The sequence below is a fragment of the Calliphora vicina genome, chromosome 5 (genome assembly GCF_958450345.1).
Source record: "Calliphora vicina chromosome 5, idCalVici1.1, whole genome shotgun sequence".
In the NCBI taxonomy this organism is placed as follows: Eukaryota; Metazoa; Arthropoda; class Insecta; order Diptera; family Calliphoridae; genus Calliphora; species Calliphora vicina.
In genome coordinates this window covers 26,303,536-26,447,714 of record NC_088784.1, presented here as the reverse complement: position 1 = coordinate 26,447,714, position 144,179 = coordinate 26,303,536, and the positions used below count along the sequence as shown (strand labels likewise).

General features: G+C 28.8%; 5 protein-coding genes and 1 non-coding gene across 12 annotated transcripts in view; 3 read left to right on the top strand and 3 right to left on the bottom strand.

Moving 5' to 3' along the window:
- The window catches only part of LOC135962003 (putative sodium-dependent multivitamin transporter), a 10,686-nt gene extending 79 nt beyond the window's left edge, over positions 1-10,607 (bottom strand). The window contains exons 1-3 of one of the 5 annotated variants that reach the window (XM_065513677.1): positions 10,561-10,607; positions 3,780-4,950; positions 1-1,120 (exon numbers count right to left, since the gene is read on the bottom strand). The exon at positions 1-1,120 is cut by the window's left edge and continues 79 nt beyond it. In XM_065513677.1, the coding sequence (XP_065369749.1) occupies positions 306-1,120; positions 3,780-4,755 (1,791 nt within the window). In that variant the 5' untranslated portion in view covers positions 4,756-4,950; positions 10,561-10,607 and the 3' untranslated portion in view covers positions 1-305. Of the gene's footprint in view, positions 1,121-3,779; positions 4,951-10,005 lie in introns of all 5 variants that reach the window. The other 4 variants (XM_065513676.1, XM_065513673.1, XM_065513674.1 and 1 more) reach the window with 4 other exon arrangements.
- Positions 10,608-13,901: 3,294 nt separating this feature from the next.
- Positions 13,902-25,963, top strand: Ate1 (arginyltransferase 1). 2 transcript variants are annotated; one of them, XM_065513272.1, is made up of 9 exons: positions 13,902-14,109; positions 19,254-19,380; positions 19,457-19,812; positions 19,874-20,055; positions 20,395-20,544; positions 24,681-24,862; positions 24,921-25,084; positions 25,149-25,300; positions 25,668-25,963. In XM_065513272.1, exons 1-9 carry the CDS (start codon positions 14,025-14,027, stop codon positions 25,758-25,760), a joined length of 1,491 nt encoding a protein of 496 aa, XP_065369344.1. In that variant the 5' UTR covers positions 13,902-14,024; the 3' UTR covers positions 25,761-25,963. The 2 variants fall into 2 exon arrangements, with proteins under 2 accessions (XP_065369344.1, XP_065369345.1); XM_065513273.1 differs by lacking the exon at positions 20,395-20,544 and adding an exon at positions 20,199-20,345.
- Positions 25,964-42,940: 16,977 nt separating this feature from the next.
- Positions 42,941-73,222, top strand: LOC135962107 (sialin). The gene is made up of 8 exons (XM_065513849.1): positions 42,941-43,145; positions 65,631-65,820; positions 69,127-69,269; positions 71,110-71,346; positions 71,613-71,918; positions 71,992-72,271; positions 72,336-72,577; positions 72,649-73,222. The coding sequence occupies exons 2-8, from the start codon at positions 65,796-65,798 to the stop codon at positions 72,805-72,807; spliced, it is 1,392 nt and encodes a 463-aa protein (XP_065369921.1). The 5' UTR covers positions 42,941-43,145; positions 65,631-65,795; the 3' UTR covers positions 72,808-73,222.
- Positions 73,223-74,945: 1,723 nt separating this feature from the next.
- Positions 74,946-75,573, top strand: LOC135960294 (UPF0587 protein CG4646). The gene is made up of 2 exons (XM_065511544.1): positions 74,946-75,250; positions 75,316-75,573. The coding sequence occupies exons 1-2, from the start codon at positions 74,998-75,000 to the stop codon at positions 75,552-75,554; spliced, it is 492 nt and encodes a 163-aa protein (XP_065367616.1). The 5' UTR covers positions 74,946-74,997; the 3' UTR covers positions 75,555-75,573.
- Positions 75,574-76,333: 760 nt separating this feature from the next.
- TRNAF-GAA (transfer RNA phenylalanine (anticodon GAA)) lies at positions 76,334-76,406 on the bottom strand. The gene has a single exon. It is a non-coding gene; the product is annotated as a tRNA-Phe (tRNA).
- A 1,152-nt stretch (positions 76,407-77,558) lies between these two features.
- On the bottom strand, positions 77,559-119,946 carry Picot (putative inorganic phosphate cotransporter protein picot). 2 transcript variants are annotated; one of them, XM_065510903.1, is made up of 7 exons: positions 119,341-119,946; positions 80,494-80,675; positions 80,157-80,246; positions 79,615-80,088; positions 79,265-79,547; positions 78,805-79,046; positions 77,559-78,738 (listed from the first exon to the last, which is right to left on the bottom strand). In XM_065510903.1, exons 1-7 carry the CDS (start codon positions 119,396-119,398, stop codon positions 78,523-78,525), a joined length of 1,545 nt encoding a protein of 514 aa, XP_065366975.1. In that variant the 5' UTR covers positions 119,399-119,946; the 3' UTR covers positions 77,559-78,522. The 2 variants fall into 2 exon arrangements, with proteins under 2 accessions (XP_065366975.1, XP_065366974.1); XM_065510902.1 differs by lacking the exon at positions 119,341-119,946 and adding an exon at positions 87,369-87,525.
- Positions 119,947-144,179: the final 24,233 nt, after the last annotated feature.

Genomic DNA, 144,179 nt, shown 5'->3' with positions numbered 1-144,179 from the left:
AAATAAAAAAATTAAGTAAAATAAGTAAATTTTTTAAAAATTAAGTAAATTTAAAAATAAGTAAAATTCTTAAACACAGACAATTCAAAACTTAAAAATTAAACTAAAAACTCGAATTAAAGTACATAGTATGTATAAGTAAGCAGGTATTCTCTAATGAGATGACTAAAATTTAAAATATTTAGAACCCCCTTTTAAAACTTAATTCAAATTAAACCCGAATATGAAAAACTTAAACTCTAATGAATTTACAATAGAAACTAATAACGTAATAATGACATTAATAATATTGTAATTAAGTAAATTTAAGTCATAGCATTACAATAATTTAATTTACCCAACTCTTCGGAGGCAGCAGCTTGATGTTGCAGTTTGCGCGACAAAATGGGCACAAATAAATCATAGTCGATTTGTTTGCACGATATATCCAAATATATTTGAGAATTATCAGCCAAGCCAAAGCGTTCGAGCAGCCGACTGAAAGAGTAGCCACAAATAAGGGTGATAATGAAACCTATAACACAATACCACATGTAAGACAGACGATACAGCCAGAAATATTGTTGATCCGCCGCTGTGAAACTCTGTTCGGTGGTGGTGCTTATTGTAGTATTTACAAGCTCCTCTATGACTCTTAATGATTCTGCTACTAAAGTTGCATTTGTAGCAACGACACAGCCATCATCGGATAGAGGCAAAGATGGTGGTGGTGGCTTGGGACCTCCAAAACCAATCCAAAATGCAAAACCTAGACCACATAAAAGCCCAGCTATTACGCCTCTTTGATTGGCTCGGGTTGTGCACATGCCTAAAGTGAAAACAGCCAATAGCGGACCACCCACCACACCGAAAATTGTAAGTGAAGCCTGCAATACACCGCCCATAGAACCAGCTCCAAAGGCCAAGGCTATGCACACTAGACCATAAAGGCAGGCCATTATTTTCGAAGGCAAAGTGGTACTGGAGTCGGACATGGGTCGCTTGAAAAGTTTCTTATACAAAGGTTTTAAATAATCCTCTAGTGTTACAGCCGATAGTGAGCTGACGGCCGAGGACACGGTTGACAGACTGGCGGAGAAGATTCCGGAAACAAAGAGGCCACATAAACCGGGATATTGACCTGAAATGAGAGAAGAGAGAAAATAAAAATGTGTAAGTAGGTGAATAAAGTGATATTTGTAAATAAATAAGGCTAGGACTATTGCTGGTGCTTCCTTAAACAAATGTTACTAGGATTTTGATAAAATGTTGCTGGTTTTCATTAGCCAAAATGTTGCTAGGAATTTGAAAATGCTCACTAAAATTTCCTCATTTAACTTATTCCTGCAAATTTATATTGGTTTCTATAATTCTAAAAAAAGTTCCTAAGGAAATTGCTATTAAAATTATATTTCCTTTTAAAACCAACTTGATTTAAATATATTGCTCAAATATTACTAAGCCAAATGTTGCTAAGGAAATTTTAAGTTTGTTAAAGAAAAAAGCTTATTTACTGTCTTTAAATTAAATTCAGTTTTGAAGACACACATTTTTGAAATGTTGCTCAACATCTACAGATGTTGCTGGTTTTCATTTCCCACAATGTTGCTAAGAATTTGAAAATGCTCACTAAATTCAAATGTATATTTTCTTTGTTTAATTTATTCCTGCAAATAAAACTTCATCTCAATAATTCTAAAACAAATTGCTAAAATGTTGCTAAGGAAATTTTAAGTTTTGTTAAAGAAAAAATATTCATTTACTGACTTCAAATTAAATTTTCTTTTGAAGACAAATATTTTTAAAATGTTGCTGGTGCTTACTTGCCAAAATGTTGCTAAGAATTTGAAAATGTTTACTAAATTCAAATGTATATTTTCTTCGTTTAATTTATTCCTGCAAATAAAACTTCATCTCAATAATTCTAAAACAAATTCCTAAAATGTTGCTAAGGATATTGTAAGTTTTGTTATAGAAAACATATTCATTTACTGACTTCGAATTAATTTTACTTTTGAAGACAAATATTTTTGAAATGTTGCTCAACATGAATAGATGTTGCTAGTGCTCATCTGCCAAAATGTAGCTAAGAATTTGAAAATGCTCACTAAATTTAAATGTATATTTTCCTCATTTAATAAAATAACTTGATTTTATTTAATTTTAAGCTAATTTCCTAAAATGTTGCTGAGCTAACCAAAATGTTGCTAAGGAAATTATAAGTTTTGTAAAGAAAAAATATTCATTTACTGACTTCAAATTAAATTTAATTTTGAAGACAAATATTTTTGAAATGTTGCTCAACATGTATAAATGTTGCTGGTGCTCATTTGCCAAAATGTTGCTAAAAATTTTAAAAATATTACTAAATTTAAATGTATTTTTTAACATTTCATTTATTCCTGAACAAATAACTTGATTTCAATAATTTTAAAATAAATTCCTAAAATGTTGCTAAGCTTACCAGAATGTTGCCAAGAAAATAGTTTGTTTTTTAGGGAAAATATGTCAATTTAATAACTTAAAATTAAATTTTCCTTTAAAAACATATATTTTTAAAATGTCGCTCAACATCTATAAATGTTGCTGGTGCTCATTTGCCAGAATGTTGCTAAAAATTTTAAATCGTTAACTAAATTTAAATCTATATATTTTACACTTCATTTATTCCTGAACAAATAACTAGATTTCAATACTTTTAAAGAAAATTTCTAAAATGTTGCTAAGCTTACCAAAATGTTGCCAAGGAAATTGCTTGTATTTTAGGGAAAATATGTCAATTTACTAACTCAAAATTAAATTTCCTTTAAAAACAAATATTTTTGAAATGTTGCTCAACATCTACAGATGTTGCTGGTTTCATTTGCCACAATGTTGCTAAGAATTTGAAAATGCTCACTGAATTTAAATGTATATTTTCTTCATTAATGTATTCCTGCAAATATAACTTCATCTCAATAATTCTAAAACGAATTCCTAAAATGTTGCTAAGCTAACCAAAATGTTGCAAAGGAAATTTTAAGTTTTGTTAAAGAAAAAAAATTCATTTACTAAATTCAAATTAAATTTCCCTTTAAAAACAAATATTTTTGAAATGTTGCTCAACATCTATAAATGTTGCTGGTACACATTTGCAAAATGTTGCTAAGAATTTGAAAATGTTTACTAAATTTAAATGTATGTTTTCCTTATTTAACTTATACCTAAAAAAATTAGATTTCAATAATTCTGGAACAAATTTTCTAAAATGTTGCTAAGCTTAGCAAAATGTTGCCAAGGAAATTGTGAGTTTTTTTAAAGAAAAACTTTTTTTACTTTCTGCCGAACTTTTTTACTTGGTGAAGAACAGCTGATGCTGTTATTAAACGAGTTAATAACAGCTTCAGCTAGTTTTATATTTAAACTCGACTTCAACGTCAGAAGTATACTTTAACTTGTCTATGATAGACCTAAAGTCCACTCTTGAGTAAAGTCGAGTTTAATTCTCTTAAAGTATTCTTTATTTCTGACTATGATTATGTGCCAATGACTTTAAATTAAATTTCGTTTTGAACACAAATATTTTTGCCAAAATGTTGCTAAGTATTTGAAAACTTTATCTAAATTTAAATGTATTTTTTCTCAGTTAATTTTTTTTCTCTACTTTGATAGTTCTACAACAAATTTCTAAATTGTTGCTAAGTTTAGCAAAATGTTGCTAAAGAAATTGAAAGTTTTTTTTAAGAAAATTAAATTTCCTTTAAAAAATAAAATGTTGCTAAGAATAATAATAATAATACTTAACATCGCAATTCACTTACCCATAGTATCTATAGCAAATAATGGCATCAATTGATCTCTTGACTTAATACGGCCATTCAGAACAGGATCACAATTACGATAATAGTAAAATATCGCCAGACCCGTAAATAGTGTACTAAAACTCAAACAACTCAGAATAGGCAGATTCCACCACAATGCAGTTTGAGCTCCCTTCAAGTCTCTCACACTCAACAAACGCTGAACCTGAGTTTGATTTACGCCATAGAGCGACAGATACGTAACCATACCGCCAATAATTAAACTCCACCAGGTGTGACGTACTGTAGGATCCAAAGAGATAGCTGAAACATCTAAACGTCCGGTTTCCTGAGCAGCCTGCCAAATAGGCTTAAGACCTCCCGCCTTAATGGCCGATACTATGATCACCGAATAAATGCCGGCAAACATCAATAGAGATTGAAAGACATCGGTGATGAGAACAGCTTTCATGCCACCCAGTGTCGAGTAAAAAGTGCACACCAAACCAATGGCTAAAATGGCCGCCACATGACTTAAACCCGTTACAGCTTCCAGAGCCAAGGCGGGGGCATACAGCACAATGCCCATATATAAAATCATTTGTACCGAATAGGCCAACGAGGCCACCAAACGCATGCTGTGACCAAAACGCCTCTCCAAATACTCATAAACACTGGTGGTGCGCATGCGATAGAACACCGGTAGAAATCCATACGCTGCCAAGGGAGTACTCAAGATGTAGGCAATATTGATGGCACAAAACATTATGCCAAACTGATAGCTTTCATTGGAGACACCCAACAGGGTTATGGCCGACATGAAACTGGCCATTAAACTAAATGATACTGGTAACGCTGACATACTTTGGTCAGCCATTAAATATTCTTTGGTGGTTTTTTGTTTGCCGCCCGACAGGCGATAGTAAATGCCTATAGAGGCTGAAATGGCCAGGATGGTGATCAACACCGCATAATCCCAGGCATCAAAATTAGACATGTTGACAATATATATATTTTAAGAGTGTGGGTTGTAATTATAAATAGTTTTAAATAGCTATAAATCAGCGAGGTAGATGATTTAGGTAATTTGTGAGGACACTTTGTTGTTATTTGCTTCCAGCTCAGGTACGAGTACTTCTGCACATTTTTTCTTTTAAAACAGGAACATTACATTGGCCTTAGCTTTACTTAACTATATAATTTTTAAGGGAAATGTTATAGATTTTTAAGGAATTTTGTTTTAAAGCACATGTATAAATTTGTCAACGTAATTTTTATGGTCAGAATAGTCTCGGTCCCAATAGGGTAAACTCCGAAAATTTCCATTTTTGAGGCAGGTTTTAGGTACTTTTTTTGAAATTCGAACATTATAGGAGAGAGAACGGCTAAAACTGTTGTTTGATACGCTACCCCATTTATCTTTTAAACCAATAAACATAGTAATAAATTTCAAATCATATTCTTAACTTATCAAAAACTAACAAATGAGGCAGGCCATCAGCGCAAAAGTGGTGTAACCCACAATTTTTTTTGGTTGCTGTTCTTGTGTTACATACAGTCCTTACATTACCAATATTAATACAAAAGTGGGGTAAGCTACCTTTTGGTATTCAAAAGCAGATGCAACTGAAATCGTTTTTGCGCAGAGTTACACCACTTTTGCACTAATAGCATCAAATATGTATTTAAGCTTCGCTTTACCAAAGGTTTTTTATGTACATGGTTTACCAATACCCACCCGGGTGACACTACACTTCTATAAATATATGCGACGAACGAAATTTTAAAAAATTTAAAAAACCTTATAAAAAGTTTAAAATGGTTCTATTAAATTCTCTAGAACTCTAGAATTTGTTCAGTGAGTACAAATTTCATTTAAATCGAAACAAAATTAAAACAAATATTAAACCAATAAAATCGATGTGGTCACCCGGGTGGGTATTGGTAAAGCGAAGGTTAAATTCGAACAATTAAGTCTTTCAAATTTTATTTATTTTTGGTACTTATTAACTAACAGTGTGCTATGTAGATAAATCCAATCCAAATCAATCAAAATCGGTTTTTTGTATTAAATAGTTAATTACTATGTAACTACTGCGGTTTTAGGGATAATAAGCTCAAACTGTGATCACTCATATTACTTTGCAAATACGATTTTTGGGGAAATATGCTGATCAATCATTTCATAATTAAAATCGATTATTTTGTATAAAAGCTCAAATATTTTAAATCCTTAATAATTTTGTAAATACAGCGATTTTAGAGAAAAAATGCTTATCAATCATATTTCATTTCAAAAATTCATTTTTTAGTATAAAAATCTCAAATATCTTAAACCTAAATAACTTCGTAAATACTGTGATTTTAGGGAAAATAAGCGCAATCTGTGATCACTCATATTTTATACCAAGAATCGATTTTTACTATAAAAATCTCAAACATCTTATAATGTTAATAACTTTGTTTTGATTTTAGAGAAAACAAGTAAGAGAGCTGTGCCGAGTCTTATAAACCCTACACCAAATTATACTTCAAAATAAAAATTTTAAATATTTTTAGTTCAACAAAATTTTTTTTTCCAAAGTTGTTTTTTAATTTTTTGGAAAAAAAAATTAAAACTGTTTTTTAAAATTTTGTTTTTTTCAATTTTTTAAAAAAAAAAATTTTTCAAATTTAAAAAATTTAAATTTTTGTTGAAAAAAAAAATTCGGGTTAAAATATATATGGTCATTACAAAGGTCTGTGAAATATCTATCATTAGATATCCTTATTGTCTATATTAATGACTTAGTAATCCAGATATATGTAAAAAAAATAGGTCAAAAATTGAGGTTGTCCTGGTTTTTGATTTTCTCGATTTTAAATAGCAACCGAGCCGGAAAATTCCGCAGATATTGATGTATGAATCGTGTATGTATGTAAGTTATTTGGAGGCTTCGGAAAGTTGATTTCAACAGACAGACGAACATGGCTTAATCGACTCCGCTATCTATAAGGATCCAGAATATATATACTCTATAGGGTCGGAAATGAAAAATGTAGAAATTACAAACGGAATAACATACGAAGGTGAAGGGTATAATTAAATCAAAATTCAAATTAATTGGTTAATTATAGTATTTGTTAATTAGGAATTTTAATTAATCAATTACACTCCCTAATTTTTATAATTTAAATTATTTAAAGAATATCGGTAACGGTAATTGCAGTTATTTTAGTAACGATATCTTATCGGTAACGGTAGTTAAGTCTTGACTGCCCATCAGAATATGCTGAATCATTTTCGCACATTTCAAGTGTGTCTATCACATATATATATTCATTGAAGAAACATTCAGTTATAATTATTTGCCAAATCAATTTGATTTTAGTTAAAATTATAACTATGAATCAGAGACCAGATTTTAAAACATTTTAAAACAACATTTTTATTTTTTGTTCAAAACAAAATTCAAATATCACAAATTTATCATAAAAGAGGAAAATTATTTTCAACGATTTTCATCGGATGAAAAACAAATAATAACACAAAATTTTGTAAACGTGATGCGAGATGCTAATAAATCTGTTTAATATGTGTACATAACTCTGTGTGTAATTTTTTAAGTCATGGAAATATAACCATATACAGTCAACAGTACGTGATAAAGACCAAAAAAAAGACCCATGTCTCCCAGTTTTGCCCAAAGTCATGCTCTTTTTTATGGGCACCAAAGATTTAGGGCCTCGATGTCATTTTTGAAAAAAAGTGATAATTTTCACAGGCTCATAGTATCTTGCAAACAGTTCGGAATTTTGATTTACTCTCTGAGGCAAAGTTGTAACCCTTGTCATAAAGAACCAAAAGCAAAACTATCTTCAAAAAAAATCGAAAAAAATTTAAAAATTCGATTTTTTTACCTTTTTTTGTGTTGCATTCTGTAATTGAACATGGAATATTTACGAAAATCTCTAATAGATGATGCTTTCAAATCACATGTTTTATATTGACCGGTCATTTGTTGGTCATAGCTCTCATATAGAGATAGCTTCAGCTATACATACATCTCATAGATTTTATCAATATATAATTCATTCAAACAAAAATATTTAAAGTTTTTAAAATTTAAACAAAAAATTTAAATATATTTTAGAAATTTTCATTTTTATTTCAGTAATTTTCAAAAATTTTTTATTATATTTATTAAAATTCGAATTAAATTTCAGAAATTTCCCATTATATTTCAGAATTTTCTAATTGAATTTCAGAAATTTCCAAATTTATTTCAGAATTTTCTATTTAAATTTCAGAATACTGCAATTATATTGCAGAATTTTCAATTTGTATTTCAGAAATTTATAATTTTCCTATGAAATTCAGAAATTTTCAATTATAATTCAGAATTTTTCTATTTATATTTCAAAAATTTTTTAATTGTATTTCAAAATTTTGTATTTGTATTGTATAGAAATTTCGAATTATATTTCCGAATTTTCTAATTGAATTTCAGAAATTTTCAATTATTTTCAGAATTTTTAATTTTTATTTCAGAAATTTCCAACTGAATTTCAAAATTTTTTAATTATATTTCAGAAAATTAAAATTAAATTTCAGAAATTTTCAACTATATTTCAGAATATTCTAATTAAATTTTGGAAATTTCCAATTGTATTTCAGAATTTTCTATTTGAATTTCAGAATACTGCAATTATATTTCAGAATTTTCCATTTGTATTTCAGAATTATATTTCAGAAATTTCGAATTATATTTCAGAATTTTCTAATTGAATTTCAGAAATTTTCAATTATAATTCAGAATTTTTCTATTTGTATTTCAAAAATTTTCTAACTAAATTTCAAAATTTTCCAATTGTATTTCAGAAATTTGGAATTATATTTCAGAATTTTCTAATTGAATTTCAAAAATTTTTAATTGTATTTCAGAAAATTACAATTAAATTTCTGAAATTTTCAACTATATTTCAGAATATTCTAATTAAATTTCTGAAATTTCCAATTGTATTTCAGAATTTTCTAATTAAATTTCTGAAATTTTTAATTATATTTCAGGAATTTCTAATTGAATTTCAGAAATTTTCAATTATAATTCAGAATTTTTCTATTTATATTTCAAAAATTTTCCAATTGTATTTCAGAATTTTCTAATTGCACTTCAAAAACTTCCATTTGTATTTCAGAAAATTCCAATTGAATTTCAGAAATTTCCAATTATATTTTAGAATTTTCTAACTGAATTTCAGAAATTTTCAATTATATTTCAGAATTTTCTATTTGTATTTCAAAATATTTCAATTATATTTCAGAATTTTCCATTTGTATTTAAATTTAAAACAAAATATACCTCACAATAGAAATTGAAAAATTCCATACCATTTCCAATTGTATTTCAGAAGTTTGTAATTGTACTTCAGAAATTTCCAATTGAATTTCTGAAATTTCTAATTATATTTTAGAATATTCCCAAATGATTTATTTTAAATAGTAAAGCTATTTATTTGAACAGAAAATAAAAACGTTTAGGGTCTCTTTTGGAAATATGATGCAATATTAACAAATTAACAGTAGTTAATAATTTTAGCTTTTTTTAAAAGACCTTTTCAGCTCTTTTTTTAACTAGTATCAACACTGGTTATTACATTGCAAATTCGTAAAAATGGCGGGAAATTTATAAATTCCTATAAGAAACAAAAAAAAAACATTCCAATAAAGCGGAAGTGGACATTTTTAACTAAACTGTAGATAGGAATTATTTTAAAAATAAAATTATTTGAATAAATATTTCTTTAGATTACAACGAACCTATAAATAATTATGCAGTAAATTGTCTAACAAAAAATAAATAAACATTTTATAACTTTGCCTACGTAATTTAAAATGTATTATCAAACAAAATGTTTACAAAATTTTACGTTATAATCAAACAGAAAACAAACTGACACACAGTTCAAGTTCAATGTTCAATATCTTTAAGAGTTCTCAAGAGGGGGTAGGTTGGAGTGGTGGAGAATAATTTTGTGAAAGTAACAAAAACACGATTTTTACACCAAAAAAAAAATTCCATTGACAAACTTAAAAACTGCTTTAAAACACAAATTTTATAAATTAAAATAAATCTTATTTTGATTTGTTTTCAATTGAAGTAAATTCTTATATATGAATGTATATAAATTCCTTAACAAATTGTTAATTGAACTATTTTTTTATGCATTGTTTTATTAAATTGTTGTTGTTCTCATTTTAATTTACTTTTTCTTTTTTTTACACAGTTCTGTTATACAATTTTGTTTCTAAACACTTTGATTTTTTATTTACTTTCGTTTCATGCACTTAGAAAATCAATAGTTTCTTCTTATTTTCAATTAATTTTATTTCCTACTATTATCTGGTGAAATATTTGGCTTTTTTGGCTAATCATTGTCATCATTATCATCACCTTTTATTGTTCTTTTTCTGGACTATATTTTGCCAATGCACATTCACAATCATTAAATTTTGTTTTATTTTCTATTTTTTTATAAGTGTGTATTGTTGTTTTTCTTTTTTTTCGTTTTTGTTTGTATATATTTGTTGTTTTTTTACGCAAAATCGCGCGACCCTCTCCAAGAGAAATCAGTTGTTTTTATGACGTTTCAAAACACATGAAATTGAGTTGTTTTTGTTTTAGCTTTTTCCACTGTGTAACTTATTATTTAACGTAGGAAAGAAAACATTATGACATGACACTGTAGAATTATAGCACGAGTAATACCGTCAAGTTAACAAAATAAAGTAAGTGGTCTAAAATAATATAGTTTCTTTTACTTTTGATTATAATAACCGAAAGACATCCACACGGGCACAATAGATTTTGAAAACTGACCAAAATGTGTAGAAATATTTATTAGAATCAAGGCGAATTTATAGAAGGTAACAACAGAACTACAACAAATACCACATGAACAAAAACAACAGGTTTTTTGTTTTTGTTAAAAAATAGTTGAACTGTCAAAGTTGTCTGTTGTTGTCTTTTAGCTTTTGGGTTTGATGTATTTTTCACCACTACAAACACAAATGAATTGGCAGTTCGATTTTCTAAACAAGTGAACAAAAATAATCAGCTGTTCTTCTGAGGTCATCTTTAAATGCGCCATTATTAGAATAAAGCTCAGTGACAGCGTTGTCAACTCAGTGCTTTTAGCACTGTTTTTAGTGTTTTTTTATATAAATTTGTACGCAAACAAATATTGTAACAGTGATCGGTGCTTTTTTAAAAGCTCGGTGATAATAAATTAAAAAATTGTAAAAAAAACATTCAAGAATTATTTTTACTAAATTAAATGTTTTATTCAATTACAAAAAAATAAATAATATTTAGCAATATATCAAAACAAACATTTGAAATCGGACTTAGTTTCAGAAAAAAATGCAATACCTGGTTTTGAAACTTTAATACATAATAATATAATTTTACATACCAAATATAATTTAACATATTTTGACTTAAATTTAATCAAAAATCATCTTCCATTAGAAGATGTAAATAGAAGAACACAGGACATACATTCAGATCCCATGCTGGTCTGTAAATTTGTATAAAAATTGAAGTATAAGTAAATTTTTGGAACAAAGTTTTTAAAATTGGAAATTAATCAAATGAATTAATTTTCTCCAAATTTTATCAAAATTGTAAGATGAATTTTGTGTATTCCCATTTATCAACAAACGTGAAAATAATCTTTTCTGTCAAAAATATATGTATTAACAATACCAAAATGTGTTTTGGTACAATTACGGTCAAAAAAGTACAATTATAAAGTCTGCTTCAATATTAAAATGCCATTTTCCATCCCTGGCAAAAAGCTCGGTTGATGTGTGCTTTAAGCAGTGTTGCCAGAGAATTGTTATCAAAAAATTCACATTTCAAATTTGTCCTCAAACAATATAATTTTTAATAAAAACATGAATTCTATTAAAAAATATAAAATTTGTTTAACTTTTTATTTTACCATTGTCTGCCTTTCAATTTCTTCATTGTAAAAGGGGACTGAGAGTGTGTATTTGAAGAGAGTGACTATTTAAAAATTTGTGTAAATTTGAATAAAGAGTTGTTACAATTTTAAAACTACTTGGCGTTTTTATTTGCAATTAAAAACAATTCGGTTTATTTAAAAGAAATAAACCATTGTTTTTAAAGGGTAATACGGAAAAATCATTATTTTCAGCTAAAAAAGCAATTTCAAGAAGTCATTGCACAACCAAGGAGAGCAACTCAGAGTCCACCTGCCTGTTCTAATTTATTTGCAAATAAAATATCTAAATTTCTGCTGCATACTTTAGGGTGCTTTTTTATTACAGTTGACTGGACTAAAAAAATTCTGAGTTTTACCCGGAATTTTTTAATTTTTTTTTCTTTACAAACCATCTGAAAATTTCGAATCGAAAAAAAAAATCAGCCAAATCCCTCCAGCCGTTCTCACGTGATGACATTACATATATGGACCATTTCATTTTTTTTATATACATATGTATGTATATAGAAAAGTAACATTCTAGCAACTCACAGTAGTTTTTTCTTGGAAATAATTCGGTTTCTCGGGAGCTATTGGAAGAGGAAATTTCACAACGTCGCAGCTGAGGTGTATTCGCGTTGATTTACAGTTGTTCAGCTTTGTAGGCGGAATGGAGACCAATCCCTCAAAGTTTGTCACTTCGGGTCTTACATTTAAAAAAAAAATCGCCAAAAATCCATTTATGATCCGAATGAGCTGAAATTTAAAATATAAATAGTCCTTGAGAAGGTAAAATACGTTTACATGTGTAGGTTATCTCTTTTAGCTCAATATATATTTTGGTTTAATTATTTAATTTGTTTTTTTAATTTTGTTCGATCTTTTATTCGATTTTTAGATATGGCGGGTCTACGGATGGCCGACATTTATTTTAAATATCACCTATAATTGCGATAACTGTTATATCGTCCCTAAAATTTAACTTTTGTTGTTTTCAATATAAAAATACGAAAGAATATTTTCCTTCGCATTTACCGAAACAGGCAATTAATTTTTGAAAAGGTGGTTAGAATTAATATAAATTTCAAATAATTGGAGTTGTTACAAAAACAAAATGCTGCCAGATTGTTTAACTTTATACTCCGGCTCATCTGGCTCACTTCAAACACAATACACACACACACCGTGCATTTCTCATGGAGAGGGAGACTTTGGAGTGGGAGACTTTTTGGTACCATTTCTTTATTCGAATGGTACTTTTTGTAATTTCTTCACCAATGAACCTAGAAACATGAAATACAGCTTATATGGACCCGAGTGAGTGGAAATCCAAAAGTGGCAGCTTTTTGGTACTTTTTCCATATTCTAATGGTACTTTTTGAATTTTCTGTAATAATGGACATAGAAATATGAAATTAAGCGTATATGGTCCTAAGTGAGTGAGAATTCTAGGGGGAGACTTTTTGGTACATTTCCATTATTCGAATGGTACTTTTTGTATACTCTTCACCAATGAACTTTAAATAAAGCCTACTTTTTATTTTTCTATTTTAATGGTACTTTTTGAATTTTCAATAATAATGGACCTGGAAAAATTAAATTGAAATAAGATGGAATAGGACGATTAAATATTTTGAAAATTATGTACAAATGTTATTTGCTAATCAAATAATAAGGTATGTTTAGATGTTTCATGCTACATAAATAACACATTTTTTAATTGTACATTGGTATACTTTTGTTAGAATATCAAAAATATGCTAGTTTTGTAATAAAATTACTTATTCAAGATAATTTATATCTCCATATATATCTCCTTGTCTTCGATTTTTTGTAGAAACGTCCAATGCCACTGGCAAGAGATAAAGGAGCAATATTAATTTTGATTGTTTACTAGAAAGCAGTATAATAAGATCTAATTTTCACTGAAAGTTTTATGATTTTCTCAATTTTTTTTAGTTTTCATAACACTAATAACACTAGTGTTGTCAATTTTTTTGTTTTATTTTGATAGATAGGTTATTCAATCTGGCAACTTTATACTCCTCCGGCTGATCTGCGGCAGAACAAGTTATCGATAACACTAAATTAACAGCTGTCAGATTTTTTTGCAATCTAAAAAAAAACATCAGTTATAAAAAACTTTTCAAGAGAACAAGACAAAGAAAAAAAACACAACTTCTGTATCAGAAAAAAAATACGTAATAAAGAATTTCAAAAAGTGTCAAAATCACTAAAGAAAGAATTAAATTATTGAAGTGTAATTAAGAAAACAATATGGATTATACTATAGTGGAGTATTATGGCAAACAAGAAAGTAAATGCGGTTACTGTAAGGGAGCTAAATGTAGCATTAGCCATGGTAAGTGTTGTTGGTGCCAGAAGAAGAGAGATGAAACGAATTAATTCAATGATTGGAAACAATAATCACACCATGTTGGTTGTTTGTTTTTATTTAAACATGCATAAATTAAATTACTTTAAATCAATCAAACAAAAACAACATTATTTGTGAACCTAATCAGATGAATAAGCATGACGTATAACTTTTTTTTTTGCAAACTCGAAAAAAGAAACAACAATTGACAGGTGCCTGGTTGTTGTTATAACCTACGCCACCATAGTGGGGAGGGTATTATGCGTCTGTGCTGATGTTTGTAACGCCAAAAAATATTGGTGCAATACCCAACTTAAAATATACCTATCGACTTAGAATCACTTTCTCAGTCTATTCTAAGCTATGCGTCCGTCTGACCGGCTGCCCATGTAAACTTGTGTGCAAAGTAGAGGTCGGAATTTTGATGATATTTCGATAACATTTAGCACTTGCCCCAAGGACAAAGCCTATTGAAACTGGTTGAAATCAGGCCATTAATTCACTTAGCCCACATACAAATTTCCTCCCGAAATAGATATTTATCTGTCATAAATGTTTAATTTATATAGGTATCAAGAATAATATCGCATTAAATATGTTTTATGTATACGAAAGTCATCTCACCTAATTTTATGATGATCGGTCCATAATTAGTCATAGCTCTCATATAAGGCCTACTTCCGAAAAACACTTTATGGAGCATAAATCTCTTAAAAATGTTGGTATTCACATAAAATTCTTCAGAAATGTTATATATAGACATGAATCACACGACCTAATTTCATGGCGATTGGCCCATAACCAGAGATTTGAATTTCACGGCGTCGGCGGCTTTAAAGATGATATGTATATGTTTCATTTACTCAGTGTAGGGTATTATATAGTCGGTCTTCACCCACCACACCTTCTTACTTGTTTTTGTAGTGCGAAGCTGTTGATAGCAAATGTATAGAATATGATGAGAATCACTGCAAAATAACGAAAAGTTAATGAACGACCTTCTCTGATGAAATCAAATCTCTGAATATTTGAGACTTTTTTGTTGCCACGAAATTTTGCATGAACAAAAATGATTGACTTCCCGGGTACAAATGTCTATTGGACCGCAAAGTGAACCTTAAAAACAGGTTCATGTTTTAATTTTAAATTAATCGATTTATTTTTAGTACGAGAAGAAGGTGTGTTACAAATTATGCCAACTAGTTTTAAAAGAATATCTTGAATAAGATAAATCCAAAATTAAATGTGTCTTATTAAAAGTTAATTTCTGAAAGAAATTGTGGGATAGATAGAGAACGATTATGTTACGATTTTGTAGATTTCCAATAGCTAAAAAAAGATACTTATTGACCTGCTGAAGATTATTTAAAAATAGATTTTGTTTAAAAACTATTTCAGCTTAGAGTATTTACAAATCGACTATATCAAGCTACCAGTTTATAATTAATGTTTGAAATGTGACTAAAACAAAACAATTGATTTATTCAGAACAGGAAAATTCTTGCTAATCATCGTTATGAATCAGTTAATACAGCTTTAGGTATTAATAGATGACAATACTGTGTATTAATACATTTCAAATTTAAAATATGAAATCCATTTGTTTTGTCAAGGAATCTTTTTGAAAAATACATTTTTTGTTTACATACATGATAGTATTTATTGTTAAGTATTGATAATTTTCTGCAAATTTTTGTTTTTTTTTGTCTTTATCAATAAATTAATACTAAACGTAAATTAAAAAAATCTTTTGAATTATTTGAAAATCTAATACAATTTTTGTTTAGACAATTAAATTGTATTATGATACATAATTATTAAAAACTTAAGTTTCTGACAAATATTAATACAAAGTATTATCGTCTGAAAATACCTTTAACATGAAAAAAGAAGTTGAATTGTTATGGATTCTTAAAATGTTGCTAGGCAAAGTAGTGTTTAATTTTGAATTATAAATGTCATATTAGAATTTTTATGAAGCTGCAAAAATTTTTCTATAAAGAAATCGATTTTATGTCTAATCACACAGATTAAATGGGAAAACGTCAAAGTTATTAATAAACTATTAATTAAATTGAAACTTGTTGGTTAATAATTTGCACAGGAAAGCAAATACAGTTAAGTTAAGAAATACATAACAACTTTAATTCTACTTAAATACAGCAAGTTTATTTTATAGATTTTACGTTAATAAATACATACTTTACTAAACCAAATGTTATTGTAAGACATAGGTTGGAAAAGTATTTGTATTTGTGCTTTACATTTAGAATATAGAAAAACATTTATTTACTATCAGTATAAATTTATAAATTTTTAAATGTGAGTATGCGTTTTTATTATTTCCGTTTGCTTTATTTATTTGAATGTGCTTTAAATGACCTTGACTTTGAACTACATATAGGTATCATTCGATTTTAAGATTCATAGAAATTTAATCGATAATTCTTTGGAAAAACCATTATTTCTCAGAATTTTGAAAACAATTACATTTAACAAAGCATTTCACTTTTCTTAGATATAATATGATTGTATATTCTTTGCGATAAGTTAATATTTTAATATCCGTTTTAATATCTACAATATTTATTTCCGAACGTATACAATTCAGTTCAGATTTTCATTATGTTAATAAAAGAAGAGCAACAGTACATACATATGTAAAAGTCGTCTATTGAACAAATTTTCTCAAAACTTGCTGAATTAAAATTGCCTATAGGTAGGTACTGTTGTGCGATCCACTGTTCAGGCGACAACGAATAGATGAGCACTTGTCGAAGAACGAGTATTGCGTAAAAAAACTACTGGTTTCGGGAACAAGTAGTTTTTTAAGAAGAGCAGAAGAGCATAAGAACATACCATTGTAGTATCGGTAGAACAGTAAAACACAAACCACATTGCGATGATGTTCCATTGAGTCAGTAGAACTGGATACCCTACTGTTACCGATAAGCACATTCGCCCTCTCCTGTACGCGGTCGAGTAATTCCAAAATAGACTTTGAAGCACCGGCCCACACATGAGAGTTGTATTCCATTTTCGGTCAGATTTACTTGGTGTAAATAGTAAGAGGATCAGAAGGAGTGAAGTATTTCTTTCTTTTAGAGTACCAAGACACTTGAATGCTTGATTCGACACTTGAAAAATGTGTGTTTGTCCATGCCTAGAACATCAAGCTTCTGATTCTTTTATATTTACACCACCCATAATAACATTTGAAGCAACAAGATCTGTCGTGCGTTTGTATGTTAACATATAACATTGAGTCTTGCGTGCAAAAACAATAAAAAGTTTTTGATAAAACCTTGGGAGCAACACTCCCAAGTTCAAAATCTGTTACCTAGCCATTTAAATCGATGACTCTGTTATTGTAACAGTTCCCCTGTTTTTGGCACTTCTTCCCTGATAATAAATATTCCATAGTTAATTAATTATTAGCGGTGTCATAAGGTGGTGCTGGGAGCTGAAGAAATTGTGCCACCGCTGTAGGCCTTAACCATAGGTCTATATGATTTAAATGTATGGGCTTACGGCTACAATTAAAAATATGCACTGTGTCATGAGGGCTTTGGAGGCAGGCAGGGCATCGGTTAAGAGCGCCTGGAACAATTCGTTCGTGGCAGCAGTTGGGAATACTGCTGCAGCCAGTTCTTAACTGTGCAAGTGTTGATCGAGTTTGCCTGGATAACTGCCACTCACAGCGGGTGTTGGTTTAAGACTTTATTGCACCTGTAGCTATTAATGGCTTCTGTGACCGTCATTTGGTGCAATGCCTTCTGTGCGTTTATTATCGGCAATCGGTCGAAGTCTGATGGGATGACATTTTGGATGTCTCCAATAAAAATCTCTCCCATAAAAATTTGGTTGGGATGGTTGATGACATGCACACATTATGTTGCCCGACAGACAGAACGACATTCACAGAGACGCCATCAATTCCGCGGTAGCAGGATACCGTATGAATGTCGTACTTGGAGGTCGCCCACCACCGATAGCAGACGCCGAGAAAATTTTGCCGCGTTGAACAAGAGTCGTTCTGGCATAACTTAGATCAGGATGGAGCAACAGGCTTAATATCTTTTGGTCCCGCATAGACCGTGCCGTCCTTAACTTATGCCCAGCATGTGGTCAGGGTCCTCATGACACCCTCCACATATTTAACTGTTCAGCCAGCCCTACTTCACTCAGTCCAATGGATTAATGGACTCATCCGGTTGAAGTAGCTCAATTTCTTGGACTTGAACAACATGCAAAACCACCAGAACATCCAGATTGATTAATGTAAAATTGTTCATGCTGCTACAACAACAACAGACAGCATCTTGGTTTCCTCATATAAGATCTTGACACATCCGGTTGCGATTTCGAGTGAATTTGAGTTGTCTACAATATTCGCCATTGTGTTTCAGAACACGAACCGTGGGGATACGTCTGTCTCCGACCGAGTTTGATCCTTACTTCCTTAGTCCATGAAGTGAAGAGTGACACAGTTGATTTTGAAGTTGATAACTGAAACTTACGTTCCTGAAAATGGGCAGTCCTGTGTGCTATTATCGCATTTACCTATGAAGGTCCCAATTTCACATTTCAAAGCCTTAAGTGCCGTCTGGCTGTAAATTGCCATTACAGTCTCATCTGTGACGTGTGCTTTTATCAACTCCGTGGTTTTTCAGATCACGAAGTTCTCTGTCTGGAAGACGCTGCAATCGTCACAGAGTCTATTTGACCGTTTAATGTAGACCGTATGAACCCCGGCCCTGTACCAGAATCCATCTTGGATACATCAACGTCTGATAGATGTTGATTCATAGGAGATGTTACGTCGTCTTTTCCTTTTATTCATACCACGTAATTTAACAATACAAAAACAGCAGTCATCCATGTGGTTTGTTATGTTACAACAAACTACAAATGACTACGTTTATCGCATTCCTTCTGTCTTAAATGTTTACTACACATTTTATACACAATTTTTGGATCACACGGCTTATTCTAGGCCTTAGTCTTCATCTTAAAGTAATTGAAATTCATGATTCTCACTAAGTCGGTTATAGGTTTTCTAAACTATATGTCTGTGTATTCACCACAAATGTTGAACTAATAATTATATTTTTATTAAAATCTTTTAGGAATGCATGCCTACACAATGTCACCACAAGATTATCAGGATCTAATTGATCGTGGTTGGCGTCGCAGTGGCCATTATTGTTATAAACAAGATAACACCACCACATGTTGTCCTTGCTACACCATCAAGTGAGTTAAAAAATTAATTATAATTTAAAAATCTACTTAGTTTTTAAATGTCTTTTGCTTGTCTCTTTTTCTACAGATGCGATGCTTTGGAATTTAAATTATCCAAGTCCCACAAGAAAGTACTTAAACGTATGAATCGTTTTCTACGCGATGGCAAACGTGAGAAACATGAAGAAGGTCAGGGTTCGACTAATGTAAATGATGAGGCTAAAAATACTGACAATGAAGATGTTGGCGATGATGCTGGTGGTGGAGGAGGTATAAGGGAAGAGGTACAGGGACCTAATGTCCCCTTAAAAGATATAAATCTAGAGGTATTTGCCAAGGCAAATGGGGAACAACAAACAAATACAAAAACCGATAAGTCTCAGGCTAAAGAAATTGTGAGCAAACAGACAACAAATCAAGAATCTTCAAGTGACAGCAAGAAATGTAATTATTTTATTATTTGCTTTTAAAACTCCTTGTTGTAATTATTATTTTTTTTCTACAGCTTTGGAGGGTGTTAATCCACCTTGCAAGAAAGCTAAACAAATGCGTCTGGAACGTAGAATGGCCAAACAAGCTGCCAAGGGTCTACCTACAGAACTACCGCCCAAAACTCCTAGAAATCAAGAAAAAACTCTAAATGATTTAATAAATGATAGTCGACCGGATGACAAACACAAGCTTAAGGTAAGTTAATGCCCAAAAAACGTATTTATTTAAATATAAAACCTGCAAATTATTGGTTGTTAGAGACGTATCACTTATATAGTAGTTGTTAGAAAACACAAACACATTTTGCAAAAACAATTTTGGTTTTTCACTTTTTCCAGATTGTCTTAGTTGCCTCCAATAAAGACATTTACTCTGAAACGGCATTTGCTTTGTATCGTAAATATCAATTAATCGTACACAATGATAATCCCGAACGTCTACAACCTAAAAATTTGCAACGTTTCTGTTACAATTCCCCCCTAAAGGTAAATTCTTTTCATTAATTTGCTTATTTACACTTTTATTTCTTTACAGTTGGAAGTGATACATGTCAAAAGTGATCAGTTTCATAAAACTTTGTCACAAACGTATGCTCTCTATGAGAAATATCAAACGCATATACATAATGATCCACCGGGCTGTGAGGATGATTATTTGACATTTTTACAACGTTCTCCATTGCAGGTGGAAATTTTTTGCTAATATTTGAATTTATATATTTATGATTTAGTCTAATTGTGTTGGGTAATAATTGAGGATTTTTTAAGCTTAGATGTCCACATAAACTACAGCAGCACATTAGCACAAGTTGGGCAAATATTTAAGAAACGAAGATATATTTTGCTGCATTTTGATGGAATATGATATATTGATGAATAGATAGACCGATTGTATATGGATAGATAAATAGATATATTGATAGATAGCAAAATCTCAAAAGTTTTCAGCGCAATTATAAAATGAGACATAAATGCTTAAAACAACTCTAAATGGGGCATGATTTTGGACATATACGAATAAGCATTTTTACTGGAATTGAAGTTAAAAGCAAGTGCAATTCAAGCCTTGAATTATAGTCAAGCAATTGAATTACAGTTGTATTACACTTTATTTCAATAGCATTCTCCAGTAAAAAGGAAACATAAATTCATGTCATATGTTTTTTGTTTGAAAAATATTTAATATTTTCAAATATTTTTCAAGTACATATGATTACATTTGCGTTCAAGTCAAATTCCAACATAATGTTCAAGTGCTTGAATTTTTGGGGCTTTGGTGTTTATGTGGATTTCATTATAAGGGAGTGTATGGGGCAGTACAATATAATAGAGGACTATATTGAAAAACTGGTCTGGAAGTAAAACAAATAACTGGTGGAGCACCACAAGAATGTATTAATATAACCATATTCCGAAAGGCGGCAGACTAACCACAGCTAACAGTTGATATGATTGTATGAATAGTCACAAATGATATTTTGAGTAGATGCAAGAGGTGGCTGCTTGCAAAACTCATACAGAAGCCATATAACATCGAAGAGGATGTTCACCACACCGAGGATCAGATTACAGTAGCTTTTAAAAGCAACCTATCTTACCTAAATGTCTAAGATTTACGCACAACTACATCTGAGGTCAAAATAATGCCAAATAGGACCAAGCTGATAAATGTAGTTGTACAATCACAAATGTTACATACCGAGTCAACCTTTACCACTTTGATTAATGCCTCCCAACCCACCTTAAAATACTAGGGAGATGAATGTATTACCAAATCCCAAACAATCGAGAGTGAATCTGAATTTATTTTTGAAAAAATCTTGGTAACTATAATCACTACCTATATAGGTTTAAACTGAGTAATAGTACATGTTGAGAGGCACGTAGATCAACATTCCAGCATATACTCTTTGAATGTCCAAAGTGCACAGAGAGCTGTACAATAAAATGAAATGAACAGTAACGGTAACATAATTTGGAATATGTTGTGGTTAAAAGAATATTGGAAGTACTGTGGGGAATACATTGAAGCCATAATTAAGGATAGATGCTTCGTAGTTTCGAATTTTCCACTTTAGGAGGACGTAGAAATGATACCAAACATGAGACAATCTCAAAATAAATACCCTGTAGTCCTGGGAAAGGTTGGCCAATAAAAATCGCTTTAAAACTAATAAATAAAAAAAACGATGAATAAAAATAGAACGAATCAGGTGTATTTTTGGTTATAACATTGGAATCGGCTACGGATTCTAATGGGCTTATTTACAGATCACTGTTGAATTGGTGTACATGCAAGGATATTAAATATTCCTTCTTATGACTTTGACTGTTGTGCACCCTTCCTGTATTTGCCCTTTTTTGTCGGGTTTTGGACTGCAACAATGAGTAGTTATTTTCTGAACAACCATGCGGATCTTTCAAGGGTGGATATTAGGAGGATGGATTCGTTGTTGCTGTAGCAGCATAAACAATTTCACAATATTTAATCAGGTGGTTCTGCATGTAGATCAAGTCCAAGAAATTGTGGATGGGTCCATAAATCCATAGGACGTAGTGAAGTGGGGTTGGCTGAACAGTCATGAGGACCCAGACTTCATGCTGAGCATAAGTTGAGGACGTCACGGTCTATGCGGGACCAAAAGACATTAAGCCTGTTGCTCCATCCTGATGTTATTTGTGCCAGAACGACTCTTGATTTACGCGGCAGCATCTTCTAGGTGTCTGCTATCGGTGGTGGGCGACCTCCAAGTACGACATTCAGACGGTATCCTGCTACCGCGGAATTGATGTCGTTCAAAGCTGTCATATACGAGCTGCGATCAAATGGATCCTTCACATACCTCTATATGCTCTCCACGAATTTACGTAGGTCCAGTTTGGCAAGCCTCGAGGGAGACTCCAACTGTGTGATATCATTGTTTGGATGACTACTCCTTTGACATCCCAGAAGGAACTGTTGCTTCAACATGATGTGTTCCATGACCGATAGATCCTTTGTTACCTCGTGAAGGTGGTGTTTGGAGATAATTTGAAAGCAGCCTATGACAGTTCTTAAGGCTGCATTTTGAAAGCTTTGAATATTTCTCCAGTGAGTATCACTCAACGAAGGCGACCACACTGGAGCAGCGTTGGTTGGTGATAACTACCGGTTACGTGCAGTGAAGAAATTGTGGATTACATTGAAGTAATAATTTACCATAGCGCAAAGCTCATCAATGTTGTGACCTGTTGCCAAGATAGTGCAGTCGTCCGCATAGGTGACTACCTCTGTAGGGCATTGGGAGTTTAGAGAGGTAGAAGTTAAACAGGAACGGCGACAGGACCCCGCCTTAAGGGACTTCTTGTTTAACTCCACGGGGTTTTAAGCGTTTGTCCCTAAACTCCACGAACTACTGCCTGCCACTAAGTTAGTTCACTATACATCTCTTCGTATTGTCGGGCATTGTGTACTGCAGAATGTCCTGGAAGAGTGTGGCGTGACTGATAGTGTCGAAGGTCTTCGACAGGTCAAGTGCCACTAGGATAGTCCGATCACAAGGCCTGTGAAATCCGAGTGACTATGGCGGATAATGCTGTGGTGGTGCTGTTTATCTTACGGAATCCATGCTTGTGACAAGCTGCTGGGAGTGGACATGTCAGCTGGGGGTAACATGTGGGAAATCGGTCTATAAGATTTACAGGCATCGGGTATTATTACACCCTTTACTGACAGGTTAAAAACCATTGTCAGGTACTCGACTCCCCACTCGCCTAGCTGTTTTAGCATCACCATGGATATTCCGTCAGGTCCTATTGCCTTTGAAGGCATAGCTGCATTGATGGCTTCTGCAATCATAGCTTTGATATGCAATACCATCTATCATTAACCGGACAAACAAATATGATTAAAAACGACACTTTATGTTAAATCAATGTTGAAATCCCCTTTATCCTGTCTGTGAGGAGCCTAGTTATCCTATTAATAAACCTGAAAAACGCGAGACTTTGGAACAATCATAAAGGCCGATATCTTGTCACCAGTTGCGAAGACTCCTGTCCTGGCCCTTCTCCTCCTGAATTCCTAAATGCACAATAGCACTGAAGAATACCGTCATATCCGTTGCAGTTATTATGGAGTTTATGTAAGTAGAGGTCTTGTGTAAGGACATTCATCCTGGTGCTAATCTGGTGAAATCCCTTCTCCTCCTGCTAACCCGTCATTTATCAACAGCCCGTCAACATCATGAATTCCTAAATGTACATACATTAGCACTATAAAATTAACTGTCATAAATTATGTGTGTGTATTCAGATGTTCCTATAGTAAAGAGAGAAATGCTCAAAATCTGGAACCTTGGCGGATCTGGAACCTTGGGATAAGAAAATTATGGGTGAATTCGTTAATGCAGTAAATTTGAGCATCACTGATGCAGCGACTGGCGAACTTTTGCAATAGAAAACTAAATGATGCTTTGGTTGCAAAAATTTGCGTCATCACTGCCAACAATTTGGATTAAAAAACTTTTGACGTAAATCAATGATGGCAAATATGCTTTTTCGAATGCTAAACTTTTAATTTGCTGCAGTGATGCAATATTTACGAACGTATCCTATATATTCTGTTAGGTGTTAGGATAACCCTGACTTATGGAATACAGATTGAAATTTAAATCTTGAATTCTCAAATTTATGAGCCTCGTGAGCATATGGATTCGATTAGTTTTCGCTTTGTATCATAGTTTTAATTAAATTTACTTAGCTTCAGTTGTATAGTACAAATATAGCAATACATATTTAACTTTCAACGATTCTAATGTTTAAAATTATTTTATTTTCTAGCTCTCTAAACCTGATGGTGGCCCACCTTCTGGTTACGGTTCGTTTCATCAACAATATTGGCTAGATGATAAATTAATTGCTGTTGCCGTTATTGATATTTTACCCCATTGCATTAGTTCAGTGTATTTCTTTTATGATCCCGATTATAATTTCCTTTCCTTGGGTACTTACAGTTCTTTAAGGTAGGTATTGTATTGCATTAATAAATAAATTATCACTCATAATGTTTAATTTTTATAGAGAAATTGAATTAGTTCAAATACTTGCCAACATTGTGCCCAGCCTAAAGTATTATTATATGGGTTTCTATATACATTCCTGTCCCAAAATGCGCTACAAGGGTAAATTGTCTTGTTCGTATTTACTGTGTCCCGAGACGTATACCTGGCATTTGTTAACTGATGGTGGGTTTAAATAGTTTGTGTAATATAATTTATTTTTTTTAATGATTTGTTTTATTTTCCTTAGACATATGCTCGAAATTAGATGCTCATAAGTACCAGCGTTTTAATAATGATCTCCAGGCCAGAGATGCAGATGAGTTTAAGGACAGTGACATAGATTCAGTATTATTATTAATAAATGCCAAGACATATGTTAAATATCGTCAGTATAAGCAGGTAAGACTAAATTTTGTTACAAAATGTTTAATTCCCATCAAATTTCTTTGTTTTTTAATATGATTTGAAATAATAAAACTGTAATTTGATCACATATATATGTCCAGTTCACTGCATCTAGAATTGTAATTGCAAATGTCATTCACTTGTTACTGGTATATTATAAAAATAACTCCAATATTCTTGCACACATCATTCATCCACTAATTCCACAGCAGCGATTGTAAATTGTACCATTTCTACTTATAAAAACTACTAATTTTTTTTTACCATTTTATCCTACTTTGATTTTGGGAAATTTTAGTTTTATTTCACATTTTCTCTAAGAATATTTTTTTAACCAATTTTGTTCCCTTTTCTGTTTTAGATTGCAGGCAGTGATGACCGTGATTCAATTATTGAATACAGCCAGCTGGTTGGCAAAACTTTGGCCCATCGTATGCTGTATTTGAAATTCTAAAAGAAAAGATTTATGAAAACGATTTTAGAATTCGTTTGTTTTGAGTTTTATTCCCCCACGTTAAAGTTTTAAAATGTATTAGTAGTGTTTCGCTTAAAAAGCTTCAAAATTTTATTTTAATTATGTTTCGTTAATTAGTCCCAACTTGTTTCTACTCGACTACATGGATGTAGGCAAAATAAAGAGTTGATTATATATTACAACCTCCCCTTAGTGTTTAAATAAATATATAGTTAATGCTTAACGATTTATTTCGAATCTTAAAAATTTATGATTTTAAAAAGTAAAGCGAATTTTTTTTTAATCCTCTATGGTTTTTTAAATGGAGAAACAAACTTGTTTAAATGAAAGGTGAATCTCAAGAAACTCCAAATATTAATTGCTAATTTGAAGCGGACGCTAATGGACTCAGTTTTGAAAGATGATGTTTAAGTTTCCAAAAGTAAGATATAGTTTTCAACAGGGGATAAATTACCGCATTCGAGATCGAATATCTACGAAATTTCATGATTGAAATACATTAATCTGAAAGAAAATTACAATCGATATCGAATGCGGTAATTCGGCCCCATGGTCCAAAATACCACATTTGTGATCGTATATAAACATGAAAATGAAAATCACTCAGCAAATATTTAAAATCTGAATAATTTTTGTATAAATTCTCTGCTTTGATGTATTAACAGTTTCATTTCATGTTATTGAAAAATCTTTTCTGAAAGGCATGAATAATGGCAGAATGCCGATGTATTTGTGGACTACTAGGTGAATATAATTGATGCATAATATCGCGAAGGCTTCAAAATAGGCGGGGTAACAGTTGGAGATTCTGCGCCATTATGATCAACATATCCAATGTGGAATTCACTCCTATTAGTAGTGTGGAATTCACTCCTATTTTTTTCATAATTGGGCTGTATATAGTTGTTTGCATGTAGCAAAACTGTAGCAAAATTTCTCTAGTCTAACAAATCACACTGTAGCATATTTGATAGACTTTCAATATTAGGAAAGGTAGTTACTATTGTGACTAAATTTCACAAATGATTTACTAGACTTGAGCAAATTTACAAGACTTAAAGCATTGCAAACAGGATCTGCAAATTGCAAATAAGACAACTATATAATATTGTTCTTCCTTTTTTATACCCTTACCTTCGTGAGAAGGGTATATATAAGTTTGTCATTCCGTTTGTAATTTTCACGATATAATATTCCGGCCCTATAAAGTATATATATTCTGGATCCTTATAGATAGCGGAATCGATTAATCTATGTCCGTCAGTCTGTTGAAATCAATTTTCTGAAGACCCCAGATATCTTCGGTATCCAAATCTTTAATAATTCTGTCAGACATGCTACCCGATTCCCGGGATTTTTAGTCGGGAATTAAAATCTGACGAAAATACATAGATAACAAGTTATAACTCTATTTTTTCACCAAAAAACAGTGAAAAGTTTTTTACAGTTTTTTGCTTATATATTGGTAATAATAGACCGCTTATTATTACTTATATCGGGTTTTTCGTATGAAAATTTAAAAGGAGAATTCATTATTTATAGAATCTATTTCTTATTGAATCATTCTAATTTCTTTAAATTTCTTCTTCAAATCCATAACAAAATAGCTTCAAAAATTTATTAAATGATTAAATTGTTCTTCAATTAAAATCTAGTACAAAAAAGGTTTAAAACAATTTTTTCAATTAATTTTGTAAATGATTTGATTTAACAAAAATTTAGTCATTCAAAGTTTGAATAAAAAAAAATTTAAATTTAAAAAAAATTTAAAATAACAATTCGAAAATTTTTTTTCCAAAAAATGAAAAAAACAACTTTGGAAAAAAAACATAAATTTTGTTTACCTAAAAATATATAAAATTTGTATTTTGAAGTATAATTTGGTGAAGGGTATATAAGATTCGGCACATCCGAGTATAGCTCTCATACTTGTTTCTTTTTAAATTCACACAAACAGTGCTTCATCTTGCAATATGATATACGATTTGTGGCAAAACTTTTTGCTACTGTTGCTAATATACTAATAATGATATTGTTGAGATTCAATGATTTATAAAAACACATAAAATATGGTTACCTTAATATAAAAAAAACACAAGTTTCTATCTTTATATATAATTTTATATGTAATTTTGAATTTCTCACAGTTTGAAACAATAAATTTAATATGATTACTCTTTTGTAAAACGTTTTTGTCTAGACCTTTTGTACTATTGGCTGATTTTTTTGGAAAATTTTGCAAGATTCCTAAGCATACAAAGTTTTAAATTAATAATGGATAAATAAGAAGTAGTGCACTTAGAAACAAGTTTCAAGAATATTCAAGAACCAAAAGGAAGCAAATTGAATTAAAAAAAGGTAATTAAATAAACTAATTATTACTATATAAGTTAAGAAACAAGACCAAAACCGAAAATAACTGAAAACGATTGGTTTTCATTTTTTTTTAAACCGAAACCAAGGTTTTGAACTTTTTGTATGACTTCTAAATTTAAATACAACGAAACTTGTACTTTAAAACAGTGGTCGGCAAAAAGTGAACATGAAATATGGATCCTAATAATTTCTTGCTCTTTTGTAATCTGACCAGCTATTGATTGTAATTTCTATTTATTTGACAAGTTTTATGAATTTTTTTGACATTCGTGTTGTTTACAGAAAGAAAACATTTTCGAAATACAGTTTATTTTTAAGCATACAAATTCGAAAGGTATTCTGAATGAACTAGAAAATAATCTTCCAAAAGCTAATTAAATAGTGAGCCAAAAAGAATTATACTTGTATTAAGTTAAATAAAACTTAAACTGTTCAATATAAAAATTCTCAAATACGTAAATTTATTACAAAAAAGTTCAAATTCATTAAACATTAAAATATTGGCATGTTAGGGTACTAGGTATTTATATTTTTCTGGAAATCCTCCCATTAAAATTATATAGATGGTTCCGTTACCTTTTTGGCGGCTTAAAATCGGACATGTCCTTTTTTACAAGAGCCCAATACTTTTCCACAGGCCGAAGTTCTGGACAGTTGTCTGGATTTACCTCCTGTGTTACAAAATTTACATTATTGTTTGAATACCACTCAAGGGCGTTTTGCCAAATCGGGCTAAACATTTTTGGGGAATTTTGTTGGTTTTTTTTATACCCTTCACCTTCGTGAGAAGGGTATATATATGTAAGTTTGTCATTCCGTTTGTAATTTCTACATTTTTAATTTCCGACCCTATAAAGTATATATATTCTGGATCCTTATAGATATCGGAGTCGATTAAGCCATGTCCGTCTGTTTGCTATTTAAAATCAGCAAAATCGGTCCACAAATGGCTCAGATATGAGGATAAAACCAGGACAACCTCGATTTTTGACCTATTTTTGAGCTATATCTGGATTACTATGTCATTAATATAGGCAATATGGATATCCAATGATAGATATTTCAAAGACCTTAGCAACGACGTATATAAGACCGTAGTAAGTAGGACCTACAGTGGGTCAAAATAGGAAAAAATATTTTTTAACCCGAATTTTTTTTCCACAAAAAAATTTAAAAAATCAAAAAAAAAAATTTTAAAATTTAAAAAAAAAATTTTAAATTAAAAAAAACATTTTTAACAAAAAATTAAAAAAACAACTTTGGAAAGAAAAATAAATTTTGTTTACGTAAAAATATTTAAAATTTGTATTTTGAAGTATAATTTGTTGAAGGGTATATAAGATTCGGCACAGCCGAATATAGCTCTCTATTATCTCGTGCAACAGTCACATAAAAATCTTGACCCGGAAGTTGTGAAAAGTCATGCCATTACATAAGTTTCATCATCCGTCACACTTCGCTTGTTATTTTGCTTATAAGTTCTTTATCTGGAACTTTATACGACTTCAATCCAGCATTAGCTTTGGCTCTGCACACAAAAGAATCAGAGCATATAAGTTCGGTGCTCTTCGAAAAAGTTGTTCGACTTCTTTTGCCTGATTTCATTTTAATGTCGAAGTTTTCCTTATACTGTTTTGTTTAATGGCTTTGGAAACAGTGTGACGATGAAACTTCAGATCTTTTGCTATTTTTGGAAAGTTTTAATTATTTTTTTCACGTACTTTTTTTGCGGTCCATTTTGTCCGAAATAACAGTTGAAAATTAATAATTTGGAATATTTTTATAAGCAAACATGATTAAAAAAATAATAATTTGTTGGACCAAGGATAAGTTTTTAACAAATTTCTTACCTCCCACTGTAACTTCTACTATTTTCTACATAATAGTGTTAATTAATGTTATCTTTACAATGTCTAATTTAGAAAGCATAGTAAAGCCAAATTAGCGCTATTTAACATTTAGAATCATTTTTATTTTATTTTTTTTTAATTCTTGGCTATTATTTATTTTAACAATTTTTATCTCAAGTTTATCTGCAACTGTTTAACAACAATAACGATTTGAAAACTAGTGAAAAAATATTAACACAGAATTGTAATCGTAAAAATCGTATAATAACATCAATAAAATAATTTATAACAGAAAACACAAAGTTTAAATAATTTGTATGTTTATATATGGGTTAATTGTATAAACAATTTGCAGTAGTATTTCTGTCAAAAGTAAATATTTGGGTAATAATGGGGAAATAAAGCAGCTAAACCAAAAAATAATAATATTAAAATGAGCTCAGCAAAAATTTACCAAATAACAAACGTTTCTATGATTACTGCATTACTTTGAAGTAGTGTAATAATGACTTAAGCATTAGCTGATATTATCTAAAGTTCTTTAAAAAACACTAAGGATATACAGTAGATTTGTCAATTTTGATTGAATAAAAGTTAGCCATTATTTTAATATTCGAGTGATCGATTAATTTTTAAGCTTTCTTCGATTATTCGATCGACTTTTCGAACTTCCAGACAATATTTTTATGTCGCTGATGGACAAGGTAATGTTCAAGAACAATACCAGCCAAAAGCAAGCAAGAGAGCTATATTCGGCTGTGCCGAATCTTATATACCCATCACCAAATTATACTTCAAAATAAAAATTTTAAATATTTTTAGGTAAAAAAATTTTTTTTTTCAAAGTTGTTTTTTTTTAATTTTTTGGAAAAAAATTTTTCCAATTGTTATTTTATTTTTATTAAATTTTGAAAAAAATTATTTTGGTTTTCAATTTTTTTTTGGTGAAAAAAAATTCGGGTTAAAAAATATGTTTTCCGATTTTGACCCATTGTAGGTCCAACTTACTATGTTCTTATATAGTACGTCGTTGCAAAGGTCTTTGAAATATCTATCATTAGATATCCATATTGTATATATATATTTATGACTTAGTAATACAGATATAGGTAAAAAATCGAGGTTGTCCTGGTTCTTTCCTCATATCTCAGATATTTTGATTTTAAATAGGAAACTTCTCGAAAGCATGCCTGAGAGAATTATTGAAGATTTGGATCCCGAAGATATCTGGGGTCTTCAAATTGATTTCAACAGACGGACAGACAGACGGACATGGCTTAATCGACTCCGCTATCTATAAGGATCCAGAATATATATATACTTTATAGGGCCGGAAAATTATATTGTGGAAATTATAAACGGAATGACAAACTTATATATACCCCTGTCACGAAGGTGAAGGGTATAAAAACAAAGCTTCGAAAATGTCGAATTTTGTGCCAACAAAGCGTCATATGAGGGAAGTCTTACTTTACTTCTTTAATTTGAAAAATAGTGCCGACATACGAATTGATCCCCAGAGACCTTGAAAGACAATTTTGTGTGTCTGAAATGATGCTTGAACGCTATAAAAGGCAATCATGTTTACACCAAATCATTACTTGCAATGAAAAATGGATTCATTACGATAACCCGAAGCAAAAGAGAAGCCCGGCCAACCAGCCGAATCGACACCAAAGTCAAATATCCATGCAGCTAAGGTAATGCTCTGTATTTGGTGGGACCAAAAGCATCCTATCTATTATGAGATGGTCTGGCCAGACCATTACAGGGAACCTGTACCAAACGCAACTGATTCGTTTGAGGCCAGCATTGGGCGATAAATGTCCAGAATATTAAACCGAAATATTCAATAAGAAGTCTTTTGAATGGAAGCATCCTCTTTTGTAAACATTCCTTGATGTCATAGATGGGGGTAATGCACTAATTTTGCAGTTTGCACTAATACTTAGTGATAGTGCAAAATTAGTTGAGTTGAAAATTAGCAGCCTCACTAAACATTAGTGATAGTGAGTTAAAAAATTTTGCACTCAAAATTAAATTAGTTGATTTAAAAAAATGCAATCATCAGTTTATTGCAACTTTTTTGTATGCACTAATTTGAGTGCAACTTCAAATTGTGCACTAAATTTTTAAGTTCAAAAAGGTTTAAGTTTATTTCTGTGCACTAATTTAAAACTTAAAACTAATATTTCATTAAAAATAACAACAAATATTTAAAATTTTTATTTTTCGAATTTGGATTTAACAATTTCATGACTACTCATTTTAGAAAATTTAGTGATAGTATGTTTAATGCAGCCTTTTTTTGATTGCAGGTTAAAATTTTGCACTAATTAATTGTAGTGCAGATTTTTGCACTAAATCTTCGTTTAGTGATAGTTAAAAAATTATCACTATCACTATTTTTTTTAGTGCTAGTTAAGAAATAAGCATTATCACTAAAGCTGATAAAAAATAGTGCAAACTAAATTTTTTGCAATTTTAGTGAGTGATAGTGTAATGCTGATTTCAATCAACATTTAGTGCACTACCCCCAACTATGCTTGATGTAAATTTCGGTATTTATAGAGACCTTTGTAACTAATATTTGGCTTCTTTTGCCGCAACTGCATATTGCTTGCCATCCAAGAACTTTTTGGGAAAATTTTTGGATCCTAAACTTTTCTACAACATTCCCTTGAGCATCAGGAACATAAAAATATTGACCCGGAAGCTGCGAAAAATTTTCCAGAACATACTTTTCGTCATCCATTATGTAGCAGGTATATTTTTATACCCTTCACCATGAGTGGCAAGGGTATATATAAGTTTGTCATTCCGTTTGTAATTTCTACATTTTTCATTTGCGACGCCACAAAGTATATATATTCTGAACATTATAGATAGCGGAGTCGATATAGCCATGTCCGTCTGTCCGTATGTGTGTTGAAATCAACTTTATGAAGCCCCCAAATAACTTACATACACGAATGATACATCAATATCTCCGAGATATAAGGCAAAAAGTAGGACAACCTCGATTTTTGACCTATTTTTTTACCTATATCTGGATTACTAAATCATTAATATAGACAATAAAGGCCTGCACAAGACAACATTTTGTAGAAAAATGTCTTACTTCAAAATTTGCTTTGTTTTGTTGTGTCGACGCGCACATCGTGTTGTTCAATGTCATCGCGCCGCAAAAACCATGTTGTACCATGTCATCGCTCCGCGAAAACCGTGTTGTGCCATGTCATGTCTATAACTATTGATGATGCTGTTGTTATGTGTGGTAGCTTGAATTGAATTGATGTTAACAAGTGTCGCATTGTTAGGCAGAATAAAATTGCATAGCAGAATGAAATTGTACATAACTGCTGAACTGTGAAAATCTGAGAACTATTATTATTTAGCATTATATATTTTTTTTTAAATATTTAGAACAAATAATATAAGGATTTTTAAAAAATATAAATAATAAAGTGTAACACAGGAAAAAGAAATTCATAATTGGAATGAATTTTTTAATAAATATTATTAATCGAACATGAATTTTTTTCAAACTTTTTTCATTCAGAATAAGAACATGTTCATAAATATTATTAATTTGTACATGAAGGAAATTTTTAATTTTTTTACACAAATTTTTTGCTATTTTATAATAAATTGCATTATGTAGTTCAAATATTTTTGTATAATATCCCAATATTGGCCAATATTTCTAAATGTATAGAAAAGTCTGAAACGTATACATATTTTCTCATTGTATAGCTGAAAATCATAAAAAAATTAAATATTTTCCAAGAAAAATTTCCAACATTTTTGAATAACATAAATATATACTAGAAAATTTAAATAATTTTGTTCAAGCCTTCTAGATTTTATTTGAAAACAAAAAATAGGAAAAAAAAATTCTGTGAAGTTACGCAATAAATGCCCTACACGTTTTCTTCAAATCGTTGGGCAGTTGCTTTTGTTCCATTGGATCATTTTCGTAGATTTATATTTTTGTAGCAATTATGCCGCGAACGATTCAGAGACACTTCATTAAATTTAAACACGTTTTTACAACGAGTATAATAAACACGTTTGTCTTTAATATCATTAAATATATTATAAACTTCACCGTTAAGGATTTATACATTAATTTAATTTTCTTTAATTAAACACCGTCTAATAGGCCAATTGGCTTTGTTCATGAAGTTTTATTTTATTTAGCAATGTAATTATTAAATGTCCCGTTAATAATATTCGAGCGGTTGTACCTAAGTCAGGTAGTATTTAAAATATGTATGTGAAACACATTACATTTTTAATTCCATGAAAATTATTGGCATTTTATGGCTTATATTCCACGTATTCCTTTTTAAGTAATAATATAACAGGTAATATTACTAAATATTGTAAAATTTTCCAAAACAACATTGAAAAACCCATTGGTGTACTTTCATATTTTTATTTTGACCTACTATATAATATAAATATAAATTTCAGTTGTATTTTTATAGTCAACTAGCTTGACTCGGTGCGCTTCGCTAGCCCTGTCGTAGTAAAAAATATATAGCCTATTGACGCTTCCCAGTAAGGATCTATCTACGTTCCAAATTTCAATAAAATCGGTTCAGCCGTTTAGGCGTGATGCTCAAACAAATAAACAAAACAACAAACTTACAAAGACATTTATATATTAATATAGATTTTTTCTTATTGCACACAATAAATACTACAAGTGAATTGAAATCATCTCATACAAAAAAGGCCTCACTCATACATGATTTAAATGACTTGAAATTATTTTCCATGTCATCCACGCATCTGTTAATTTTTTTAATGTTGTGTGTGTTATGATGTTGTTAAAATGATGCTGCGTTTGTTTTTTGTTTTGATATACATTGCCTTTGCGTGTTGCTGTTAAGTAGGTAAAAGAACATAACATGACATGACAAAAGCATCATGTGGCAATTGTCTTCGTGTTAAACAATGCAGCTTGTGCAGGTCTTTAATAGACAATATGGATATCTAATGATAGATATTTCAAAGACCTGTGCAACGACGTATATAAGACCATAGTAAGTTGGACCTACAATCGGTCAAAATCGGAAAAAATATTTTTTAACCCAAATTTTTTTTCACTAAATATTAAAAAAAAAAATTTAAAAACTAAAAAAAAATTATTTTAAAATTAAAAAAAAAATATAAAATTTAAAAAACAATTTTGAAAAAACAACTGGAAAAATAATTTAAATTTTGTTTACCTAAAAATATTTAAAATTTTTATTTTAAAGTATAATTTGGTGAAGGGTATATAAGATTCGGCACAGCCGAATATAGCTCTCTTACTTGTTTTTTTTTATAAAATTTGACTTCAATTTCCATGATCTGTCTTTGGCCTATAAATTTTTAGCAGTGTTTTTGTCAGGAACTTTTTGAGGCTTGTATGTTTTTATACCCTTCACCTTCGTGAGATTTTTTACCTATTTTTTGACCTATATCTGGATAAATATGTCATTAATATACACAATATGGATATCTAATGATAGATATTTCCTTTGCAATGGCGTATATAAAACCATAGTAAGTTGGACCTACAGTGGGTCAAAATCGGAAATAATTATTTTTTAACCCGATTTTTTTTTTACCAAAAGTTTTTTTTCGTTAAATATTAAAAAAATTTAAAAAACAAAAAAAAAATTTTAAATTTAAAAAAAAAATTAAAAAACAACTTTGCAAAAAAAAATAAATTTTGTTTACCTAAAAATATTTAAAATTTTTATTTTGAAGTATAATTTGGTGAAGGGTATATAAGATTCGGCACAGCCGAATATAGCTCTCTTACTTGCTAAAGCTGCATTGGCTTTAACTTTACGTACGAAAATAAAATAAATCAAACAATACTTGGGTTAAAAGTTTTAAGGAAAAGCGTGTGTAAAGGTTTTTTCGATCTAACTACTTAATTTCAACGGAAACCTTTTTTGAAATAATAATGTATGTTTGAATACTGTGCTCATTTACTTAAACAAAAAATGGAAATTTTAATTTTGTGACTTGCAGCTGTATTCTTAACTCCATAACATTGACAAACTAAAAACGAAACTAGAAAATTAAAAATGTTTATGTGAAAATTGTTATTCAAAATGTTTTGTTTTAATTTTTATATGTTTTGAATATGTTTGTTAACATTATTTCCTCAAACCTTTAAAAAAGTCAATATATTTTTTATAATTTACCAAATATTATTACAAAATGTTTTATTTAAAAATTGTATTTGTTTAGCTGGTTTATATAAATAAACCAAAAAGCAATATTTTTTATGTTTAAAGAATTATTTCTCTTTAGACCAGACATGTCTGTCTAGACAGTTTGTTCAAAAGCATATAAATTGCAAACAAATAAAAATACAAATAACACTTCCTAATATAAAAACCCTGTATATTAAATGTTTTTTGTATAAAGCTTGTTTTTAATGCCCGATAGAATTTGAAATTGTAAAAAATAACACAAAAATGTAAATTTTAATTAAAAATTCAATTTTATTCGAAAGATCACTACATGGCATTAACATTTGAAAATTATTTCGGGCATCTGGACGTCCAATATTGGGCCATCAATTGTTGCTGGCATTAACCAGTGCCTTCGTGTGGCTCTACAGGAAATAATCGATAGGTGTCATATCGCATGACTTTGGAAGACAATTGATAGGTCCATTTCTCGAAATAAAGTTATTGCAAAATTTTGATTTCAATAAATCGATGGTTCCACTGTTGCCGTATGGCACGTGCATTTTGCAGGATGTAATGAAGTCTGTAGGGTCTGTTGTGGATTGGTCTCACTCCATATGCAGCAATTTTGTTTATTAACAAACCCGTTAAGCCAAAAGTGAGCCTAATCGCTGAATAAAATTTTGCTATTATACAGTCTTCTATAAAATGCGCAAATCGATGATTGATTTTCCAAGTAAATTTTAATAATTTGTTCAAGCGTCAATCTATTCATGATGATTTGCCAGAGTATACTGATCATGAATGTCGAAAAGTGAGCGCAGTATGACAGTTAACCATCTCGTAAATTCTATCGGACTTAAAAAGAAACACTCTTATTATTTATATTTCGGACAAAATATGACATTTTAATTGTGTAAAGAAGTGGCTAATTTTTGATGTACATATTTCAGGTTTTAAAAATGGTTGATTTGTTAATTTAAAACAATTTCAGTTAATAAACATTATCAAAATATCAAAAAAATATTTAATTACAACGTCAAAGCGACATGTGACTTGTTTTTTACTCAAAATTTTATTAAAAATTAGCAAATTTTTTTTTTATATTTTGATTAATTTTGAACGGGGGTTTTATTGAAAAAAAATCCTATTAAATTCAGCAATATTTTAGATATTTTACTGCAAAAAATTTAAGTTTTTTTTAGCATTAAAATTAACATTAATTTATTAATTGCCAAACACAAAAAAGCAAGTGGTTTTTATAGAGAAACGAAAAATGTTAATTGATTTATTTTTTGTTTTACAATTTAACAAACTTTGTTTATTGAATTAATATTTATAGCATGCTTTAAATAACGTTTAAACGCTATTAGTTTCAAATGTATTTTTTAAAACCAATATTCTGCCAAAGAGTAGAAAAAGTACCATAAAATTTTGGCAACCATAAAAGTAATTTATTAATAAAAAAGTATGTTATCGATAATGTATTAAAAGTTAAACGTTTAAATTGATTATCATTATTGCAGGAAATAATCAAAAAATCTGCTATTTATTAGTTAGATAAACGTTTCATATATCTAGATTTTATTTTCGTTTATGCACAGTAGACTTATAAATATTTCCATAAACTTTTATCAAAATTACTTAAATGGAAAACAAATTACTTTAATTTTAAGAGCATGTTATGATTTGTTATAATAAAAATCGGTTTATTATTTGTTCAATATTCAAACTTCTAGATTGTAAAATCTACACAAACGACACGCGTCCATTAAATTTAATATCAAAACGTCAACAATTTATCGTACAAACAATATAATAAATACGCCGCGACGCTCTGACATTATCAGCAAGACGTAATGAATACCCTATCTCAGGTTTCTCTGACAAGACGCCGGAACCCATGGCACGGTTCTCCTTAAAGTCATCGGTCTAAATTCTTCTATAGTCCTAACTCATTGCGTTAATTCATCATTCCTTCTGGAACGAAATACAATATTGAATTAATTTTCAAATTCATGGATCCTCATAAATCATCTTTACCAAACACCGAATAACTTACGTACTGTATTGGGTATTAATATTAATTTTGGGTATTGTCACACCAATTTTGCTATTTTTATGTTTTTCACATAATTCAAAGTCTATTGACTATGTCGGTGCCCTGATAGACTAGTCGATAGTGTGTTGGACTATTAATCTGAGGTTGTGGGTTCGATTCCCGCCATAGAGACTGGCTGTATCTGCAGACAAGTAAAACGCTTCAAGCAAAGCGTCGATGACAATATTGGTTGAAATACTCTCTATCCACGAATTCTGGTTCTTGAACTTAAATCTAATCAGTATCAGGACAAAACTGGGTGTTTTTTTTATACCCTTCACCTTCGTGAGAAGGGTATATATAAGTTTGTCATTCCGTTTGTAATTTCTACACTTTTCATTTCCTACCCTATAAAGTATATATATTCTGGATCCTTATAGATAGCGGAGTCGATTAAGGCCTGTCCGTCTGTCTGTTGAAATCAACTTTCCGAAGCCCCCAAATAACTTACAAACACGATTCATACATCAATATCTCCGGAATTCTTCCTTCTAGGTTGCTATTTAAAATCAAGAAAATCGGTCCACAAATGGCTGAGATATAAGGAAAAAACCAGAACAACCTCAATATGGATATCTAATGATAGATATTTCAAAGAAATTTGCAATGATGTATATAAGACCATAGTAAGTTGGACCTACAATAGGTCAAAATCGGATTTTTTTTTAAATTTAAAAAATTTAAAAATTTTTTTTTTTTAATTTTAAAAATTTTAAAAAATCAAATCGAAAAATGTTTTTTTTACAAAAAATTAAAAAAAAACTTTGGAAAAAAATAAATTTTGTTACCTAAAAATATTTAAAATTTTTATTTAGAAGTATAATTTGGTGAAGAGTATATAAGATTCGGCACAGCCGAATATAGCTCTCTTACTTGTTTTTTTTTGTTTTTTCAAATTTTTAGCTTTTATTTGTAATAAATTTAAATTTATTCAAAGTATAAGTCATTGTTTCTACGGCCTTTTCCCATCTTTCTAGCAACATATGGATTCCGAGCCAAAAGAACTGCTCATCTTTTGCGCCCAAGAACGAATCAAGCCAATATCGGATACTCTGTTCCTAAGTAAAGCGTATCCCAGAGAGAGCGTTCTGTGGTATGGGGCACGGTCTGGTTCCATGGCATTTTTCCGCCAATGCTCGTTGCAAACGAATCAGTTGCGTTCGGTACAGGTTCCATCTGATGGTCCGACCAGATTTCAGCAGCACATAATGGATAGGACAATTTTGGTCCCACCAAATACAGAGCATTACCTTAGTGCCATGGATATTTGGCTGTGATATAGATTCCGCTGGTTCGCCGGGCTTCGCGTTTCGGGTTATCGTAATTGATCCATTTTTCATCGCAAGTGATTTTCTTTTATAGCGTTCAAACATCATTTCGGACATGCAAAATCGTCAATCAAGGTCTCTGCTTTTGTGTGAATCCTGCTGCTCGCAAGCGTTTTGAAATTGCTGCTTATGTAGATCCCAATGATTTTGAAGGCTCTTGTTGAGTTTGAGAACAATTTTTGGTCTTCATACTGTTTAGCTATCCTGGACGGTCTTTGTCTTCCGTGTCAAAATCAGTAGCAGACTACCGAGTGACGTCAAGAGAATATTGAGAAAAGTGAATTTCATGTGTTCATTATGGATTATTTTTTGCGGAACTCTGCACCATCAATTTCATTGGTAAAAAAGTAGTTTACTGAATTTCTTTGTAGCCGTACAGGCATGCAAGAACGTTTGGTCACCAAGTTGAGATTGCTACACCCGAAACAATTGAAAAAATTAACGATATGGTGTTGGCCGATCGGAGATTGAAAGTGCGAGGGATTGTGGAAGCCATAGACATCTCACATGGCTTAGTGATTTTAATTTTGAATGATAACTTGGGTAGGAGAAAGCTTTCCGCAAGTTGGGTGCCGCGTTTGCAATGGTGTGACAAATTCGCAGAAGTGTTTGGCATTATTCAATCGTTTCATAATCGTCGATCTACCTCAAGACACCGGAGACCAAAAACCAGTGGGACAATTTATAGGGTCAATTTAATGGGGATTTGAGAAAAACGACCGCATTTGGTCAATACAAAAGTTTTCATTCACCAGAACAATGCAAGGTTGCACACATGTACAGTTGCAATGGAAACAAATCCATAAATTAGGCTAAGAATTGATTCCTCAGCCACCCTATTCTCCGAATTTAGCACCGAGTGACTATTCCATGTTTCCAAGCCAGAAGTAATGCCTCGACGGAAATAGATTTGACTCCAACGATGAAATCATCTTACAAATAAATACCTATAATTTAATACATTAGAATCGTAGGAAATTATTGGGTGTATGACTTAAAAATGCGGAATTTACAATAGATGGCGTATCTTTTGAACGCGGTTTTTGTTTTTAATAAGTTATACGTTATTTTGAAGGGTACGTATCTGTCATTTATTCTCACTTAGTTATTGAACATTATAGTGTAAACAACAATGTTTTTTTGCTTCGAAAATATCCAATTTTGTGCCAACAAAGCGTCTTATGCGGAAAGTAGGGAAATTGGGTACCATACGAATTGATTCTGAGAGACCTTGAAAGACGATTTTGTATGTCCGAAATGCTGCTTGAACGCTATAAAAGAAAATCAGTTTTGCACCGAATCATTACTTGCGATGAAAAATGTATCCATTACCATAACCCGAAGCGTAAGAGATCGTATGTGAAGTCCGGCCAACAGCTGAATCTACACCAAAGCCAAATATCCATGGCGCCAAGATAATGCTCTGTATTTGGTGGGACAAAAGGGTTCTATTAAGAGCTGCTGAAATTTGGCCAGACCATCACAGGGAATCTTTACCGAATGCAACTGATTCGTTTGAAGTGACCATTGGCTGAAAAACGCACAGAATTTGTGGCCAGATATTAAACTGTAATTAGAGATGCCAAACGGGGAATCCCGTTCCCGAAAAGCCCGGGGTTTTCGGGATTTCCTAAATCCCGTTTTTCATAAATAAATAGGGGAAATTGTCATTTTTGTGTGCCTTTTTCATGCATTTTGACATTCTACATGCCCGAATATCACAAAGTGATGTTCAGAAAAGTTAAGCTCAACTCCTGCTACAATATAGTTAATAAAGTAAAACGGTATTTTTGGTTTTCCTTGTGTGGGGCTCTAGAAAATCAATTCTTCACCTTTTTTGTAAGTTGTCTAACAAAACTCAATTTAAATCCTCTTCAAATGAAATAGATTTTATCTCAGATGAGGAGCTCGAACAAAATGAAAATATTTCGATTTCTAAAAGGCTTAAATCATCAAAGCTATGTACGAGGATGCAGAACTATCAGTTCTTCACAACGGGAATATAAGTCAACCATTTCACACAAACGCTGGAGTAAAACAAGGATGTCCCCTATCACCTCTGCTATTCACTATAGTGCTGGATGACATCATGAGCGAAATCTGTTCAGAGAGAAGAAGAATAACATGGAGCCTCTCACGCCAACTCGAAGATTTGGATTATGCTGATTTGGAAAGATTATCACGCAATGTTGGACTTGAGATAAATATCAAGAAAACCAAAGCTATGAGAATCAACAACGTTAGCACCGATAACATCATGCTACAAGGCCAACCAGTTGAATACGTAGAAAGCTTCTGCTATCTAGGCAGTACAGTATCAACAAATGGCGGCTCTGAAACAGACGTAAAAAGCGGCATTAGGAAGACTACAACCAGTATGGAGAAACTCACAAATATCCAGACGTACCAAGCTTAGAATATTCAACGCATGTGTAAAGTCTACTCTACTTGGTTAGTATCGAACACCATCACGCAAAAACTACAGGTATTCATTAACAAGTGCCTCATAATCATATGCAGAATATTCTGGCCTAACAACATCAGCAATACGGATCTCTGGAACCTCACCAACGAGGAACCCATACTTACACAAATAAAACGTAGGAAATGGAGGTGGATCGGCCATACTATCAGAAAGAATCCTGACAGTATAACCCTTATCGTGGTTGGCGTAAACGTATTACGCCTACGACTGTTTCGTACTAGATTAAAGATAAAATGAGCTCCAAGAAGACTATGTTGAAAAACAAAATAATTTTTGTTATCCAAAAGCATGTGTTTCATTCAAAAAGTCACGGACGTATATACGATTTTAATTATTTAAGTGTAAATTATAGCAAAAGTACTTTGTCTACTAACATAAACTACTTCCCATTCCCATCACTGTTATTAAGAGTTACAGTTATGCTCTTTATTTTAACATACTCTTTTTTGAATTTTTTTGCAACTTCGTTTAAACGATTTCTTTCGTAATGGTTTGTTAAAAACTAAGAGTGCGATTTGTTTTTTTTTTTGTTTTGCTTTGGTGGTTTATCAAGGCATCTTTTTTCCAAAAAAAGTAAAAAGACAGAAAATAAACGCAAAATCTTTTATCACTGATAGTGAAAGATTGCGAGTTGTGAGTATAAAATATTTATTGCTATTTTTTTCAGTTAAATTTTGAGTTTGGCCAAATTGTCGAGAGCTTAGTATGAGTTTAGTTAGCTGTTTTATGTTTGTATTAGGTGGATTTTGGCCAACAGTTAATAACTTTAATGAGTTTAGCGCTGTTAACTTCATTCGCTGTTAGATGCTTAACGTGCGCGGTTGGTTTAGAAATACTAAGCTGAAACTAAGGAAAAGTTAAAAAAAACAAAGAAACAGTAGTTTCTAGAAGTTTAAAAGAAGAAATACGAATTTTTAACAACAAGAATTAAGAAAAATATAAATATTTTAGTGCTGTGAAAGAATTTTGAAGAAGTTGCAAAGAAATTTCAAATACAAAGTGATCTTTTGTTTTATAAAAGGTAAAATTTTGTTTAAATATGTAAAATATTTAAAGAAAAAATAATTATTTATGTTTAATAAATTGCTTCAATTACAGTTAATTTGTTTGAAGTAGTGCGGTGATTAAAATGTTTTATTATACATACGCCACCATTAACCGTTTAAAAATCTATAATTTTCCAGATTTAAATATTTGTATGTGAAACTGAATGTGAAATAAACTTAAGGATTATAAAGACACTTGGAAATTGTATTTATTAGCTGATTTGAGAAACTTGTAGTGTATCGGTGCCGTTGCAAAATAGGTTAAGGACTTTCAAAACTGGTCCTTCGAAATATTTGAGAATTAAAAATTCTTTATTCTTTATTTTGTTTTTGTTACCAAGTGGCTCTTGAACTTTGGAATGCAAGAAAGTGAATTAATAATTAGCATTTCTGTGTTGTGGTTCTAATCAAAATTTTTCTTTTAAATTCAATTGTCCTTAAATCAAAATATTGAGGTCAAGGGTCATAGTTGTACACATATCTCGCTTAATATAAGTGCTCTACAAACTGTGTTGAAAATAACTTGTCGATCTTGTCACTTGATCTTGCATAAAATGTATCATTATCAAAAAATTAGCTGTAAAAAGGTGTTGTTATCCACACAAGCGTCAATCAAATCAAAGTGCTCTGCTAACATCTAATCTAAAATACATTTGTATTTCTCTAAATACGCATTAATAAAATTCTTTAAAAATTAAAGATTAGATCCAACGTAACAGCTTTAATACATAATTCTCTGAATTCTAGATTTCCCCATTCCCTAAACATATGACTGAATGTATTACATAAAACAAGTAAGAGAGCTATATTCGGCTGTGCCGAAATTCTATACCAAATAAAAATTTTAAATATTTTTAAATATTTTTTTTTGATTTTTTGCAAAACAATTTTTTTTTCGAATTGTTTTTCTAAATTTAATTTTTTTTTAAATTTTAAAATTTTTTGTTTTTAAAAAAAAATTCGGGTTAAAAAATATTTTTTCCGATTTTAACCCATTGTAGGTCCAACTTACTATGGTCTTATATACGTCGTTGCAAAGGTCTTTGACATATCGATCATTAGATATCCATATTGTCTATATTAATGACTTAGTAATCCAGATATAGGTAAAAAATCGAGGTTGTCCTGGTTTTTTCCTCATATCTCAGCCATTTGTGGACCGATTTTGCTAATTTTAAATAGCAAACTTCTCGAAAGCAAGTCTGACAGAATTATTGAAGATTTGGATCCCGAAGATATCTGGGGTCTTCAGAAAATTGATTTCAACAGACAGACGGACAGACAGACTGACATGGGTTAATCTACTCCGCTATCTATAAGGATCCAGAATATATATACTTTAAAGGGTCGAAAAATTATATTGTGGAAATTACAAACGGAATGACAAACTATTATATACCCTTCTCACGAAAGTGAAGGGTATAAAAACAGTTTATCATTTTTTGTTATTTAATAATTTAAATTTGATTAATGACTTAACAAAAATGTTCAAGTATCTGCATGTTGTGGATTATTAAACCATTTGCAGATAACATAATCCGATCAAGATTATTAATTTGTATTAATTGTTTTAGTTTTTTTTTTTGCTAGTGACAATTAAACAATATTCTTATTTGTTAGAAGTGTTTAAAACAATTAAAAAACTTGTTGAAGAATATTAAAAAAGTGTTAAAATTTTCCATTAAATATCAGCAAGGTGAAATATGTGATCGCATTTTCCAATAATATTGGATATCAGCTGATCTTGTTGTCAGGAAGTATGCATCATAAATTTTAGCAAATAAAAAATATTTGGAGACAAAAATTTGTTGCTGAAAAGAAAAAAAATTGGTCCATTGTTGGTCTGAATTTCTATATATTTATGGCATTGGAAAGGTCTTACAAATGCCTTTTATTTCATATTTGTCTTGTCTATCTGCATGACTTAGTAATCGAAATATAGTTAAACAATTCGAGGTAGTCGTGGTTTGTTTGCTTATATCTCAATCCCGTTTGGATGCAGATTTTCTCAATTTGGTGTACGTGCAAAATGCTCAGACATTTTTATCTACGATCTACCAGAAATTTATCAAATTTATTAAATCTTAAACTAAATTTTGGGTGAAAAGAAACTTAAGTGAAAAAATTTTGTGAAAAACTAAATTGGAAAAAAAAAATTTGGAGAAACAATTGTTTTTTTTTGGTGAGAAAAAAAATTCATGTTTAACAAAACATTTATTTATATATGTACGTCGTTAAAAATCCCATCATTTGATATCCCTATTGTCGTGGTTTTTTGCTTATATCTAAGTCGTTTGGGGCCGATTTTAAATACGAGTCCGTGCCTTTTGGAATAAAACACAGGTTTTTGGTTAAAAAATCATTTTATTTTTCAACATAGTCTCCTTTGAGCTCTATGCACTTTGGCGAAATTTTTTATCCATTCCAAAAAATTAAATTTGTCGAGGTCATCAAAATAGGTATTTTTTTTGAGAGATGCAGTTAAATCTCTTCGGCCGAGAAATTTCTTTTGGTTTGGAAACGAGAAACTGTCACTCGGGGCTAAGTCCGGAGAATATAGCCTAATTCATGGATTTTAGCCATGTGTGCACCCGATTGCGAGCAAACGCTAGGGGAAAGCTTTCTCATACCCAAGAGATCATTAAAAATTTAAACCACTGAGCCATGTAAGATCCCGATATTTCGCACTTGCAATCTCCGATCGGCCAACACCGTATCGTGATTTTGTTGAATTGTTTCGTGTGAAGAGGCCTCAACTGGGCGTCGGCATCTTCAGTAAACCACTTTTTTGCCATTCTGTGAATTCAGAACATACGGCATCTTCCGTGCTTGTAGGGCCACAACGAAATTCAGTAAACTACTTTTTTACCATTGAAATTGATGGTGCAGAGTTCCCAAAGTATTTATCAAGCTTAGTTTTTGTTTGAGTGATTTTTTTTCCGCAAAATATAATGCACACGAAATTCACTTTTTTCCAATTTCTCCTCAAGTCACGAGGTAGACTGTTATCAATGACTGTCAAACACAAACTAAAAGACGCAGTTTGTTCAAATTTTTACAGGAGTCAACTGACAGATGGCTGTTGACAGAAGCAGTATTGCCCTTTCAGTTAAGAGCCGGGAAATTCAAAAAGTCGTGGACTATTGACCCACCTTCGTAGTAAACGATTTATACCCGCTATCAATGGTATTTGGGGGCTTCAAAAAGTTGATTTCAACAGACAATTTGCTGTCTAGTGGTTGAACTTTGTCCATTAACTGACTTGACTATCTAGTCGGACGGGACACGGTGGTAGGGACTCTAAAGCGACTGAGGAAAACTTCCCAACCACTTCATTATAAATAGTTTGTAACAGGTATTGCAACATGTGGAAGAGTGTTGTAATGATGGAATATTACAGTTTCATGTCTGGCCGCATTTTCTGCGCGTTTTTTTGGCCAATGCTCGCTTCAACCGAATTAGATTTCAGCAGCTCATAATAGATAGGACCATTTTTGGCTTTGATATCGATTCGGTTGATTGACCGAGGTTCACATACAATCACTTAAGTTTCAGGTTATCGTATTGGATCCATTTTTTATCGTAAATAATGATTCGCTGCCAAAATTATTTTCTTTTATAGAGTTCATGCAGCATTTAGGACATGCAAAATCGTATAGTACCCAATTTGGCTGAATCCTGCTGCTCGCAAACGCTTGAGTAGCTCCCAATGATTTTGGAAGTTCTTGTTGAGTTTGACAACAATCTTGATGGAGTAATGCCTCCAAATCTTGGTCTTCACACTTTTTTGGCTGGCCTGGGCAATCTTTGTCTTCCGTGACAAAATCACGTCTCTCGCACTTTGAAAGCGATGGAACACATTCATTCCATCGCTTTGGTGAGCTATTGGTGCGATTATGCGGCACTTTTTTTCAATTAAATTTCGATATTTTCGAAGCAAAAAACAACTTTGTTGTTTACACTATAATGTTCAGTAACCAATTGAGAATAAATGACCTTGTATTTTAAATTTTTTTTTTCACCAACAAATTGTTTTTATTCTTTTCTTTATATAAAAGTTATACTTTGGAATATGAAATGATAAGTGAAATGTTGTATAATTTTGCTAAACCAACCCCCTTATTCTTTTAGATCTGTCCACAATTCTATAAATTTGAAAATTCATTCAATAATCCAACTTACCAATTCACCCAAATCACCTCCCCCACTTCTGACTTCAAATAAAATTGGGAAAAACAAACACCTGTGTAACAAATTCTAACCAATGCAAATTTGATTGCATCGCACACGTGCCTAGAAATTGCTCCAAATAATTACTCTAGTCATAGTATTTTTTTTTTCTATAATAAATTTTTTATTATTATTATTTTACTTAAATTAAATATAAACGTGTTTCAGACTTTGTTAGTAATATTATAGTTAATAATAATGCATGACTCTGATTTCATTATTTATTTGTGAAATATTGTTTATACATTTAATTAAAAAATTCTAAAATTTTTCGTTTTTACGCTAGAAAGAATTTTTAGTTAATTGTATTAAATTGCAAAAAAAAAAAATAAACAGAAATAAATAATAGATATGATGATGTTGTGGATTATGACAACAAAATAAAAAATTCCATAATTATATAAAAATATATTTATTTAAAGGGATCTTTTGCACCATTTCTTTTTTTTCATATTCAAGTGACGTTTGTGTGAATTCATTTGTGACATACGGGGCGTATGAGTTACAGTTTTAAATGTTTTTTAAAAGTTTACTGTTGTTTTCACACCTGGGTGTTATGTAGAAATAACTATTTATTGTATAGAAATGGTTAGTAAACACAGTATAAAAAAACAAGTAAGAAAGTATAGTCGGTCATGCCCGACTATATAATAACCTACATTGAGTATATTCAATAATTTCCATGATTTATTTTTCGTGCGTATTTTCGGAAGTGGGCCATATATGGGATCTATGACCAATTATGAACCGATCATCATCAAATTTGGTCGTGTGAATTATTTCTAAATTAAACTTAAGAGATTTTCGGAAGAGGGCCTTATATGCGAGCTATGACCAATTATGGACCGATCGCCTTGAGACCCTTTTGCTCCCACAAAATACAAAGCATTACCTTAGCGCCATGGATATTTGGCTTTGGTTTCGATTCGGCTGGTTGTCCGGGCTTCACATACGATCTCTTACGATTCGGGTAAATATTCGGTGCAAAAATTATATTTAAATGGTTAATTAATTTATTTTTGGTGATTTATAGAATTTTAAAATAAAATTTTTCCGATTTTTTTTAATATAATTCGATTAATCGCTTCAATTTGACGAATAATTATATATTTAGCTTTTTAATGCATTATTGCAGTAAATTGTTAAGGTTTCTTGTAATAATAAAAATATTTTAGAAAACTTAAACATTTTAATTACCCGATTATTCGAATAAAATAATCGAATAATTATTTAAATTTCATATTTTTCAAACAAAATCGTTTTAATTTGTTAATTAACTGATTACTGCATATTTATTGAATTTTAAAATAAAATTTTTCGGATTTTTTTAATATAATTATTCGAATAATCGCTTACAATTAACGAATAAATATAGAAATTTAGCTTTTTAGTGAAGTAAATTGTTATGGTTTCTTGTAATAATAAAAAGATTCTAGAAAATGTACACATCTAGTTAGCCGATTATTCGAATAAATTAATCGAATATTTATCTAAATTTCATGTTTTCCAAACAAAATCTTGTTAAGTGGTTAATTAATTGATTACTACATATTTATAGAATTTTAAAATAAAAATTTTCCGATTTTTTTAATATAATCATTCGATTAGTCGCTTACATTTAACGAATAATTATTGAAATTTTGCTTTTTAGTGCATTATTGAAGTAAATTGTTAAGTTTACTTGCAATAATTAAACAATTTTAGAATATTTACATATTTTAATTATCCGATTATTCGAATAAAATAATCGAATAATTATCTAACTTTCATGTTTTCCAAGCAAAATCATTTTAAGTGATTAATTAAATGATTTTTGGAGATTTATAGAGTTTTAAAATAACATTTTTCCGATTTTTTAAAATAATTACTCGATTAATCGTTTGGATTTAACGAATAATTATAGAAATTTAGCTTTTTAATATCTCATTGAAGTAAATTGTTAAGTTTACTTGCAATAATTAAATAATTTTTGAAAAACTTACACATTTTAATTACCCGATTATTCGAATAAATTAATCGAATAATTATCTAAAATTTCATGTTTTCCAAAAAATATATATTTTAATGATTATTTAATTAATTACTACATATTTATAGAATTTTAAAATAAAATTTTTCCGATTTTTTTTCATTTTTTAATCATTCGATTAATCGCTTAAATTTAACGAACAATTATAGAAATTTAGCTTTTTAATATCTTATTAAAGTAAATTGTTAAGTTTACTTGCAATAATTAAACAATTTTATAAAATTTACATAATTTAATTATCCGATTATTCGAATAAAATAATCGAATAATTATTTAAATTTCATGTTTTTCAAACAAAATGTTTTTAAGTGGTAAATTAATTGATTTTTGGATAGTTACAGAATTTTAAAATAAAATTTTCCAATTTTTTTAATATAATTATTCGATTAATCGCTTAAATTTAACGAATAATTATAGAAATTTAGTTTTTTAATATCTTATTGAAGTAAATTGTTAAGTTTACTTGCAATAATTAAACAATTTTATAAACTTATACTTTTTAATTACCCGATTATTCGAATAAAATAATCGAATAATTATCTAAATTTCATGTTTTCTAAACAAAATGTTTTTAAATAGTCAATTAATTGATTGTTGGAGAGTTAAAGACTTTTAAAATAAAATTTTTCCGATTTTTTTAATATAATTATTCGATTAATCGCTTACATTTAACGAATAATTACAGAAATTTAGCTTTTTAAGTATTATTGAATTAAATTGTTTAGGTTTCTTGTAATAATAAAAAGATTTTAGAAAATTTACACATTTAGTTAGCCGATTATTCGAATAAATTAATCGAATAATTATTTAAATTTCATGTTTTCCAACCAAAATATATGTAAATGGTTAATTAAAAGGTCTCTCGTCTTTTAAATGAATCCTGCTGCACACAAACGATTTGAAATTGCTGCTTGAGTAACTTCTCTTGTTGAGTTTGGCAACAATCTTCATGTAGTAATAACACCAATTGGTCTTTAAACTTTTTTGGCTGGCCTGGGCTCTAATTCAATATTATCCTCCCCACTATGGTGGTGTAGGGTATAAAACAGATAAATAAATGAAGCTGTTTATTACATTAAAAGTTTAAGCAAATTCTAACAAATTCGTAATGTTTGCAACAATACACAACAATTCATAACTGTTGAAATATAATAATGTAATGTGTAATATGTATTTGTATAATGTATATATTTAAATGACCGTTAAATTTGAATTTTAAACAATGTTAATTCTAAATGCTTGACACTTTTGTTTACACATATTTGACAGAAACCGCTAAAAGTTTTTGACAACTCTTTGGGCCTTGTACTTTTTACATGTTTTTTTGTTTTGTATTTTATTTTAGTTGAAAATGAATTGTTTCTGTAGTTGTTGTAACAATCAAATTAAAATAAAATTTGTAATTTAATGTCAACACGCCATGAATTACAGTTGTACAGACATACATATCTACATAGTTACATACTTACATGTAATGTAGATGTGTAAAACTTTACATTTTGTTTAACAGAGAAACAAAAAACCAAAACTGTGCTTAAGGAAATGTTGACATCGATCGTACACTTATCTAATAGATATTTTCTGTGTTTTAGTTTTTTTTGTAAACATTTGAAATCAACAGACAAGGTGTATTTTTATTATTATTTTCAAATGACAAATCACTCAATTGGAAATTAATGTCAAATATCTACAGATATAAACATATGCATGCGTGTATCCAAGATGTATTAATTTACAGGTGAAGTCAATAAGTCAGCTGATTATTTTTTGTTCGATTTGTTTTCTGTTTTCTAACTGTCAAAGTTTATTTACTTATATATAAAATTATTTTCCGTTTTCTAACTGTCAAATCTTTTTTATTTAAATTGAAAATTGTTTTCGGTTAAATCGAAATTTTTAAGAGCAGTTGGAATATCGACAAACGATCCTAGATTCCGTAATACTCCCGTTGATCTCCAGGTGGCGTGTCATAATGTCCATGGACGTTATGTCACACCAAAAAGAGTCATAGTGTCCATGGAAGTTATAACAATTTCAAATGTCCATGCACTTTGTGACACTTTTAAAACATAAATGTTTTTTAAAATTTGGTTAAGATTTAAGAAAGTGGCACTCTTATCCCGGATAGAATTGCTCGTAACTTTGGTGTTGTATTTTGGATTCATTTAAAAAAGTTTCCTGGATAACGTCCATGGACATTATGATGAAGGACATTATGACACGCCAGCTTATATCCACATCGGCATGACCCGTGCATTCGAAACGGTCGCTGTTTTTAATGAATCGAAATTCATGGCTCTACAAAACACACGGGACATAGTAAATGCACGGATAGCCTCATAGGAAGTATTAACAATTAGAACTGAATTAAAATTTGTTTCTTTTAAAATAAGAAAAAAATCAAATTATATTGCTTTTATTTATTTTTGTTTTGACATTTAGAAAATATTTTTACAAAAACAAAATAATGTTGTTTTTGCTTAGTTGTATTTGTTGTAGAATTGGGACTACCTGTAAATGATTATGCCATGCGTGTATCTATGTATGTAAGAGTTAGTTGTTGTTTATTTTTCAACAAATATTTATTAACAAATTTAATTAATACTAATTAAACAAACATATTAGGAGTTATTCATGTATTGGCTATGTAAGCATGTTAAATATAATGCGAAAGTGAATGTTAGTTAATTAATTAGTTAATACTCATTAGCAGGTTAGTAAGTCATCACAACTAATCTGCAATTTAAGTATTAGAATGAATAATTAGTATTCAAGTTTAAAGAAAACTTGAGGTGAGAAAGCCGTTGCAAATTCTGAAGAAAATTTATAAGGAAGCTATATTCATATTTTCTACTTTCAATAAAAATAGATTAGTAAGAAGATCAGTTAGTGATCAGTGATCTATACAGAATTTTGTGAACGATCAGTAACGAGATTTTCTATAGAAAATTTGGTGAACGATCAGTAAACAAGATTTTCTATAGAAAATTTTGTGAACGATCAGTAAACAAGATTTTCTATAGAAAATTTTGTGAACGATCAGTAAACAAGATTTTCTATAGAAAATTTTGTGAACGATCACTAAACAAGATTTTCTATAGAAAATTTTGTGAACGATCACTAAACAAGACTTTCTATAGAAAATTTTGTGAACGATCACTAAACAAGACTTTCTATAGAAAATTTGGTGAACGATCAGTAAACGAGATTTTCTATAGAAAATTTGGTAAACGATCAGTAAACGAGATTTTCTATAGAAAATTTGGTGAACGATCAGTAAACGAGATTTTCTATAGAAAATTTGGTAAACGATCAGTAAACGAGATTTTCTATAGAAAATTTGGTAAACGATCAGTAAACGAGATTTTCTATAGAAAATTTGGTGAACGATCAGTAAACGAGATTTTCTATAGAAAATTTTGTGAACGATCAGTAAACGAGATTTTCTATAGAAAATTTTGTGAACGATCAGTTAACAAGATTTTCTATAGAAAATTTTGTGAACGATCAGTAAACAAGATTTTAACTGATCGTTCACAAAATTTTCTATAGCAACTCCAGTTTACTGATCTTTCACAAAATTTTCTATAGAAAATCTTGTTTACTGATCTTTCACAAAATTTTCTATTGAAAATTTTGTGAACGATCAGTTAGATACATTTTCTATTGAACATGTTGTTAACTATCAATTATCGGAAATTACAATATAAAATTTAATGAGTGATCAGTTAAAAATATTCAAGACAAATAATTAAAATTTTTCTTGACAGTTATTTTGTTTATCCTCGTCTTAAAACCAAACATGGCTTATTAATTAGCTAATTTTGTGTTTATTTCAACTTGAATTCATTCTTTAAATTCCTGTTTCCAAAGCAAATTTGGTAACAGGAACATGTTGTTAACCAAAAATTGAAAAAAAAACAATGACAAACTGATAATGAATGAATTTTGAGAAAAACCAAAACGCAAGTTCATTATATTATTTTCCAAAAAGCGTAAACCAAACTAAATCAAGTTGGTAACAAACAAATAAAATATAAACAAATTTGGTCAAACTACAAGCACCGTTTTAAATTTAAATGAAGCATTGAAAACTAAATTGTACTTGTCGTTGTCGTATTCATTCGTAAACATTTGTTATGTAGTGTCACACGTGACTAGCATAATTCGAATTAGTAGTGACTTACATACAAATATTTATTCAATTTTATTGATTATAGTACCTTCAGTCAATAGATGAGACTTTGAATAAAGTTCAGTGATTTGCACAGTGATGTTGTAGAAGCAAAAAAGCAGAATATATGTTTTAAATTTGAATACAATTCTTTAATCCAGCACCGCAATTGCACAGCTGATATGCCAACGAGAGTTTCGCCGAGAGATGCCCATCATATCTAAACCAACGCAAATGTCGAGTAACCAACCGAGTTAATGACATCCTGTCAATTATAAACCAATTGGTTGGCAATTATTTTATAGTAGCCTAATTTCCAATCAGTTTACCTCATACAAGCTCCCACATTGGGTAGATTTCAGACTTCAGCAATCTAAAAAGTAGCATAATCCCCAATCAGTTCACTTCAGACATGATCTCGCATTGGTTAGTTCTTACCAGCGTATTCCACGAGGTTTAATATAAGCCTCTACATCAGACATTACCACTATGTGAGCGGTTTTTATGTACTCTAGTTGCCAAATTGCCACAAGGTCAGATTGTTTCGATTCGAAAAAAGATTTGAAATAAAATAAATAAAGCATCGAACCCTCATGAAACTGTTGTGGATGTTGAATTAGAATTCCAATTCAAAAATTACCTGTGGTCAGTAAACAAGTTTAAAGCTTTCTTCTGAATATCAGATGCGCAATATTATTAAAATATTCATAAATATTATGAAATGTTAGATTTTAAACTGAATAATCTGGTTGGTTAATTTATAAACAAAATTTAGATTAAGAGAAATTGGTTAAAGTTAAAAAAATAAGGTCAGCTAACGAAATAGAAACATTCCAATGAAATTTATGCTAAATTATTTCAAAACAAAATTCTCAAGCCCTTATTGATGTATTATTCTGCTTTCATTTGTTTAATTTAAACTTTTGTTTACTTAATCAATTATTTGAACAATTTATTTATTTGCAATAGCTTATCATTTAACCACTTTATCTAAAACTTAATTTCGTTTCGATTTTCAAAACATTTACTTTGATAAACGCCTGCCTGCCTGCTGTCGCCTGCCAATACCACTTAAGACTCCAAATAATAATGTCAAAAATCGTGATTGTTTTGACAAATTACTAAATTATTCCATTCAATATAATAACGAATCTAAGTGCTTGAAATTATGTTGATTTGTTTTGTATGTTTGATTAGTTTGAAAGTCGGTTAATGGACTTTGACAAAAAAAAAAACGAAATGAAATGTAATAAATTTATACGTTTTCTTCCGCTTTTAAGTGTCAATAGCACGCAAAATTTTCACTTCAATATAAATGATTTGGTGTACTTGAGATTATTGGTGAATTGAGAATCAGGAATTAATAAGTTACTTTAACAGTTAAGTTAGGAGTGGGTTTGAAAATGCAGTAAAATTGTGTATAACTGTTGCCAACCATTTGCATGTAAAGTTGAGATGCCAACTATAGTTTTCTGTTGTTGCAGTGATGTAACGTCACTAACCCCCTGTCTATACTTGACATATATTTATCATAACAATTAATGACGTTTGTGGTAAAGACAAAGTTGTCTGTGCAAAAGCATTAACAATTTTGTCATAAAGAAGCAATAATGCTAATAAATGTAGACTATACTTGATAATTTTGTATCTTGATAACGATTTTGACGTTTATCATGATAAAAAATTATTAAGTATAGACGGGGGGTAATAAACGTATTAACAAACCCTTGTCTTGACAAGACATCAATTTGTTCACTCACCGAACAATTTCTAGTCCGCACACGAATTTGTTATTCGCACAACTATGTTTGTAATTCTGCCGTTCTTGTGCGAACAAAACGATGGCTAGTCAAGACGTGTTGTATGAATATAAAGCACAAATGTCGATGATATCTGACACACACTTAGTTTCATCTAAATTTAAAGATAGGAAGACCCTATACAATCTTATTATTCTGATTTGAATTTGTTTAATTAATCCTATAAACAAATAATTAAATAATCCACATGATTGACAATTTATCATTTTCAAGCTGCCTTTGCCCCGACATTTGAATAAATTTTCAATTAATATTTTACAAATATTAATTATTTCACTGACTTTTAATTGTTTACATGTGTTGTTTAATCCAAAATTTGCCAAAAAAAATTTAATAAAAATTTTATTATAAACAAGTTTAAAATTGATTGGAAAGCAGCCATTATAATACCGGTAAACCGTCAACAATTTACAGACGTTAATAAACAAAAATTCCAAATTCAAATTTAAAACAGTTAAAAAAAACACATTTTAACTACTTGTTGGATTTGTGTTGTTTAAACAAAAATTAAATAAAATAAATAAAAATACACTTAATTAGGTTTTTTTGACAGGCTATTTAAATGAAGAAAACAATAAATATTGATTATTAACAGAAAAACACATTTTGAAGTTCAATTATTTAAAAATAATAACCAAAAGTAAAACCTAGATTAATAGATTTTAACTCATTATTTCAATATAAGCTGAATTTAAAACCCCCGTTTTTTATTCAACATAAGTGATGCGTTTAACCAGGGTTTAGTGTTTTTGCTCTATCCGTAAAATGTTATTTGAATTCCCAAATACTAGGGCTTGGCTATTTGTGTTTTTTTTAGCGGCCAACTTAAACACTTTAAATTTGTCTGTGGGCCAAAGTCAGTAGCAATTATAAAAAATTATAAAATGAAATAAAAAAAACCTTTTTTTTTTTTTGTTCGGCATAAAATTAACACAGTTTTGTTTTGGGGTTTTATATTTGTCATTTCTTTTTTATTGATTTTTTTGCTAGTTTTTGTTTTAATGCTGGTACTTCACGAAATTTCTTTGAAAAAATATTCCATAACAAGTTTATGGTTTGTTTTTTTTTTGCAAACTGCAAACAAATATTTTTAAAATAATTAATGTGTTTAGGTTTTTTTATTTTTATTAATTAATTAATAGCGAAATGTTATGAATATGAGGAGAAGCATACATAATTTGAAAAAAAACGAAAATATTAAAAAAATTCCACTGATTTACTTAAAATTATATGTTTTAGTTGTCAAGTGATATAAATATTGAAATTATTCACTAGAGGAGAGACAACTAATACTAATTATTTAAAGTGATTTTCAATATAACAATATTCTCAATAGAAATAAAATTTTTAATATAAAAAGATCCTCAATTGAAATAAAATTTTTAATATAAAAAGATCCTCAATTGAAGTAAAATTTTCAATATAAAAAGATCTTTAATTGAAATCAAATTTTGAATATAAAAAGATCCTCAATTGAAACAAAATTTTTAATATAAAAAGATCCTCAATTGAACTAAAAATTTCAATATAAAAAGATCCTCAATTGAGATAAGATTTTCAATATAAAAAGATCCAAGACTGAAGTAAAATTTTCAATATAAAAAGATCCTCAAATTTAAGTAAAATGTTCAATATAAAAAGATCCTCAATTGAAGTAAAACTTTCAATATAAAAAGATCCTCAATTGAAATAAAATTTTCAATATAAAAAGATCATCAATTGAAGTAAAATTTTCAATATAAAAAGATCCTCAATTGAAATAAAATTTTCAATATAAAAAGATCCTCAATTGAAGTAAAATTTTCAATATAAAAAGATCCTCAATTGAAATAAAATTTTTAATATAAAAAGATCCTCAATTGAAGTAAAATTTTCAATATAAAAAGATCCTTAATTGAAATAAAATTTTGAATATAAAAAGATCCTCAATTGAAATAAAATTTTTAATATAAAAAGATCCTCAATTGAAGTAAAATTTTCAATATAAAAAGATCCTTAATTGAAATAAAATTTTGAATATAAAAAGATCCTCAATTGAAATAAAATTTTTAATATAAAAAGATCCTCAATTGAAGTAAAATTTTCAATATAAAAAGATCCAAGACTGAAGTAAAATTTTCAATATAAAAAGATCCTCAATTGAAGTAAAATTTTCAATATAAAAAGATCCTCAATTGAAATAAAATTTTCAATATAAAAAGATCCACGAGTGAAGTAAAATTTTCAATATAAAAAGATCCTCAACTGAAATAAAATTTTCAATATAAAAAGATCCTCAATTGAAATAAAATTTTCAATATAAAAAGATCCACGAGTGAAGTAAAATTTTCAATATAAAAAGATCCTCAATTGAAATAAAATTTTCAATATAAAAAGATCCACAATTGAAATAAAATTTTCAACATAAAAAGATCCTCAATTGAAACAAAATTTTCAATATAAAAGGATCCTCAATTGAAATACAATTTTGAATATAAAAAGATCCTCAATTGAAATAAAATTTTGAATATAAAAAGATCCTCAATTGAAATAAAATTTTTAATATAAAAAGATCCTCAATTGAAGTAAAATTTTCAATATTAAAAGATCCAAGATTGAAGTAAAATTTTCAATATAAAAAGATCCAAGATTGAAGTAAAATTTTCAATATAAAAAGATCCTCAACTGAAATAAAATTTTCAATATAAAAAGATCCTCAATTGAAATAAAATTTTGAATATAAAAAGATCCTTAATTGAAATAAAATTTTGAATATAAAAAGATCCTCAATTGAAATAAAATTTTTAATATAAAAAGATGCACGATTGAAGTAAAATTTTCAATATAAAAAGATCCACGATTGAAGAAAAATTTTCAATATAAAAAGATCCACGATTGAAATAAAATTTTGAATATAAAAAGATCCACGATTGAAGTAAAATTTTCAATATAAAAAGATCCTCAAATGAAATAAAATTTTCAATATAAAAAGATCAACGATTATTTAAAGCGCTAAGCAAAATTGTGAAACAGTTGGCCACTTCCACTGTTAATTTAATTTTCTGCATTCGAACATTTGGTGAAATATACTTCATACATTTTTTGTTTATTACTTTGCTATAAATCAAGTACTATAAACATTTTAAGAATGATTTATGCTCTTTAAAAAATACTTAACTTAAACTTGATGATGTTTTTAATGCATATAAGTACTTATTAAAAACTCTTAAATATAAAAACGTTTATAATTTTGTTTCTAAACTTCCCCAACTTAATTACTTTTTTGTCTTGACGAAACATAAAATAAATATTGACAAAATTATAAACACATTTATTGATTTGTTGAATTCTTAAACATTAAATAACCAAAAACAAACTAAAAAAAAGAAATCCCCCTATAAATTCAAAACGTTTCATATTTAAACAAATATTCTTATTTGCACATGCTTCTTTCTGATCGTTGGCATACGAAATATTTAAAGTTCGGATACTGTAATAATAAAATAATAAAAACATAAATAAATTAAAAAACGAAAACTGTTAAAATATTCTGTTTCGTAATTTTATACATTATAACTACAATTCTGCATAAATTTCAATGTCAATAAACTTTTTTTTAAGAAATAAAATAAAAATAATATTAAAACTAACCTCATACTAAATTATGCATGTAAAATTGTTAAATTAAATAATTACAGTATGGATTACGAAAGACCAACATAGACAACAGAATAAGAATTTAAAAAAAATAAATTTAATAATAATATGAATAATGATTATTACAAACTTTAAGATGCAGTAATGAACAAAAAAAAAGAAGAAACGTAATGGAAACAAATGCCAGCAAATGTTTTACAGTGTTTTTTGTTGATTTTTAAAATTCGCACGAAAATTGTAAAAAAAAATTCACAAAGTATGAAAAAGGGAAGGAAATCTAAAAATAGTTCACATCTCAACAATAAAAGATGTGAAAATATCCAACAAATTTACCGATTTGATTTCATGCTACATCTAAGAAGGTTTTCTGAATAATCTGATGCGAGATTCTCTCTCCGTTGTTTAAAGAAAAGATCGACACTTATAGCCACCAGGGGCCTTACATGATCTGGGGGCTAATTACCGCAGTATTCTCTTATTCGATATCGAATAAAATGTATAGAAAATTATAATGATTTTGCTCGATAACTCGTTCGTTATCGAGTTCGTTTTTACTCGAACACTAATAAGCGTTCGAAATTTATTTCGATTACGAGTTCGAAAATTTGCCCCCTGATGTTTACAAAAATTCATCAAAAAAGAAACAAAAATAACGATCAATAGCTGCTCAGATTACAATACAGTTCTATCTTCTTTGTTTGTCGATCACTGGTTTAACGATATCTTTGATATCTCAATATATTCCAACCGGTTTATAACTATATTCAAATTTTATATAATGCCTTGAGGGCTCTCGTTCCAGAAGTATCACTATAACTAATTGAATCTTAGCTAATTCTAACTTTTTGTTAATTTAAAACGATTTATCTCCCCCTGTCTTACTTAGTATACATCCCGCTTTTGTCATTATTAAATAAAATATTAATAATTTATTACAAAAAAACTTATGGTTTTTGCTGAGGCATAACATTAAACTAAATAAATATATCTAGTATATAGAATGTTTTGTGTTTAATTTAAAATCATTATAATGTTTTTTCTTTTAAAACTCAGGGAATTGTATTTAATTAGAACAACTGTTTTTTTTCAACGGAGTAACAATATAATTAGTTATTTCATTAATTGCAATGATTAAGAAACATATTTAGAACATGTTTATTTCTAATCATAAATGAGTAATGATAGCAAAAATCATTAAAATAAACAATTTTAGTTTTGTTAAGATAATGAATTTTGTCTCGATTTCACAAATTATTTAGAAATGAATTTCTCAGCTGGAAAAACGACGTACGTACTGATTTTTGCCAATAATGACCCTTGAATTCTCATATTCAGGGATTTTTTAAAATTGTGTAGCTTTTATTTTGAAACATCTTTTCCCATGTTTCTGGCAACATATGGATTCCGAACCAAATGATCTGACTATCTTTTGAGGCCAATTTCGGATACTCTGTTCCAAAGTGAAGCGTTTTCTGCATCGATCGCAACAAATAGTAGTCGGACGAGGAAAGGTCAGGACTATAAGGCGGATGAGGCGAAACTTCTCAACCACTTCATTATAAATTGTTTTTAACAGTTATTGCTAAATGTGGCCGAGAGTTATCATATTACGGTTTCATATCTGACCACATATTCTGTCAATGTCAATTTTCAGTCAATGCTCGCTTCAAACGAATCAGTTGCATTCGATACAGGTTGCCTGTGACTGTCTCGCCAGATATCAGCAGCTTATAATATATAGGACCCTTTTGCTCCCACCAAATACAGAGCATTACCTTAGAGGCATGGATATTTGGCTTTGGTATCGATTCGACTAGTTGGTCGGGCTTCACATATGACCTCTTACGCTTCGGATTATCATAATGGATCCATTTCTCATCGCAACCATTATTTTCTTTTATAGCGTTCAAGCATCATTTCGAACATGAAAAATTGTCTTTCAAGGTCTCTTGGCTTCATTTCAATATGGTATCCAATTTTTAATTGTTCATGCTTTTGGAGTTTATCATACTTCAATAAAACGTTGGAAAAAACCCAGTTTGATAGCTGATAGTTTTCAGACTATATTGTTACGGTGATCAAAACTTCAGTGTTGAGAAATATTTCAAAATTAATAAAAGTTTGGCGGCCAAAGTTCGTGCAAAAATCTTTTTGAGGTTTAGAGATCCCACATATGATGCAGTTGATGTCTTTACTTAACGATGTTTCAAATTAGACTCACTCACGACTGCAACCTCTTCCACTATTAATACACACGCCATCTTTTGTGAACCTCCTACAATGATCTTAAGGGACAACTACTATATTCGAATTCTAGAGCTTTCGATGTTAATGTTCGCAGCTTGAACATTTATTGTTGCCATACCTTCAAACAATGCTAACAACCGCATGCTATCAAAGTTGTTGATAAGTAGAAGCTTCTACTGATGGAAATGTTTATAAACAGGATGAATGTTGCTAGCCGTTGCTACAGAGCTTTAAATTCAAATCGCTAGTGCAAATTGGTAACAATATTCATTATGAATTAATTCATAGGCTTAATTCCTTTGTACTTCAAATGTCTTGAATTCAAATCCATTACAAAACATCTTTAAAAATGTATTAAATGCTTCTATTTTTCTTCAATTCAAATCCATAAAAAAGCTTAAGTTCATCTTTTTCAATTAATTTTGTAAATTATTACAAGCAAAACAAAAACCATACTGAATGAAGAAAAAATATTTTAATTCAATTTGTATTAGATTTAAATTAACAAAAATTAAATCATTCAAAGAATGAATGAATTATGTTATGAATTAATTCCATTAAGAATTAATTCAAAGTTGAATGAATTCTACACAGAGAAAACATAATATAACGGTTATTATCTAGAGAAAACATAGATAACAACCGAATTTGTTGCCAATCGAATTATTCGGTTGCACACATAGAATTTTTCAGTTCTAACAACAGAAAGTCAGTTGATAAAGAAGAATTTCAGTTGAGGAAACCAAACTTTAGTTACCTCTTATAAAATATTGTAGTCACAACTTTAAAATTCGTCCACTAAGATAGAATCATTCGATTGGCAACAAATTCGGTTGCTATCACGAATCTGTTTTCTCTGTGTATTTAAAAAAATCCTTTGAATAAGACTAAAGAATTATGTGTAAGGAATGGATTTATGGAATGAATTGCTGTCATTTTTTAATTGAGAATTAAGATTTTAGTGAATTAATTTATCTGACTACGGTGGTCGGGTGGTTAGTTGGCCTATTCTAGCACTCCTTTTGCTGTTCTGTGTAAGTTAAAATAGTTATTTTGGCTGCTTCTTTGTTTATTTAGAGGTATTGGAGTCATTCCTCCCTTTTTTCTTTGTGCTTCAATTCCAACCTTTGAGAATTTCTCAAAGTGGACAGGGTAATTAAGGCAAAAAAAATTTCAAAACCTAAACTTAAATATATTTTAAACTATAAGAGAAAACTTAGTGAAATAAACTGGAATTTCTGTACTTGCTTTACAACAAAATTTTTTCATTGAAATCTGTTAATATTTGTACAAGTTTCAAGTTTAGGAAAACTTTGTCCTAACCCCAACTTTGATACACTGAATCTCTCCTTGTATTCTAACTTGCGATTGACCCACTGTGCGTCGGTATAGAGTAAAACCTTCTATAAATATTTGGCCATGGCTGGTTTTATTTGATCCCTTTTTATTCAACCATAATGTGTCGCTAGTTTAATACGTTTGGCTATAGTTCTCTTTAATTTTGATACATTATCTTTGTGACCAATTTCCTAGTTAACTGATTATTGGAATAAAATAAAAGAAATCACTAAAATGCGATAAAAACCAAATACAAGCATCATATAAAATATGAACTTTTGATTTATAACCACCAGCCAAAATTATAACAATTTTTATGACGCCCCAACATTATAACATTTTTGCCATAAATTCGAAACAAAATTATTCAGGCCACAATAAAAAGCGTGTACCCATATCGAAAGCAATAATCATAATAAAAAAATTAATTCAGGCAATAATAAAAAGATTAGTTAAAATTTAATGGTAGGTAATTGTAGATTAATTAATACAAATTTAAGGAAAAGTGCCAATATTATTGTATAAACTAATTTTATGTTTTTATATAGTAGGAAATGTGAGATTAGTGACGTAAATGGGAAAACTACAAATGTAGACGTACTAGGTTGATATTACATTTCAATATAAAAAGATTGAAGTAAAATTTTCAATATAAAAAGATCCACGATAGAAATAAAATTTTCAATATAAAAAGATCCACGATTGAAATACAATTTTCAATATAAAAAGATCCTTAATTGAAATAAAATTTTCAATATAAAAAGACCCACGATTGAAGTAAAATTTTCAATATAAAAAGTTCCACGATTGAAGTAAAATTTTCAATATAAAAAGTTCCACGATTGAAATAAAATTTTCAATATAAAAAGATCCACGATTGAAGTAAAATTTTCAATATATAAAGATCCACGATTGAAGTAAAATTTTCAATATAAAAAGATCCACGATTGAAGTTAAATTTTCAATATAAAAAGACCCACGATTGAAGTAAAATTTTCAATATATAAAGATTCACGATTGAAGTAAAATTTTCAATATTAAAAGATCCTCAATTGAAATAAATTTCTCAATATAAAATGATCCACGATTGAAGTAAAATTTTCAATATAAAAAGATCCACGATTGAAGTAAAATGTTCAATATAAAAAGGTCCACAATTGAAGTAAAATTTTCAATATAAAAATATCCACGATTGAAGTAAAATTTTCAATATAAAAAGATCCACGATTGAAGTAAAATTTTCAATATAAAAAGATCCACGATTGAAGTGAAATGTTCAATATAAAAAGGTCCACAATTGAAGTAAAATTTTCAATATAAAAATATCCACGATTGAAGTAAAATTTTCAATATAAAAAGATTGAAACGATTGAAGTAAAATGTTCAATATAAAAAGGTCCACAATTGAAGTAAAATTTTCAATATAAAGAGACCCACGATTGAAATAAAATTTTCAATATAAAAAGACCCACGATTGAAGTAAAATTTTCAATATAAAAAGATCCTCAATTGAAGTAAAATTTCAATATAAAAAGATCCACGATTGAAGTAAAATTTAAATATAAAAAGACCCACGATTGAAGTAAAATTTTCAATATAAAAAGATCCACGATTGAAGTAAAATTTTCAATATAAAAACATCCACGATTGAAGTAAAATTTTCAATATAAAAAGATTCTCAATTGAAATAAAATTTTCAATATAAAAAGTTCCTCAATTGAAGTAAAATTTTCAATATAAAAAGATCCACGATAGAAGTAAAATTTTCAATATAAAAAGATCGTCAATAGAAGTAAAATTTCAATATAAAAAGATCCACGATTGAAATAAAATTTTCAATATAAAAAGATCCACGATTGAAGTAAAATTTAAATATAAAAAGACCCACGATTGAAGTAAAATTTTCAATATAAAAAGATCCACGATTGAAGATCCTTAATTGAAATAAAATTTTCAATATAAAAAGATCCACGATTGAAATAAAATTTTCAATATAAAAAGACCCACGATTGAAGTAAAATTTTCAATACAAAAAGATCCACGATTGAAATAAAATTTTCAATATTAAAAGATCCTCAATTGAAATAAAATTTTCAATACAACAATATCCTCAATTGAAGTAAAATTTTCAATATAAGAAGATCCTCAATTGAAATAAAATTTTCAATATAAAAAGATCCACGATTCAAATAAAATTTTCAATATAAAAAGTCCCACGATTGAAGTAAAATTTTCAATATAAAAAGACACATAATTGAAGTAAAATTTTCAGTATAAAAAGACCCACGATTGAAGTAAAATTTTCAATACAAAAAGATCCTCAATTGAAATAAAATTTTCAATACAACAATATCCTCAATTGAAGTAAAATTTTCAATATAAGAAGATCCTCAATTGAAATAAAATTTTCAATATAAAAAGATCCACGATTCAAATAAAATTTTCAATATAAAAAGTCCCACGATTGAAGTAAAATTTTCAATATAAAAAGACACATAATTGAAGTAAAATTTTCAATATAAAAAGACCCACGATTGAAGTAAAATTTTCAATATAAAAAGACCCACGACTGAAGTAAAATTTTTAATATAAAAAGATCCACGATTGAAGTACAATTTTCAATATAAAAAGATCCACGATTGAAGTAAAATTTTCAATATAAAAATATCCTCAATTGAAATACAATTTTCAATACAAAAATATCCTCAATTGAAGTAAAATTTTCAATACAAAAAGATCCACGATTGAAGTAAAATTTTCAATACAAAAAGATCCTCAATTGAAATAAAATTTTCAATATAAAAAGATCCACGATTGAAGTAAAATTTTCAAAGATTTTTTTTAATGATAAGATTAATTTGAAAAATCTTTGAATCTTATTATTTTTTTTAATAATTATAATACGTATTTTAAGTTTATAAGAAATTTTATTTTGTGATTTTGATTCGAAATCCTTTAAAAATTATTTTTTTTCTTTTTTTTTCAGATTTTTTTGTGTGGAAGCTGCCACTAAAACAAAAATCCGTGGCTATGATTGTTTCTAATTAAAACATATTTTTTGGAAACCCTTTTCTCTTCCTTTTAAAACAACGATTCCTTAACAAATACCTCATAACAGCAGCCCAAATTAGTTTTAAATAGGCTAAACAAAATGGCGTTTATAAATCTACCATGTTGTAAGTATTAGATAACTAACTTATCCCCTTATTCACAATCAAATTTTTTCTTATTACATACATTTGTATAAATTCTGTTCCGATTAAGCATTTTTGCTGGAATTCAAGCCTTGAGTCTAGAGTCAAGTAATAGTTGCAAGTGCTGATTTTTTAAGATCGATATCAATGGCATTCTTCAGAAAAAAGAACAATAAAAGCCTTGAAAAATATTTAAGTTTTTAAAATATTTTTCAAGTTTAAAATAAATTTAAATTCAAAATATTCAAGTGCTGTAATTTTTAGGGCTTTTGTGCTTATTGGGTTTAAATTAATTTAAATTAGCTGCAGAATTTCATGTTTTCAATTTTTGCTTTGCTTCCTAACTTAAACAATATTATAAAATAAACTTTTAAAATCTGAAAAACAAATCATTATTTTTTTTTTTGCACATGTGAATTAATTTTTCGTGTCATGTGTATAATTGCAAATATCAATATTTAAAATAAATATTCATATTTGTTGCTAGTAGACCGTTTTGTGAATATTAAAATTTGTTCTTCGTAATTGAATTCTAGTTGGGGGACTTTAAATAGTTTAAACATGATTATATGATATTTATTTTAAATTATACGCAATAATATTATTAAACAAATAAATAAACAAATTTAAACAATATGAACTTTTGTGTTTATAAAAAGCACAGTGGGACAGAATCATAATATATTTGAAATAAATCTGCCATTTTTAATACTCATCTTTAAAGATTATTCAATTTCACGTCTAAACAAGTAAGAGAGCTTCGGCTGTGCGGAATTATACTTCAAAATCCAAATTTTAAATATTTTTAGGTAATTTTTTTTTAAATTTTTTTTCTAATGGTTATTTTAAATTTATTTTTTTTAAATTTTAATTTTTTTTAATTAATAATTTTTTTTTGGTGGAAAAAAAATTCGGGTTAAAATTTTTTTTCCGATTTTGAACCATTTTAGGTCCAATTTACTATGGTCTTATATACGTCGTTTGAAATATCTATCATTAGATATCCATATTGTATATGTTAATGACTTAGTAATGTAGATATACATAGGTCAAAAATATGTAAAAAAATCTAGGTTGTCCTGGTTTTTTCCTCATATCTCAGCCATTTGTGGACCGATTTTGCTGATATTAAATAGGAAACTTCTCGAAAGCATGTCTGACAGAATTATAGAAGATTTGGATCCCGAAGATATCTGGGGTCTTCAGAAAATTGATTTCAACAGACAGATGGACAGATGGATATATACTTTATAGGGCCGGAAAATTATATTGTGGAAATTACAAACGGAATGACAAACTTATATATACCCTTCTCACGAAGGTGAAGGGTATAAAAAGAAGAGTCTATTATAAATGACAGCTCTATAGCCCAAATATTTTAAATGACAAAATATTTCGTTTTTTTTTGTAACCCTGTAACTTGAAGAAATAGCTACTTGCAGCTAAAAGCTTTAGACAGTTGATTGTACTATTGATATTTGCAATAAAAGCTAACATAATATCAGCAATGAAGCAGTTAAATTTGGAAGACTTCTAGGTATTTTATTCAGAAATTAGAAGACCTTACGATCGAGACTTTATAAAACGCTGCTGCTTTGCTGCTAGCTATTACTGCAACCAGCTATAGCAGCAGTAATATAATTCCCCATAACAAATTTATATGACTTTCTCAAAACGCCCACTATATATATAAATATTTCTAACTATATTTTACACAAATATGGAAACTCCCCTTAAATTTGTTAATAATAATTTTTAAAATTAAAAACTCTTTACGATTAGATCGCAAACAAAAAACAAATTCCAACCATAAACTATATAACTTTAATGGTTAAATAAATAGTAATTTAATATCACTTTTAGTTTTTACAAGCAATTTTGTAACAAATAGTTAGTAATAGTATAATTTTATTGCCACTCGTGTTGAATTGAATTTTACGGTAGCATTCAGTTTTTTCAATTTCAATAGAGTCATTTGAGTTTAACATGACACCTAGATGACAATCAAACTATTGTTAATTCAATTAATTTTTGTAATTGCAGTTACTATACAAGTTTAGATATTAATATAATTATTTTTAATAATAATTTTGAGAACAAATTTCGTATATTTTCAAGATGTTTTATAAAAGATGGGAGTTTTTAAATTTTTGGCAAATATTGCATGTTTTTTAGAGAAATTTAAAATAGAAAAGATTTGAAATCTTTGATAATTCTCAAGTATTATTAAAGCCTGCAAGGAAATGTAATTAAATGGGAATTTTTAGATAAAATATGTTGGAAAATATTGAAACCAATTAATATTTAGCAGAGCTTAGAATAGATTAATTAAATTTTAAATGTATTGGTATATATAAGTTTGTCATTCCGTTTGTAATTACCACAATATAATTCCGACCCTATAAAGTATATATGTATATTCTGGATCCTTATATGTAGATAGCGGAGTCGATTAATTCATGTCCGTCTGTCTGTCTGTTGAAATCAATTTTCTGAAGACCCCAGATATCTTCGGGATCCAAATCTTCAATAATTCTGTCAGACATGCTTTCGAGAAGTCTCAAGTGGCTGAGATATGAGGAAAAAACCAGGACAACGTGGATTTTTGACCTATTTTTGACCTATATCTGAATTACTAAGTCGATGAAGCCATGTCCGTCTCTCTGTCTGTTGAAATCAATTTTCTGAAGACCCCAGATATCTTCAGGATCCAAATTTCCAAATGCAAATCAAATAATTCTGTCAACCATGCTTTCGAGAAGTTTCCTATTTAAAATCAGCAAAATCGGTCTACAAATGGCTGAGATATGAGGAAAAAACCAGGACAACCTTGATTTTTAACCTACATATATCTGAATTACACTAAATCATTAATATAGACAATATGGATATCTAATGATAGATATTCCAAAGACATATGCAACGACGTATAAAAGACCATAGTAAGTTGGACCTACAATAGGTCAACACCGGAAAAAATATTTTTTAACCGGAATTTTTTTTCACCAAAAAAAAAAAAAATAAATTTAAAAAACAAAAAAATAATTTTTAAAATTTAAGAAAAAACTTAAAAATAAGAATTCGAAAAAAAAAATTTTCCAAAAAATGAAAAAAACAACATTGGAAAAAAAAAATTTTGTTTACTTAAAAATATTTCAAATTTGTATTTTGAAGTAAAATTTGGTGCAGGGTATATAAGATTCGGCACAACCGAATATAGCTCTCTTACTTGTTTTTATTATTGTATTAATGTACTTACTTACATTTTCCTTTTCTTTTCATTTCCAGTCAACATACCGAAACGTTTCAATGTAGCTGTCATGTTATTCATGGCCTGCCTCATGAGCTACATGATGCGCGTTAATTTGTCCATAAATATTATTGCCATGGTCGAGAAGACCGATGCAAATTCCACAGAAGTATTACCAGATGTAAGTGAAATTCGTTCCTGTTTGTTTGTTACTCGTTATCAATTGCTGTGATGTATATTTTATTATTTGCATTTTTTTATCATTTTGGTCATAAAATATGTATGTTTGTATAGACTACTAACACTTAATTCGTGAACCTCCATTATAAATTAATTATTTGATAAGATTTTATTTTATTACACATTATTTTTCCTATGAGACTAAAAATTTACTAACAACCTATTTCAGTCTCAGTTAAATTTGTTTAACATTAATTGTTAATTAAGAATGTTAAATGTAGAACATTTAAATGGGAATTTTGTCCCAGCAGATATCGATATCTATAACGATCCAGGGGTATATATAAGTTTGTCATTCCGTTTGTAATTTCTACATTTTTCTTTTGCGACCCCACAAAGTATATATATTCTGGATCGTTATATGTTGAAATCAAAATTCCATAGCCCCTAAATTACTTACAAACATGATTGACACATCAATCGGTCCACAAGTGGCCTATTTTTGATATATATCTGGATTACTATGTCATTATAGTAGACAATATGGATATCTAATAATAGATATTTCAAAGTCCACTGCAACGATGTATATAAGTTGGATCGACATAGGGTCAAAATCGTAAAAAATATTCTTTAACCGTTACTTTTTTCCCAAAAAATTTTTTTGTCATACATTTTTTTTTTCACCAATAAATTTAAAAAATTAAAAAAATTAAAAAAAAAAAAAAAATTAAAAATAAAGTTTTTAAAAAAATTGGAAAAATAATTTTGATAAAAAAATTTTAAATTTTGTTTACCTAGAAATATTTAAAATTTTTATTTTAAAAAGTATAATTTGGTGAAGCTTTCTTGTTGTCTTGTTTCTTGTTATACCCTTCACCTTCGTGAGAAGGGTATATATAAGTTTGTCATTCCGTTTGTAATTTAATAATATAATTTTCCGACCCTATAAAGTATATATATATTCTGGATCCTTATAAATAGCGGAGTCGATTAAGCTATGTCCGTCTGTCTGTTGAAATCAATTTTATGAAGACCCCAGATATCTTCGGGATCCAAATCTGTCAGACATGCTTTCGAGAAGTTTGCTATTTAAAATCATCAAAATCGGTACACAAATGGCTGAGATATGAGGAGAAAAATCAGGACAACCTCGATTTTTGACATATATCTGGTTTACTATGTCATTAATATAAACAATATGGATATCTAATGATAGATATTTGAAAGACCTTTGCAACGACGTATATAAGATCACAGTAAGTTGGACCTACAATGGGTCAAAATAGGAAAAAATGTTTTTTTAAAATTTAAAAAAAAAAATTTTTAAATAACAATTTGAAAAAATTTTTTTTACAAAAAATTAAAAAAAACAACTGTGGACAGATATTTCAAAGACCTTTGCAACGACGTATATAAGATCATAGTATGTTGGACCTACAATGGGTCAAAATCGGAAAAAATATTTTTTAATCCGAATTTATTTTTTTCACCAAAAGTTTTTTTTAGCTAAAATATTAAAAAAAAAATTAAAAAAATGTTTTTCCAAAAAATGAAAAAAAACAACTGGAAAAAAAAATTAATTTTGTTTACCTAAAAATATTTAAAATTTGTATTTTCAAGTATAATTTGGTGAAGGGTGTATAAGATTCGGCATAGCTCTCTTGTTTTTTACTAACATTTACCTTAAAATCCATATTTAAATAAAATATATGTTTGAAAAATTATTATTTACTTTTATTTATCATATGCTTGCTTATCTTTACTTCCGTTTTCTATAATTAAATATTAAATTGATTCCAAATAATTTTAATAATTTTATATCTTTTGCTCTATTGCAGTATGGTCCCCGTTACAATTGGTCTCAAAGTGATCAGGCCATGCTTTTGGGTGCCTATTTCTATGGTTATATGATTACATCATTGCCTGCTGGTATGTTGGCTGAAAATTTAGGCGGTAAACCAGTGGCCGGTTACAGTTGTCTCGTTGCTGGCATCTTAACAGCTTTAACACCTTTGGCGGCGTCTTGGGACAAATGGGCAGTGTGGGTTTTGAGATTTGCCATAGGTTTCTTTACGGTAAGTACACAAGTTTTCGGAGTGTTTGTAAATTTTAAAAGAAAACTTGTCCATAATAAGAGTTTAGTTCCCATATTTGTTAAATTAAGTTTATAAAGGGTGTTTTAATTTCAAGTTAGGAAGTGAACTGGCTGTCAAGTGAGGAAATTGTGTTTAAAAACAAATTTACTTTCTAACCTCAAATTTGTGCACGTTATTGGAACTTTTCTATTTTGTTACCTTATTTTCATTTTGATAACAAATTTTTATTAAATTTCTCTTTCCAGGGCGTTGTCTATCCCTGCTGTCACAGTTTGATCTCCAGATGGTCTCCACCCGATGAAAAGGGTAAATTTGTGGCCGCTTTAATGGGTGGCACATTTGGTACTGTGATAACCTGGCCCCTAAGTGGCCTGATAATTGAGAATATGGGCTGGGATTGGGCCTTCTATATGGTGGGCATATTTGTGGTGATTGTGTCTGGGGCCTGGTTCGTGTTTGTGGCCGAAAGTCCTGCTGCCCACAAAACCATTAGCATAAAGGAACGTGAGTTAATTGAAAAGAGTTTGGGTGATACCGTTTCCACTAAAAAGGTAATTTTATTTATATAATTTTAATAATATTATTTAATATTTAATAAATTCTATTTACTTTTTTTAATTAAAGCGCTGGCCTCCATACAAGGCTTTGATTTTGTCGATGCCCTTCTGGTCTTTGATGCTTTTGCATTATGGCAGCATGTGGGGTCTATTCTTTTTGATCACCGCCACTCCGAAATTCTTAAGTGAGGTATTGGGTTTCAATTTAGCCTCCGCCGGTTTCCTGTCTTCCTTGCCCCATGTGGCTCGCTTGTTGTGTGCCTTTGGTTTTGGTTCGGTAGCCGATTTAATAAGACGCAAAAATTGGCTGTCTGTCACCAAAATGAGAAAAGTTTTCTGTTTGCCTTGTAAGTTTTAAAAAATACTCTTATTTTAAAAGCACAATTAGTAATATATTGCTTTAACTTATAGCCCATGTTATACCCGGTATTTTGTTGATCATTTTGGCCTACTTTGGCAAGGATCCTTATGTATGCATAGCCATTATGACTGTATCTTTGGGTTTCAATGGAGCCGCCACTGCTACTAATTTACAGAATTCCCAGGATTTGGCACCCAACTATGCGGGTACTTTGTATGGCATCATCAACTGTGTGGGCACTACACCTGGCATCTTCTCACCCATTATAGTGGCCGCTTTTACCAAAGAAAATGTAAGTTGAATTACTTTAAAATGTCTATAATTAAATCTATAATTTAAATTTTGGTTTTCTCTTCTCTTTAGAACACCATCGAACAGTGGCATTATGTTTTCATTATTGGAGCTGCTGCCTACATAATACCCGCCTTTATCTATTGGGTATTTGGTTCGGGTAAGATCCAAAAATGGAATGAGCTGGATAACACCGCCTCGAAGGAAGAAATTGTTAATACAAAATTATAAGAAGATAATAATCCTTTCTAAACAAATTAATTTAAGAGTATTTTTCAAATTTAAGTGCTGTGCATAGACATTATACCTAAAAATTTTATAATATTTTGAAAATGATATTTGATTTCAAAACTTAACTAGAAAGTTTCGCCATAAATTCACAAAGTTATGGTTTTGTTATTATTACCTTAATTAATTCTCTCTGTTTTAAGTTAACTTATATAAATAATTGCAAATTTTAATTTATTTGTAAGTGTTAATTTTGCTATTTTATTAGTCAATATTTTTTAGGTTAAATAAATGTACATTTTTGTGTAGTGTTAAAATTATTAATATTTTTTTAAAGAAAAATATGAATACAATAAATACGTTATAGTAAATAAATAGTAAATCAAATAAATAATACTAATTCACTATAAAAATATAATTTTTGTTTATTTTTATGGTGCCAAAATTGAGTTAACGGCCACGTTTTATATTTAAAGTGTTAATTAATTGCAAATATAAAAGACTCTTTTATTTTGCGTTTATCTTTCAAAATACCGATTTCTTTGTATTGAAAGTGTAAACTCATGAATATTTCTTGGTATTTTGATTAAAATCAGTGCGTTTTTCTTTTAAATATTGATAGATTATATCATGATTGAATTGCAAAAGCCTGTCGTTTATTTATTTTTATTTTGGGTTTAATATTTATTATTTACAACAAAATACCGATTTCTCTGTATTGCAAATGTAAACTCTTGAAAATTTATTTGCAATTTAATTTAAATTAGCATTTGTTTAAATATTAGTTGATTTAATAAGAATTTGAGTTACAAAGGCCTGCCGTTTATTTGTTTTTATTTTGGGTTTAATATTGATTTACACGATCACATTTTGTGACAAACATTTTTATGAATCACTTGAAAGTTTTCTATAGAAAATTCGATTAGCGGAACGAACAGATTCTTATTTAATCAAATAATGTCAACTTAGCGATAGCTCTATCAACCGGAAGTTTTTTTTTGCCAGGGAACTTCTTTCGACGACATTTTTGATGTTGACAATGCCGAGACTATATTCCGTGAAAAGGTCACAGTAGCAGCTGAACGCCGGCAATTGTACATCCACACAGTTTGACAACATACAGTAACCCTCAGATTGTTCAGCTGAACCAAGAAATCAGCTGGTTGGTCAGAGAATAAGTGGAAACGATCAATAGATTCTTTGTAGAACTACAACATGAGTTTAGGAATAGAAAACTTGTGGTATACGATCAATCTAAACTCATGAAGGAGGATTACAGTGCTGCGATTAATTGAAACCCCAATTTCCAAGCTCTAAACTGTGTGCACGGAATTTTAGACCATTCAACTACTAATCATTGTAAAACTATTGAACGGAATGAGCTATTGAGACTAATGGACATGCTATTCGTCAAGAGCCAAATTGTAGACGATGTTTTGAAAATGGGTTGAGTTATTCCTTTGTTCAAATCTGATAAGAGAGGGGAAATTGTACGGACTGATCACTCTCTTATATCCTGCTGCGAAAACATTCAAGGAACTTTTCTTTTATACATATGCTGTCGAAATATCAGAGTAATAAAAAGTATGGATTGCGCACCAACTTATTAGCATTAACCAGCACAGTTATAGAAATAACGCTTCCTAAACCACGTGACTTCTTTACTGTAAGTCATCTTACCATCTTCGAGGACATACTATAGTCCCCCAATCAGTATAATCTAAACCTAGATCGTGGAATACTTTAATGGATTACAGTCATTCATTGAGTTTAAAGACATCCGATCAAAACATTGTATAATTACTCAATACCTGGACAAAGGATTTAATACTGGAACCGACAAATGAGGTAGATTACACCAGAATTCTGACAACAGATTTAGATTTTCAATAAGTGATTCTATAACTTATCATATTATTACCTGTCGTCATTATTTTATATGTAAAAACAGATTTTTGACACTGTACTTATTGATACCACTATACTTTTTGAATATAACGGCTGTATAACACAATTTTTTCTACTCCTCCGTAAAGCAGAGTTGCTTAATATATCTTACTACTTTTTAAAACAACGCTGCTTGTCGGCGAATGACGTGAAAACAACAAAATAGAAGAAAAACACACGAAACAGAAATTACTAGAAAAACGCCGACAAAATAAAAAAAATAATTGACAAAAGCATTTTGCAAAAATGGTACGTGTAGCTTTACAAATTTCCGCAACTTTGGAAAATGTAGTAGAATTGAAAACCTGCCACCCAGACTATTCATTCTTCATCAAACTCACCTGTACAAATTGTGGCGAAACATCGGATAAGTGGCATGACATAACCGAATCGGAGCGCACACAACAGGATTCACGTAATCCCAATGGCTTTAATTTCTATATGAAATGTAAAATGTGCAGCCGGGAGAATTCCATAGATGTGGTGGAGAAGTCGAATGGTATGTTATAAGGATTTTTATTTATTGAATTGGTTTAAAGTAGAATGTTTATCGTTTTTGTTTAGCTGTCTACACCCAGGAGGACAGTGGCAAATTTAAAACCATTGTTGTATTTGACTGCCGTGGCGCTGAACCTATGGATTTTTCTCCTCGTATTGGTTGGATTGTTCGTTCTGTGGATAATGGTCAAACGTTTGATGAAGTCGATTTGTCAGAAGATGATTGGGTGGATTTCGATGAAAAGAATAACAATTCGGTGGGAATTTATGAATTTGCTTCCAAATTTATTAAGTTGAAGAAGTAAAAGTGTTAATATTACTTGACTCCCAGTTTATTATTGCATTTTTGAAATGTATTTTGAAAATTACATTTGTTGATATTCGAAAATTTATTAAAGTTAAGATAAAAAAATCAAGTTGTGGGAAATCTTTATATATTTCTCATGAAAGAGGGGCTACTCTGTAAATCGATTCGTAAGGTAACACTTTCGAGAAGCAGGGGGTTATTTTGTAACAATTTTCGAATAGAAAATCGTTTCGAAAGAATTATTATTTCCATTTTCAAAATTAAATTGTATGTCTTACCCCCAGTAACACGAAGTCTGGTTATGTATTAACTAATAGTTATACTGACAGTTTTCATACAAAAATAATTGTAACCGACAGTATAATTGTTAGTTAAAGTCGTGTTAATGGGGGTTAATCGTTATATTAAATAATTCATTACGAGTTAGTGCGTATGCTGAATTCATTGCGCATTTATTCCTTTGATAATTATCGCATTCGTGATTGAATGATCGAATATATTTTCTTCGAATCATATTAAAAATTAAAATTATTTTTTAATGGATTAAAGAACAAGTCTGCGAGATATGTAGGCGTTAAACAAAATAAATCTTTGTGTTACAATCTTAAGTAATCGGTTTTGGTCTGATTTATACGACTTTCTCTGACAAAAGTTTTAAAAGTAATTTTCAATAAATAAATTTCAATTTCATTATATAAAATCAGGATAATATTTCAGAGTAGTTGCAGGTTTAAAAAAAATTAAATAAAAATAATAGAAAAATTAAAAAATTTAGAATGCCGAAACCCGGGATCGAACCGGGGACCTTTAGATCTTCAGTCTAACGCTCTCCCAACTGAGCTATTTCGGCACATATGATGATGTTGACAAACTTAACATTTGAATGTACTGTCACACAATGTAGCAGTAATCTGTCTTGTTATTTTGATTATTTTATAAACAGGGTGTAACGCATACAATTTATTTTCTCAAAATTTAACGTTTTTATATTTAAAATCTAATTTCATGTGTAACATTTAGAAATATTCATTTAAGTCCAAACAAAGTGTATTTATTATTTATTCTTATGAAATTCTAAGTTGATTTATCTATATCTCTCATTGAAAACCAGCAAAATCGGACAGTGGAAAAAAATTTGGACCAAAATGTCAAAATGACTTTTACATGTCTGTAGTCAGGACTATTAAGGAAAAATTGTTCATCAGCACTGGTGGGTTATTCTGTCTAGAATACAGGACACAGTATACAGACCAGTAACTGACCATTATTCTGTCTAGAATACAGGCCAATAACCGGACTTTATTCTGGACATGTAACTAGTCTTTATTATGTCTAGAATACAAATTATCGTAATTTTCTTATTTGAGATTATTGCACTCGATATCGAGCAAGAAATTTAGTAGCTTTTATCACAATTTCGATATCGAAATTATTCGATACGATAGCTGATGCTATCTCAAATGCAATAATTAGGCACCAGGCCACTAACTGGTCTTTATTAATTCTATAATACTCGGGGTTGTCATAGAATCCAATCATTGTCGGAATTGGTTTTGAAAACGACTGAAAAAGTAGATTGGTCTTGTGAAATCGAAAGTTATTGGTTTTATATTCGATCTAGAATTAAATTCTTTATGGATTAAACAAAAAATTACATTGGATTTCATAAGTCAAATGTACCTTATTTGTCGTTTTCAAAACAGATTCGGACCATGATTGGATTCTATGACAACCCCGACTGGCCAGTATCTGGTCTGTTCGAATAAGTATTCCTAAACGCTACTCAATGAATATTTTGTTGTGTTTTTATAAAAGTCCAATTAATGTTCGTTCCTCTGGACTGTGTTTGTCATAAATTGGTGTAAATTCAGGGGTTTAATTTTTGCTTTCGGGTACGAATAGCAAAAATTAGGACTTTTTCGAAGCCATGTTTGAAGCGATTTTTTGATTCTATCAAAATATGTAGATCGTTATTTTTTTTTTTAAATAAAACTACTTTAACTTTTAGTGTTTTGTTTAATAATTTTTTTTGGTTCTTTTTCAAAAAATTATCAATTTATTTATTGTCTTTTGTTTTCTGTAAAAAATAAAAATTCTTTTCTGATGTTTTTTTTTTCTTTTCTTATACTTCTTTCAATCATATTCCAATTATAATAATAATAATAATAATGTTCCAATTCAAATAAACATTAAACGAAAATAATAAAATTTACAAATTAAAAAAATAATAATAATAAAATTAAACATTTTACTTATTTAGTTAGGTGTTATTTACGTTTTTAATTGATTCAACAAACAAAAATTAAATATTATTAAAAAAAATAACAGCATTTCTTTTGATTTAACTATCACATATACAGAAAATGAAAAATTATAGTAAAATAATAATTATTTTTTTATAAAAATATTAATGAAATCTACATGGTAGGCAGACAATAAAGTTAATATTACTTTAAACTTTCTTTTTTTAGATAAATTTATACAAAAAACTTTTAACAAAATAATTTACAAAAACGAAAAATTTTACAAATATATTATTAATCGTGTTTTTAATATGTTTTTGCATTAATGAGGTAATTTTTTATTACATTTTCTTTAATTTTTTTATAATAATCATAATAATTAAATTATACTGACATTTCGTGCTATATTTTTTGTAATTTTTTCTTGTTTTAATTATTTAGGTGCTTAAAATTAATAAATAACTTAAATATTTCTGTTTTTTCATGGTTCAAATTTAAATGTATAATTACTTTTCTTTAACATTTTTAATTAGGTTCCTGGTAATTCCTGATTTAACATGTCTTTTTTTTATATAATTTTATTATTATCTTGCTTTGCTTTTAACTATGCTCTTGTGTTAATTACTTTTAGTTTTAAACCTTATACTCTATAGAAATTTATATTAGCCTTTTTGTGTTTTTAAAATAATAATAATTAGTTTAAATTTAATTTAAATCTATATACTATTGGGTGGCTGTAATGGCGGCGGGGCGTAACCCTGTAATTGTGGGGGGACTAGTTTGATGTTGTGACTCCAAGGTATTTGTGTCTTTTTCATCATTATCAGGATTATCCCAAGGTTGACGTTCACCGGAGGCAAACAAGTTGTAGAAGGTACCTGCTGCAATATAAATAGCGGCTGCTATAAAGAATACCTTTTGCCATTGAGCAATTGTGGGCTGTAAGTTAAGAATTAGTTAAAGTTAGTTGTTGTTTTACTTAGATCTTGAGTTTTTTGAACATACCTGATTATGGATTAAATTACCGGCGGCAATGGGTGCCAAGAGACCGGCCAAATTGGCAGAGCAATTTGTAATAGCCATTAGGAAACCGGCAAAACGAGGCGTCAAATCCAAATGATTGATTTTGAAACCTGAGTAAATACCACCATTGAGACCCACACCAACAGTGAGAATGGCCAATGTTAAGACACGATCGCAACCAGTGTAAGAGGCCGCTATTAAAGCAATACCGGGACCATATTGACCTAAAAGTGATAACAAAACAATAAAATTAGTGAAAGTTCTTTTAATTACAAATAGTTTAAAGAATGTAGATGCTTTCAAAGGGTATTTTCAAAAGATTGACTCATTAACAAGTAATTTCAAAATTCTCTTAATTAAAAATTGTTTTGAATCATCCAGATACTTTGAACAAGGTATTCTCATTAATTTAGAAATAATTTTCCAGGTTTTTTAAACTTACCTATTGAGTTCATAATTTTCCTAGTTGAAGTGTGATTAAAGCGACTTGAAGTGATCATCCAATCAGCCACCACCGAAATACTCATGGAGAATATCCACATAGCCAAATAGGGTAACGAGGACAATAAACCATTCGATTTCAAAGAGAATCTTAAAACTTGTTTCATATAAGTGGGCAATTCAGTCATCAAGGTTTCATAACCGTAATTATGACCCATGTGAGCAAACAAAATGGCATAGAAAGGTAATGATTTGACAATAGCTTTGAAGGGAATTGGAGGAATCTAACAAGAAAAAAAAGAAATATTAAAATTTAAACATTAAAAAAGAGATTTAAATATTGAAACAAACCTTAATATCATTAGTGCCCCACAGAGAGTGATTGATGTACTTCTTTTCACGTTCATCGATCTTGGGATGTGTTGAGGGATCCTCATAGACCCAGATCAAGAAAGCAATCGACCATATGGTACCCACAGCACCGAATACATAGAAAATTGAGGGCCAGCCTCCATCGAAACCGTATTCAGCTAATAGACCGGACAAGGGCATAGAAATAATCGTACCAAATTGTGCACCTGCATAAACCGCAGCGCCCATACGTGATCTTTCATTGGGCGGAATCCATTTGGCCAGCAAAGCATGCGTACAGGGCACAATGGGACCTTCACCAAGACCCTGAATGAAACGTACCGCACACAAACCCCAGACACCACCTTCGCGGGCGGCCACGGGCACTAGGAAAGCAAATATGGAATTGATAAACATACCCCAGCCGAGGAAGTTTAGGGAACCGTATTTCTTGGCCAACATGCCAAAGGGAATCTAAAGAGTAAAAATGGTTTTAGATTATTATAGGAATTATTGTTGAGTTTTAGCAGTTTGAGACAAACCTGTGTGAGAACATAGCCATAGAAGAAGGATGATAAAATATAACCTTGTAGAGCGGAATCCCAATTGAATTCACCATCTTGTCCGAGATCCTAAAATATAGAAAATATACGTTTATAGATTTAGAGTTAAGTTTTGAGCAAGAATTTAATGTTTCAAAATTGTTTATGAAATGAATTACAAACAAAGAACTAAAATTAATAGATTTGGTTTTAAATTGTTTTTAAAGTTTTTGAAAAAAACTAATTTTGAATTTAAAAAACAAGGAATTTAAAATTTAAGAACTGCTTATGAAATAGAATATAAACAAAGATAGGTCTCCTTGTTATCTCAACTTACCACTGATGTATAGTTAGAATCGGGACATTCATCATCCATAACATCTTCAGCATTGCCCGCTGTAATGGCCGTATGATTCACCATGGCCACAATGGCCACCGACATATTGGTACGCATCACATAGGCATTGGCCATGCCCAAAAAGAGCATAAACGTAACAAAGTAGCGGGTTTGGAAGAGACCTGAAATATTCAAAAAAAAAAGAAAATAAATTAATTTCAAACTTAAACACGTCATTATAATAAATATTGATCATGAGTTTTATTTTTTTCTAAACAACCCGGCAACAGTTTTATTTATTTTAATTTTATTATAAAAAACAGCTTAGCTTTGTATTTAATTAAACAATAAAAAGATTAGCTGTCTAACATAAAATTGATTTTGTCAATTTATAATTAATGTTCTAAAACGTTTTAGAATTTCTTAGAATTATGCCAAAAACCCACATGAATGATAAGAGTATAAGTGCGATCTTTAAGCCTATTATTAGTCATGTCTATATTTGAGGAAGTCGGAGCTTATACAATGCTACCAACTGTAGTGTAGCTGGAGAGATTTCCAAACTAAAAAAGATTTAGCACAATTATCTTAGTGTTAATAGAATATTAATTATTACCTTAAAATATGCTAAGTGCTATTTAAATACGTATACAAATACTAGTAGTTTTAAAAAGTAATGTATTCTTAAATAATTCATATTAAACCCATGACTTCACGTGTTGAAAAATAAAACTTTGGCCGGTTTTTTATCTATTTAAAATGCTGTGGGTGTTTTATATGTATATTTTTTCTATTTTGTAGCAAAAACATAAATTTCAACTTATCTTCATGATGCCTCGGGCAATGATCATAAATTATTCATATTCAGATTTGTATTTAATAAAATAATATGTTGGGATTGCCGCTATTTTGATAAGGCGGTTTATACATACATACAAATAAAAATATGTTTAATTTTAATATTCTATATTTAGAAATTTTAAAATAAAACACGTGTTTTACTGAAATTAAAAAAAAAGATTTAAATCAAGGCGAAATCATATAACGTGAATCCACATTACTTTTCTGTTGATTGTTGGGTTCTAGCGTCTGTCAAAGTTCGTTTTTATATTTCAATATCTATATATTCTATGCTTGTTAACGAAATATTTTTCATATAAATAGGTTACAACCAATATTCAATTATCCACACTATTTTGAATGTGTATTAAACAGTTTTTAATTTTTCATTTCTGTTTTTTGACATTTGGTAAGACCAATTGTTGTTTTTGTAGAACTGTTTTAACAGATTTAAATCAACAAGTTTAAGGGAATGCTAGTTGTAGGAAAAAAATAAAGGGAAGCTCTATTAATTTAAGCGGAGTCTCCATATTTAGTAATGAAAGTTAGATTAATTCAAATAATGTGATTTTTTTTTAAAAATAATGGAAATTTCCTGATATTTTATAAAAAATTTAAAAATTGCATTGCCAACTTTTATTTCAAAATCTTCTAAAATTGTTCAAATTTAAATTTTAAATGGTTTACAAATTACTTTTTCAATATATTTTGGAAAAGAAAAATCAATACATTGAAGATTGGTTTAAATTTTAAATCGCCATTGGCAACTTTTTGCAGAAAATGTTTAATTTTTTGGGAAAGCTGTAATTTATACAAAGTTTGAAACATTATAAAGTGTGTTATAATTTGATTTTAGGTTTATTTTTAACTAAAACTATTAAAAATTGGGGAAATTTGCTGTTAGTTTACACAATTTAAAGAATCGCATTGCCAACTAAAATTTCTATATCTCCTAAAATGGTTCAAAATTTAATTTTAAATGGCTTACAAATTACTTTTAAATATATTTAGTAAAAGAAGAATCAATATCTTGAAGATTGGTTTAATCTTTAATTCGCCATTGCCAACTTTAAGAAGAAAATATTTAATTTTTTTTTTTGGAAAACTGTAATTTATACAAAGTTTGAACATTATAAAATGTATTTTAATTTGTTTATAGGTTTATTTTGGTTAAATCTATTAAAAATGATGGAAATTTGCTGTTATTTTACAAAATTTAAAAAAATCGCATTGCCAACTAAAATTTCAAGATCTCCTAAAATGGTTCAAAATTAGCTTTTAAATATATTTAGAAATATAAGAATCAATATCTTGAAGATTTGGCTAATTTTTAATTAGGCATTGCCAACCTTAACTGGAAAGTCCTAAAATTTGTTTACGAACTGTAAAATTTACAATGTTTCAAACGTTATAAAATATATTTTAATTTGTATATAAGTTCATTTTAATGAAAACTATTAAAAATAAGAAACAATTTCTGTTAATTTGCAAAATTTTAAAAAATCGCATTGCCAACCCAATTTTTTAAATATTCTAAAATTAATTAAAATTTATTTTAAATATATTTTGGAAGTAAAGAAGTCAAGATCTGTATGATTTTTTAAGATTAAGTTAATTTTTGATTAAGGCATTGCCAACCAAACTTTTAAAATATTTAAATTTTCTTCTTTTATTTCATTAATGAAGTTTAAAATTTTTTTTTAATATTTCATTTCTACTCCACTGTTGAAAACCCTTTCCCCTCCCCCACTTTATTATATTTTCATGTGGGTTTTTTTAATGAAATTTCTGGTAGCCCAGATTGAGCAGTAGATTACGTCTTTCATTATGGTCTAATTGTGATAACGTCATTTGGGGGAAAATATAACAATTTTCATACATATGTCGCATTATGATTATATAAACAATTAGTCAACTTGAATATTGTGCTATTTATATTTAAATGAATATTATTATTTTGTTGTTGACTATATTATATTACTAAGCTAAAAAATAAACCAGTAAACAAATTTTCATGAAGAAAAATTACTAAAAAAAATGTTATATTTCAAGCAAAATAAGAAAACACTTTTTGTATAAAAAAGGGACTTTTCAACGGAATTATAAGTTTTTGATAAAGTGTAGATTTCTTCTTTGTTTTAAAAAATGTCAGTATTATTGCGTCAAGTTGTCAGTACTCTTGCTTATGGTCAACTTGTTTCAAGTTTTGTTGAATATTATAAAGTACTTCAGAAATGTCTGCCATAATTTTTTTTATAACTGATTTAATTTCAAATTGAAACACTTAAGAATGTTGATGTGCACGTGTTAAATGCAACATTTTGTTGATTTATGAAATTCCTTATCATTTCTATAAACTAAATTTGTTTTTAAGACCTTATTGTCAATATTTTTAATTAATTATCAGTTCCAAGTGAAAATACAAGTATTGTTTAGAAAGCAATGAAAGTAGTAGCAAATTTAATGAATTTTTTTTTAATAAAACAAGTAGAAAATATAAATTTAATATTTATAACAGTAAAACTTAAACTATTTTGCTAATTAGTTTATTATTTTACGTAAATAAATGCAATAAAAATAATGCTGACTAAATGTCTACTTTAAATAAATAAGAATTTTTATTAATAAGGAAAACAAAGCAATTTAAATTAGCAATTTCCGTTTAAATAACTAAACCATAAATAAAGTTACATAGTAGGCATAACTGAAATACTTTTGAATTGTTACAAACTACAAAACACGTGTCAATAAGTTGAACCCATTGTAAACAAAGCTTTTAATTCCTGAGTAAATTCAAGTGTCAAGTTAACACTGCTAATCCTAACAAACTTAATAACTCTTTTCAAAAAATTATAACTCAAAAACTAACACCTTTTTCTTCATTTGTCAATTATATTACAAAGATTTATGTTTAAATTAAATTATTTTGATTTATGGCTAATAAATTTCATCACTCTTTCATCGTTCATTGTTTAATTGTCACTTTAAGTCAATTGATATGGAATATTTTTAATTTAACTGTCATTTCTATAAAATGGAAATATTTTTTGCTAGTGTATTTAAACAAACTGTAAAATTAATATATTGACAAGTGTCAATTGAAGTGGGATTGGAAAATATAATAGTGTTATATATTTTCTTTACATAATTAATTAAATTTTATTTTATTTACAAAACAAGTACTGACGTATTGTTTGTATTAAAATTTCCCTTAGGCAATCACAAAAATTGTAGTTATTTGCTATATATTGACTTATAATTTGAGTGATAGACATAATTAGTTTTATTTTTTTGTATATTCTAAGCAATAACTCAATTTGATAATAATTAGGGGTCAAAGTTCTATATAAAAATAGAATTATTGTTATTGATTATGTTTAGATCACAGTTTAGGTTAAAGAAAAATGTTGAAATATAATTGTGAAAATAAATAATTTTACTTCAAAAATTGCTAATTTTTTGTTAATATTATTGTAAATATTTGAAAATAAAGTATTTTCTATTTCAATTAAACAAGCGTGTATCATTCAAGTCATTTCTATTAAAAATAATATAAATTTTGTTTTATTTTACTTTATATGGAAAATCGCATTGCCAACTCCAAATTGTTGAAAACCTTGAAAATGTTTAGAATTTCTACTTTTAAATATATTTTGGATTAAATGAAATCGGGTCTAGAATGTTTATGAATGGATTGAATTACCAACCTTATAATCAACGGGAATTTGCTAATATTTTACATTATATAGAACATTTGATAGAAATTGTTTTTAAATTTACTTTCGAGTTGCCAACATATTATGGAAATTATTTAAAATATGCCAAACAACCCTTATGTTTATTTTTAACATGAATGGTACAGTTATTTGTAAAATATTTACTTTTTTAAGAAGTTTTAAAAATCGAGTTGCCAACTTAAATTTCAAAATATTTTAGAATTGATTAAAATTATGTCTAGAAGTAGGATTTGCTGTAGCTTACCAATGGTTCTATTCATTTTTATGTATTTAAGTTAATTTATTAATTTTGCGTTGCCAACGTAAAAACCTAATTGCCTCCCTAGAAGTCAAAAAATCTTAAAATTTTTAAAAATTATGTCTACTGGTAATGCTTGTTGCTGTTTATTATAATTTCTAAGAATTTTTAGTCACTTAAGTTAACTTCATAAATTTGCGTTTCCAACTTTAATATTCAATTTCCTCAAAACAGTTTGGAAATGTAATAATAGCATTATTGTTGACCAGTGTAATAATATTAGACTTTTTCACAAATTGTTAGTTGTCAATCACAATATTTAAATTGTTAATTTGTGAATATTTAAACCATTTAGTAGAAACTAACGAATTCCTCGAAGAAAATCTTTGAATATACAATTTACAAACTTTGAGTTGCCAATTAGAATACTTAAATTGTTAATTTGTAAATATTAAAAGCATTTTGTGGAAAAGACATGAACATTGTTGAGTTAATTAACTTTTTTTTGACAAGTAGTAAAAAATAAAGAATTCTCCGAAGAAAATATTTGAAATATAAAAAAATCTTGCTATTTTAAATAACATACAAACTTTGAGTTGCCAATTAGAATATTTAAATTATTAATTTGTTAATATTAAAAGCATTTTGTGCAAAAACCAGAATTTTGACCCAAAATCTTTTGGAAAACATGAAAATTGTGGAATTAATTAATTTTTTTGGCCAATTTGTAGGATTTTGATTAAAAATTTTTATTTAAAATTCTAAAATTTTCTTCGAATTTGGAAGATGTTAAAAACTACACATGACCAATTTTAAATGCATATTAATGTATATTTTCGAATTTTCTAAAATAAAAATTGTTTGAAAAATCGCATTACCAACACTTTAAAGCCTTTAAATAGCTGCAAAATTATATTTCACAAATTATTAACTAAGTATGTAAGTGTATTTAAGTAAACTCCTTCGAATATAACTGTAATTTGCTAATATTAATAAGTATTTGGAAAATCGCATTACCAACCACTTATTTAAAAGTCTTCAAGAGTGCTTCAAAATAAATTTTAAATATAATTTACTATGAATGTAAGGGTATTTATGTAAACTTTCTTAAAAATAATTATAATTTTCTAATATTAATAACAATTAGGAAAATCGCATTGCCATTACAAAATTTTTAAATCCATTGGAACTGATCTAAGTTGAGTTTAAATATAATTTAAAACGTTCAATCAATATTTAAAGTGTATTTGAGTAAAATCCCATGAAAATAACTATGATTCTTTAATATTAATAATAATTTAGAAAATAGCATTGGCAATGCCTAGTCTAAAATCTCTTGGAAATGTTACAAAATTAAATTTAAATATAACTTAATAAAAGAAATCAAGTTTAAACCATTTTTCTTTAAATTAAAATAAGTTTTTAACCTCGTATTGCCAAACTATTCTTTAAAAGTAGCTAAAAACAGATTTTATAGGAATAAATAAAATGTAAGAAATTACTATATTTTGAAGGTATTCAATATTAACAAATTTAAATTTTCCAATTAACAATTGCTAAAAAACTTTATAAAGTTAACTTCAAATGTGCTTTCAAATCTGAAACTTTTTAATTTAACATTGCCCACTTAATAAATTAATAACTGTACTTCATAACAGTTAAATTTGCCTTTAGATTTTATTTAAAAAAAATAATTTTGCCTATTCATAATTGCTAAAAATCTTAATAAAAGTTTTACTTCAAATAATTCAAAAATTGCCAGCATTTTTAAACTTTATAAATTAATTTTCGAATAAATTTCTGATTTTTTCTTTCTTATAATAAAATTTGCTTATTTTTGAAACGTTTTAGTCTTTAAACAATTACACACACACCCATACATTTGTTAATTTCTATATGTGGTACACGAGTGGTTGGTCGCCTGTCTATTGCACAATAGAAATGTTTCGTAAATGTAGAGAAAAAGCACGTGAAAAAACTAAATTTATAATGTCTTTATATAAAAACAATTTCAATTTTAAAAATATACAAAATAAAAAAAAATTTAACAAATAAATCACCTCTGGGTCGATTTTCCTCGAAAATCTCATTAAAGCTATTTTGATCCCACACCAGGACATGACCGTTACGTTCACGATTTTCTGGTTGACGTGCAGGCATTTTTGTAAATTTTTTGTTGATTTGTTGTAAATAATTTATGAGATATTTAAACTTAAATTTAACACTTAACACAATGTATTTTGTTTAAAGAAAAACTAAGCGTATTTTTAGTTTTGAAATAAAATTTCGTTATTTGGTTTAAAATTTTTGGACGTTTTTAAAACAAGACGCGTGTTTTTTTTATTTTTATTTTTATTTTATTTTGTTGGTTAAAAAGTATTAAATACACTTTTTACGCACACGTTTAAACCATTTCATGTTCTACCGTAAAGTTCTTAAAAATTTCAACATTTTTTTATAGCAAATTTAGTTTTTCAAAATGGTCGTTGTTGAAGAATAAATTATTTGCGTTTATTTTATTTGTGTTGTAGTTTGAATTTATTTAAATTTGTTGGCTTTTGCGCTTTGTCATTTACTACTGTCTCCGTAAATGATTTTATTTAAACTGATTTCAATATTTTCTAAAGAATTTCTAAAATGCTTTAGTTTTTAAACTGAAATGTGCTTTTTTCTTAAATTCTTGTGTTTGTGTTTTTCTATTTTATTTAATTTTTGCGGCTGCTAGTTGTTGTTTTATTTTACAGCTTGTTCTTCTTAAGTTGTTATTGACGATGGCTGTTGGTTTCCTCTCCACTTCGTCGTAATTGAGTAAATATTACGGAAATGCTTTTTTTAAATATTGTTGTAATTTTCGCTTGATTGCAATTTTTTTTTGAAAATTTTTATATTTTCAAAAATTTCTTTTAAATGTAATTTATTATTATGTATTTTAAGAAAAGTTTAAATTTTTCAATTTGTTGTCTTGCTATTTCTACTATTTGGCGCGCGTTCTATAGACCAACTGACACTTGTCTATCGGTTACGCCAAAGTTTTTATCGTCTCGTCGCTTTTTTGCTGCTGTTCTTTAACGATCTGTTGTTGTTTCAGTGAGAGTGTATGTGTGTGTAAATTTGTTGTTTTGCGAGGGGCAGTCAAGGGGGCCCGGTTTCTTTGCTTGTTTCGTGTGTTTTTATTATGGTTTGTTGTTATTGTGTTTTTGCAAAAGCTTTTTGGGGCTTTTGGGTGAAATGTAAAGGGAAGTTTATATGTTAACGTGTTGTTATTGTTATAATTGTTGTTGTTTTTGTTTGTTTTCTATCCATTGACGCTCGTTTTTCAACAAAACTGTATTTTTTTGGGGGGGTTTGTGCTCGGGTTTTTTCTACGGTAGAGTAAGTAGTTTTGTTAAAAAATGACACAGCCACTATAAATGTTAATTAACTTTTAAGGTGTGATTGAAATTGTTAATAAAACTTTTAGGGAATTGTTAATGACTTTTACAATTGAGAGTAATTAAGCTGGAAATGCGTATTTAATAATAAATTAAATTAAATGAAAAATTTGCAACTCCGGGGTAGAAGAATTTTGATCATTAAATTAAATTTGAATATTTTTTAAATCTCTTGAAAATTTGCATTTGCATTGCCAAATGTAATAAAGAATTTTTATTTAAAATAAAGTTTTTTTGTTTCAGAATCAATATCTAAAGATTTTCTAAAAAATAATTAAATTTGTTGTTCCGGATTGCCAAAATAAATATGAAAATCTTTTAAAAGTTTTAAAGAAAGTCGAGTTTACTCTAACTAAAAAATATTTATTTGAAAATCCTTTTGAAAGTCATAATTTTTTTTTTAAATTAACTAAAAAACTTTTATTTTAAAACGATCTTGAAAATCATAAATTTTGTTTTTAAATTAATTTAATTAAATGCTTTTTATTACATATTTAAATACGTGTCAGTAAAATCTATTGAAAGTAATTTAAATTTTCTAAAATTAAAATTTATTTAAAAGAATCTCATTGCCAATTTTGATTTAGAAGCATAAAACTGCTTCAAATATAATTTACTCTATATGTAAAGAGTATTTTGATTAAAATCACTTGAAAACAATAATAATTTTCTGATATTATTAGAAACTTAAAAATCGCATTGCCAACTCATAGTTTAAAATCTCTTTCAAATGTATTAAAGTTGTCTTTAATTATAAATAACTAAATTAAATAATTATTAAAAGTGAATTTGAGGAAAAATTAGTAGACATATAAATAAAAAGAAATATAAATTGTAAAGAAATCGAATTTAAAACATTTTTCTTTACATTAAACTAAATTTGTAAGTTCGCATTGCCAACCTATTCATTAAAAGTAACTAATAAACAGATAAATTTGGCCTATAAACTTAATAAAATAAATTAAATGCAACGCATTAATAATGAAATAATATTTATTATTAATATTAAATAAAATTATTAAAAACTATTTTACTTCAAAGAATTAGTTAATAAAAAAAGTTAATGAAAGTAAAAAATGTTTAGCAAATAACTATTTCTATTAGGATTTAGTTGGCAACGATATGTATACATATTAATATAATAATTAATTTTCAAGTTTGTTATTAATTAAAATCATCAATTAATCTGAAATTTCTTAACATCCTCATAATAATGTGTATTAAAAAATAAATAATGTATATAAAAAATTGGCAACTCGTGGACATTACCAATAGTACAATAGATTAAATTAAAAATAAAGTTATTGGCAGGAATATTTTTCAATAATTGACAAACAAAAAAAAACTCTATAGTTGGCAACTCCTGGATATTGCCAGTTAATGGGATGAATATTATTCAATATTTGAAATTTCTTTTTTCAAAAATTTGGCCAAAATCTCTATAGTTGGCAACGCTATACATATATATTTTTTTAACGCTTTATTTATTGAATCTGGCTTTTATAGACCTTACAACAAGTATTTAAATCTTATAACTAAAATTAAAACTATTTGCTCTTCAACAAGAGAGCCTTCATGGTTAGCGGGATGATAGATCTGCTCTACGGAGCCTGGATCAAGTTTGGATCTACACAAGTTGGGTGGTTTTTAAATAATAAAGAATATGCAAGTTTTTTGGTTTGTTGTCACATAAAATCAAAAATTGTTGCCTCATATCAATTGGAAAATAGTTCGCAACAATGCATAAGAATGTTCAGATACATATAAATAAACTACAAATATAGTTGGCAATTCTTCTGCATTGCCAATAGTATATACAAATAGTACATTTAACTAGTTATTTGAAATAGAATTGTTTAAATCTGTAGTCAAAGGGAAGAGTTGCTTATCATGAAGATCGTGAAAATCATTATAGTCCGACTTAAATCTTTTTTTTTTCAAAACCGAATCTATTATTCAACCGAAATTTTTAAATTTTAATCGATGGAAATCAAATAATTTGTGGTGTTTACTCATTATTGAGGCTAGTTATTTGAAATAGAATTGTTTAAATCTGTAGTCAAAGGGAAGAGTTGCTTATCATGAAGATCGTGAAAATCATTATAGTCCGATTTAAATCTATTTTTTTTTTAAAACCGAATCTATTATTCAACCGAAATTTTTAAATTTTAATCGATGGAAATCAAATAATTTGTGGTGTTTACTCATTATTGAGGCTGTGTCTATGTACATAGTTGGCAACGCTACACATTTAATTATTTTCCTTTAATATGAGTAAATTATCCGAATTTAGAAGATAAATTAAGCTTAGAATTCACAACTCAATAGAATATATGCTTTCTTTCTCTAAAATTGGTTGTCAAATGTCAAAGTTAATATTTTATAAAATTCTTTATTTTATTTAAATGTTACTAATTTTTATTTTACAAAATATTGACGATTATAACTTAAATAATATTTTAAAACTTCCCTACCTAAACAAATTACTACAATTTTGACATTTGTCCAACGATTTAATTGAATGATAGGGCTTTTAGTTTATTTATTTGAATAAAGGTCATCCTCAAACATAGTTATGAACTTAAGGAGACACAAAATTTAAAAATTTAGAAAAATATTAAAAAAAATTTAAATCATTTATATTCAAGTCTTTTTTTAACCAGCTATTTTTTCTATTAATTTAAAACTATTTTTATATTTAAATATTATTAATTATATGCTGACTTGCGAAATAATTGTTCAAATCAAAATTTTCAATAATTTTTGTTAGTTTTTTGTATTTGTTTTATTACGTTTTGTTTTCGAAATTCAATGATTGAATTTTGCCAATTTTTTGTCAACTGTTTCCAACTACTGATATTATAATTTATACACATGTATATATTAAAAACAAAAATCGGAAAGTTTTTTTTTTATACTGTGGTGTTTTTGATTTAAATTATTAAAGCATGTGTTGTTGGGCTGGCAGATTTAAAATAAAAAATTAAACAACAACAAAGAACTATTATTCCATAAAATTAAATATTTGAAAATTTGAATGTTTGTGTTTTTTGGGTTGATTTCAAATTCAAATAATCCAATGGGCACGTAAGTAAGATGTGCGATAGATAGCTAGATGATGGGATGGTTAGATGATGATAGGCTAGCTACTTGGTGTGTTATAAATGTGATGGTGTGTAGATAGATACATATACATATATTTTTGGTCAAAGTCACGAGATCTTTTTTAGTATAGTTTTATTTTTGCTTATTTTATTTTTGTGTTATTTTTTTATTATTTAAAGCAACAATAAAATTTATTGTATTTTTTTTGTTAAGTATTTAAAGTCCATTATTATGAGTAGATTTTTTTTCTACTTTATAAATTTGTTTTAAAGCTAAACAATTATTTTATGTTTTAGGTAAATAAGTTCAAAATTGAATATTTTGGTTATTTATTGCAAAATTTTGCTACTATAATAAATAATTTAACAATGAGATGATTTCTATTTTAGATTTTATAAATTTTTACGTTTTTATAGATTTTTGCTAAAGACGTAAGCAAATAATTTGAAAAATATTTAAAAGAAAAACAAATATATTGAAAGTAAATGTCACTAGCTAAATATACCACTCCCTGGTTCCCTCAAAAATAAATTTTATGCTTTTTCTTGAAACACAAACAACACTCTCAATAGTTTTTTATTGTTAAGCTTTTTTTTGACGCAATTGTCTTAATCAGCTGATGAACAAAACAGTTTGTAGCCGTTTTTTTTATGATGCCTGTTTAAAGATCTCTTGAAAATCTCTTTTAGCTTGATCACGTTGTGTTTTCTTGAAAATCATTCATTCAAAATTTCTTTTCTCGTTTGTTTTTATGACTCAATTTCATTCATTCGTGTCGTTGTCTTAAGTTAATATCCGACCTACCCCTTCACGAGATAGCGTCAGAGTTATATAACTTATTTTATTTGGTTTAAATTTAGATACAAACGATCGCGTATGCTTTCTTTTTAGGGGCCACTTTAAGACAAATTTTTGGTTGTTTTTAATTTGTTTAAGTTATTTTCGAAAGAATTTGAAAAATGTTGTACTTTTAGCGCCCAATATTAAGTGTTAGAGAAATTTTTATAATTTTGATGGTTTCAATAAAAATAAATTTAATTTAAAGGTAAAAAATTTGAAATTTTTTAAAATTTTTGAATAACAGCCAGTAAATAACAACAAAAATCTTATTTAGAAAGAATATAAATTTAAAATTGTTTTATCACGCCCACTTTAAAATTTAATAAAAAGGGCGTGGTTAAAATTAAAACTATAAGATTTTTGTTTAAAAAGCTTGTTCTAATTGATCATTAGTAGAGATGAAAAAAACGCATCAAAATTAAAATAAATTTAAAATTAAAAAAAACAATTATCAGGAAAAATTTAAATTCCGTTTTCAGTCAAATTATCTTTGGTATTTTACCGAAGATTTTAGTGAATTATAGCTGGGTTTATTCAGAACAGATATAGATTTTAGTTTATTTATTTAAATACTAAGCTTTTCTAACATAATTATGAAATAATTTTATAGCAAAATTTAATTTTTTTTGAAAAAATTCAAAACTTTTTATATTAATCAACAAAAATATTTCTATAATTTTTGATTAAGCTGAGAAATTTATATATTATTTAAAAGCTTTATGCTTTTACTTTTCTTATCATTTTAAAAATTTGAAATCGATTAAAAAATTACTTCTTGAGGTTTCGTGAAGTAAGCGAAAGAAAAAAATAAATAAGATTAGACATTTTTATATTATTTCAAAGTCATATATACATATGTTCTTTTAATATAATTTTAAAAATCGATTAGAAAATTAATTTTCACAAATATTTTATAATAAATTTTCATTTATTTGTCAATTTTTAATTAATTTTGTTAATAAAGCAATTAAAGATATAGAATAGAATTTGTTTCAATTAATTTTGTTAAATTTATTTTTTTTTTCAATATTTTGATTTGAATTCTTGAAAAAAACCCATAAGTGTTGCCAATTTCTTTCATATATTTCAAGTAGTTGACAATTCATTTTAATTGCTCTTAAATTTGCTATAAGTAAAAATCATTCCCATTTTAAATTAAACCCTTTTATTTGAAAAAAAAAAATCTTCAAGTATTGCCAACTTATTGTTGAAAATTTAACCTTAATTTTAATATTTCATAAAAACTTATGTTGTAATTCTTTTTACATGTTTTTGTTTTTCGCTTTTAACAATAATTGATCATTTAAGTGTTGAGTGAAACGAGCAATAAAGAAAAAAAAGGAAAATTGTGCACATTTGCAACCTTGAGTTGCCAAACTCAATCATGTGTCATGTCAATAAATTACGAAAAAAAAATTCCTAAAAATATCATGTAAAAACGGAAATAAATACAATTTAGTTCTAGTGTTTTTTTATTGTTGTTGTTGTAGCTAATTTTGTAAAGTGTATGCAGTTAATTTTAATTGCTAAATATTTTTACAAATAAAATAAAATTGAAATCATTTGGTAAAAATTTTACAAAAAAAAAAATTGTATAAAAGAAAAATATTAGCAAATTTATAAAAATAAATTAGAATCTATTCTAATTTGCGTCACAGAGAATTCATTTTAAGTAATTAATTATATTTTTATACTTAGTAAACAAAGTAAAACAAAATTGAAATTTTATTTTTTTAAATTCAAAAGAAAAATATAATTATTTTGATGTTTAGTCTAGACTAATAAAATAAAAGTTGATTAAAATTTAAAAAAAAAAATTCTATAAAAAATTATCTACAAAAAACACAAAAATATATATAAATACTGAAATTACAAAATTATCCCCCATTTTTTATTAAGACTAGGCCCCTTTTTTTGTAATACTCCCTTCCTACCACTGTACTGACGCCATTTTCTTTCCCTCTTACCTACCTATCATTCACCCTTGATTTCCTATGGCTGACTAATCATTTCAACTTCAGCATTATTCAAAGTCAAAAGTTCATCTTTTCCTTTGAATTGACGTCTAAGTCTAAAAAGCTTTTCCCCGACAATATCATCAATCAATTGATAAAATATTTTTTGCAAAATGGTTTGTTTCTTCTAAACAAGTATTTCATTTTTGCCAAATCACAAAATGTGCACATTTTATTATCACAATTGTTTTATTTTTATATTATTTTATGTTTTTTTATTGTTGTTGCTTCATGTACGAATGTTGTTATTGTAGCCCCACCGTGTATCAATAAATATACAAACACCAACACTCGCGTGTTAGTGTATTTGATACGAGCAAATGCTCACGTGTAAATCGGCTGATAGCAAAAGCAAAAAAAAATACGAATTCATAGAAAACAACAACAAACAACATACACCCAAAAACAAGTGTTAAATAAAATAAATATTTGCGTTTGTGTGTGTGGAAGAGCAAGAGTGCGACGACGAGTCATGCACTATCTCGCGAACAAAAACAAGAGCATTAAAAGAAAATGGTTGCCAGATGCAGTTATAAAGAGAAGCTCCCATTTGTTGCAAAGAAAATGTCCGTATAATCACAAAGACAAGACGAGTTAAGATTAAAAGTGTAAAATTAACATAAAATAAATAAATTTATAGAAATCTGTTTTAAGTCTGAATTAAATCGACAAGCATTCTCTTAAATTGACATAAAATTAAGTTATAGTACTTTTTCAGCATTAGGGAAAAATTAAATTTAAATTTTCCTGATAATTGTAGAACATTCGAGGGTTTTCTTTTAATTTTATTTAACATTGTTTAGAACAACATTTAAATTTAAAGCTAAGTTATTAAATATATAGATCAGGTTGGTCAGGTTTTCTCGAATATTATTAAACACTTACCGCCCTTTGAGTTTCATACATATATTATTTAATAATTTCCATAATTTCCACATATTCTTACCTAAAAAGAAAAAAGTTACAAATAAATTAGCACAATGTTTTGAATATTAGTTGTTTAAATCGTATACTTAATAAACTATTATCAACTTTTTAATACACATACGACCCGTTTCACTTTAGGCAATTACAATGAAGTCTGTACTCAAATTTGAAAACTTTTCTTCTCCTTAACCCGACCTTACCTCTGACATCTACAAACATAAAAATTGCGCAAGAGTCTAGCGCAACTAATTGCCTAATGTGAAACGGGTCTAACTATTTGCCATAAATTAGATTTATCTGAATAGAAAGTGACAGCATTCTTTTTTCTAAACAATATAATTAAAATTCAAATTTAATAAAAGTAACAAATATTAAACAATGACAGACATATTTCCGGTTAATATGATATCATTCAATTAAGTACAAAAAATAAAGTAAATATAAATTAGAGTTGTGAAAGTCTTGGATATTAGCTTGCTCATTTTTTTCTGAAACTCAATATTTAAAAACAACTCTTCAATAATTTTAGAGTTGAATCTAAAATATGGAAATAATGGGTATAATTTGAAGTTCGATTAATTGCTATTGGGAACATTTCTTTAGTTTATTACACCAAGTTAATAATTTCATAGATTCAAGTTTTTGGTTATTCGATTAATCGCTTGTAATCTTATAGAGCAAATTTGTTCAATTTATTTATTTTATTCTCAAAAGTTAGAAAATTTCGAGTTTTTTATATTTAGGCTAAACGATTAATCGTGTATTAATTCGAATAATCGATTATTCGCCAGTTATGGATTAAAAATTCTAATAAATTTTATCAATTTATTTCTATAGCTTTAAAAAGGATAAGAAATCACTTGTTTTTTACATTTGATCTAAACGATTAATCGATTATTATTAATTCGAATAAACGATTAATCGCCATTTATTGGATTAAAAATTCTAATAAATTTTATCAATTTATTTCTTTAGTTTTAAAAGGATTAGAAATCACTTATTTTTAACATTTGGTCTAAACAATTAATCGATTATAGTTACGAATAATCGATATTTAATTGCTTTAAATTTTTAATCAAATTGTTAAATTTATTTCTTTTGTTCTAAAATGGTAGAGAATTGCAAGTTTTTTATATATAGGCTAAACAATTAATCGGTTATTAATTCGAATAATCGATTATTCGTCATTTATTATATTAAAAATTCTAATAAATTTTATCAATTTATTTCTTTAGTTTTAAAAAGATTAGAAATCACTTATTTTTAACATTTGGTCTAAACGATTAATCGATTAATGTTACGAATAATCGATGTTTATTTGCTTTAAATTAAAAAAATGTTAAATTTATTGCTTTTGTTCTAAATATTTCAGAAATTGCTAGTTTTTTATATTTAGCCTAAACGATTAATCGTTTAATAATTCGAATAATCGATTATTCGCCATTTATTGGATTAAAAATTCTAATCAATTTTATCAATTTATTTTTCTATCTTAAAAAGGATAGGAAATCACTAATTTATTACATTTGTTCTAAACGATTAATTGATTATTGTTACGAATAATCGATTATTTGACATTTATTGGCTTAACAAATTTATTAAAATTCAAAAATGAATTTCTTTTGTTCATAAAGCATAAAAATGTTTAATTTTTTATATTTATAGTTACGAATTACTTATTTTTTATATTTGGTCTAAATGATTAGTAGGTTGTTGATCCGAATAATCGATTAATCGCTATTAACTTGCTTAAAAATGTTAATAAATTTGTTCAATTTGTTTAGTTTCTTGTAAAAATATAGGAAACTTTCATCTTTTCTATATTTGGGCTAAACAATTAATCGGTAATTGTTACGAATAATCGATTAATCGCCATATACTTGCTTAAAAATTGTAATTATTGTATTTAATTTTTTTGTTATAAAATATAGGAAATTGTCTAGTTTGAAAATTTGGCCAAACGATTAATCGGTTACTGTAACGATTATTCGTTATTTATTTGCTTAGAATTTGAATTCGTTTTATTCCGAAATTCGTAATTTTCATAGTTGAGAAATCGGTTATTCGATTAATCGGTTATTTTATTAATTGGTTATTATTTTTAGACTAAGCGATTAGTTGTTTCGAATAAACGCTTATTCACAATTTGTTCCGAAAAAATAAGAAATTTTTAATTTTCATAGTTGAGTAAACGGTTATGCGATTAATCGGTTGTTTTTGGACTAAACGATTAGTCGGTAATTAATTCGAATAATCGATTATTCGCCATTGCTTTGCTTAAGAATTATAATTTAATAATTTTACGAAGAAATAAGAAATTTGTAATTTTCATAGTTGAGTAATCGGTTATTCGATTAATCGGTTATTTTACCTAAAATTTTAAATATATTTGGTAATTTTATTTCTTCTATTAGAAGAAAATGTAAGAAAAAGAAATTTATAATTTTCATAGTCGTGTAACCGGTTGTTTGATTAATCGGTTATTTAATCAATCGGTTATTATTTATAGACTAAACGATTAGTCGGTTATTGATTCGAATAATCACTTATTCACGATTCGTTTCGAAAAAATAAGAAATTTTTAATTTTCATAGTTGAGTAATCGGTTATGCAATTAATCGGTTATTTTTGGACTAAACGATTAGTCGGTAATTAATTCGAATAATCGATTATTCTGCTTAATAATTATAATTTAATAAAATTTTATAATTTTTCTAATAAGAAATTTTTAATTTTCAAGTTGAGTAATCGGTTATTCGTTTAATCGGTTATTTTTATTTACTTATAATTTTAAATATTTTTGGTAATTTAATTTTCTCCTATTACAAGAAAATTATAAATTTGCAAATTTCAATATTTGTATTATTCGATTAATCGATAATTGTTACGAATAACCGATTATTCACCATGTATATGCTTAAAAACTTTAATAAATTTTGATAAATTTATTTTTTTTATTAAAAAAGTTATATGAAATACACTTTATTTACACTAAGATTATACAAGTAATCGTTAAATGATTCGAATAATCGATTATTCGACATATATTTCCTTACAAATTCTTATAAATTTGATCAGAATTTACTTGCTTAATGCTAATAAATTGGTTCTTTTTAACATTTGAGCTAAACAATTAATCGTCAATTTTTTCGAATAATCGGTGGTTCAACATTTATGTATCTAATAAATCAGTAACATTTTTGGGGAAAATAGGAAATATATAATTTCCATATTTGAGTAACCGATTATTTTTATTTCATTCATTTAAAAACAGGACACACATTTCTTTCTAATTTCACCATATTACGTTTAGAACTCATGTCTTTTTAATATGTAAGTAATTGAAACAATTGACTGTAATTAATATTTATTTTTAACTTAAATGACTTGATAGTTTTTCTGTCATTGTCATTAACTAAATATTTAAATTCCCACTCTTCTTAAACACCTCTTCCTAACCCATCTGGTAGCCCTCTTGAACCTTTTAATTTGTAAATAAATATCTGTCACTATTTATTATTACAAAACATTTTTATATAAAAACACAATTTAGTATTAATTTTTATTAATACTTATTATTCCACACCATACACATACATATGTAGCCATGTACTGCCAAGCCCTCAAACCCCTCAAGCCCCCTTTTGCCATAATATCATATCGCTAGAATTTATTTTTAGTGTGGTGTTTGTTGATCTAGCTCTAGAAGTTGCTTGAATTTCATTAATGTGATATTAAATTACGCTACTTTTATAGAATAATTCACACAACGGAATATTACCGGCATTTTTCAATTAAATGAATAAATGTGTTTGTACTTTGGTTCCTACTGCTCTCACGTTTGACACTTTCATAACATACTCTAACACTCCCTGTATACCCCTTCCCCACCTAAAACTAATTTTGAATCTAAAATTATAACTATACATTCAATGAAACTCGTGACTGTAAAATGTATCTCGAGTATCTTGAAATACTTGAAATAAAACACAATTTTTGTTGTTGTCTTTAGTATTTTAAACTCGTGAGTACGATATTTTGCGAATTGACTATTTTACTAGCTAAACCATTTGACTTGCATCAGTTAGTCAGTCATACGTTAAAAAATTATCGTAATGGTTGTTAGTAAAAATAAAACGTGTTAGTTAAACACGTTAAGTCATTGTTGGTTTAACGTCACATTCTCAAGAAATTATTAAACGAAAACATAGATAAATAAATAATTATCTTCGGCCTGGAGATAACAGAAAAAAATCTGCAAAAATGACTCAAATATTTTTAATGATAATGCGAGTACATAATTATTAATAAAATTGTTGTTTAATACTTATTTTAAAGTTTGCTAGCTCGGCATTTGCTTTGGCCTTAGTCATGAAGGTTTTTTTTGAAAAATTTTCTCTGCATTTTAGATTAAGGAAATCATAATTCAAAATACTGTTTAGAGGATTTAAAATGTCAGGCAGTGGAATGACATGATAAGGAAAAATATTAAGAAATCTGTAGATTTAAACACATAGCATGACTACTTTCTTTTTATGTTGAAATTTTTTAAACAAAAATTGCAATTTTTTAAAAACTTTTCAAGTGACATTTTATGACAAGTTGAATTAAAAATATATATAAAATTGAAACTGTCAATAATATAGTATAACCGATAAAATTGTAATCAAAAGATTAACATTTTAAAAATGACAGGAAATTTTTATTTTTTTTTTAATTTTTGAACTAAAACAACATTTAACGATTATTCTTTTAATTTTATTACTATTTTCATAGTTGAGTAATTGATTATTCGATTAATCGGTTATTTATAGACTAAACGATTATTGATTCGAATAATCAATTATTCGCCATTTCTTTGTTTAATAATTTTTCGAAGATATTTGAAATTTATAATTTTCATTGTTGAGTAGTTGGTTATACAATTAATCGGTTATTTATAGACTAAACGATTAGTCCGTTATTGATTCGAATAATCGGTAATTCACGATTTGCTCCAAAAAATAAGAAATTTGTAATTTTCATAGTTAAGTAAACGGTTGTTCGATTAATCGGTTATTTTTTGTCAAAAGTCGGTAATTAATTGAAATAATCATTATTTAATTATTTTTCGAAAAAATAACAAATTTAAAATTTTCATAGTTGAGAAATTGGTTAATCGATTAATCGGTTATTTATAGACTAAACGATTAGTCGGTTATTGATTCGAATAATTGATTATTCCAGATTTGTTCCAAAAAAATAAGAAATTTTTTATTTTCATAGTTGAGTAAACGGTTATTCGATTAATCGGTTATTTTTATACTAAACGATTAATTAATTAATTCTGAATTAATTCTGAAAAATAAGAAATTTTTAATTTTCATTGTTGAGTAATCGGTTATTCAACTAATCGGTTTAGACTAAAATATTAGTCGGTTATTGATTCGAATAATCGATTATTCACGGTTGGTTCCAAAAAATAAGAAATTGTAATTTTTATAGTTGAGAAAACGGTTATTCGATTAAGCGGTTATTATTTCGAATAATCGATTATTTGCCATTTCTTTGCTTAATAATTTTTCGAAGAAATAATAAATTTGTAACTTTTATAGTTGAGTAATCGGTTATTCGATTAATCGGTTTAGACTAAACGAATTCGATTATTGATTCGAATAATCGATTATTCAAGATTTGTTCCAAAAAATAAGAAATTTTTTATTTTCATAGTTGATTAATTCGGTTAATTTTGGAATAAACGATTAGTCGGTTATTAATTCGAATAATGAATTATTCTCCATTTCTTTGCTTAATAATTATAATATAATAATTTTTTGATGTAATAATAAATTTGTAATTTTCATAGTTGGTAATCGGTTAATCGATTAATCGGTTATTTTTATTTTCTTAAAAATTTAAGTATATTTGGTAAATTTATTTAAATAATAAGTTGCGAATTTCAACATTTCTGTTATTCGATTAATCGTTAATTGTTACGAATAATGGTTTATTCGCCATGTATATTCCAAAAAAGTTTAATAAATTTCAGTGAATTTATCAAATTAAAAATTGGGAATTTAGCATAAAACAATTTTACTAAATTACTAATTTTGTATTCCCGAATAACCATTTAATTAATAAATTTTGTTAAATTTATTTCTTTTATTTTAAAAATAATAAGAAATTCACTTTCTTTACACTTAGATTATTCGAATAATCGTTTATTGATTCGAATAATCGATTATTCCACATCTATTTTTCTTCAAATCTGTAATAAATTTGGTCAATTTGATTAAAAATTATTAGAAATTGATTATTTTTTAGATTTAGTAGAAACGAATAATTGGTTCTTGATTCGAATAATCGATTATTCGTCATTCATTTACTTTAAAATATTAAAAAATTCGGTGATTTTGTAAAAAAAACACCAAATTTCAATTATTACACTTCATTTATTCGATTAATTTTTTAATTTTTGGAATAATCGATTATTTGTTTTTAATTTGAATTATATTTTTTTAATATTGGATGATTTGTATTCCTTGTAATAGTTTTAAAAATTGCTTATATTTTATATTTGGTATAAACAATTTGTCGGTTATTCGTTCCCATAATCGTTTATTTGGGATTTATTACGTCATAATATGAATAAATTTGGTAAATTTATTCTTTTTGCTCTAAAAAAATTAAGAAATTTTCTTTTTTTAACTTGAATTATTCGATTAATCGTTTATTACTTCGAATAATAGATTATTCGTGACTTAATACTTAATAATTTTAACAAAATTTGTTCAAAAAAGAAAATAAATAGCTTATTTTTAAATTTGACCTAATCGATTATTGATTCGAATAAACGACTAATCGCTTTTTTATTTAGCAATTTATATAAACTTGATCAATTTATTAATTAAGTTGTAGAAAAATAAGAAAATTCAATTTAATTAATCGATTTTGGGTTCAAATAATCGATTATTCGCTATTTATTTTTAATCGATTTTTTAAATTTATTTATTTTTTTTATTTTAGAAACATAGCAATTGCTTATTTTTTACATTTGGAAAAATAATTATTCGGTTATTAATTCGAATAATCGATTATTCGTAGTTTATTTACTTCATAATTTCAATAAATTTATTTCTTTGGTTCAAAAAAAATAAATGTTTAACACTTGGTCTATTCGTTTCATCATTAAATTAAAAGTCAAACCAGCAACCACAACAAAAATGATAAGATAACTAAAATTAACATAACTCTGTAAAGTTCTTTAACAGTTAACTTTTATGTTAGTAACTTATACATTTTATTACTACAGCCCAAAGTATGCTATGATAAATTAAGTAACAGTACCAGTTACTGTTATTAAAGCATAACATGAAAAGTATGAAAAGTAAAGCATACTTTTAGGATGTTTAATATTAAGTTAATATTTAAGCACAGTAAATTAAACAAAATAAGTAAAGCTATAAATATAAAGGCTATTAAATGTATTATAATAAAAAATATTAGAAGTTGCCAAAATGATTAGGCAATTTATTAAACAATAAAAATAAGACTTTTAATAGTTTTTATAAAATAAACATACTTTTCATTTAAATGAATATTTATAAAAATAAATAATTTTTCCCTTGACATTGACTTTGATTTGTTTAATCGTTTTTTGTTTGCTTTAGCAAATGTGGCCATTTAAAAACATTTGGTTTATATACAAACAAAAATTGTCATTAAAAGCATTTATACAAAATTTTATTAAAATTATTATTTTTCATATAATTTTGTTAAATTTAGCTTTCGATTGATGTGTTTTTTTTTTGTAGATTTTGAACATTAAAATTTTTTACGCTAAAACTGCCAAAAAATTTTGAAATTATTATTTGTGTATTTGATTGGTGACATTTGCAAAACAGATTGCAATTAAAAATGGCTTTAAATGTAACAAAAACAAAACAGAAAAACAATAAAAATTAAACAAATTAAGTCTCGTACACTTGTTATACGCTTGAGTTAACAATTATAAATAAAATATTTAGATCAGAATTTCCGTTTAATTAAATTTTTAGTTTATGTATACAATGTTTGTAACCCACATAGATTTTTTATCGATCGCATGTACTATCACATAATTCGATTGAAATTACTGAACAATTTATATGGTAATCGTAATTGATTTCGAAAACAATTCGTTAAAATGTACTCGGTAACTATTGTGAATTATTATATTTAAAATAATTTTAAGTTTATTTTATTATTTATACACATTTTACTAACAGGATGTGTTATCCTATTCTTTAATCCTAGGTGGCGACTGGCTCAACTTAATTTCTTAGTATGGGGACCGACCCAATCTATTATACTTATATACATATGTATGTATGTACAATTGTAGTATTTTATACATTTGTTTTTCCATATAATACCTATTATAAATAAATCATATTGGTTTTTCTACATTTCTAGATTAATTGATGAAATGTCATGATGAATTATTCATGACCAATAAAGTTGTTAGAAAAACCTATAACTAATAATAATGACATTTAAATTTATAAAAAAAATTGTAATGCTTAAACATTTTGTTTAAATTCTTCTGTTTATTTTAAAAACCTTTTAAAATGCCTTCTACTTAATGCCTTAATTTAGCCACATGTATTTAAATTAATTTATTTTTAGTTATTGTTTGTTTTTAAACCAGACGAAATAATTATGAAAGTGTCATTTTCAAATTAAACAAATTAAGACATTTTACAGTCTGCTAACATTTGTTATGACAAGGGAGAGCGAAAGAGAACAAAGCAGATCTTATAAAGAGATGCCAGACAGAGCATTGCCTAAATTCAGAATTATTTCTTTAAAGATTTCTTGGTGTTATATAGAACAATTTTAAAGTTTTCATTTGGTTTAACTTTTAGTCGAATAATCGATTTTTCGTCATTTATTTACTTAAACAATTTTAATAAATTTAGTGAATTTATTTCTTGTTTTCTAAAAAGATAGGAGATTGATTATTTTTTACATTTAGGCTAAACGATTATTTGGTTATTGTTACGAATAATCGATTATTCGTCTTAAATTTATTTAAAATGTTTAACAAATTTAGTCAAATTACTTTTGTTGCTATAACAAATATAAGAAATAACTTTTTTTTAATATTTGGCCCTAACGATTAATCGGTTATTGTTACGAATAAACGATTATTCGAATTTAATTTATTTAAAACTTTCTTAAAAATGGTTAAAATTGGTTCTCTTTTTATAAAAACTATAAGAAATAGATTTTTTTTAAGTTTGGGCTTAACGATTAATCGATTATTGTTACGAATAATCGATTATTCGCTTTTAAATTATTTAAAATTTGTTAAAATTAGTTCTCTTTTTATAAAAAAATATAGGAAATAGATTTTTGTATAATTGGGCTTAACGATTAATCGGTTATTGTTACAAATAGTCGATTATTCGTCTTTAATTTATTTAAAGTTTTAAAAAATTGGGTAAAATTTGTTCTGTTGTTAGAAAAAATATAAGAAATCGATGTTTTTAATTTTTGGGCTTAACGATTAATCGGTTATTGTTACGAATAATCGAATATTCGTCTTTAATTTATTTAATTTTTTTTAAAAAAATGGTTGAAATTAGTTCTCTTGTTATAAAAAATATAAGAAATAGCTTTTTTTAAATGTGTGCTTAACGATTAATCGGTTATTGTTAAGAATAATCGATTATTCGCCTTTAATTTATTTAAAATTTTTAACAAATTCAGTCAAATTACTTCTGTTGTAAAAAAATGTAAGAAATAGCTCTTTTTAATATTTGGTCCTAACGATTAATCGGTTATTGTTACGAATAAACGATTATTCGAATTTAATTTATTTAAAACTTTCTTAAAAATGGTTAAAATTGGTTCTCTTTTTATAAAAACTATATGAAATAGATTTTTTTTAAGTTTGGGCTTAACGATTAATCGATTATTGTTACGAATAATCGATTATTCGCCTTTAATTTATTTTAAAATTTACAAAAAATTGGGTAAAATTACTTCTGTTGTTTTAAAAAATATAAGAAATATATTTTTTTTTAAATTTAGGCTAAACGATTAATCGGTTATTTTACGAATAATCGATTATTCGCCAATTTTATTTAGTAAAATTATTTTTTTCTTTTAAAAACATAGAAATAGCTTATTTTTTAAATTTTATATAAACGATTAGTCGGTTATAGATGCGAGTAATCGATTAATCGCTACTTATTTACTCAACATTTTGAAAACAAATTGTCGAATTTATTTCTTGTGTTCTAAAAAAAACAAGAAATTGCTTAATATTAACATTTAGGCTAAACGATTAATAGGTTATTGTTAGGAATAATCGTTTATCCCCTTTAATTTATTTACAAATTTATGAAAATTGGGTAAAATTACTTCTGTTATTGTAAAACATATAAGAAATAAATTTAATCGGTTTTTGTTACGAATAATCGATTATTCGCCAAATTTATTGTGAAAATTTATTTATTTTTTCTTTTAAAAACAGAAATGTCTTATTTTTCACATTTTTTATAAACGATTAGTCGGTTATAGATTCGAATAATCGATTATTCGCTACTTTCATATATATACATTTTTTTTTTAAATTTTTGATAGTTTAGTAAATTTATTTCTTTTGTTTTAAAAATACCAGAAATTTGCTTATTAATAGATTTGTAATTTTTTTTTTTTTTTATTTTTTCCTTACAAATATAAAAGTGATGTCTTTTTAAAATTGAATTATTCGATTAATTGATTCTTCCTACGAATAATAGATTAATCGTTTTATGTTTAATATAAAAATTCAATCGAATTTGATTCATTTACGTATAGAAAATGAAAAAGAACAAGAAAAACCTCTTATAGAATAAATTTTTTATAGAATGAACTGTTATACACAAGATTTTCTATAGAAAATTGTGTTATACACAAGATTTTCTATAGAAAATTGTGTTATACATAAGATTTTCTATAGAAAATTGAGTTATACACAAGATTTTCTAAAGAAAATTGTGTTATACACAAGATTTTCTATAGAAAATTGTGTTATACACAAGATTTTCTGTAGAAAAGTGTGTTATACACAAGATTTTCTATAGAAAATTGTGTTATACACAAGATTTTCTATAGAAAATTGTGTTATACACAAGATTTTCTATAGAAAATTGTGTTATACACAAGATTTTCTATAGAAAATTGTGTTATACACAAGATTTTCTATAGAAAATTGTGTTATACACAAGATTTTCTATAGAAAATTGTGTTATACACAAGATTTTCTATAGAAAATTGTGTTATACACAAGATTTTCTATAGACAATTGTGTTATAGACAAGATTTTCTGTATACAAAAACTGTTTATAGAATAAACTGTTATACACAAGATTTTCTATAGAAAATTGTGTTAGAGACAAGATTTTCTGTATACAAAAACTGTTATACACAACATGTTCTATAGAAAACTATTATACTGAATACTTTCTATGGAAAAACTGGTATACAAAATACTTTAATTGGAAACTACTATTACACACAAAAAACTGTTATACTGAAAATTATCTATAGAAAATACTGTTATACACAAAATAAAAATCATTCTATGCACTGGAAACTACTTCGAACAATTGTTAGTTTTACGAATATGATTTAGTAGTAAAAATAGTAAGATTTTTTCTGAGAAGTTAAGGAATAAATTATATTTAGGGGGAAATTCAGACACGTGTTATAAAAAGAAATACATTTCTAAGACAATTACTATCAATTAAAGAAAGCTATTTATTATTTTTTTTTTCTAACTTTCACAAATACTTATAGTAATTGTATTTATTGTTAATTTTATTAATACAGAAAAAAAGACGAGAAAAAAGTAAATATTTTTTTAATGTGTCATGTAATTTAAGTACCAAGATAAATAAATACAAGTGCAAAATATAGCAAAAAAATAAATGTTGAAAAAAAATATAAACAAACAATAATTAATGTCAAAATCATTGTAGCAGTAATAGCAAGTGAACTAGAAAAAGAATGAACAAACACAAGTATTTAGCGGAATTTTATTATATAAAAAAGATAATTCCTCTAAAAAAGCAATTAAATAAAGAATTTTTTAATTTATAAATATAATAATACATTTATTTGCCATGTAGGAAAAAGATATTGAGACAATTATTATTGCTAACATACAAAAATTGAAAACTCACGTACGATTGGCAAACCTTATCAGATGTAAACTTGAGGCAGATTAAACGCTATATGTATGAAAAAATCGAACGTGTAGATGTTTACGCAGTTTAATGGTTGGCAATACAAAATGATTGCAATCTTAACGCTAATGAAATCGGTGTTTTTTTTAGCAAAGCAATATATGTTGTTGTTTTTTTTTATGAAAATTAAACAATGGGTTGCTATGCTTTATAATAAGTGGCTAATAATACTTAATAAAAATATTTAGTACTAATAAATAGCTATAGCAAATGTTTGGTACTAATTTGAGATTTCCTTTTTCACTTCAAATCATCTTAAATTACTATATTTTTAACTTTATTATTTGTTTACATTTTAATGACACTTTAAGTTGGCAATACTTTTTACTGGTTTGTCATCATTTGTTGTTGTTTTGTTTTTGTATCATTTCATTAAAGCACGTGCTGAAAACCTGACTTTGCCAACATGTAGGTCTATGTGCAATTATGTTGAACTTGCAACTGAATTTCCAGCAAAAAAACAAAAATCATTAACTACAACTAACTTGTTTAGTTAAACGAAACTAAACAAGTTAGTTTAAACATGTTTTGGCGCCATAAATTTGGCTCAAAGACGTCAGGTAGTTGTAGCAAAATTTGTGTGTATATAAATTGGCGAACTTGTCGCTAAATATTTTATGCAGTTTATTTATTAATGAGCTACACTACTTAATAAAGTTGTTTAACAAAATGCGACAAATTGGTAACACCACCAATTTGTGTGTGTTTTTTTTGTAAATTTAACGATTTCCTTACAAATCAGAGTTATTCTGGTTAGCGGATCACAGAAATCAAGGTTAGCAGTCATTAAGAATAATAAAACGGTTAATTGTTAAGTTGATTAAGTGAGAACTCCACAAATAAGGTAAAATCAGGATTTAAAAATTGTGATAAAATTTTCTGCAGAAATTACTGTTAGACACTAGATATTCTATAAAAACTAAGTTAGACACTTGATTTTCTATAGAAAACTGCCTTAGACAAAAGATTTTCTATAGAAAACTGTGTCAGACACAAGATTTTCTATAGAAAACTCTGTCAGACACAAGATTTTCTATAGAAAACTCTGTCAGACACAAGATTTTCTATAGAATACTCTGTCAGACACAAGATTTTCTATAGAAAACTGTGTCAGACACAAGATTTTCTATAGAAAACTGTGTCAGACACAAGATTTTCTATAGAAAACTGTGTCAGACACAAGATTTTCTATAGAAAACTGTGTCAGACACAAGATTTTCTATAGAAAACTGTGTCAGACACAAGATTTTCTATAGAAAACTGTGTCAGACACAAGATTTTCTATAGAAAACTGTGTCAGACACAAGATTTTCTATAGAAAACTGTGTCAGACACAAGATTTTCTATAGAAAACTGTGTCAGACACAAGATTTTCTATAGAAAACTGTGTCAGACACAAGATTTTCTATAGAAAACTGTGTCAGACACAAGATTTTCTATAGAAAACTGTGTCAGACACAAGATTTTCTATAGAAAACTGTGTCAGACACAAGATTTTCTATAGAAAACTGTGTCAGACACAAGATTTTCTATAGAAAACTGTGTCAGACACAAGATTTTCTATAGAAAACTGTGTCAGACACAAGATTTTCTATAGAAAACTGTGTCAGACACAAGATTTTCTATAGAAAACTGTGTCAGACACAAGATTTTCTATAGAAAACTGTGTCAGACACAAGATTTTCTATAGAAAACTGTGTCAGACACAAGATTTTCTATAGAAAACTGTGTCAGACACAAGATTTTCTATAGAAAACTGTGTCAGACACAAGATTTTCTATAGAAAACTGTGTCAGACACAAGATTTTCTATAGAAAACTGTGTCAGACACAAGATTTTCTATAGAAAACTGTGTCAGACACAAGATTTTCTATAGAAAACTGTGTCAGACACAAGATTTTCTATAGAAAACTGTGTCAGACACAAGATTTTCTATAGAAAACTGTGTCAGACACAAGATTTTCTATAGAAAACTGTGTCAGACACAAGATTTTCTATAGAAAACTGTGTCAGACACAAGATTTTCTATAGAAAACTGTGTCAGACACAAGATTTTCTATAGAAAACTGTGTCAGACACAAGATTTTCTATAGAAAACTGTGTCAGACACAAGATTTTCTATAGAAAACTGTGTCAGACACAAGATTTTCTATAGAAAACTGTGTCAGACACAAGATTTTCTATAGAAAACTGTGTCAGACACAAGATTTTCTATAGAAAACTTTGTCGGACACAAGATTTTCTATAGAAAACTGTGTCGGACACAAGATTTTCTATAGAAAACTGTGTCGGACACAAGATTTTCTATAGAAAACTGTGTCGGACACAAGATTTTCTATAGAAAACTGTGTCGGACACAAGATTTTCTATAGGAAACTGTGTCGGACACAAGATTTTCTATAGAAAACTGTGTCAGACACAAGATTTTCTATAGAAAACTGTGTCAGACACAAAATTTTCTATAGAAAACTAAGTTAGACACAAGATTTTCTATAGGAAACTGTGTTAGACACAAGATTTCCTATAGAAAACTAATATATAGGAGACATTAAAGGGCTGTCATCGGATATTTTATATGAATAATTAAAAAAGTCTCTGGATCTGAATAAATTTTGAACTTTTTCCCAGTCTATTTCTTGTAATATTCTTAAATTTAGTACATTTATTAATAATTTTAATATATTTCGTTAAAATATATATAAATTAAGGTTAATTTATATACCAAGTGATATCAGTGCCGAATTCAGGCAAATAGGAGCGAATTCACACTCCATATATACAAAATTAATGAATTCGCTCTTATTTGCCTGAATTCGCCTTGGACAGCTGCTATATAAATTCGCCTTGTTTGGTGCTCTTTCCTTAATTAATTTCATTTTGCTTTCTCTCAATTTTCTTTGTTTATGTTTTTGTTTGCTTTTAACAGCTGTTGTTTGTTTGCCTTTTTTGAAAGGATTGCCATTGCAATTAAAATTTCATAATGTTACCCTAGTAACAATTAAACACTTGTAAAAGCCTCATTAGAGTAGGGTATTTAAGTAATTTTATATTTCTTTAAACACTTGTTGTTTAACAAATGATTATTTTTTTCATTTAATTCAAACGCAAAAAGAAATTTCATTTTATAGGTGAAGATACCTTATATTTATTTAGATTTTAACTGTACGTTGAATGTTTGTTGGAATTTTAATTAGATTTGCCGGTAACCGGTTCTAATTTGCATAAAATAATAAATTATTGTTGTTTATTATTTTAAGCGAAAAAATCAAATAAAATTCCCAGGCTTAATAAAATTTGAGAGGTAGTTTTTTTATACTAGTAGCAAAATTAATTTTGTATTAGAAAAATAAATTAATTTAAAGCTTTAAAAAATATAGAGAATAACGATTGTATTTAAAAAATATTTCAATATCATTAACAATTTTGCAGGGTGTTGCATGTTTTAGTTAAAATAATTTGTTTGTTATTTAAAAATTTTAATATGATTTTTAATAATTAACACTCTATGCATATTACAAATCATTTTGCGCATTTTATTGGGAAAGTGAAAAAAATATTGTAATTTTGTGTATGATTATTTATATTTGTTAAAAAAATTAAGAAATTTTAAATGAAAAATATCAATAAAGTCTAAAATTGTCTTAATATATGTTATTTGTTTTATTTATTTACATTAATAAAGCCATTATTTTTAAATTGTGCAAAAATAAAGTTTAAAATTTGTTCTTTAAAGATTTTTTTAAAAGGTGTTATTAATATTTATAAAGAATTTGCTGCTTTAATATTTTGTTCAAGCTTTGATGACTTTTGTTAAATGCCATATTAGAAAAGGTTGTAATTTTGTTTCTCCATGAGTTGCCATTATTTGATTATAATTAAATATTGTTTAACAACAATTTAATTTAAGTTTACTTTTAAAATCTTATTCTTAATTTAGTTTAAACAAATACTGTCTCATTTAAAAATGTGTGAATTGTGCTTCCCTTTCCTATAAATTTTAAGCAAAAATATTATCAATTATTAGTTTACAAAGATTTATTGTTTGAAAGATTGTTTAGCACGTTTAAAATATTTAAAATTCAGTTAGCATACATATTTTAATTTACTATTTCTGTTAAATACAAACAAAACAATAATTTTTATTAAAAAAAAAACTAAAAATGTAAACAAGGTTAAGAGTGCGTTACCAACCTATCACATGTATGTATGTATGTCATATGAATTAATCACAAATTATCAAAAATAAAGCCAAAATTTCCATTTATTTAACTAAAATTCCTAGAATTTTATAATTTATAGTTTTTTATTATTTATTTTGTTATAAATTAACTTGTGTTTACGCTTTAGTTTTAGTTACTGTAATTAGTTTAATTCGGTTTCAAAAAAGTATAAATAAATAAATAAAATCCAAACGTTTTTAGCATAACAAATAACTTCCGCTAATTTACAAATCAACATTGTTTGTTTAAAAATTTATTTCAATTTTGCGTTTTCTACAGAACATCTGCCTGCTAAATTGACAATCACTGTTTGTGATATCTTGAGTTTGATTAGTGTAAATGACCTCATATTTAAAGTTAAATTACAAAATATGTTGATATTGTTTGAACTACAGTAGAATCGCCATTATGTTTGGGAAAAGAATGCTAAATATACAAATTTTAAATCATAGTTTAAAGCACAAACGTTCTCTTACTTTCTCATACATGTAATGAAATGTCAGCAGAACAAAAATCTGCTGTTTTACATTACTAATGACAACCTGGCGCATTTGTTCTAGTACTAAAAATAGTACTTGAAATATACAATTTCCATTTATAAACTTTAAAAGATATAAATAGTACCTAATTAGCTAATATTTATAATTGTAAATTTAATTGTCATTGAATTTTGCAATGTTCCCCACTCTTTCATTAATATTTTCATATCATTTTTAATATAATTAATAAATTTGTCTTTAACAAATAATGTTTAATATAATTATTTAATTGGCTAATAAATTTAACATTAACAAATTATTTTTAGCAAAAACCACAAAAAAACAATAATATTTTAGAAAGTCTATCGTAAGGTAAACACTTGCAATGGCGAAAAACGTTTAGCAACCCTGTTTTATTTGTTTATGTTGTGGCAACGCAGTGTGTGTGATTATGTGAGTGTCATCCGAATGTTACGGTAAATATGCAGCGCTGGGAATGTTTAGTATTTAAACAATTTCATATTATGCAGCTCTGGAAATGTTTAATATTTAATAAGGGAAACAAACAAACTTTTTTAGTTGTCATAATGATTATTATTGTAAATTAATCCTGATTTCACTGTAATAATTTTTAAAATTACACATTTATTGTTACATTCACAATAATACATTCATAAATACAACTTTTGTCATAACGTAATCTCTTTATAAAAAAATACATTAGTATTCCACTTTCGTTTGTAAAATGTGAGCAGAATTTGTTGTGTTTTTGTTTACAAACAAAATTATGTAAATGCCATAAAATGCGTTATTTTTTTTAACAAATTCTAGGAAATTTAAACTAATTTTTATAAATAGTGTCTTAACCCAAATATACTTAAAAAGGAAGTGTAGTTTTTTTGTTTTGTTTATGCAATTGTGTGTGATTTTGTGAAAATCATAACACAGTGATTTTAATTTGGTGTTAAAGGGGATTTTTATGAAAATACAACCGTATTATGATGGGGAATTTAAGGCCTAATCAGTCAATTATTATGCATTATAGTGTAATCAGCAATTTATATTTAATTTATAGGGTTTTGTGTTAGTCTTCCTAAGATAAAAACCTGAACAATATAGGAATATACGATATATTTGAAATAAAAATGCGACTTTTCGAATTTCTTCTATTTTTGATAGTTGACTATTCGACTTTTATATCATTTTGAATGGTCGAATTTTCGACTTTTGCTAATTATAGTGCTAAACACCAGGTTATAAAATTTATTGATATTTTTTTTTGAATTTCTGAAAAATAATACACTCGACTTTACGACTTTTTTCAGTTAGTCGAGTGTTTGACTTTTTTTTGGAAAACTTAATTGATTGTCTGTCATTTTTTTCACAAAAAAGACGATTTATTTACTATTTGCCGTTCTTAGATTTTTGAAAAGTCAACTCTTCGCCTTTTATATATTTTTAAATAGTCGAATTTTGCTATTGTATTGCTAAAATCCTGTTTGTCACATTTATTGATGAGATAAATGATTTTATTTTAAATGCAATAAAAAATCGACTTGACGACTTTTTTCAGAATGTCAAGTGTTCGATTTTTTTTGGAAAACTTAATCGATAGTTCGACATTTTTCGCACAAAAAAGAGAATATATTTATTAGAGTTCAATATTTGAAACCAAAAGTCTTAGATTTTTGAAAGTCCACTATTCGCCTTTTATAGATTTTTAAATAGTAAATTTTGCTATTGTATTGCTAAATACATGTTTCCAATATTAATTGATGAGAAAAATTATTTTTTTTAGTTGCAATAAAAAAAATCGACTTAACGATTCTTTTAGTGAGTCGACTGTTTGACATTTTTGGGAAAACTTTTTTGTTTGAAATTTTTCCTAAAAAAAGTAGAAGATTTAGTTATTATAGTTCAATATTTGAAACAAAAAGTCTAAGATTTTTAAAAAGTCCACTATTTACATTTTTTTAAATAGTCGACTTTGCTACTGTATTTATGTATTAACACATTTATTAATGAGAAAAATTATTTTTTAAATTACAAAAAAAAATTTAATAACGATTTTTCTGTGAGTCGACTGTTCGACTTTTTTGGGGAAACATAATCGATTCTTCCACATTTTTCCCACAAAAAACTTGATTTATGGAATCTTAGTATGAATTTTGTTTGAGATGAAACAAAGAACAAATTTATAAGTTCCGCAGACTCAAGTAATTTTGGTTCAGTGCTTAAATTTGACATAAAAGCAATGATTAATCTGAAATTTTAACTACTTTTCGAATAATATTTTGTATAGATTAAAGTTTAATCTATATATATAGTAATTTTGGTTCAGTGCTTAAATTTGACATAAAAGCAATGATTAATCTGAAATTTTAACTACTTTTCGAATAATATTTTGTATAGATTAAACCAGTCATGCCCAAGCCCTATACTCTTGGTACTCTTTTGTTTTTGTAATTGCTCTTAGCTATAGGCTGTGTGTTTTGTATACTCACTAGAGCACTCAGCACTAGCAATACAAAATACACAAACAACTTTGTCTTATTATTTTTTTTTGTCGTTCTTCACTGAATACACGCATGTTGAAAGCAACAACAATTTCGTATGCTTTGATGGTAAACATTGACGACTGCGATCATCCATGTAGATTTTGTTTTTGTTTATCGTATGATATTTTAAAAATGTGTGTGTTGAAAGTGAGTTTTTTTTTCTTTTTTCTTTGTATGAATTGGTTTTAGCAACAACAAATATTGAATAAAAAGTAGCTTTTCTTTAAATGTATTGGTGTTTACTCTTCCATAAGGAACTTGTGGGCACCTCTGGATTAAACCAATCAATTATTTAAAACTTCATTATTTATAAAAAAAATGCAGCAATAAGATCAAAATAAAATGGTTCTAGTTAATATATAATAAAACTGATTTTAAAATTGTTACTATTTTCTATTATATAACTTTTTATTGCCTGTCACTTCAATGCTTCATTTGTAATTTGTTTGTTATTTCTAAATCTATTCTACGGGTGTGTATAATTTTCATTTAACTCAACTTTAATTTACTAATACCCCATTAAATATACAATTTAAAGTGTAAAACCTAATCATTATACTTAAATGGCAAAAACGTGTATGTTTTAACACAAAAAAAGTAAGAGTCAATTTCACATGAAATGTTTAATTTTTAGTTTTAAATTTTTATTTTTTTTTTGCAATTCCGCATTCTTTTGAAAAAAAAATGTAAAGTTATTTAAACTTTTCATGCTTAGCTCTATAGATAATAAATTAAAAAGTACAACACAAAATTACAATAATTCATTTAAACATATAAACAGTTTATTATTAACAGATTGAAAAATATTTTCAAGTACTACACAGATGACCCATATTTGCCACAAAAACCTTGAAACTTAAAGACTATTCAAATTACCTACAAATTTAGATAAATAAAATTTAATACTCAAATTGGGTAAATAAGTGGTGCAGCAGTAAATTTAAATCATAAATATTTTTAAATTAACCAATATTTTTAGCTAAATAAGTAAATAAGTAGAGCAAAATGTTTATCATTTACAAATTAACAAATAAATTAGTTAAACAATTTTGCAGTATATATAAAAGTTGTTAATTTAAGGTCTAGACTGTTTAAAAATATGTTTAAAGTGGTTTAAAATTTTAGAAAATGGTCAATGATTTAATAGAAATAGAGAAGGCATAAGAAGCTTGAATGTTTCTTAAAAAGCATTGATATTTGGGAAAACCCTTTAATATAAAAAATAAAGCAATCGGCATTTTGTTTTGTAAACATTTCTTTTAAAAAAATTGCTTAATAAGAAAGCAGTTAAACTATAGATTTCGCCTTGTTAACTGTACATTGACAGACGCCATTTTGTTGTCTTAGCTAAGACACAATTAAGCGAAGACACAGTACAGAACAGTAATGCATACACAATATTCCATGTAATTGGTAGCTATTCAAGGGATTTGAGAAGATTTGTATTTAATACGCCATATTAAACCGATTTTGTAAATGTCTGCTTATTTAAATATTTTTAACCCTGCCTAATTTATTTATTCTTCTTAATTATTTACTTTATTTATTAATATTCAAAATATATAAAAAATGTGTTAAAAAATCTCATAATTTAAAACAAATAACATGTTTTTGTTTCAAGTATTATGACCGAATTTTTTGTTGCCTGTGCTGAATAATATTAAAATTAGGAAATAAACAAATAATAAAAAATTGATTTTGTATTTCTTAGGTGAAACAAAATTCAATGGAAAGTTTATTTTGCAAAACGAATTGTAGTGAATATTAAATATTCTAATTGAAATTTTGAAAATCAAATAATAAAAAAAACGCGGTTATTAAAATGGAGACATGGTGGCTTTTAAGAAACAAATAATACAACACAAACTATTAGCTATTAATAATCAATCAAATTGTTTATTTCATCTAAAATAAACAAAAAAGTAAGGGGGCTTCCCGGAGTATTTTAAATTTAAACAAATAAATCTTTATTTGTCTCTAACCAATTATCTTCTAACTAGTGTTAATTTTTTTTTCAGGGTAATTTTTTGAAAATAATGGTAATGTAAATAAAATGTAAATTTAGCTTGAAATAATGCATTAATCTGCAAAAGTTTAGCACACGGCGAATTTATACAAAGTGACCTTAATTAAACAGCTGTTTTTTATGTCGAACTCCATACATACAAAATAATTCGCCGCTTTATTGAATGTCACACTTCCTTGTATAAATTATGGAAGGCAACCAAACTTCAGTTGCATTGTCTGTTGCCTAAATGATATTACAGATGGCAACTGGCAGCTATCATTTCTTCTGTCTAATTGACAATCAGAAATGTGTGGTTGCCCTCTGGCAACGCAACTGAACTTTGATTGCCATCCATAATCGACCCATAAAAAAATTGGGAAGCATTATTGACAACAATTTGTATTCCTCAAAAAGCAGGGAAATTTGGTACGATACGAATTGAAGCCGATAGGCCTTGAAATACGATTTTGCATGTCCGAAATTAAGCTTGAAAGCTATAAAAGAAAATCATTTTTGCACCTAATCATTACTTGGCATGGAAAATGGATACATTACAATAACCTGAAGCGTAACAGGTGGTATGTGAAGCCCGGCCGAATCGACACCAAAGGTGGGCACACTTAGAAAGGTGACTGCATCACTACAACAATACAAAAACAACAGATACTTTGTTTTTGTTAAAAAGTAGGTGAACTGTCAAAGTTGTCTGTTGTTGTTTTTGGGTGTGTTGTATTTTTCGCCACAACAACCACAAGTGAATTGACAATTCAAACTGAATAAAAAAAATAATCAGCGTTTTATCGCAGTCACCTTTCTAAGTGTGCCTGGGTGGGAGCAAAAGGGTTCTATCTATTCACTCCTGACGCGAATCAATATTTCTCATGGAATATGCTCCCTTTTCCCTATTTCTAGTTCATCAACTTTGTTTACGTGAAAAAATTACGCATGTTTTAAAATTTTTAGATCGAATTTTGTAAACAATAAACAGCTGTTACTAACAAAAATCAACTATTGTGAATGAAAAGTTCATGGGAATATCACGATAGCAATTTTCCCTTCGAGAGTACATACATTTCACATGTTATTGCTGATAGGGGTGATTATGAGCTGCTGAAATCTGACCAGACCATCATTTGCAAAAAACGCCCAGAATATGCGGTCAGTCATGAAACCGTATAATTTTCATAACGAAAACGCTCGGCCACATGTTGCAATACCTGTTAAGAAGTATTTAGAATGAAGTGGTTGGGAAATTTTTCCTCCCCCTCTTTAGAGTCCAGATCGTTACCTGTCCGACTACTATCGATCGAAACTGATCGCTCTCTCTGGGATACGCTTCAGTTTGGAACAATGTATCCGATATTGGCTGAATTCGTTCTTGGCCTTAAAAGATGAGTAGTTCTTTTGGCTCGGAATTCATATGTTGCCAGAAAAATGGGAAAAGGTCGTCATAGCTAACAATGGCTAATACTTTGATGCTATATTGGCTTGCTTCGTTATTTTACAAATATTTCAAAACAAAAGCTAAAAATTTGAAAAAAAAATCCCGCATTTTTAAGTCGTACACCCAATATGTTGACATATTTTTCTTAATATAAATCAAAGCATTTTAAAATTTAAAAACAAAGAAAAAAATTTAAATTATAAAAAAAATTTAAATTTTTTTTAATAATTTTAAAATATTACAACAGTATCAATGAAAATAAATAAATTTTTTTGATTTATTAAAAACAAATTTGTAACGAAATCATTTGAAGTTAAAGTTTTTAACACAAACAATTTAAAAATATTTAATTTTAAATATATCTAGTGATACATATTTTCTAAAAATCAAAAAAATATTGAAAACTATTTTAAAATTTTTTTATGAAAACCACTCAAAAATTATTTGAAAACATTGTATAAATTTGTAAAAATTCAAAAAATATTGAAAATTTTTTAATAAAAAAAAACTCAAATATTATTTGAAAACAGACTGATTTTTTTCCGGTCGTTCTTTTGAATTAAGCCCATATTTTTGGAATTTTCTTTTATAAAAATAAATAAATAAAATAATTGTAAAATTGAAAGAATATTTAAAAATTTCATTTCAATTTTGAAAATATTCACAAGTCACTTATGTAGGTCTTTAAAAAACTATTTTTAAAATGTTTACACTATTTTTTTTAACAATTTTAAAATTTGTTACATACCTGGTGGTTTCTCATAGCCCTTCTCCTCACTAGCCATAATTTGTTCCTTGGAAGTCATTGTGCTGGTGTTAATTTATTTTTGTTTTTCTGCTTTTCCAATTAAAATTGAGTTAATACTGTTTTAATTTTCTTCTTCTTTTAAAACAAAATTTAAATAATTTTTTTTAAACGAGGTAGTTTTGCGGTAATTTGATACGAGGTTTAATGGTTAAATTTTTTTTTGTTTATAAGAAAAAAACAAAAGCAAAAATAATAATATTACAAAATTTTAATTCCGGCCAAGAATTGCAATATTTTGAATTTAGAAAAAATTTAAACTGCACGTTTTATTGTGGCTTTTATTTTAAAATAATTTTTCAGTTTTTGTTATAACATGTTGATAGGTATAATTTACGCGGTTGCACTGATTTTATTTGATGTGTTTTAAATAAAATTTTTAATAATTTTCGTTTAATTCTTTTTAATTCGCTGAGAACGCGTTAAAATGAATTTCGTTTTAGATTAAAGCATTTGTGATAGTTTTGCTTTAATTTTTGTGTTGTTGATGATCGCGTTTTGCGTTGTTTGCCGTTAAGCAGTTGAAAACGTTCTGATAAACCTGAGCAACGTAACTGCGATTTAAATAAAAACTTTAATACATTCGTTAGCGGTACAAAAACAAAACAAAAAAAAAAAGGTAAACAAATATAAATGAATAAAACAGAATACGACACGACTCAGCACAACTGAACACAACTCAATAAAAACCAAAAACAAAACAAACAAAAAAATATATAAAAACGGATAGGCAGGCAGGCGAATGATCTCTGGTCTAGTTGACTCTCAATTTTCGCTGGAAACTTTTATCTTCAAGTTGATACCAGCAGTACTGCTTTCGTTTTTATTCGCCCAATTGTTGTTGTTGCTTTTACTGCTGCTGCTGCTGTTTGTGTGTGTTGTCGTTCAAAATTTGTTTGTTGTCGTTCGCTCGTTTAGACTGTTGCTGATGGCAGCCAGGCAATTGGCCATTCAATGGTTCGTTGCTGTTGCCTCTAATTGTGATACAAGTACGATGACTATTTACTACTCGTAGTTTAGATTTCTTTTGTGTATTAATCTGTAAAAAAGAAACCACATTAATAATAAATTAATAAAAGAAAATTACTAGAAATTAAACTTGTACTCGAACTTGCTCTCGTGTAGCAGCAGGAGGACGAGAGTAAAGGTACAATTTACTAATTTATAGCAGGGCTGGAAAATTTTACTTTTTATATTGTAAAAATGGTACTTTTTTGGAAAAGTATCAATGGCCCATAGGCATCATAGTCCAACACTAAAGTCGTTTCTTTTTAGAAACAACTTTAAAATAAAAACCTGTTTTTAATTATTTTGCAACTACAAACAGTCAAAATTAAAGTGTGTTTTAATTGAACCGACTTTAACTGGGTGCCACCTTAAATGTAGAAAATGTTTTCATACAATATACCTACAAAAAAATATAGACAAGTGGCACCGCTGAACAGCTGACATAGAAAATTAAAAAAAAGGTAAACTATAAAAGTAACAGCGAAATCTAAAGAAAAAACCAAATTGTGGTGGAAAAATGGAAAAAATAAGATTAATATCATAATTAGAATATTTTGGTTCTAATTTTATTGATAACTGTTCAATAATTGCAAAATCTCTGCCAATATATTGTAACATAAACATTTTTGACTTTTTGGAGAACTTTTTTACTTGGCGAAGAACAGCTGATGCTGTTGTTAAATGAGTTAAAAACAGCTTCACCTAGTTTTATATTTAAGCTAGGTACTCTGTTCAAAATTTCGAGCGAAATGCTGTCAAACTACATATAAAATATTTGGAATGAAATATATGCGAAATAATTTCGTTTTTATTGTTGAAAACATGTGAATTACATCTGGCAACCTTATTTTTCCACACGAAATAACATACGCAGCACATCTTTCGCACGAACAGCTAGCTTTCAAACAGCATGTAAGATTTTTCGCATGAAAAAACCATAGTTTTTTGCAAATATGAACAGAGTACTAGGCTTTACAGTCGACTTTAACGTCAAAAGTATATTTTATCTTGTCTATGGTAGAGCTAAAGTCCATTCTTAAGTAAAGACGACTTTATTTCTCCTAAAATATACTTTATTTCTGACTATGATTATGGGCCAATAATTTTATGTTTAAAACATAACTACACAAAAAATTATAAAAACAGTGGTAGACAATACAATGGATACTTAAAAAAAAATTTTAAGTAATTGCTTTCGTGAAGACTTCCGAACTTTGACAATTGATGGCGGCCATATTTTTGAAGCTACATCTGTCGAATTGGCTGTCATTTATTCAGTTTGTTTTGATAAATCACCATTAACGGATATAGCGTTCAACAAGTAAGAAAGATATATTCGGCTGTACCGAATATTGTATACCCTTCACCAAATTATACTACAAAATAAAAATTTTTAATATTTTTTTCATATTTTGACCCATTGTAGGTCCAACTTACTGTGATCTTATATACGTCGTTGCAAAGGTCTTTGAAATATCTATCATTAGATATCCAAATCTTCTATATTAATGACTTAGTAATCCAGATATATGTAGATCAAAAATCGAGGTTGTCCTGTTTTTTTTTCTCTCAGTCATTTGTGGACCGATTTTCTCGATTTTAAGTTGCTATTCAAGCCGGAGGAATTCAGTAGATACTGATGTATGAATCGTGTATGTAAGTTATTTGGGGGCTTCGGAAAGTTGATTTCAATAGACGGACAGACAGACAGACGGACATGGCTTAATCGACTCCGCTATCTATAAGGATCCAGAATATATATACTTTATAGGGTCGGAAAATTATATTGTGGAAATTACAAACGGAATGACAAACTTATATATGCCCTTTTCACGAAGGTGAATGGTATAAAAAGGGTATTCTGTTCGGACAACGTTCCGCCAATTTTATGGTGAGGTTTATTTCTGGATGAATAGGGTTCTAAACAAACAAAATTGTCGAAATTGAGACGATAATAATTCACATGAGATCCAAGAGCGTAAAATGCATCCGGAAAAAGTCACTGTTTGGTATGGATTTTGGGCTGGTAATGTCGTCAGTCCATATTTCTTTGAAAACGACGTTGGCCAGGCTATCACCGTAAACGGCGAGGGCTATATGTCGATGATTACCAATTCAATTGGATGATATGGATGCCAACGACAGGACGGCTCATGCCACATTGGGTGTAGGTGATGTGATCTGGCCAACGAAATCGTGCGCTTTAACACCGTTAGAGTATTTCTTTGGGATATTCCTAAGTCGCAGGTCTATGCAAATAAGCCACAAAAAACAGCATCCCACAAAGCCAACATAACCCACGTCATCAGTCAAATATTCCATACATAATGACATTTATAACCTTGTAAACTAATATTACTAAAGAGCATTAACCCTCTAACCCACAAGAGTGCTTCAAGGCATGCTTACAAAAATTATCTCAAAAAGTAATTACATATTTTTTTTTAAATTTAATTGTGACTTTAGTTACGGGTTTGTTAACATTTCCCTTGAAGGTCGAAATGCATTTTGACTTTTAGTTTTTGTTCTGTCAGCTTTAGTTTCTGATGGCTGTTCTGAGTTTATTGGGTCATAATTATCCTAAAAAATTATATGACAACTTTTTATTTAGCTTTTTAAAGTTTGCGGGTTAAGAATATTTCAGTTTTCCATGCCTGCTATATAAACGAGTGTTAATAAAAACGAGTGTATGGAGAGCACAAATTTAGTTGAGAGAGTTGTTTGTTAATCACATTTATTTTTGTATCAACTAAATATTATCATTATGATGATTACGTTGTTTTTTTACTATTACTTTAACTATTTATTGTACTAATTATTATATACACAACAAATAAATACTTACATACATATGGATGTACAATACGAATTTACATTAGAGTAATTGGGTGTGATGCAAATCGTGTTTGATGTGTGATTTTAAACATTATTTGCTCACATGCAATCATGAGAGAGGAAATGCAAATTAAATGAGAATCTTTTGTTTACATTTAACACGTGTAACAATTTGACAACCTCCAGCTCCGGTTGGTTAGTAATTTTGATTAATTTGCCGTTAAATGAAATAGATCTCTTATCGTAAACTAAGATGACAATAAGTAGGCAGTCTGAATTTGTATACCCACCTCAAAAAAGATGAGGCGTATATTGATTTATTGGTCACAATCTAGCAGATCTAACCAAACAAAATATAGAACAAAATGCCCGTCCTACATTTAAAAACAATTAAGATAGGATGATACCTAGGAAACCGAAATTTGCCATAAAGAGTTATCGATGATAGCTAGATAATATAGCAGAGATCCTGTTCTTAGGTCGAAATGGAAATCAAATTTATCTAACCTTTGATTTGAAATATACTTTTAGTTTTCAATTGGCATATATGCCTCAATAAAATCCTATATTTTGTGCTAACACCTTCACTTCTCCACAACTCTTGCCTCAATCTGCCATCTCCATGTATAAGCTGGGCGTCCCATTCTTCTGTTCCCTTGCGGGTTCCGGTCTATGGCAGTTCTACTGATCTTGGATCGTTAGGCCGATCCAACGCCATTTTCGTCTCCTTATTTCAATCGATAGGATTTGTTGGCCTGTTTTATCTCAGAGCGTGTGATTAGATATGGTTCTCGGAAGGAATTCACGTAGGATCTTACGAATACTTGCATTTTCCGTATATCACGAGTGGAGGCGTTCCAAGATTCGCAGCCGTACAAAAGGGTCGATTTTACATTGGCATTGAAGATTGATATTTTCGTACGCAGAGATAAAGACGGTGATCTCCAGACATGCATTCAGCAAGCGATTGTCGATGTCCTCACCCGTTTCTCCGAACGTAGATATAATGCTCTCAAGATAGCAGAATTGGCTGATATCTTTTGTCTTCATGACATTTATTTTAAAACCTGCTGATTCCGCTGCCAGCATTACGCTTCGTATGTTCGTCGCGAGATCTGAGTAACTGTGAGCCAGTAGACAAATATCGTCTGCATAATCAATATCATTTAGGTGAACCTGCAATCACCACAATATCCTCCTGCCGTAATCGTAGGCTCTTCCAAGGATCGTGTCCAGAACTATATTAAATTGAAGTGGTGAGAGGACACATACCTGTCGGATACCTATCCCAACTCTCACAGTTTCACTCAACAATTTGAGATGTTTTATCCTAAAAGAGGCATTACGGTATATGCTTTTTATACATGCCAATGAACTCCAAATCACATCGTGGTTTAGTTTATCGAAGGCCTTTCCAAGTCTATGAAGCACAGAACAGATTTTTGCACAATCACGAGTAAGCTGTTTATGTGGTAGATGGAGGACTTATAAGGTCTGTATCCAGTTTGTTGGTGTTACCCTCTCTGAGTTTCCTCAGATATCTATACATGTAGCTGGTACGATGACTATCTATCTCTATCGTGTAACGTGCCTGTGTAGTTTAACACTACGAGTTCGAGCTCTAATGAAATCAGCTTTTGTGGTTTTCCGTAGTTCGATTACTCGCCAGGTTTCATCGGATATCCACTCTTTTAGCTCACGTTCCTTATGGCCGAGAATTCGAGTGACAGGTTCCATAAATATAGAATTCACCCGTTTCCATTCCGTTAGCTCATCTTCTTGGCAAAATCCAACAGCATTTCTTGCAGCGGCAACTTCTCCATCCTTCAGCCTATTTATGTCTATAGGTCTCATGTTTCCTCTATTGTGCCACATGGTTGATTTGGTTTTCCGTTCTTTGGTCCGAGGAGACCTAAGTTGCCTTAAGAATTATCCTGTGAGGGAATAGCGACCAACCTGCTCTTTTCGCATTCCTTGTCATAAGAAACCCCACACCACTTGCCCTGGCAAGAGTATCTGGTTTTCCTGAATATAACATTGTGATACCATCGGGTGTCCTGAATTCCCCCACATCGGGCCAACGTATCTCTCTTATCCCTACCAACAGTAGGCCGTAAGCATTAAATTCCTTGCAGAGTTGTGCAGACGAGATAGTTTCAAAAGCGTCCTTACATTCCATGATCCAAGCTAAAGGTCGCCAACGTTATATTAAATCATTAATTTCATTAATTTTCAGATAAGCAGATGATTAGCCTAATGTATCCTATTCAGATGATGGGGCTGCATTCTTAGCCATCAGACTGATTGATACAGAGTTCAACTGTCTCTGGGTTAAATTCAAAATCAAGGTTTTTCATCAAGAACACATCCAAAAATGGAATACTAATCCCATGTATGGTGCTTCAAAGTCTATTTTGAAGGCGAAAGTTTCACTGTTTTATCGGCACTACAATGGAATATGTTCTGATGAAATTAAGGAACTTGTTCCTGATACCCGCAGATTTTTACGTAATACAGGTTTTTCATCAAGAACACATCCATTTGTTGTCGATTGAAGAGCTAAATTCTGATTTGGTGATTCTGAGAATGCAAAAGTCTTCCAATAGGGACTTCTTTTTTGTTTCTTTTAGCATCGGAACTATCTCAGAAATGTGTTACTGTCGTATCAGAATGGAGTGGATTGTGCCATTGGTGGTTATGAAGTTCATGAAGTTTTCTAAACCAGTCAAAACTAGCAAAACATTTTTAATCAGTTTCGCTTTATTGTTTTAATTTTCTGCCATCATATGTATATACGTACATACATATTTTAGCCATAAAAGTTTTTGCAGATTTCCAACAATTAAAACGTGCTATTCAAGACCTCCAAGAAAATCTATTTATATATTTTAATTGCAAACAAAAACAAGTTCCAAGTCCATTACGATAGACTATATTTAAGTAGTAACCAAACTATTTAACTAAATAACCAATAGTATTATTTAACTTTTAGATTAGATTTAAACAATATTGTAACAACAAGGGTGTACAAAATTAATTCATGAAAAGCTAATTTAATCACATAGAACGTGTAACATGCATGATTTAATATTAAATGATATAATTGCTACAGTTAAACTTAAACAAAACGATTTTAAAAAAGAGATTATTTAATATGAAGTCGTGATATCAGACTAATAATTCGATCGCTTTAATCAATTTTCACTGTGTTTTTTTTTAAATTTTCAATTATTTATTTTATTTTTTTGACAATAACAATTTTCATTTGTTTACTACTTATGTTAATAATTTACTTAAGCTGTCGGCTTCAATTTCAGACAAATTAGTGGCAGGCGATTTATTTATTTAATAAATTTTTAATATTTTGTTTTGTTATAAGGAAATCAAAAATACATACGTTTGATTTGAGTTCATTTTATTTAAATAGAATATAAGTATTAATAACTTCAATATTTATTTTTATAATCATTTATAATTTATTCACATTACTTATCTGTTTGATAAATAAAAATTATTAATAAATTGATCCAGTGGACATTTTTTATTAAGCCTTTAGTTACTTAATGAGTTTGCAAATTTCTTATTAGCCAAATCAATGCTGGTGTATTTATATGGTAAATTTGATTTATGGTTATTATTTAGGAAAATCACTATTATTCTTTTTTATTATGGCCAAAAAATAAGGCGCTAATTGATAAAATTCGCCAACCACACTCCGAAAAAGCAGTGGTTTATATGGGGAGTATGAATAAATTAATTTGTGGTGCTAAGTGATAGAAAATGTCACATTCATTAAGATATTTATTAAAGTTTTATATAGGAAAATAGTGCGGAATAATGGTTAACGTGTGGAGCTGGTTTCTAAACAGATGTGAGATGAATACAGCAATTCATAGCGAACTAGAACAGAACTAGAATTAGAACAGAGCCTAGAACAGAACCTAGAACAGAACCTAGAACAGAACCTAGAACAGAACCTAGAACAGAACCTAGAACAGAACCTAGAACAGAACCTAGAACAGAACCTAGAACAGAACCTAGAACAGAACCTAGAACAGAACCTAGAACAGAACCTAGAACAGAACCTAGAACAGAACCTAGAACAGAACCTAGAACAGAACCTAGAACAGAACCTAGAACAGAACCTAGAACAGAACCTAGAACAGAACCTAGAACAGAACCTAGAACAGAACCTAGAACAGAACCTAGAACAGAACCTAGAACAGAACCTAGAACAGAACCTAGAACAGAACCTAGAACAGAACCTAGAACAGAACCTAGAACTGAACTAGAACTGAACTAGAACTGAACTAGAACTGAACTAGAACTGAACTAGAACTGAACTAGAACTGAACTAGAACTGAACTAGAACTGAACTAGAACTGAACTAGAACTGAACTAGAACTGAACTAGAACTGAACTAGAACTGAACTAGAACTGAACTAGAACTGAACTAGAACTGAACTAGAACTGAACTAGAACTGAACTAGAACTGAACTAGAACTGAACTAGAACTGAACTAGAACTGAACTAGAACTGAACTAGAACTGAACTAGAACTGAACTAGAACTGAACTAGAACTGAACTAGAACTGAACTAGAACTGAACTAGAACTGAACTAGAACTGAACTAGAACTGAATTAGAACTGAACTAGAACTGAATATCAAATTATAACTTGGACAGCTCTGTTCCTCAAACAATTTCTTATGAAACTTAATATCACTTACAGATTCTTCACTTTAATCGCAACAACATACATAATTTCTTTTTAATTTCAAATTTGATATTATCAATTCTCCTAAACACTTATGTTGTTTTGTTAAACAATTTAAACATTTCGCAACAACCATAACAAAAAACATCTTAATTAAAAAAAAACTTTATAAAATTGAAATCTTCAATTGATAAAATTAAATTTATCACTTTTATGGCAGCGATAGCACCCCGGATACAACTCTGCCCTGCTGTATTGTTCTCGCAGTCGAGAATAATATTATGACATGACATGCTGTAAATTCACATAAAAATATTTTCGTGATTTAATGACAAGATAAACCAGTTGTGGTTGAAATTGTAATCATGAGAGGGGGCAAAAACTGTGAGAAATAAAAAAAAATTAAATAAAATCTTTGCAACGTACTAATAAGGTACTTAAATTAATAAAACGTTAAGGTCACCGTTTTAAATAAAAATCGCAATTGAATAAATAGTTGTATTGTGCTGGGATGATTCTAGGGCATATAGGAATGTAAATAAATATTTAAATGAAGCGAACAGATTTAAATCCAGTTTAGTTATTTAGCAAGTGGATTTTGTATGATCACTCTTTTTAGTACAAAGATATAAAATCAGGCGTCAGGCTACATCTTTTTAAAAGGGAATAACAAAGAAATTATTTCATATTTTATTATTAATAAGATTAAATTTATTTTTATTTAATTGTTTAATCAATACTAATTTATACAAAACAAATGAAAATTGATAAAATTACACAAATTCTTTAGCTTTATTTATTTGTAACATAATATTCCTACAAACCTTTGGTAATGTCGAACGACGTGATCTCAATCTACACTGATGGCTCAAATACAGAAACGAACACGGGCTCTGAAATTTTCTCCGGTGAACTGGACCGGTTTTCCAGAGATCTATGCCATCGATACAGACGCGAGAAGAATCCGGGAACTGAATCTCGAAAATTCGACTTGGACAGCCTTGCATCAATCAATGTAATTAAGTCGAAATGTCTTCTCAATTATATTCATTCACTGGCACAACTAAGACAACATCACGTGGAGTTAATATGGATTACAGATCATGAGGGCATCCGGGGAAATAAAGTAGTTGATGAATGCGATCTGGACATAACTCTTGTGCAAATGGATATTCACACTCTCTTGGTGACCGTATCGAATTTGATATATGAATGTCCGTTGAAAGATACCGAACTCAGGTGTTCAAATATCAAAACTTGTAGAATATCTGGCCTACTTGTATGATCTGGCCCACTCTGACAAAGGATGGGACCAGAAATCTTTTGTCTCTTGGTAGGCATTCGGTTAGGCTTCTTATGAGTATGATAACTGGGTACTATATGATTGGACACATTCCGGAAGTTGTTTCAATGAGGAGGAGGAATAGTCAGTACAACACCTTCTATGTGACTGTCCGGCCTTACATTAGCGTAGACTATTACATCTCGGTAGAGTTCTATTTCAGAGATGTGGATCACATGAGTCACATTGTCATCATTCTCTTATAAGGTATGACAATGGGCCACAAGAAAGAGTTTTGAAATTTTTAATAATATTTCAACAATCATTTGCGTAATCATTTCAGTTATGTATGTTGCTAGCTCTCTTGGTTTTATTATGCTTGTTTCAGCCATTCGTGAAATCCAGTGATTACCTGAAATCCTCAACAAGGTTGGTTAAACATATCCTATAAAACATGTCATTAAATAATCAATATCCAAATAGGACCATTTATTTTTTCAGAAGAGTTTGGTTTAGAAAAAATAGGTTATTGTCTTTCTTGTGTTCACATATCCTTCGTTCATTATTGAAATTAACGCCTTTACAGGGTATATCTACCAATTTAACTATACCTGTTAATCATGGAAAACATTAAGGAGACTGCTAAATTATGAAGATCCAAATAAAATATATCAATATATTTTCTATTCTTCCAAACGGTGGATGGCCAGAGGAGTAGGAAATACCCAGTACCATTCAATGAGGGATTAATACCAAAAGTCGAACTAAGGAGGAGAAGGCGAAGAATAGCACGGATGATTCTGGACTATCTGGATAAGATACCTCGGTGGGATCCTACAGGCTTGTAAGAGAGCAATGCCAAAGTTGCCTTAGAAGAAATGCCCTGTGTCATTCCATGAAAAAATAATAGCATAAGTCGAAATAAGGAGATGGCGACGAATGGCATGAAGATGATTCCGGATTATCTGTATAAGATAGCTCAGAGGAATCCCACATTGTTCACGATAAGGCTGAGACACCTTTTACGAAAGCAACGCCAAAGTTTCCTTAGAGGAATTAATACTCAAAGCGAAACTAAGGAGGAGGAATGCCAAGTGGATGATTCTGGATAAGACAGCTCGGAGAGATACTACACTGTTCATGATAAGACTAACTCACGACAAAGTTCCTTTAGAAGAAATGCCCAGTGCCATTCCACGAGAAATTAATACCGAATGCGGAACTAAGGGAGAGAAGGCGAGGAATAGCCCGTGGATGGTTCAGCACTATCTGTATAAGATCGCTCAGAAGGATGATACACTGCTCACGATAAGACAGCTTGTAAGAAACACCAGAACAATGTCACGAAATTCGAAAGAGTTTATGGCCCTGTTAGTGACATTCTGTTAAATGCAGAAAAGCCTGTGAATGTTGTCATTGCTTCAGTTACATACTGTTCATATTCCAGTCTGAGATCTTGGAAGCCTCGGAATTGGTAACGCAGAACTTCACTAATGGGGTAGGTGTGGATATTTATGTCGACAGTCAAGCTGACAACAGACGATCCTGGAGATACAATGTCAATGGTCATATAGCTTAAAACGGATATGGCAGCAACCAGAATGCTGTCAGGCTTGGACATGTGCAGTCTGTGGAGTTTTATAGATACGATAAAGAGTCACAGTTCACCAAGGACTAGGATTAGTATTCAATTCAAATGTATACAGAGGCCACGGATCTGATTACAAAGGAATTAGGAATAGGTACGAAGCTTAACATAGAAATGAATAGCTAATATCGCAGAGGAATTTGTGAGAGGGTCTTCCAATAAGGATTTCCAAACTTTGACACTTCATAGCGACCATATTGTTGAAGCTACATCTATCAAATTAGCTGTCATATATTCAGTTGGCTTTGCCAAATCACCATGAATGGATATAGCGTTCAACATAACGAGCAAATGATAAAATTGTTTTATCCAAATGAGTTTTCTGTTCGGAAAACCTTCCGCCCATTACACCGTGGGATTCATGTCCGGATGAATGGACACGTTAAAAAACCAAATTGACGAATTTGATAAATTACCAATCCATATGAGATCCAAGAACGTTCAATGCTTCCCGGATAAGTCACTGCTGGTGTGGATTTTGGGTTGCAGGTGCCATCGGTCCATATTTCTTTAAGAACGGCGGGCCTCAAATCCAACATAACCAATGCCATCGGTTAAATGCAGCCTGATTTATGTGCCAGAGCCATGGAAAATTTGATATTTCGGATGCGCGCCACCCAGCGAAGCCGGGAAGAACATTTGCACGATGTTATTGAGGTTCGAAAATGACGAATTTTATATCAACGAAGTCATATCGGGAAGTTTACATATTTAATTTGAAAAAAAGTACCGCCGAATCACACGGATTGCTCATGGTGAATGTTTAACGTGCGAGAAGTGGTGATTTTGGCGCAGGTTAGCCAAAAAAAGTTTAAAGACCAAGAATTGGAAGCATTACTCCATGATGATTGTTGTAAAACTAAACAAGAGATTTCTAAATCATTGGGAGCTATTCAATCAGCAATTCCGAAACGTTTGCAAGCTGAGAGACATTGAAATTTGTTGCATGTCGGAAATGATGCTTGAATGCTATAAAAGAAAATAATTTTTGAACCGAATCATTACTTGCGATGAAAAATGGATTCATTACGATAACCCGAAGCGTAAGAGATCGTGTGTGAAGTCCGGCAAACGAATCGAAACGAAAGGCAAATATCCATGGTTCTGATGTAATGGTCTGTATTTGGTGGGAGCAAAAGGGTCCTATCTATTTTGAGCTACAGAAATCTGGCCAGACCATCACATGGAACCTGTACCGAACTCAAATGGGTCGTTTGAAGCGATCATTTGCGAAAAAGTCCTAGAATATGCGGCCAGACATGAAACCGTAATATGCCATCATGACAAGGCATGGCCACATCATGCAATACCTGTTAAAAAGTATTTAGAATGTAGTGGTTGGGAAGTTTTGCCTAACCTGCTTTACAGTCCAGACCGTGGACCGCACGATTGATGCAGAACGCTCTCTCTGGGATACTCTTCACTTTGGAAGAGAGTATCCGATATTGGCTCGGAATCGATATGTTGCCAGAAAGATAAAAATGTCATAGCTAACAATGGCTGGCATTTGTAAGTCCAAAGTTTATGTAAACCGGTTTTATATAAAATAGTAAACCCATTGAAAAAGAATTGAGCTCTCTGGCCTTTAATTGTTTTTCTAACCAACTTTATCTTTCATTCTTTTTATAGATTCATTTCTTTAGGAAATCGCACTTTGATCTGATTTGTGAATTCAAAGTGTATTCCAAATTTAGTCACCTGGCAACAATCATATAAATAAAACACTTGTAACATTAATTTTCTTCCATAAATAACTTAAAACACATGTGTTTTATTAAATTTCTTTTAACTTAACACTCTTATTTTAACTTTAATCTGAACAAAAAATCTAACAACAAATAATAATAAAAAAACGTACAGGCGCAAATTTATAATATAATTTATCATGAATTATTGAAAAATTTAATACAACATATAATTTATGGGGCTTGTTTTTTTTACTACGCCCAAATAAATAATTAAAAATCATTATTTTTATTTACTGATTTATTTGATTAATCGCAAAAACAATTTTATAGCTGTTTAAATGCTGGAAAAGCCAACAATTATTGGCAATAATTTAGTGGTTGGTAATCAGTTTAGTACTTGGAGGGTATTTAGATCTAAGGTGATAGAGACAATTTGAAGAATATAGGGGTTTTAAATAATACAAACTATTTTTTTGTTGAGATTGTAAATTAAAGAAGAAATATTAATTAATTAGAGGTAAAAAGAGAGTTAGTTGTTTTTTGGTAAATATAGATATACGCAGTATTAAAAACTATTTCAACAAACCATTTAATAAGCCAGTGGCCTTGATAGTTTTCAAATTTTAACCATTTATTTATAATCAATAATTAAAAACGTATTTTTGTAAGTATTCCTAGAAATTGCCAAACAAAATATTTACATAAATAATTTTGGCTAACCTGTTTTTGCTATCCACAAAATTTATACAAATAATAATTAAAATTTCAATTCAAATCTTAATATTTCAAATGTGAGTGACGTATGGGCTGTCACCTAGAAACATATCTCGTAATTAAACACTTCCAATATTTGTTTACAAATAAACAATTATGTTTTTTTTAGCATGTTCTTTTATTTTGTTTAAAACAATTTATAAAGTAAATTTACAATGTATATTTGTTTGTTTTTAAACAAAGAAAACAAAGAATGTTTGAAAAAAGAAAACAAAAAACTGTTAAGATATTTTGTTAAAAATAACGAATTTGTTTAAATAACATCTTTTAGCAGTAGAAGTGTGTTAAGAATAAAGAGAGTATAGAGAAAAGAACATGTTTAATTATTTTGTTAAATACACATCTGTTTTTGGCAAAAAAAAAAAAAAACATTAAAAAAATAAACAAAAATGTACCTAACCTTTATATGAAAGTAGTCAAAAATTCATTTAAAAAATTTCTGGGAATCATCTTAAAATTTGACAGTTAACAAATAAATCCAAAATTCTAACATCCCTAAAGGGTGTTTTTTGTTTTGTTTAGATAAAAATATATTTCTTTATTTTGTTAACATTTTTCGCATATAAGTTTGCTTATTGACGAGAAAAATTTATGCTCTATAGACGAGACTATCGTCTGCTCTATAGACGAGACTATCGTCTGCATTATAGACGAGAAAATCGTCTGATCTATAGACAAGAAAATAATCGGCTCTATAGAACAAACACATTTCTACTCTATAGACGAGAATATCGTCTGCCTCATAGACGAGACTATCTTTTGCTCTATCGTCTGCTCTATAGACAAGCCAATAGTCTGCTCTATAGACGAGATTATCGTCGGATCTATAAGTGCGACTATCGTCTACTCTATAGGCGAGACTATCGTCTGCCTCATAGACGAGACTATCGTCTGCCTCATAGACGAGACTATCGTCTGCCTCATAGACGAGACTATCGTCTGCCTCATAGACGAGACTATCTTTTGCTCTATCGTTTGCTTTATAGACAAGACAATAAGTCTGCTCTATAGATGCGACTATCGTCTGCCTAACCTGTTTTTGTTAACCAAAAAAATATAAAAAAAATAATTAAAATTTTATTTCAAATGTTTGACAGGTTAATTGGGTGACGTAAAGGACTGTCAAATAATAAAACACATCTCGCAATTAAACATTTCTAATATTTGTTTACAAATAAACAATTATGTTTTTTTTTAGCTATTTCTTTTATTTTATTTAAAACAGGAAATTTATAATATTTTATTTCGTTTTAAAACGAATTAAGAAAACAAAACAAGGAATGTTAAAAAAAAGAAAACAACGAATATGTTTGTAAATAACGTCTTTTAGCAGTAGAAAAGTGATTGTTATTATTCTATTATATAAATAAGAGAATAAAGAGAGTCTCAAAAAAGAATATGTTTATATTTTTTTGTTAAATATACACCTGTTTTTGGCTAAAACAAACAAAAATTTAAAAAAATGTAAACAAAAAATATATGAAAGTATCCATAAATTGATTTAAACAATTTCTCGTTATCATCTTAAAATTAAACATAGTTGTAAAATAAAGTCTACTCTATGGACGAGAATATGGTCTGCTTTATAGATGAGACAATCGTCTACTCTATAGACGAGACAAACATCTGCTCTTTAGACGAGACTATCGTCTACTCTTTTGACGATACTATCGTCTGCTCTATAGGCAAGATTATCGTCTCCTCTATAAACAGTATTCGCGTCTGTTTATAGAGGAAACAGTCGTATGCTCTATAGAAGCGTCTGTTTTATAGACGAGACAGTCGTCTGCTCTATAGAAGATACTATCGTCTGCTCTATAGAAGATACTATCGTCTACTGTATAGACGAGACTGTCATATGTTCTATAGACGAGGCTAAAATCTAAAATCTAAAATCTGCTTTGTAGACTACATTACGTCTGCACTATAGACGCGAATATCGCCTGTTTTATAGACGAGACAGTCGTCTGCTCTATAGATGAGACTATCGTCTACTCTATAGACGAGACTGTTGTCTGCTCTTTGGACGAGGATAATGCCTGCTTTATAGACTACATTACATCTGCACTATAGACTCGAATATCGCCTGTTTTATAGACGAGACTATTGTCTGCTCTATCGACGATACTATCGTCTGATCTATAGTCTGATCTATGTATCGTCTACTGACCAGACTATAGTCTCGGGTCAGTAGACGATACATCATCTGCTATAGACTATCGTCTGCTCTATATTTGGACTGTAGTCTGCTCTGTATAGACGAGTCTATCGTCTCCTTTATAGACTTGGATATTGTCTGCTTTATAAACTACTCTGCGTATGCTCTATAGACGTGAATATCGCCTGCTTTATAGACGAAACAGACGTCTGCTCTTTAGACGATACTATCGTCGGCTCTATCGATGAGACTATCGTTTGATCTATACACGATAATATCATCTACTCTATTTACGATACTATCGTCTGATCTACATACGAGACCAAAGTCTGCTATATAGACCAGAAGACCAGAGCGTCTTATCTATAGACGAGGTGAGAATTTGCTCTATAGACGAAACCAAATTCAGCTCCACAGACGATACTATTGTCGTATGCTCTATAGATGATTCTATCGTCTCATCAAGGTTCTTCAGCATTAGCGTTTAAAATACATCTGGCTAATAGCATTTTGTATGGCTTCTGTCTGCTCCATAGACTATTGCCTGCTCTATAGACGAGACTATCGTCTGTCCTATAGACGAGAATATCGTTTGCTTTATATACGAGACGAGACGTCTAATCTTTAGGCGAGACTATCTCTATACACGCAGAGAAAAAATATAATTGGGCATGGTTACTGTAACCATTTAAATAGTGTTACACGATTTTTAACAATGTTATAGTCACAGTAACCATTTACATGATTGTGGTAACCATAATATGGTTAATTTACGATTCACATGATTGCATCAACCATATATATGGTTACAGTAAACAAATATATGTTTGTGGCAACCATATTTATGATGAATAATTTTATCATAATATGTTGTTCTCAGATTATGATAAGCCTTAAGCCGAGAGCAACATAATATGATAAGTCCTTCATCATATGAATGGTTGTCACAAACATGTACTTGTTTACTGTAACCATATACATATATGGTTGATGCAATCATGTGAATCGTAAATTAACCATATTATGGTTACCGCAATCATGTAAATGGTTACTGTGACTATAATATAGTTAAAAAACTTGTAACAATATTGAAATGGTTACAGTAACCATGCCCAACTATATTTTTTCTCTGCGTGTATATAATAATAATTCTGCTCTTTAGATGAGACTATCGTCTGTTCTATAGACTAGACTATCGCCTCCTCTATAGACGAGAATATCGTTTGCATTATAGACGAGTCTATCGTATGCTCTAGAGACGAGTCTATAGTCTAATCTATAGGCGAGTCTATCGTCTAATCTATAGGCGAGACAATCTCTATATATAATACTAATTCTAAACTAAACAGACGATAGTCTGTTATATAGACTAGACTATCGTCTGTCCTATAGACGAGAATATCGTTTGCTTTATAGACTAGACTATTGTCTTCTCTATTGACAAGACTATCGTTTGATCTCTATACGAGTCTATCGTCTCCTCTATTGACGAGTCTATCGTATGTTCTATAGAAGAAAATATGTTTGGTCTATAGACGTGACTATCGCCTGCTCTAGAGGCGTTAACGATACTATCGTCTGCTATACAGACGAGAATATTGTTTGCTCTAGATACGTTTACAAGACTATCGTTTGCCCTAGAGACGATACTATCATGTACTCTAGAGTCGAGACTATTGTCAGAATATAGGCTAGACTATCGTGTGCACTATAGACGAGACTACCGTCTGCTGTATAGAATATCATACACTCTGTAGAAGAGACTATATTAATATACATATCTGTGGAGTTTGGATAAAACATCTTAAGTCGACATAAGAAAATATCTTAGTTCTTTCATAATAAAACTAGCTTTTCAAAATGCTCCGTTTACACTAAGCTGCTTCTTTTTATGAATATTAGTTTCTGAGATATCATAAAAAAACAAATCAACTTATTTGGAGTTGTTGTTGATTTGTTTTTGACAAAACAACTTAATTCGCGAAAACTGTTGAATTTATCGATAATTATTTTATTATCTATCCTTTGTATAATTTTTTGAGACAAATAATAAATTCCTTCAAGGACAAATAATAAAATATTGATCGATAAATTCAACAGTTTTTGCGCTCTCCTGAAAGATTTGAAAATTCCATTTAAGTTGTTTTGTCAAAAGTTCACAGATATGTGTATTTACATAGTTATCGTAGCAAATTTAATATACAACCATTTGATGTTTCTCAATGTATTTGCAGTTAATCCTCTTTTACCAGTATTTAATCGCTGAAACCGGTATTTATCCCCAATTCCCCAGGAAGCCATAAATTATTAATGCTCTTAACCTTGTCACAATTTGACACTGGCCACACTCTCTGCTGAACAGCGAGCAATAAAATAGACTCTATGTATATAAAAAAAAGACGGACAATTAATCATTGAATGAAATAATAAATAAAATTTACTAGAACAAATATTTCAATTGCACAAATCCAAAACAATAAAAATTGATTAAAATTGACGTTTTCAAAAAGGCTGATCGTATTAAACGATTATTTTGATGATAAGTTTTTTTTTGGAAATACAAAAATTTGTTCTTATCGCTCGATTATAAAAATTAGATTATTAAAGGTGTTTTAAACCTATAAATGTACTTGTCTGAAAGTATTTTATAACTATATTAAACTGTACAACTTAACAAATTAACCAGGCGTTAAGTGATTGGTGATAATGTCATAACAAATTATTGTTTAAAATACCTTTTGAAATGTTGTTTCAACAATTTACATAATTTTAAAACTTAATATATGATTTACGTAGCAAAAAAAACCCTTTATACAGCAAACATTTGTATTTCTTAGAAAAAAATCCCCTTATTTTGAAATTGTTTGAAAACTAATGTATTCCAAACGTGATGTGGTTGCTTAACGTATTCAATTTGAAATAGAAATGATCAGTTTAAATGTTAAGTTTATACTTCAAGATAAAAACCTATTAAGAAAATGTTCTTTTTTCGAACTAACAAGGCAGTTATAAAATAATGTTAGTGGTACTAAATCAGCGATGTTCACGCCATACAACAATTGTTTGAAAAATTTACACACATTTGTTATTCTCTTTTAAAGACTTTTGTTCATTCATCGCTGAGCATGCGAAGAAAACACATGTGGCGGACTATCGTCATTTTTTTCAGAAAATTATTAGGCATTGTTGTTGGTTGTTTCTGTTCGAAGCATAGCAAACACACGCGTTTCAATTACAATTGATCTCAATGAAACAAAGTCAAAACTAAATACAAAATTTAAGAGAATTTCGGACTTACAATGTATATTTTTTCATTTCCTTAAAATTTAAATTACATTCATTTAATAAATTGGTATTATTTGACATAAATTCTAAATCAAAACTTTCTTCATTTTGTTATTATTTTAAGTGTTTGACATTATGTTTGCTGGGTAGCTCTCTCACCAATACATCTTCATTTTTATTTTTGAACATCACTGTACTAAATAGTTAAATGTAGAATTTTAAAAATTCTTTTATAATTGGTCTACAATTTGAAATATCAATAAAACAGAACGATCTTTAAGATAAATAAAAAATACCAGAGTTTAAATATGTAGAGAATATTACAGCAGATCTATTTCCTGAACTGTTACTGAAATTTGACAACTCAGAGAACATTTTCATTACTGATATTCCAATTCCTCATTATACCAGCCCTCGTGTAAATCCAACTATCTTGCAATCTTGTATTTCCAAATGTTACCAACCCATGGACAAACTTAGCAGAATGTCAAATCATATGGTGTAATAATCGTTTGAAATAATGACACCTAAACAATTAACTGATTATAATTATTATACTATTTTTTTTCTTTATTTCTTTACATTTTTTTTTCATGTAATTTACGTTGTAGCTGGAGAGAAAAAAAAATACAAAAACTTAATACTCGTATAATTCATTCATTCTCTGTACGACTTGTAGTCTGTCTATCCATACAATAATTGTTAAATGAGCAACGTGTTTATTTCTATTTTAGACACGAACAAAAAAAATTAATTTTTTTTATTGCTGCACAAAGTGATCTTGAACTTGAAATTAGAGCATTATTTAAGAGCGTAGCGTTTAAATTATTATATAGAATTAGGAAAGCGAAATTAAAGAATATTTTGTAAAGAAATTGACAGGAATGATGATTTTTATACAAAAATTATTACCTTGAATTTAATTATACAGTTCTTTTGATTAATTTCTATAGAGTTAAAATAATTCTGGTTAATTAAACCTTTTTATTTTAATATATTAAAAACAAACTCGTTTTATTAGACTTCTATAAACAATTGGTTGTAAAGTATCCAAGTTATTACAAATACACCCATCCGTCTGTGTCTTAGACTGTTTTAGTCAGATATTAGCTTGTCAGAGCAAGACATTGACTACAGAAAACGTACTTTATTCAACCTAAAGCACAGTGAGATCACTCATTCCATCCTTTCTTATATACGGGTTTCCTTAGTTGTCGAAAGGTACTTCGAGTTCATTAAAATGTTTGCCGATCGTGACCCATTAACCCAAGGAAAATGTATCCGATTACGACACACGAATGAAACAGAACATTTCTTGTTATGAATTTGTATTTGTTAAGTGCCTTTCTAATACAACAAGATACAATATTTTATAAGTTACAGCATTAGAATCCTATAAGTTATTAATTTTTAGGGTGAAATTTTCATATAAATAGGGACTTAAATATAAATATGATGGAATCATTTGAACATTCTGGGAGAGCTAAAATCTCAACAGCGAGCTGACTAAGGTCTTGATAATAAATATACCAAAAAAGGGCGATCTCACAGATCCTAAATACTGGAGCGGCTATGCGTAATTAGTCCAAATAATTGCCAAAAGGATCTCCCATAGCGTAACTCCAACTTTAAGGCAGAAACACTCTGGATTCAGACTCCATAAGTCCACCATTGACCACATAAGTAAACATCCTACGCATTTTTGTTGTACAATCTGTAGAGTGGCGCTCAGCACTGCATCTATGTTTTATAGATGTCAAGAATGCCTTCGATAAACTAAACTACGATGTGATTTGGAGTTCATTGAAATATTTGAGAATACTCCTCAAACTCTTGTAGGATAAACAACGGTGAGAGTTGGGATAGATGTCCGACAGAGATGTGTCCTGTCACCACTTCTATTTAATATAGATCTGGACACGACCCTTTGAAGAGTTTTCGATAATGGTAGAGGAATAGTGTGGGGATAGCAGGCTCTCCTAAATGATCTTGATTATGCAGACGATATAGCTACTCAGATCTCGCTTTCAGAAGACACGCCAAACATTTGGCCGCCTAAAACCTATTTAGAAATCTCTGCTTACGAAAATTGCAATCTTCAATGCCAATGTAAAACCAACGCTTCCGTACGGTTGCGAAATTTGGAACGCTGCCCCTCGTTATAAATTAAAAATGCAAGTATTCGTGAACCGATGTCTTCACAGGATCCTACATGTGTTCTGGCCGAGAACCATATCTAATCATACGCTCTGAGCAAAACAGGCCAACAATCCTATCGATTGAAATAAGGAGATGAAAATGGCGTTGGATCGGCCACACCCTTAGAAGGTAGACTAACGACATCACTAGAATTGCCATAGAATGGAAAACGCAAGGGAACAGAAGAATTGAACGCCCAGCTCAAACATGAATAAGACAATATCAATGGCAAGAGTTGGGGAGAAGTGAAGGCGTTAGCACAATTCATTGTAGGAAAGACGGGAACTTATATACATATATAAAAATTATATATTCGTTATTTTCTCGAATATGTTCTCGAGTATGTTCTTCTCTTTAGAGAGATGTATGGGAAGAGCCATGCACATTGTTCCGTTCCGTCCTTTTTATCTTAACAGCAGGTACTGGCAATAAAATAATAAAGAATCTCGCTATAAAAGTTCTCCAGATATTAGTTAATAAATATTAACTTTTTATACCAACAGAATTATAAAATTAATGATTAATCTATTGTTTACGCTTATCCTCATTGACCTATCTGCTGATTTATTCGTGGTTTCCTGGTGTCAGTAATTTGTATATTGTCGTCGTCTTTAACCAATTCTGCTGTTTCGGCTGGAATAGGCGACAGTTTCGTAGAATATCCTCTCAGTATTGTAGATATCTTAGGGTACCGGAAGATCAATGAAAATATCAATAGCATCTGAAGCCGCTACTGTTTTCTTTTGGTTTATAAAGGTCGTTATCTTGGTTAACAAAGGCAAGATTGGAATATAATATAAAATAAGGGATTTTCTTTAGATTGTTATTTATTTATTGAATTGAAGGGAATAGTAGTCACATTTTGACCACTTTCCTGCTTCAATGCACTAGTGGTTGTGGTCTTCGACTTAAAATAACCATATAAAAATAAATCTAATGGTTTCAATCTCACGATGTAGAGGGCCAATTCTGATCATCGAAACGAAGGAGTACATGGCTACGAAATGTCTCATGCATTTTTTCACGGGCTATATGGAATGTGGCACCACATGTCGTTCACATCCATATCATTCAATTAGGATAAAAAACCGGTTATCATGTCGCGTTTATCGAACATAAGTAACATGGTAAAGAGTTCATGGTGCAAGTTAAAATCCCCTCAAGACAGGGCGGGTGTTGCCATCACAGGGCCATGTGAATGTCCAATTTAATTACCGGGTATATCTGAAAATTGTGTATTCCCACATTCTTCAAGAACGACGCTTTCATTAGGATACATTAATGTCCATATATAAATTGTAGGGACTAACGGTCATATATAATTTTGTATTAAAAGCTTGCTCATTAAATATGATTCACAGATCGATCTCAACAGGTGAATAATGGTCAGTGAAACTAATTTTCAAAAGGCCAAATCCAAAGTTACAAATCCATTGATATTTCAAGAGAAGATGTTCGATTTGCGTTAGTGATTGTTTGCTTGTTTGAGATGAATGTTGAGAGTTATGAAAATTGTTGTGATGTAGCTTCGCTCTGGACTAAGCTTCGCTCGTTACTGGAGTAATTACTCTTAGATACCATAAACATGGTTAATATGTTCAGAAATTGTTCTGGATATAAAATGAAAGCGTTGGTGTATGAGATTGGTTTGATTTGAGGTATTTAATGTATCCGAGCATAAATTTTAATATCTTACCATTCGAGAGCGTATATGATCCCCTAAGCAGTGGTACATATTTTGGACCTTGCCTTTATTAATTTTTATTTCAATTTATAATTGATTTAAACACAATTTGTAAATCCATTTGACTTAACATAGGGTGTTTGACTTAAAAATGCGGAATTTACAATAGATGTCATATTTTTTGAGCGCGGTTTTGTTTGAAGATCAAGAATTGGAGGCATTACTCCATGAAGATTGTTGTGAAACTCAACAAGAGCTTTCAAAATCATTGGACGCTACTCTAGTAATTTCAAAAAGTTAGCGAGCAACAGGATTCATCCAAAAGCTGGGAAATTGGATACCATACGAATTGATGCAGAGAGACCTTGAAAGACGATTTTGCGCGTCCGAAATGATGTTTGCACTGAATCATTACTTGCGATGAAAAATGGATACATTACGATAACCCGAAGCGTAAGAGATCATACGTAAAGCCCAGCTGAATCAAAACCAAAGCCAAATATCCATAGCGCTAAGGTAATTCTCTGTATTTGGTGGTTCTAAAAGTATTCTATCTATTATGAGCTGCTGAAATTTGGCCAAACCATCATAGGGAACCTGTACCGACCACAACAGATTCGTTTAGAGCGAGCATTTATCGAAAAATGCCCAGACACAGTTGTAATACCATGTTGTGAAATTTTTAAATGGAATTTTGTAAACAATAAACAGCTGCTACAAACAAAATCAACTATTGTGAATAAAAAGGGGAATATCACGATAGCAATTTTCCCTTTGAGAGAAATGAATATTTCATGGGAACATAAATTTCACATGTTTTTCACGATAGGGGTGATTAATTGAAAGTGTTTATGTTAAAGTGGCAGATTTCAATATAAAGTGTTAGAATTAGAACAATCTCCCTAACCAATCACGGAATCAATTCTGTATCGAGTTTAGCTGGTTCATATTTAAGAAAACTAAGGCCGGGTAAATTATCAAAATTATAAACATTGTTAAGGCATAATCAATGTTTAAATACATATATTTTTTTTCATACAAAAAAATATTTAAACATTGATTAAGCTTAACTATGTTTAAAAAACATATTCAACCCAATTATGAAAAAAATTCACCGGGAGTTTTTTCTCTTTCCACATTTTTCTATTCAAATTCTATGTTAAAAAAACGAAAAGGGAAAAAAACTCCCGGGGAATTTTTTTTCATAATTGGGCTGATTGATAAGTTACCCGGCCTAAATGACATTTTATTTATATTTCAATGAAATCTCTGCGTCAAACGAGTTCTAGTTGTTTGTATTGCACTTCAAAAGGTAAACAAACAAGTAAACAATTGAAACCCTTATAAATGATGAATGTTTATATTTATTTAAAAATAAATTGCAAGTTTTATTTCACTTACCTTTTTATTGCTGTATTGTTTAATGCCCGTATTTGTTCTTGATTTTAACGACACTTCAATAAAAAAACACGCTCATTTTACAATTACAATAAGTTTTATTTTATT

What these genes read in the sequence shown, in the direction of transcription:
- Ate1 (XM_065513272.1), top strand. Translation starts at nt 14,025, where the DNA reads ATGGATTATACTATAGTGGAGTATTATGGCAAACAAGAAAGTAAATGC. An exon ending in GGTACTTACAGTTCTTTAAG is followed by an intron (nt 24,863 to 24,920) that starts GTAGGTATTGTA and finishes TAATTTTTATAG; the next exon opens with AGAAATTGAATTAGTTCAAA. An exon ending in CTGGCATTTGTTAACTGATG is followed by an intron (nt 25,085 to 25,148) that starts GTGGGTTTAAAT and finishes TATTTTCCTTAG; the next exon opens with ACATATGCTCGAAATTAGAT.
- LOC135962107 (XM_065513849.1), top strand. Translation starts at nt 65,796, where the DNA reads ATGGCGTTTATAAATCTACCATGTT. An exon ending in CCACAGAAGTATTACCAGAT is followed by an intron (nt 69,270 to 71,109) that starts GTAAGTGAAATT and finishes GCTCTATTGCAG; the next exon opens with TATGGTCCCCGTTACAATTG. An exon ending in TTGCCATAGGTTTCTTTACG is followed by an intron (nt 71,347 to 71,612) that starts GTAAGTACACAA and finishes TTCTCTTTCCAG; the next exon opens with GGCGTTGTCTATCCCTGCTG.
- Picot (XM_065510902.1), bottom strand. Translation starts at nt 87,468, where the DNA reads ATGCCTGCACGTCAACCAGAAAATCGTGAACGTAACGGTCATGTCCTG. An exon ending in ATGGCTATGTTCTCACACAG is followed by an intron (nt 80,089 to 80,156) that starts GTTTGTCTCAAA and finishes TTTACTCTTTAG; the next exon opens with ATTCCCTTTGGCATGTTGGC. An exon ending in GGGGCACTAATGATATTAAG is followed by an intron (nt 79,548 to 79,614) that starts GTTTGTTTCAAT and finishes TTTTCTTGTTAG; the next exon opens with ATTCCTCCAATTCCCTTCAA.
- LOC135960294 (XM_065511544.1), top strand. Translation starts at nt 74,998, where the DNA reads ATGGTACGTGTAGCTTTACAAATTTCCGCAACTTTGGAAAATGTAGTA. An exon ending in TGTGGTGGAGAAGTCGAATG is followed by an intron (nt 75,251 to 75,315) that starts GTATGTTATAAG and finishes GTTTTTGTTTAG; the next exon opens with CTGTCTACACCCAGGAGGAC.